Below are 144,179 nucleotides of genomic sequence, written 5' to 3' on the forward strand. Positions count from 1 at the left end.
AGTTGCTATGCCTTTTCCTTTTTCATTATAGAGATGGTTAGAAAGTCATCTAACCAATGCTCATGTTCTTTTGGAGAAAAGAGATGGTAAGCAAATATCTAACCAATACACTCTTAATTTGTTTAGTTTCTCTTTCTTTTTTGCTCATTCAAGTGTCTTAACCCTTAATAAAAAAACTATATTTCTTGCTTTATTGCACTATCTAATTGAATAGATGAAAAAAAGGGGATTGCTATGGAGTGTAGTCATATAATTTTGTTTGGGATGAAATTGGACCTTAATTTCTCTATTTTGATTGATTAAGCCCTATTTATGCTTCGTACAAATTCATATTATTGGACATTGTGTTTGCAATTCTAAAAATTAAGAAATTATAGTTTTGGCAGGTCCTTGGAAACCAAAGTCCCCTTCAATTTGGTTAATTGTACCAAAATGGAAATTTTAGTTTAATTGAGAAAGTAGAGTACACATAGTTATTGTCCAATTTTACAACATTGAGCATGAAATGCAAATATTCACTATTTGCCTAGGGTGGGATATAATCTGAGTTCCGTGCATTGCCAAAATTGGTTGGGCATAAATTACCTCAGCCTTTGCAGTAATGGAAATGAATCATGCTAAGAATTCTTTGGAATGCTTGAATGGAGAGAACACTGTCCAATCTCTATTTAGGAAAGAACATCTCTTGCACTAAGGAAAGATTCTCCTAGCCTTATCTCTATGTGGGGAGGCTTAAAGGGGAAGTGTTAAATGATGTAGAAACCTAGATAGATAGTAGGGAGAGAAATACATGCAAGAGGAGGAGCAGAAATACACTTTTAAAGCCCTAGAGTTACTTGGTCAGTTGTGGAAAGGGCCCAAGATAGGTAAGTCTTGTTTTTCGTGCATCACGCTACAAAAATGTTGCATTCTTTAGGATAAGATTTAGTAGTTCAAAGTCTAGGAAATAAAGTTATTAACAAAGTGAGTGACGCCGCTTGATCCCATGAATTATGTTGACCCCTTCAACAACTCATTGGCTCTTTGCCTTTAAGGCCTAATAGTTTCTTGTGAAGTTGGTTTCACAATGACAATGACAATAATAATGGAAATTCCTCATAGTTAGCAGACCAATTATATTAAAAGAGGAGGGAAAAAAAACAAAAGGAAATCCACGAGTACCTTCACAAAACCATTAGCTTACAAAAACAAAGAGAAAAATGTCAAGAAATTTTCAAAATTATTGGGTCTTTTCATTTGCATTTTCAGAGCCACTTAACGCAAAATACTCTATTCATCACTCAACTATTACAAGAACTTTTCACACAATGTGAAATCTCATTATTTATTAGAATTAATTAGCCTTTTCACTCTAAATGAATTCCAACAAATCATATAACTTCACATCACTTACAAAAATTTCTTACGCTCGTTTTCTTATGATGAATAATGTTTTATGCGTTGATGGTACATTTTGAAAACCCCAATGAAAAGAACCGATTATTTAACATTTTGATCCTTCTTTTAGTAAGCTACTAGTTTTGTAAAGGTACTTGCAGATTTCTCTTTGTCCCCCCCCCCCCCTCTCTTTAATATGTTTGTTCTTCAACCTATGAGGAAAATTAAATAAAAGAAATGCCCGCAAACATATTATGATAGATAAAAAAATAAACTTGCTTATATTTTGGAGTTTGGAGTTGGGATATTGAATTTGAAATTGTATTATTTAAACAAAATGTAATGCAAAATTATATAAAACTTTATCTAAATTCATCCAAATTCAAAAAAAATATTTAAAATTCAAACTCCCAACCAAAGTTGGCGTGGTTCATTGAGAAATGAATAGTTGTGAAATTGCTTTTGGCTCTATCTATAGCGTCCCACTTTATGTTTAGGACTTCTTAACCACATCTTTGAATTTTGGCATAACTCCGTTGTTTGCACTTTCTAATCCTTCTCACTGGTTTTTAGCATTTGTTAAGCTTCATTGAATTTATTTTTCCAAGAAATTTAGGGCTAAACACCCTTACCTAACTTGTATCTGGGTCAAGTTCTCTGTAATCATCTGTGGATTAAGATTTGACGCTTAACTTGCATGTGGTTTGCATCGTCTTGGACGATTACATGCTGTGCCACATACACTATTCAAGCCATTTTAATCACGGAATCAGGGTTTACTTGAGGGAAAACTAGGGAAGAAAATGTAGGGCTTGAATAAGAACAAGATACGTTGACTGTTGCAGCTATGGTTGCACGGCGACAGGCCTCGTGAGTGGATTTTTATTGGTCATGGGTAGACCTGCAATGGGGCTTGGCAATGAAGTGGCCAAGTGGCAGAAGGTCGATGAAGAAGCATATGATGAGGTGTTTGTAGTAGCCTAAACTGTTGGCTGCTCTTGCTTACGATGGCAGATAAGCTGCAACCGTGAGATAAGGTTAATCTTCAAAAACCCAAAGCAGTATGAAGAATGAGAAAGAAATAAACGCTGCATTTGGAGAATTGGCGGGAGTGGCTACGTAATACCCCTGAGGTCAAGCTTTCCGGCTGTCTCTCAAAAAACATCCATCTCTAGTTGCCTCCAGTGAGACCTGACAAAGTGCATCGGATCAGATAATCAGTGGCGGATAAGACGGATTATCGGATAAAAAAATCATAATCTATATTCAACTCGTTTAAACGGCAAATTAGGCAGTTTCGGGTCAGATAATTCATGGCAAATGAGCGGATAATCAGTCATTCTCAAATATAATTTTATTAATAATTTATTTTGTATCATAATAATTTAAATTGTATATAACAACTTGCGATTAGTTTGTGTATTAACTTTTCTAATAACTATATCAATCATTTATACTTTTCTAGTAATTGATTGTGTGAGTGACAGCTGTAAATAATTTCATATATGGGTGTTTGGTAAGAATTAAAAAAGAAGAAAAAAAATCATAAAAGTGGGAGATAAAAAATGAAAGAATCTTATTTTTTCCAAATTTAGGTAGCTAAGAAATTTTAATGACACCAATAGAAACAAAACATTTAAATCAATGAATATGGATTTTACAAATTATTTTAGAAAAATAAGGACACGTTAACCAAATAGGAAGAAATAGCGATAAAATAAATTCAATTTCATACCATGAAGCATAGTTCCTTGTGTAGTGCACTAAATGGGAATGCAACTATGCAAGGAATCATTCAAACAGAGATATTTAAAGAATCGCAATCTCTTGAAGCATCAAAATAATTAAAAATAAATAAAAATCAGATCATAATATATGAATTCACTAATGCATAATTTTTCAAAGCAACAAATTATCACACTATAAAATAATTCATAGATTAATATAAAGGGTAACCAATAATGTCAGGTAAAATGAGTTTAACCAAAAAAATTTTAAACATACATAAATTACATTATACAGTAGCTAGCAGTCAATAGGTAACCCAAAAAGAATTTCAAAAGGAAATAGAAAATGAGTGTCTTGGTTTGATCAGGAAGTCTAAAGTGCCGAGGGCAAACTACTGACAAATGATGGGCAAAGGGGCAAAACTATTGACACCCAAGCCCAACTGTGGACTTGAGGCAGATGATCCAACGCCTTGCACGGTTTTGATGGAAACATGAATTTCAAGACTTAAATTTCAATTTCTGTAATTTTTTTAAAATACAAAAATAATTAAGATCTAAACTACAGATGATTCCTTATTTTTTCACTTCATAATCAAATTGACTAGAGAGAATTCAACAAAAGCCCCCACATTATTTCTTGCCATCAAATACACCCAAGGGTAAATAAAATCACCTGACAAGGTTGAACTCAAAAGCCGACCACCAACAAACACCAAATCAAAACAAAATTGACATGAAGCTTCAACATTTAAACTAAAAATCATAATAATTACTCTATTAATTGGGACATCCAAGCACAAGTCAAAGGCTTCTCTATCTGTTGCTCAAGGGATGTAAGCTACCAGCTGCAAGCAATTGCACAGGAATACCGCAGTGGAAAGTAAAACACACAAAAGTAACAAAATACAGAAGTATTTTTTTTCTTTTTTTCATTCTCAAAAAATTAATTTTCATTGCCCTACCTTCTTGTTTGTGTAGAAGTAGAAAATTATGTAGAAATATGTAATGTCCTAATATGCAATAACAGAGAAGTGGGAGAAGCAGAGCTGCAGAAGAAGAAGAAGAAGACTTATGAGTTCAAACTTCGAAGCAGATGAACTCACAAAGGCTTGAAGACGAGCTTGCTAAGAGCTCCTTTTGGTTCGAAATGTCAATGACAAACTCACGAAGCTCCTGACAAACTCGCGAAGGGCTCCTGGTGGTTCGCAATGTGGAAGATCAACTCACAAAGCTCCTGCTGCTGGTTGGAAGGGTAAGCTCCTGACAAACTCATGAAGCAGCGAAGGGCTCATGCTGGTTCGAAAATGTGGAGGATGACTTTAACCATTACAGAACATAGGCTAAAGAATGAGAGAAAATGTCGAGGCTCGAGAAAAGGAAGTAGAATGAACCAGAGCCATGGAGTTGTGAGGGACATCATGCCTAGAATTGGAAGAAAGGTTCCATGGCTTGAGGAAATCATTATGGAAAATACGATTACGCACATTCGATATCATGCATGAACTATTTTTTTCCAACCAAACAATGCTAAAATGTTACTTATATTGACAATATGAAAGCATCTTAACAGCCAATGACAGTTATACTTGTTTAGAAGCAAACCTAACTGTCCTCTAGTTTTCTCTTCACATTTGCTTGTTAAAGTTCAGAACATAACAGAGAAAACATGTATACAACAGAATCCAACAACAAAATGCTTTCAAAGCAGTAATCAGCACTGGATACGTGGAACAACTATTTACTAGAAAAAATATATACTGTTTTTTCAACCATAAAAAAAACAAACAGGTATCTAACAAGCAATTCAAGAAAGCCTGCAAAAATTTTGAGGCCAACTGCTCCCCATTCTAATCAACTCAATGAAAAGGCAAAGAAAGCAGGGCATGCAAATACATGCTAATTACTGCTTTTTCTCCACTTTCTGTTTTTTTATAAGTAGAGGTAACAACCTCATAATTCAAGAATATGAAAGTATACAAAAAAAAAAAAAATTTGGCTACCTTCCATCAGTTCAACAAGCCAATCTCCGTTGCTTTATTCCTGATTTTTCAGTAAAACTTATATCATCAGGTATAATTATAATTCCTAAGTGAAGAATTAGTTCCCAAAACTTGTTTCATCTCCCACTTTATCTAAACTATTTTCTACGAAAATTTCAAACGTTGAAGCCCTCAGCACGAAGACACTTACGATGAGCGTCAATCCATTTTGTACAAGCAGCTTCACCATGCTCTACAATGCATTCATCTCTCAGCTTCTTAGTATCAGGACAAGCACAGCAAATCTTTTTCTTTGGCTTTGAATCTCCAGAAGCTTTAAAAGTTGATCCTTGGTCTTCCTGAGCCTGAGACCCTGGCAACGCCAAGGCAGAGGAAGGCTTTTGTATAGGCAACTCACCCATTAATGCAAGTCCCCTGAGAAATTGAACCTACAGCAACAAAAAATAAATAAATAAATAAAAATAAAAATAAGGGATGGTAAAACTCAACTTACAGCACTGCAAAACACTGAAGGGCATTAGACTCATTAACGAGAGCGAGTTAGCACTTAGCAGATGATCAACGTCTAGTTTTTGTCCCTTGGCAACATAAAAGGGGAAAAAAAATGTGAAAATATTAGGGGACTCAGTATGGTTTTCTCACCCAGCAAGACCACCAAAAGGAACTTGTCTGCCAAAACCACACAGCAAACGTGGTTCTATCAAATCAAAGTAGATGCTTTGGTCTCTCCCTTAGATTGCAAATTATTTAACGGATTAACTTTCCAAATCAACACAAAATATTATTTTCTGTGAATTCTCTAGCTCACATGCTTACACTGAGAGACTGGCAAGTTGGTGTTCACACTTCACACTTGCCAACTATTGGAAAATAATTCTATTATTGCAGTGTTCATTACTCTAATCTAGAGCACGAATTAAGAAACAAATGATATAACTGAACTACTAGTTCAATATGTGTGCTTTTTCCATGAAACATCTGCTAGTGGATGATATTGATGAGAGAGAAAAACAATCATGAAAATCTAAATTCTTTTGTTTCTTTCCCAATAACTGAGTTCCAAGTCCACATGCGTATTTTTTTCCCCCCAAAACATCAGCTAGTGGACAATATTTACAGAAAAGCAATTACGAAAATTCAAACTCTGAACATATTTCTCTAGTTTCACAACATCGTATATTGAATTCAAGAAAAATATTTCAAATACGGGGCAGATAAACTAAGGACACGGTATTGAAATTTGAACACGAAAAAGGTTTCTGATTTTACAATTTGAGCAGTTTACAGAACAAATAAACAAACCAGAAAAATGCACAAATAACATAATTCAGGCATATCAAAGTAGCAAATTTACAAAGAGAAACAATACTCCCCAAAATTTGAAGCAAAATACTCAAACAAAAAAAAAAGAAAAAAAAAAGCTCAACCATATTAGATCGGAACAGGATTTCACGAAAAAATCAGGGCACCTCAAGTTTCAAATAAAAGAAATAGGGCTTTAGCATCAATAGACTTCAAAAACGAATAACATGAAAAAAAAAAATGAAAAAAAAGAAAAAGAAAAGCAGGGCTTCACCATCTATTCTTCTGCTACGGAGAGTAAATACACAAGAAAAAATGAGAATAAGAAGGAATACTAGAACTCGAAGAAGAAGATGAAGAATTCAAACACCGGAAAATCTCATCTTAGATTTCATACCGAAAACTGTCAGAGATCGTCACAGAAGCATCGTCAAAGCTCCAGCGGCGAACCGTGGGTAGGGTTTCGGGGTTGGCAGGAGGAGGACGACGCTGCTAGAGTTGAGCTCCAGGCAACAGTTCTTTTGACTCGGGGGCAATTTCGTCCCTAGGTAAAGAAACAGAGGACTATATTGTCTGAACGTATCGATTCTAGATATTACTAACCGGAAGAGGTGGAAATTAGACCAGCAAATTTGAAAATAACACTTTTTAAGAATTATATATTAGTAAGAATTATATAAGTATAAACATATTTTTTAAAATAATATGCAATCTTTGAAACTAAAGTAAAGCTTTAGGTATGAATTTGAAATTTAAATTTAGACTTGTGTGAATTTAAATTTTATTAAATTTCTTTAAATACACACAAATTTAAATCCAAACTATACAAGGTAAATTTCAAATCCAAAGAAAAATTATACACAACTTTAATTTGCTTTTTCTATAGAAATTGACAAAAATTTTGTTTTTATGGTCAAATATTAAATAATATATAATTTTTAAACTCAAATTAGACAAGCTAATCTGATCGGGTTTGATCGAAACCAATCAACTAGTTGGTCTGGTTACCTCTTTAAACTCGATTTTTAAGAGAATTGGGATTGAAATCGGAGAGTCAAAACCTGCAACCTCAGGTAGAAGAAGAGAGGAAGTTACAGCTAAATTTAGTATCTCTTGTGGTTTACATATGACATATATAGTAAATAAATAATTTACATATGTTATAATAGTGTATTATAGAAAAGGTAACTTATACTTGCATGCACCAATATAAGTAAACTTTCATTAATTTAATTAAATCAAAATCTTACTTTTCCTTTTAGTATTTTTATTTGACAAATGTTAGTAATAGTTCTTATTAACAATTAAGTTCCAAGAATTTTTTTAAAAATAATATATGTACAAAAATTTTGTTTAAATTGCTATTAGAAAATAAAAATATATAGCAATTGACTATTAGAAGATTACAACTAATTTCTTTAAAATATACTCAAGATAAGTGTAATATTATCAATAAATTATATATTTATAAAAGTCATTCTACAAGTTCGACCACTGTTTGACCCACCGATTTGATTGGTTCGATCAAGTTAGTGACTATAGGTCAGCCACTAGTCTGGATTTTAAAACCATGGAATAATTTTTTTATAACTAAACTTTTAGAAATGTGTTATTGATTGGAATGAAGTTCTACCCAGTAAATAAAAATAATTCATTTTCATAATTCAGTTTAAAAAACACACCAACTCATTATATATTTACATTACTTTTAATATTATCAAAAACAAAGAATGTGACTCAAAAGTCAAGGTTAATTGGCTAAAAATGGGGATAATACAAAACTAACAAAACCAATTGCTCAAAATAAAAAAAATAAAAACAAAAAAAAAAAGCTAATTTTATATTTAAGAGTTTGAGATTGGAACCATTAATCAAATTTGCATAGATGTATATAATTAAAATTTGCATTTCTATATAATTGAACTGTAAGTTTAATATAAAACATGATTTAATCATTGGATCTTCAAAACTCATAATTTTATACAACAAACAAGAAATTCATACCTTGATCCATGCTTCCAAGTGAATATCTTTGGGCTGTGTTTCTATCTCACAACTTTACGTTTCTTTGTGCTTTTCTTAATTTGATGGAAAAGTAGCACAAACTTCCTAAGATGAGATAGGACCAGCTTCAACCACCTTTATATACTAATCACTTCCATCAATTGATTAATTAATATTTATAACTTATCATAATTATGACTCCTCAAATTTCGAGAAGTCATTAGAAGTCATTATTGTAAATAGACTCTTCATATTTGGGAAACCAATATTATTATAACATTATTATATTTAAAAACCTTTCATAAATATAATCATAATTTAAAACCTTTCATATTACTTAAATAAATATAATCATAATTTTATTTGAGGCAATTTATTTATGTCTTACATTCTCCCACTTGGCTCAAGTGAAATTACTTAACATAGTTTATCGTAATGTGCATACATTAGTTATCATTAATATGTAGAAAACTTGTAGGAGTCATGGCGGTTCCATATCATTTTTATTAACATAGTTTCTTCCATGCAACACAAGTTCCACTACATATAATGATTTTTAATTGAAAGGCATACATTAGGTCTAATTTTAATCATGTTATCATTATTCCATAATAATTATGTATACAAAATGAAAAATAGAAATAACAGAAACATTTTCATTATCAAGCTCAAATATCAATTGAAAAAACATACATTAAGATTCAATAATGCCCATTTTTTCAACATGACCAACAAATGTTTTGGGCAACAATCCTTTCGTCAGAGGATCTGCTATCATACAATCGGTGCTAATATGTTCAATTGACACTTTTTGTTTTTGTACGTCTTCTTTAACAGCAAAGTATTTCAATTCCATATGCTTAGCACCCTTGGAACACTTATCATTCTTAGAGAAGAAGACAGCTACAGAATTATCACAATAAATTTTCAGCGGCTTGTCGATACTGTCGACTATTCCAAGTCCTAAAATAAAATTCCGCAACCAATTAACCTGAATTGTAGCCTCAAAGCAAGCTACAAATTCAGCTTCCACAGTGGATGCAACAATTATTGACTGCTTCGCACTCTTCCATGAAATTGCTCCTCTGACTAGCAAGTATCTTAGAACTTTCTTTGCAGCCTTCCAGTGAATCATTCCTAGATTACTTTGGTATCTTCCGAGCATTCCAACTACAAAGCTAATATCAAGCCTTGTGCACGTTTGAGCGTACATCAAGCTCCCAACAACAGACGCATAAGGTACATCCTTCATTTGCCTCCGTTCCAGAAACCCTTACTCTAAACCTGGGGAGAAATTCAACTCGATCCCACCAACTATCCGCTTCAGTAGACTTGGAGAGAACTTTACCAGGAGCGTCGTGGTGGCCTCAAATTGTCAATCCGGCAACTGACGGGACCGAAATTGAAGGGAGAGGAAGGAGGAACCGTAGGAGAGAGAGAGAGAGTGAAGAGATTTGCTGAAGAATTATGCGTTTAAACCGAGTTTAGGACTATTTACACTACGACCTTCGTCGACGAGCTACGTCATCTCGTCGACGAGGTCAAGAAGGAGGTTCGTCGACAAATACCATCTCTTCGTCGATGAAATTCAGAATTCAAGAAAACAACCCCTCGGTATCTTCTCATCGACGAAATGCTTCCTCGTCGACGAGGTCATTGTGTTCCCTCGTTGACGAATCCCCTGTGCTCGTCGACGAGGACCTGAAGAAATTTCTTGGGTTATTACATATATATCCCTAGCCTCCCCTTTTACTTTTCATTTAATATCCCTATCAAAAGCAGCCCTCTTACACGACTTCTTTGTTTTTTCTAAACCCGACGCATGCTAGAGAGTCTTCACGCATGGGCCTTGCATGCGCAGGTCTTGTCACATGCAAATACACAGCCTAGCGTCCCCATTAAAGTCCCCTTTTACACAGCTGCCCGAGACCCCTCTTCACGCAGCGCACAGCCCTTTGCTTCAGTTCCAATAGACCTGACAAAGTGAATCGAATCAGATAATCCGTGACGGATAAGGCGGATTATCAGGTGAAAAAATCATAATCCATATTCAACTCGTTTAAACGGCGGATTAGGCGGTTTCGAGTAAGATAATTCATGGCGGATGGGGCGGATAATCTGTCATTCTCAAATATAATTTTATTAATAATTTATTTTGTATCATAATAATTTGAGTTGTATATGACAACTTGCGATTAGTTTGTGTATTAACTTTTCTAGTAACTATATCAATCATTCAATCGTTTATACTAATTAACAACTCCTGATTCATATAAGTACACCTATAAGCATTGAACATAATGAAATGAGTCAAATGGCCACAATTTTTATATTGAAATTTGACTGAGCAAAAAAAAAAAAACAAGAAACAACTTGCATCAAATTTACAAGCTAGAAGCAACTAACTAAAGTTGCTTTTAAAAAAAAAAAGTAATTGATTGTGTGAGTGACAGTTGTAAATAATTTCATATATGGGTGTTTGGTAAGAAATAAAAAAGAAGAAAAAAAAAATCATAAAAGTGGGAGATAAAAAATGAAAGAATCTTATTTTTTCCAAATTTAGGTAGCTAAGAAATTTTAATGACACGAATAACAACAAAGCATTTAACTCAATAAATATGGATTTTACAAATTATTTTAGAAAAATAAGGACACGTTAACCAAATAGGAAGAAATAGCAATAAAATATGTTCAATTTCATACCAAGAAGCATAGTTCCTTGTGTAGTGCACTAAATGAGAATGCAACTATGCAAGGAATCATTCAAACAAAGATATTTAAAGAAGAGAATGCAATCTCTTGAAGCATCAAAATAATTAAAAATAAATAAAAATCAGATCATAATATATAAATTCACTAATGCATAATTTTTCAAAGAAACAAATTATCACACAATAAAATAATTCATAGATTAATATAAAGGGTAACCAATAATGGCAGGTAAAATGAGTTTAACCAAAAAAATTTTAAACATACATAAATTACATTAAACAGTAGCAGTCAATAGGTAACCCCAAAAAAGAATTTCAAAAGGAAATAGAAAATGAGTGTCTTGGTTTGATCAGGAAGTCTAAAGTGCCGAAGCGGGGACAAATCTACTGACAAATGATGGGCAAAGGGGCAAAACTATTGACACCCAAGCCCAACTATGGACTTGAGGTAAATGATCCAACGCCTTGCACAGTTTTGGTGGAAACATGAATTTCAAGACTTAAATTTCAATTTCTGTAATATTTTTAAAATACATAAATAATTTCAAGATCTAAACTACAAATGATTCCTTATTTTTTCACTTCATAATCAAATTGACTAGAGAGAATTCAACAAAAGCCCCCACATTATTTCTTGCCATCAAATACACCCAAGGGTAAATAAAATCACCTGACAACAAGGTTGAACTTTAAAAGCCGACCACCAACAAACACCAAATCAAAACAAAATTGACATGAAGCTTCAACATTTAAACTAAAAATCATAATAATTACTCTATTAATTGGGATATCCAAGCACAAGTCAAAGGCTTCTCTATCTATTGCTCAAGGGATGTAAGCTATATTACAGATTGATATAGATTGATATAAAATAGACTAAATATGTGGATATTTTTCATTCGTTTATAACTGAGTTAGTTAGTATTAGTTACATTCCACTCTGTATAAATACAGAGCATTCATTTGTAATTCAAGATATTAAAGAATGCAGTCTTATTTCTTTTCTTAGTCTGCTTTGGTTTCATGGTATCAGAGAATGCATTCCACCATTCCTGTCAAATATAGCAATTTTTTTTATAGTACCAAATGCAGAGAACACTGTGTGAAGAACATCCACAGTGACAACATATTGCATATTCTCAATCGAAGCAAGCAGAACATTACTCTCAGGTTTTTTTTTTCTTTCTTCTTTCCATCAGGATCTAAAGCAGGCTGCATTACTCCCATATTGCAGTTTGATTTACAGGAAGATAAGGATTTGTATAAGCATCAAGAATACTCTGTTTCTCGTTTCATACTTTCGTTTCTACATTCATCATGGATAATATTCCAAGCTGTTATCACCTTCAAAATGGTGATTCGCCAGGAACAGTTCTGGTGTCAAATATCCTCACTGGGGACAATTATCATACATGTAGCAGGTCCATGATTATGGCGTTCAAAGCAAAGAATAAAATTCGTTTCGTGGATGGATCGATTTCTCAACCGAGCTTCACAGATGAATCGTATGAATTATGGGAAAGATGCAACAATATGGTGTCTTCTTGGTTGATCAATTCTGTTTCAAAGGAGATTGGGTGCAACATAATATGTGCAAAAACACCAAGAGATATGTGGCTAGATTTAAAGAATCGATTTAGTCAAGGTAATGGTCCAAGAATCTATCAATTGCAAAAAGATTTATCAAATTTGGTTCAAGCAGATTTGTCTGTACGAGATTCCTATACAAGATTCAAGTTTTTGTGGGATGAATTGTTGGATTATAATCAAATTCCTACACGTTCATGTGGAACTTTACAAAAATGCAATTGTGGTGCAATAAAGGTATTTCTGAGTTATTAAGATCGACGACATGTAATACAGTTTTTGATGGGTTTAAATGATTGCTTTTCTCATATCAGAGGACAAATTCTAATGTTGGATCCAATGCCAGACATAAATAAAGTTTTTTCTTTAATGATGCAAGAAGAAAAACAAAGGGAAATCAAAAAGAACAATTTGGTTGATACTGTTGCATTCATGAGCAAAAGGCAAGATACAAACTCATATATGAAGAAATTTAATTTTGGAAAACAGCAAACAAGAAGAGAAAAATTGTATTGCACTCATTGTGGCATGAATAATCATACGGTGGATAAATGCTATAGGATTCATGGTTATCCTCCTGGATTCACTCACAGCCTGATGATAATACCAATCATAAAGCAGTAAATGTGGTTTCTAAATCTGCTACTCATTCCACTCTAGGTATATCATCTAATCCAAGTATTTCCTTAAGTGCATCAATTTACACTTTAATATCCCATAATACTTGGATTGTAAACACCGAAGCCACAGATCATATTATTCATTCCATTGATATGTTTACTTCCATTCCAAAGATTCTAAACATCTCCATATCATTGCCAAATGGTGATAACATACATGTTACCCATATTGGTGTGGTTTGAATATCAGAAACTTTAATTCTTAAAGATGTACTTTGTGTACCATCTTTCTCATACAATTTACTTTCTGTAAGTAAACTTACTTCAACACAGAAATGCTCATTCATTTTTTCATCTGATTATTGTTTCATTCAGGAGCATACCCCATGGAAGATGATTGGGATAGCTAGAAGAAAAGCTGGTTTATACATATTGCAGAAATCAGGTGCTAATAATGATGAGATTCAACCTAAATCGAGTCTTATCAATTCTGTAACAAACTCTAAAGTTTGGCATAACAGATTAGAACATCCTTTCATGTCTAGATTGTTCTTCCTTTCCAAAAATATATCTGATATCAATTTTACAGATAAAATTTCTTATCATTGTACTGTTTGTCCATTGGCAAAATAGAAGAGACTTGCTTTCCAAGTTCATGCATATAATGAAAATTCTATTTTTCATATTGTTCATTGTGATATATGGGGACCATTCTCGATTTCAACCCATAATGGATCTGGATTTTTTTCTTACTATAGTTGATGATCATTCAAGATTTACATGGGTTTATTTGATGAAAAAAAAATCTGAAGTTAGAAACATATTGATTATGTTTTACAATTTAATTGAAACACAATTTGGAAGAAAAATAAAATGCATAAGGAGTGATAATGGTCTAGAATTTAAAATGACTGATTTTTTTGCTTCAAAAGGTATTATACATCAAATGTCATGCATAAAAACACCTCAACAAGAATTCTATAGTTGAGAGAAAACATCAACATTTGTTAAATGTAGCAAGAGCTTTAAGATTTCAATCAAATATTCCTTTAATTTTTTGGGGGGAATGTATACTAACTGCATGTCATCTTATAAACAGAATTCCATCTTTAGTTCGAAACAATAAATCTTCACATGAAGTTCTTTATAATTCAGTTCCATCATATAGTCATTTGAGAGTTTTTGGTTGTTTATGCTATGCATCAACCATTACTCATTACAGAAACAAATTTTCACCAAGGGCTAGAAAATGTATTTTTATAGGTTATCCTTTTGGCATAAAAGGATATAAGCTATATGACTTGGAACTTAAAAAAAAAATTTGTTTCTAGAGATGTAGTTTTTCATGAATCAATATTCCCATTTCTTTTACAAAATGACTCATCAATTACTAATTCAGATCTGGATATTACTTTATAGATTTTATTCAAAATCATATAATATTGTCCTTCCAAAATCAATTCCTGATTCCATTGAAAATCCTATATCTTTTTCATCTGTTAATACACCACATCGATCAACAAATCCTATCAACACAGAGACCACAAATATTCCATCTCTGAGTGATCAAAATCATTTTCCTTCTCTTAGAAGATCAACCATAATGCACAAAGCACCTAAATATCTGCAAAATTATCAGTGCAACTTAACTGCTTCTGCTTCTCTAAATCATCTCCTACAACTTCTGCAATTAACTCAGGTAGTAAATATAGCATTTCTAATGTTTTGTCATACTCAAAATTGTCTAAATCACATTAAATTTTTTCTATTGCAATTTCCTTTGAAATAGAACCAAGTTTTTATCATCAAGCTATCAGGCATTCTCATTGGAGAGATGCCATGTCTGTGGAATTATCTGCATTAGAATCAAACAATACTTGGATCTTAACATCACTTCCTCCTGATAAAAAGCCTATAGGTTGTAAGTGGGTGTATAAAATAAAATACAATTCAGATGGTTCTATTGAGAGACATAAAACAAGACTTGTAGCCAAAGGGTATACTCAAAAAGAAGGCCTAGATTTTTTTTGAAACTTTCTCACCTGTTGCAAAAATGGTAACTGTTCGATGTGTTCTATCACTGGCTGCTATACATAATTGGTATCTTTTTCACTTAGATATCAATAATGCCTTTTTGTATGGAGATTAAGATGAAGAAGTATTCATGACAGCACCTCCTGGTTATCTTCCTAAGGGGGACACAAGGGTATGTAAATTACAAAGATAACTTTATGGCTTGAAACAAGCATCTAGGCAATGGAATTCTAAATTCAAATATGTCCTATCTGATATTGGCTTCTCACAGTCAAAAGCAGATTATTCATTGTTTACCAAAAGGGAAGGAACTTCGTTTGTGGCATTATTACTTTATGTGGATGATATACTACTTACTAGCAATGATTTGAAAGCTATTGAAGCTGTCAAAACAGCTTTAGCAGTTCAGTTCAAATTAAAATATTTGGGTCCAGCTAATTTTTTCCTTGGAATGGAAAATTGCAAGATCACAAAAGAGTATTTCTTTATCTCAAAGAAAGTATACTTTAGAATTGATTGCTGATTTTGGTTTACTTGCTGCCAAACCTGTTTTATTTCCTATGGATACTCATGTCAAACTGTCAAAAGATGAGGGAGCAGTGATTGATGATGTTTCTGGTTATAGAAGATTAATTGGGAGGTTACTTTATCTTACTCATACCAGAACGAGTCAATTTTTGGATTGTCCTCGAGTGCCACATCTTCAAGCAGCAATGAGAATTTTGAGATATTTGAAGTTAGCTCCTAGAAAAGGTCTATTTTTTTCAAGTTCTTCAGACATTCATATCAAAGGTTTTTCGGATTCAGATTGGGCTAGTTGTCCAGACACATGAAGATCAATTAGTGGATATTGTGTGTTCATTGGTGAATCACTAATATCTTGGAAATCAAAAAATAAGGCGGCAATCCAAATTGCAGCTAACCTAGTTTATCATGAATGCACCAAACACATCGAAATAGATTGCCATTTAGTGCGAAAAAAAATTCAAGAAGGCTTATTAACTGTTCTTCATGTTAATTCTGCTCACCAAATAGCAGATTTAATGACAAAGCCGCTTGGATCTAAGCCATTTGATATGTTGTTGTCCAAGATGAATATGCATAATATATACATATCATCTTGAGGGGGACTATTACAGATTGATATAAAATAGATTAAAAATGCGGATATTTTTCATTGGTTCATAACCGAGTTAGTTAGTATTAGTTACATTCCACTCTGTATAAATACAGAGCATTCATTTGTAATTCAAGATATTAAAGAATGCAGTCTTATTTCTTTTCTTAGTCTGCTTTTGTTTCAAGCTACCAGCTGCAAGCAATTGCACAGGAATACCGCAGTGGAAAGTAAAACACACAAAAGTAACAAAATACAGAAGTATTTTTTTTCTTTTTTTCATTCTCACAAAAATTAATTTTCATTGCCCTATCTTCTTGTTTGTGTAGAAGTAGAAAATTATGTAGAAATATGTAATGTCCTAATATGCAATAACAGAGAAGCGGGAGAAGCAGAGCTGCAGAAGAAGAAGAAGAAGACTTACGAGTTCAAACTTCGAAGCAGATGAACTCACGAAGGCTTGAAGACGAGCTTGCGAAGAGCTCCTTTTGGTTCGAAATGTCAACGACGAACTCACGAAGCTCCTGACAAACTCGCGAAGGGCTCCTGGTGGTTCGCAGTGTGGAAGACCAACTCACGAAGCTCCTGCTGCTGGTTGGAAGGGTAAGCTCCTGACAAACTCGTGAAGCGGCGAAGGGCTCATGCTGGTTCGAAGTGTGGAAGACGAAGGGCTTCGTGCGAGAATAGGGTTGAAGAAGAAGGGTTTCGCGCCGGAATAGGGCGAGCGCTTGTTCTGCTATGGAGTCTAGCTATTTGAGAATCAGTGGGACTGGGCTGTCCTTGGGCTGGGAGTGGGAGGGGAGTTTTTTCCCAATTTATCTTGTTAAAAAATATATATATTGAGTAATATTTTTTTTTGGAAAAATATTTCTCGGCGTAATCTCGCTCGATCAAGTAGCGAGATTTACTGTACATTGCTTTGAAATATTTAAATGATTATGAAACAATAAATGCATAAGGGTTTGCATTTTAGGAATGTCATTTAATTTTTTTTTTCAATTGGACAAATATAAATGTACATACACATGAAATTTTTTTTGTTCTCCTTATTTATTTATTATTATAATAATTAATTAATTAATTAATTAATTGAAGGGAAGAATCATTTATTAAAAAATGTATTTTTTAACTTAATAAAACTTAATTTAATTAAGAAAAAGACATTTATGATGCTTAAAAAATTTAATTAACTTTCTACATTTATTTATTGTATGCATAAAATAACAAATTTATCCTCTTAATTTTAAAAAAGTAAAAAAAAAATTGATTAAACATTTGGTTGTAAAAATTAATTAAAGGTAAAATTATTATATAATATATAAAAAAATTAAATGTGAGCGGTCAATAATATTATCTTAGAGTGACAATAATATTTCTCTAAAAATTTTGAATCATTTTAACTTTTACAATTTTTATTATATTTCTATATTGTTCTGCCTTTCTCCAAAAACTCTACATTTGTTCCAATAATTAAGTTCTTACGACGAACACTCTTTTTATACTCAATCAATAAGTAAGAAAAAAAATTGATTCAATATTTTGAGATTTTGTCAAAATTTTGACATTACATTTGTATTTGAGAACACGAAAGAGTCTTAAATTTGAGTTTGTGTGGATTTAAATTATATTTAATATAATTTTGTATTGTATTGGATTGTATTTAGATTCATATAAATTCAAATATGATTATTTAAAGTGTCAAAATATAAAATAATGGTGAGACGAAATTGTTCAAGGTTGTGAGTCGAGGAATTTCATACTCATAATTCACAGATGTAAATAATAATATATAAATATATTCTAAAATTTTACAAACAAGTAACATTAATTTTTCAAAGAAAATCAAAAGATACTCTTGTGAACATGTCAATATAATTAATCAATCTTATTTTATTTAAGAGTTGGGACGAAACAATATTTTAATGGAAATAGCCGAACAACTCTTTAATTTATAAAAAAAAAAATTATTTTTTAATTTTCAATGGAAAACTCTTAGGAGAAAATTATTAAGTAGACCAAATTTATCATGTCATTTTACTATAGAAATGTATATTCCTAACATGGAACACTTGGAATATAATCATTATAACTTTCACAATAATATTTAATTATTTTGACAACTTGTTGTTCGAAATTTTTATATCTAATTTTTTTTGGATTAAATCATTCATCTTGTACACATTTTTTTAACTAAAATCAAAATAAAATGATCATATGAATTTAAATATAATTAAAATAAAAATATGTATAATTTAAAAATAATAAAAGCCAATTTCAAAATATTTTTTGTGATTTTTCAATTGTCGTGTACAATGAGATTGTTATTCTAAAGGAAAATTTGAAAATATGACAATTAAGTAAAATTATTAAAATAGTTTTAGTATTCTTAGTTTATATTTTACAGCTTTATTATTTTCATCATATTATTTTATTTAAATATGAAAATGAACATTTTTAATTTGTTTTAACTTTACAAATATAAACATAATTTTGCAGAAAGGCGGAACAATATAGAAATATAATAAAAATTGTGAAAGTTGTTGCAGAAAGGCAGAACAATATAGAAATGTCTTTTTCTTAATTAAATTAAGTTTTATTGAGTAAGTTAAAAAATATTTTTTCTAATAAATGATTCTTCCCTTCAATTATTTAATTATTTATTATTATAATAAATAAATAAATAAAGAGAACAAAAAAAATTCCATATATATATATATATATACATTTAGATTTGTAAACTCTAATTGAAAAAAAAAAAAAATTAAATGACATTCCTAAAATGCAAACCCCTATGTATTTATTGTTTCATAATCATTTAAACATTCCAAAGCAAATCTCGCAACAAATCTCGCTGGATGAACGAGCGAGATTTGTCAAGCGTCCAAAGTTGTCTTATTCATGTACAGTAAATCTCGCTGGATCAAGTAGTGAGATTACGTCAGGGTTATATCGGAAAATATTTTCCCAAAAAAGGTATTATTTAATATAATTTTTTTTAAAAAAAGACAAATTGGGAAAAAACTTAGTGGGAGGGGCCGTGCGGGGTTGGGGGCTGTCAGCTGTATCTGTATGGCGTACGGGCCGTGTGGGCACTGGGCTTTGGCCTTTGGAACTTGAGCAGCGGGTTGTTGGGCTTTTATAAGTTAATTAATAATAGGCTTTTAAGCGGGGTTGGCGGATATTCACCGGATAAACCCGATCCGACCCGCTAAGGAGGCGGGTATGAAAATGAAAAATCATATTCGACTCATTTAGCAAGTAGTTGATTATAAGTCGATTAAAACGAGTCAAATGCTGTTCGGATTAACGGATTTTTATTCACTTTGCCAGGTCTACCTACAGTTTTTTTTTGGATTACACACCGGGTATCCACGTGTCCGTTTTACGGTCCACGTGACTAATCCTGCGCCCCTTGAAGTTAGGTCTACCTACAGTTGCGCTACTATTATGTTGCGAATTCTACTTTTATCCATCCATGGAGATGCGCCGATCTCCTTCAATAAAAATATGCTAGTTTAGTGTTTCAAAATAATTTTATTTTCTAGTTTTCGGCTTTTTTATGTAAAAAAAGCATAAAGATTCCACTTTATTTATTTTTAAAATTTTCTAAAAATTTAAAAATATCTTCTTTTTTCTGTCTTCCGTTCTATAAATTCTCAATATAAATGTCAAAAAAATGGTGGAAAATAATTTATAATTTTTTAAAGAAATTAAAAGCATTTTTCTGTTAGTAAAGAAGCCCTTGGCTCGATTCATCTGTGAGGAAATATAGAACATTGAAACGAGAGAGTTGGAACCAATAAAGCAGCAACTTGCAGGCATGCCCAGCAACCTTCCTAAAGGCTGTTTCATACTTTACATGAATAAAGTTTAAAAACGTGTGTTCCCCTTTCACCCAATCATTTGAAGTTACCAGTCTTCGAGGCCAACTAAAATCCATTGAAAGAGAAAAACCCTAATCTCTCAAGTTGCATGACGCTTTGCAGCTAAGTATGCAATGAGAGCATGAATACAACGAGGGCATGTGTGGGAAAAATGCGCTACAATTGTCAGGGAAAAATGTATGTTTCCATTAATTAAATGGTAATTGGCAACGTTCTACAAACATTTAAACGGGTCCAAATCAGATGGAAAACTGAATACAACGAGGGCATGCCTTGTCATGTTTCCATTCCAGCAAGCACAACTATATATTGTAATAATACAAGAACAAAATGCACCCTAATGGCCCATCGGTCTTACCAGAATCCTACCACCGATTTGGTTGTATATACACAGTATTCACCATTTTGGCCAAACAATTCCCCGCATAATATCTGTTACCACCTTAAATATTCAGATGCCCAAATTTCCGAGTAAACTACAATCTGTGGAGAAAAATAGTTTGATCGTACACCTATAGCAACTGCAAAAGAATGGAGGGGCGGGGAAACATTAGTACAAACAAAGGCAATCAAAGCTAGTGGTGTCATTGATTCTGCTGCTCAGCCAGCGGCATCTGCCAGTGATTGGTGCCAGCAGTCATGTCTCCCTCTGAGTTTCGACGCTTTTTCTTTCCCTCCCCGTGTCTTGACCGCCTAGGAGCCTCATCTTCACTTTCACTATCATCATTCCTAAAGCTATTTCCAGAACCAAATTGATCTTCCTGTTGTGTCTTCATTCCGTGCTGATACTGGGTCTCATCATCTGGCCCACAAGCAGGGCCTGCCATCTCCTGACCTCTGCTCTGGTCTGAGCCAGCGCCATATCTGTCAATCCGCTCATTAGCTGCTGCTCTCTGATCCCTCCTAACAACCCGGTGATTGTTCTGAGATGGTGGTGGTGGAAACATCGGGGGCATACCACCTGGTCGATTGGCTCGCGCTGGGGTTGTTGCTGCTACCCCCATTCCTCCCATAAATGGGGCCCGCCCTGGACCCATCATCATCCCAAATCCACCAGCTGGAAAGACAGCTCCAGGTTGAGAAGGGCGACCATGAAACATCATGCCAGGAGCAGGGGCAGTGAAATCACCAGAAAACCTCGGACCATATGGAGGAAAAGGGCGGGGAGCAACACCAAAAAGATCAGGCATTGCAAAACCATCAGGTGTAACAGCTCCATAAGAGAACCCATCAGCACCCATCATGACAGGGGGAAAGCCTCGTATCCCAGGAATAGACCTTGCCCCGCGTGCTAGTGGCATGTGAGGAGGCCACATGGCTCCCCTGCCCCTTCCTCTGCCTTGAGCTGCTGTACCAAGAACTTGGCCAAAGCTCTCCTCCTCCTCTTCACTTTCTTCTTCCTCCTCTTCCTCATTATCTTCAAAAGGCACAATATCTGGGTTTTCCCCGCCATTGTCTGGATTCACTCCTTTTGCCTTTTCCTCCTCTCGTTTAGATTCTGCGGCAAGTGATATTGCCTAAAAAAAAGAGAAGGGGAAATACTCAAATTCATTTAGCTTGGGATCAATTACTGGAAGCAAAAATATATATACATATATAAGGACAGTCAAAAGCAAGAGGCTAATTAGTTCTAATGCATTGTATGAAAATGCCTCCTTTAATGCTGTTTTCCCATTTTGTCCTCACAGCTATAATCCTCACTTGAACCCCTAAACATGTATTCACTCGCTTCTATGTCTAACACCACTAGATCACATAATTTTCCAATATTTCCAACATGATGAAATGATATACCCATTTCTCTCCACTCAAAACACAAGCACAAAATTCCCATACGACTTAAAAATTATTTAATCATTTAACATTTGCTCCATTTAACAATTCTAGAAGTAATACTTTCAAAATTCCCTTATAAAAATTTCCTTATAAAAAAATAATATTTTAGAAAATTATGCTATATTATGTATGATGTGCGTAGTTTCCCTTTCCTTCTTTTCCATGGGGTTGTGGGGCTATGCCATTATCCTCAATACCAAGTATTATTCACATCCTGCCAAACCATTAAAGAATGCATGCAACTGTATTAGTGAAATATCATTCTATATTACGTCCATCAGTTTCAAAGTTTAACTTAAAATGATGATGATAGTAAAAAATAAAAAAATAAAAACCATCTATGATCTTATATCCTTCTAAGTAAAAATAAAAATAAGTACATTTGAGTTATACTTGCGACTAATTTGCTAAGCAACATAATGTGAGCTTGGTTAAATTCAATTACAACCTAGGATATCTCTTCAGAGTAATTTGAATATATTGAAAATACTCATCAAACTTGAAAAATGCAAACATAATCATAAGTTAACTTTGGTCAATATGGCCTGAAGTTCAATTAAATTCAACCTCCATTAATCCCTTAATGTGTATCAAATTTTTGGTTAAAATTTTTTCCCACTAATTTAATAACTAATGACCCTCTTATGACTTTTGTTTCTTTAGGATTATTAATATTAATTTTCTAATTTTCTGAAGTGGTGATGTTTGTGCAGCTACAAAGGCCCGAGTCTCTGTAAAGAAGCAATGTATACTGATACAGGACATGGATATGAGACAATGGCAACACTGAGATACAACAAACTTTGAATAAACTTAATGACTAAATAAGTTTAGTCTGTGTGTTTGTATTGGCCATCTCTTAATCAAACTATCTCAAGAGTCAATTTTTCAATTTAATTGAAATATGCCCTCATTTAATGGATGTGTTTACTTTTTTAAAATAGCCCAATAAATACATATCTTGAAGCTGTATCTGCCATTATAATAAATTTTTATTTAATTGTAAAAAAAAGTTTTGATTGATTCTTATAATTTTGGTTTGTTTTTTTAATTCATAATCACTATGAAATAGAATTGGCAATTTGGAGACCAAAGAAGGTCCTTTGTTCTGCTTATGTCTATTATATAAGCATATTTTTCCCTTTAGATGACAAATATTGGGATAATTTTAATTGAAAATGAAATATAGGCATCATTATGCACATTGTAAAATTGATCAATAATTTAATATTATCAGTTTGTCACAAAATAAAATAGCAAGAGAGCCCAGAGCTCACTGGCAGTGAGCCATTAAGCCCATGCCCATCACTCAGCAGACATCAGCCATCAAGTTCTGCCCATCAAATTTTTAAAAAAACTGACAAAGCACAACACAATAAAACAAGGGGAGAGGGGCAGTCAGGTAGATAACCGAAAGGCTGTCACACATGGCTGATGGTGCTCAATGGCTCATTAAGAAATTTGAGAAATAAATAATAAACATTGAGTGGATGATGGCTGATCAGAGAGAGGGAGAGAGAGTGGGAGGCAGGGAAGGAGCAAGAAGCTCAACAATGGACATATCATTCGGCTTGAACAGAAGAAACTAGGAAAATCTTCCCCTGCAAAATTGCCAACCCACTCCCTCTGGTCTGTCACTGCTTTGGCGACTCCTCTTGTCCTCCCTCTACTCAATCAGTGCAAGGGAAGCTTGGAAATATTAAAACAAACTTCTCCACAATAACACATTCAACAGAATTTTTCCAGCTGAGAAAATCTAACAAAAGAAAGGAGAGGCTGGGGCACCATTAAATCAATATGCACAAGGCATCACACCTTTTGGGAATTTCATTTTTTAGATATACTACATAAATCAATTACATATATATTGAAAAAGCATAACATTATAAAACTCAAATTGTGTTCAAAATCCAAGATGCAAATCTCAATTGTTCTGGAAAAGGCCTACGTTCAAGAGTTAGAGCTTGACTTATATTAGAGCAATCCTTAATCCTTTCATATATGCATACAATTAAAATTTGAAGCTGCAGTTTACTAACCAAATCTAATAAAAAAATTCACAAGCCCAAAATGCAGAAATCTCAACTAAAAAGTGCAGAAGGCACAAATGTGTCAGCCTTATTGTATATGTACTTGCCATTCATGAATTTTGTACTTAGACTATGAGTTGAGGCTTTTTAGGCACGCCTCGACCATGGTTTGAGTAGCGGTTACACATAACATAGTGTAATGGTTGCAGCAGTAAGTGCAGCTAGGAGTAGATGACGTTACACAGCAAGAAATGGCCACAGCGACCGTGGTTTTTTCTCAAGCTTGAACAACCATGTCTATATTGTAGAACAAGCATATGACCTAATATATGATTTCCAATGCATTTGGACCACTTTATTCTACCTACCAACACTATATAGTAGGATTGTAGGAAAGAAATTTAGTATTAACTTTAGGACTTGTTCGCTTGTGGAAGACAGTTCTACTTTTCAATTCCAAATTTTCAAATAATTGCAAAACACCACCTCGTTTTCCAGTTTTTGGAAAGTAGCAAAATACCTTTTTATTGTTTTCAGGATTTCATACATAAATTTTGAAAACACTGAAAAACAAAGGTGGCAGTTTTGTAATTATTTAGAAATATGAAAATGGAAAATGAAATTTTTTTCCAACTTTAAACATATATTTCACTTTTGAATTTTTAATGGTCAAAATCTTAAGAAATCTATACTATATATAAAAGTATGAATAATGTAAACGATCTTGTGGACAAAATATTCCTTAAAAAAAAAACCTATACTTACATATAGAGCTATAGAATTATGAGTAGCCTAAATTAATTTATCCACCAAGATATTTTATTTTCTATAAGACCAAGAATTTCTAAAATAAGTAGATTTATACACTGTATATAGAAGTATGAATATTTATATTGTTATGTGAACAAAAATATCTTTATCTTGCGAAAATATGACCAAATATTCCTAAAATAATTTCTATACTATATATAGAAACTAAATTCAACCAAAATTAGATAAAATTAAATTAATGTTTGAACCTAAAAGAAAAAATTGTCTCTTCAACATAGCCGCATCTCTTTTTGGGAGATCCACTTGGCTAAAAATAAAATAAACTAACAATATATATATATATATATATATATATATAATTCTATAATATGAATAAAATTACAATTAAGGTAATTATTTTATGGCCAAAATATCTTTATATTTTAAAATTAAAAAATCATAAAAGAAAGCAAATTAAACAAAAAGTAATAAAATTACATTTATAAATATATTTTAGATAAGCTAAATGTCTAAACCTAAAGAAAGAAACTCAATTTGGATAAACTAGCAGTTATACATATCATATATGAAAAAACCAAGTATAAGTTATTTTCTAGACAAAAATTTATGAAAGTGAGACAAAACATTACTAAAAAAACAAAATTCAATAAAAGTTACACAATTTTATATTTAAAAATTTTAGTTTTATGTTAATCTTTGAAATTTCTAAATATGTTAAGATTTGAACATAAAAAACTTCATTTGATTAAAAATAAATAAATTTGTAATGATATTGTAAATGCTAAATAAAAAGTATATCTCAAACTAAAATAGATAAATTTCTGTGATGTCTTCTAAAATTACTATAAAATGTCTGTCATCATTTACATAAATAATAATAATATAAAGAACTTCTAAAAGATAAATTTTGGAAATTACACTATAAATCAAAGAGTACCCTCCAAATAACAAACTCTAAATTATTTGAAGTTTAAGAAAAGTCATTAATTGATCATTAAGTAAAACAACAATTATAAGGACTTTAAGTAGCAAATCAAATTGCAATAAATTTATTAAATTTTTTTTCTCCATAATGTTATATTAAAACTAAATTTTAACATTTCATATAATTTTAATCAGAGCATTCTGTCGTATAATATCCTATATTTTAAAGATTTTTCATCTCCCTATATCTACGTGTCATAATAGTATCTCATGCCTACGTTTATATTGTACATTTTTAAATAACTTTGAATATTCATACTTTAATATTTTTATAAACTGAATTATGATAATAAATTATTAATTTATTTTAAATATATATAAATATATCAATATCTATTATTATTTACTTAAGTATAAATATATAGAATTTATAAATGTTTAGACAAAACATTATGAAGTGCTTCTTAATGTCCCGAAACTAAGCCTTTTTTCCCCAACTCTGTCAAACCCTTAATCGCATGAACACTCAATTGGAGACTTAGGCAAAACATAACGTTTCACCATTTCTTTTTCTTTTAAAGTGCATCTAAGTTATTCTTTTTCTTCAGTGCACTCTGATACCAGAACTGCAGTAAGACACAATTGAGGACTTCAACTCTCTCTTTGTGTTATCAGACAAACTCTCTCTTATCTTTTTTGCAACTGAAAATGAAAGCTTAATTCAGATAAAATTTAGTGGAGGATTTCTGCACGGTGGGCTGCTACAGCTCATAATGGAACTGTAACAGCTATTATGACAAAGCAGTCATTATGACTGACTTCTACTCAGCGCTAAGTGGTATCAGACAGCCAATTTCCCATTGCATTACGGCTGTAAGGTCCGTAACACTGCGTAATGCTGCTAAACCATCGCCCCAATTTGAGGCTTGTCTCAATTCACCTTTTGAAACATTGACGCAACAAATATTTCGAGAAATTATTTTGATCAGGTGAGAAATAAGCTTACCTTGCAACCATATGCACATACATAAACAAACAAATGGACACACAGATGCATGGATGCACAAACACACATATTTACCCTCAATGGAGGGAAAAATAATTAAGAGAGAGAAAACAACCAAAATAGAAAAATAAAATCCAACAACATAATGAAAACGACAATAGGGAAACAAGTGAAGATGATGAAAAAATATTACATCAAAGTATGAACAATTAAAAGCTAGTAACCCAAGGCCAAAGACAAACACTAAAATCAGATGCTATATTACCTCATCATCAGACAACATTGGGGCTTTTGGACAATTAGAATGTTCTATAAATTTAGATGCTAAGCAATAATGCTTCTTTATTTTAATCAATGTTTCCTAATGATTCATACATTTCTGTCCTAAACATCACCATACATTTCTAACCTAAACATCACCACACCCTCACCCCCCAGAAATAAAAAGAACAAATCCAAACATACCATAAGTTCACTGTCAGGCTCGAGATAAAGGAGAGAAGCTAACTGCTCCCCTATAGAAGGTTCTAGCTCCTGGCAGTCTCTGCTAATCTGCAATTTTTACAAAGCATAAGAATATGAGCAAACACAAATTGAAGTAGCATTAATATTGGCTGCATTAAGTGTATAGGACCCAAAAACAAATCAATGCAAATGTGGGAAAGTCACTTGATAATCACATATTTATATAGAGGAATTCTTCTCAGTTGTCTGCAAAGTATATTGGGACCATTAGCCAGAAATTTCATTAACCTTGTACTCAAACTTTACGTTTTTCCCACATTGCATGTTTTGGATCCCAGTTTATCATTTCCATTTATTCTTTGATATCACAATAAGTTATTTAGCCTTTCTTAACTGTGATTGTCTGACAACAGGTATAACCATAATTATCTCATTCTGTGACTAACCATTATCGTCTTTCATCTAATCCAATCCTAGCATATATAGAGCAACCTTGCGGAAGGAGGCAAACATGATCTGGTAATGGGCTTTGTCCCAATTACTACAGCTGTAGCAACATATTATCAAATTGGGCCCAAGATGCCCTTGCAATTTTTTTTTCCGATTGAGTGTCGTCAAGATTATTTATGATTTGTCTATTGATGTAACATTATATATATTACTATGAGTTCATGCCCGACAAGCTTTCCTCTTGGAAATTGGAATAGAAGTATAGAACCATTAACACTTGCGGTATTTTCAGCAAGCATTGCCATGAAAGTAGAGATCACCTGTTTTTTTATTGTGATTTTACTAAGGCTCTTTTTCACAAAGTACTTTATCTCCTTAAAATCCCAAGGTCTTTCACAAGCTAAGAGCAGGAACTACCCATCCTGCAGTCACTAAAACGCTGGCTTGGGCAGCAACTGTTTACCATCTTTAAAGTCACGAAATGCTATGCTGTTTGAGGTAACTCCTGATTCAATTATTTAATGTATTCTAGTTGATACACAGAGTATAAGCTTGTTCCTTCTAATAATAATTCCCCACTTTGCACTAATATATTTTTTTTAACTTCTCCTCAACAAAGCTCATGCTCTACAATTATTCTATGAAATCATTATGTATTCCCATATCTCTGACAGTAAAGACAGCTCAACATTGCCTCTCTACGTCAAATATTAAATTTAAGCTTGAGGTAGGACCTGTCGAGACATGCTCAGGTCAGCATAGAATGACTACGTCCAGTGATAGGCCTATTCAGAAAACAGCCTAATGCATTCCAACAATTAGTAAACCCAAGCCAGCACAATCTCCAATTAGGCCCCACCATATTATGGAAGCACGGTCCAACACTTTGACTGGTTTCGAGGTTGATTGCAGCTGACTTATTTACTAAAGAAACTCACAACATCCCCCCCTTCTCTCACTAACCTACGGGACAAAATCAGAAGTTCAAACCCAATGTGAGATTAGTATTTCAAAGCAAAAAAATCCATTCCAAAAATACAAACTCATGAACCCCTTACCTTTCTTTGCTTCCTTGTTACAAGGAATATAAATCTTAATGAACTCAAATTGAATAGGTTTAGGGTCTTTAATATTGTAAAATATTATTTCCAACAGTAAATTAATAATATGGTAACTTAGGGGGAAAAAAACAGTTAACATCTTGTGAGGTGCTGGCTTTGGTTCAGACCACTGGATAGCTGCCTAGCCATGAACAAGCCTAAAGCCAAGCCTAAGGGGTACAAAACTACTGAAAAACTGAAAACTGGACCGAAACCAAACTATTTTACACTTTGGTTTTGCTTTTAGGTTTCAGTTTTTGGTGTTGGTTTTTTTATTTATAAAATACAGATTTTGGTTTCAGTTCAACAAGAAAACAAACCAAAAAACCAGAATACAAATATAATTGTGTAATAATAACTTATAAATAATTTTACTTCCATATTGAATTTTACTTAGTTTCAATTTATTATTATCTCTTACAAAAATGTGATAAAAATTTTTATTTAAGTATTGGGGAGGGGTCGGGTTTTTATAGAGGGGGGAACAATCCTCCACCTTGCATTTAGTCCAAGCAGGGCAAAGGATTCTCCCCACCACCACCACCCACCCCAAAAAAAAGAAAAAAAAGTCCACAGCCCATGTAGGGGCGCAACAGTGCTTCCTGCTGCTGCGAATGCTACCCCTGCTGCTGCCCTGATGGCTGCTGCGAGTGCTGCCCCACACTGTCCCACATCAACTAAGAAGAATGCAAGAACCAACTCACTCTTATAAATACCCACCCCCCACCCATCAGCCAGCATGGTCGTGGCCCTCAGCCCAGGCACGGTAATTAACCTGTGGGTCAATTATTTTGCCCTGGATCCTTTTGGATGGTTTAACCATTTTAAAAAACCCATAATTAAGAGAACTGACTAGTTAAAATTGACTTTTTGACTCGTATGGAACCGTTAGTTTTTGGTTCGTTTTCAGTTTGAAAATTTTGAAAACTCATTGGTTCAGGTCATTGTTTCAATCATTGGTTTTGGCCAAAACCGAACCAAACTGAACCAATTAAATGTATAGTTTAACCAATTACTTGTCTTTTATGCACTTTATTCACAACATGTTAATAATAAGTCATGCAATCATATATCCAGTTAACCAGTTTCCAAATTTTCACAAAAATTTCCATGTTTTATTACTTTGCAATGTTTGAAGCCTCAAAATTTTAGTCAAAATAGAAATTTAAAATCTTGCTTCTACCCAGCAAGAAAAAATGAGAAAAAAATTTAAAAACAAAAAACAAAACAAGAGGATTTTCAACATAGTTTAAGACCCAACTAACCTTCACTGGCAAGTTCTCATTGTAGGGGTTCCTTAAATGGCGAGTTTTGTGAAATGACAATTCACATAGCTGCACATCAGAAATTATAATTAGCTCACATATCACAATGTACATGATAATTAGCATTTTCAAATTCATTAACAAATGGTATATAGTGTTTTATATACATTCAGTTAGTGTTGAGCTCACAATGTATTGCTCGAGTACATATTAAGATGCCAGATTTCAAATTGGAAACAGAACTCAGTATAAATACACAGTAACAGAGTAACTAAACAAGTCAATTTTACCCTGACTCCTAACTAAACAAGCCAAATGTGTGGCCCATCCACATGTGGGCCTGTATGCCCTGCGTGCTACGCACATCAGCCCATGACCATCACTTGCCTGTGATACACAGCATGACTCTTTTATCCAACACTTTTTGTGGACTCCAGTAGTCCCTCGCATCCCCTAGCAGACCTTAGGTCACAATCCTCCATTCAAAACCCATCTCTTTGGCATAATGAGTAAATCCCTTTCAATTGAGACATCAAGAAGAGTAGGCAGAATACCTTTGCAAAGGCAGCATGGAATCTCCTCTATTTTCTGTGCAAATTTGATTCAGCCAGAAATTTTCCCTTTTGGTACGTAGATGAATCTCTGTGATTCCAAACCTAACTTCACCTGCAATTGAAGAGGACTTTTCCTGAGGAGTGTAAAGCGCATTAGCTTACGACTGTACCAGAAAATGCTGAATCTCCCTGGTTCATTCCCTAACATCAGGCCTTCGCACATTCCTTGACCCACAATCCTCACATCTCCAAACCAGACCCTCAACCTTCTTTTGGGCACTTCTTTCAGCGTAGAAATTTTCTTCAATATCGACAGAAGAGTCGATCACCCAGAGGCATCCGTGCTCTCTGGGAAGTGTATGGATTTGCTCCATCCATTTTCTCTGAATTTTTCCACGTATGAGAAAAAGCCCCATTGGTTTGTGATCAGTACAAGAGCATGAAACCTCCATCAGTTTGTGTTCCATCTGGTTACAGTAGTAAATCTATCACATTCTATTTCAACCATATTCCTTGCTGCACTTAAGACCATAGCATGAGAATTCAAGTCCATGACACACACATCTAACCAACAAACTAATTGCATAGAATCCTGAACACGGACAAGAAATAGTAGAGAATAGAAGAAAGACAAGTCTAATCCGAATTAACATTAATCCCCCCCCCCCCCCCCCCCCCCCCCCCCCGCCCCCAAAAAAAAAAGGCTGTAGGATTAACAACTGAGGGAATGCATAATTAAGTAAAAGACCAATCCAACTACCCAACCAGGCACTTAAGCATACTCACCACGAGAATCAACACTAATACTAACAATCCAACTCTTCAACAATATTTATCATACCCCTTCTCAAAAAACTGCAAAATGATTGGAATACAGCATTCAAGACAGAGACTTCAGACTCAGACTGGGCCATAGTCATAGGCTTAATCACCTAACACTAATGTTATATAATTGAATCACTTTCTCCTCTCCTACCCCCGACCCTCCAAAGTGATGCACAACAAACAGTGGCCGTGTAGAGCAAGTTGTTGACCTCATGCTCAATGGCCAACAAGTCAATCTTCTGAGGATCAGAAGGGGCAGAAGGATCACCATCTTCCTCCAAGTGAATGAGGTGGACTGATTTTTCACCTCTTGGGAAGATTTTTGGGCTTGCAAAAAAATTCTTCATGGCTTCCAAGGGCAAGAAAAGGGAAGAAAACCCTAACGCTACAGCTCAAAAGAAACAGATTCAACAGGATCCTAGACTTTTCAAAAATAAAAGGAGGTGGTTGGAAGAGCATTGCATTCCCAGAGGGTTGACTCCATGGATGATGTAAAATTGTACAGCTGCAGAATTGCAGGTCATCACATTGCTCCTAGTTCCAAGAGACAAGTTATTGGCCCAGCAAAGAAAAAAAAGAAAGAGGTCATTGAATCAGCTCCACAGTGCTGAGCTCCGGTAGCCTTGACTCCTACTGCATCATTCAAGAAGCATCCACCTCTCGAGAACCCAAGTTTCTGAATCCCTCAAAGACAGTTTGCCCTTGTCCCCATAGTTGTTAGAACTGTAGAATTATAGATTCAAATCAGAATATTCGTGACATAAATTGGTTCAAATCACATGGGAGAATCGCAGAAGGTTGTGAATCAAGGTGAATTGTGGTGAATCAATGAAACGAATCTAATTATATGACTCAGATCAGACTCCTCTAAAACCCAACTTAGACTTCCTAAACTTTTTTCTGTTTTGCATGATGGGCTTCTATTTTGCCATTTTCTTGAGTTCTGTCCTCCAAGAGAAAGGAAAGAAGTCTGTTAGCCATCCCATTCTGCACCTTTTTTTTTTTTTTCTTCTATTGGATAAGATTAGAAGAAAACCAGAGCTAGAGAAGGACACCAGTCTTGAGAAGAAAGCCAAAGCTGACTAGGTGGGCGAGCTTTATGTTGGCACATTGCCTTCTCCATTCTCCAGATTTAAAGGTTTAATTTTGCATTATTTTTATATTTTAATGAATTTTGCTCATGTTTTTATTTACTTTTTATTTTAGTTTCTAGCGAAAGCCTATGCATTATAAATGTCTATCTTCTTTATTAAACACAATGAAGTTCAATTTTACATTAATATTTTCTTGATTCCTATTCTTATCTTTTTTTAGAGTCCATTTGGATCAAGGATTTTGTTTGGGAAATGGAAAGGAAAGGAAAATGAAAAGTAAACTGATTTTCCATTATATTTCTCATGGTATTAAATACTATTATAAAAAAAATATTCTAATATGATTAAAAATTACGAAAAATCAAATGCTAATGATGTGTTTAATCAAAATTTTGTTCATTAGTGCTATATATTTTATTTTCTTTCTCACTTTCCTTGATAACCAAATATGAAAAAGTGTATTCAAATTATCCTTTCCTTTTCATAATGTTTTCAGGGTCCCAAACAAGGCCTTAAAGAAAGCATACAGAATATTTTTATTATTATTTAAAATGTAAACTTACATCAAAATATAAGTTTGCTTTTTAAAAAAATTTCACGAGTCCTCATTTTTTTTTTTTCTTTTAGGATAACTTGAACTCTTAGACTTGGTGCTTTAGTTTTGGGTCACATAATACATGTTATAGTCCCACAGAAACTAGCTTAACTTGGTACTTGATTGATGCAGGGCTAGCATCATGGTTTTGCAGCCATGGAGAAATTACAAGGGAAGAAAGGGAAGGGAGGGGAGGGGAGATGAGATACCAGGGGGAAACTCACGTTCAATTCAATACAAATTCATTAACCCTACTCTTCTTAATCATTCTCCAGCAAGGGTCTTCCCAAGGTCTTGCTTCTTGTCCTACATCAACTCCCCCTCAGGCAGAAAAAATTCGGCCTCAAATTTTGAAATGTTAAGAAGATCAAAAGGGAGAAGCAAACTTGGACTCTTCAAAAGCTAGCGCTTGAATGAGACAAGAAACCATGTTCCATTGGCAGCACCTTAGACTTGACTTGAGAATTAGCATCAATGAACTCATCGGGGATGACAAACTCTACAATATGAATGTTTGACTTTGGATGTCTTCAAACACATTCATCGCCTTCCTTGTAATGTCTTCAAGTTGAGTAACTTTGGCATGATCAATAATCTTAAATTCTTTGTCCTAGTTGGTTGGTAGAGCAAGCTTCAAAATGATTTTCTTTCCATGATAGTGGAAGATATGTCTTGTCATGTCCTTGAGTCACCCTAATCATCCAACCAAAGAGAACAAAGGAGTACATGGCCAATCTTCATAGGCATGATATCACACAAAACATTAGCCAAATATTCACCCATTTGGATAGTAACCAAGCATCTTTTGCAAACATGTATAGTAGATTTATAGACCCAAGTTATCATATAGGGCTCTGGGTGAGGTTCCAGATGAAGTTGCATTCAAGTGACTCCATTTATGTAAGCCACATTCATTGGACATCTTCCATCAATGATGATTTGCAAACTTTTTCTCCATATTTGAGAAAGGAACTGAACAGCCTGACATTGTGCTCAAAGTTTGGCAAATGGCATTCCTTTTTTCCTATAATATTTGTCACCATGTTGCTGAATTTATGCATATATGCTGCAGCTATATATTACCAACAGCCCTTTAACACATCCCACAAGCCTAACTCCCAATTTCTCAAAAACTATCTTCAATTCACCTTGATATTGATTGTCCTACTGAAATGAAACAAATTGAAAAAGAAAACTCACAAATTACAGCAACAAAACCTGATTTTTAACACTGGAGTGACAATCTCTAGGGTTTCATGCCAAAAATTATTGCACTTTCTTGCAAAATATTGTGTCCACAATCAAAATATCTCCTTGCAGCTCAAAATATCGCAAAGAAAACAAAAAATATCATGGCTGGGCAATTTCTTGCGAGACTAGAAGCAGGAAGAGATTCTGGCAGACACTCTCACTTGCAGTTGCAGACGTAGGCGCTAGCAATGGTGCTCCAGACTTTTCAGGTGAGGGTAGATCAGGGGGTTTAGAATCCAGTGGTGGTGGCTGTATGTCAAAATAACTCCAGCAAGGGTGGATTTGGAAGAGGTTTGCAGCCAGAGAAGTTTGGCCGGCGCATCAGGCCACACGACTGATTGTACAGCGATGCAATTTTGAGGGGAAGAATTTCGGAGGTTTATGTTTTCAATAGAATGGGTGGTGTTGCAGGATGGTGGCTGGAGACTGGTGCTCACACAGACAGGGTCAGAAACTGCAGAACTACTTTTTTCATTTTATGAAATTTCAGAACAGAGAAAAATCAGAGAGAGAATGATGGAACAAAAACAGAGAGAGAAGAAGACAAGAAGGAACAATGAAGAAGATGAAAAGAAGAAGAAGAGAGAAGATTGGAGGAATTGCCGGACAGAGACTGCTGCAAGTAGAGGAGACAGCAACAGAATTCAGAAATCCAAGAGTTGAGAGAATTATGGAAGATATTGGAGGAATTGCTGGACAGAGACCGCTGCAAGTAGAGGAGACAGCAACAGAACTCAAAAATCCGAGAGTTGAGAGAATTATGGGAGAGAATTATGGAAGAATACAAGAAGAAAAAGAGTGCAGAGTGCTGGAGGGCAGAATGCTGCTGAGCAGCACGGAATTATGGACAGAACAGGAGATCAGAACAGACAAAAAAAGAAGAACAAGAAGAAGAAACAAGGAGAAGAGTGAGGGAGAATGGGTGGACCGTGATGGAAGAATGGAGATAGTGGTTGGGCCCTAATACCAAATGATGCAGGGGCAGCATCATGAATCTGCAGCCATGGAGAAATTAGAAGAGAAGGGAAAGGGAGGAGAAAGCGATACCGGGGGGAACTCACGTTCAATTCAATTCAATTCAAATTCATCACTTCAATTCAATTCGAATTCACCAATAACTGCCAACAACATGGCTTTCACACACTATTTATGAGAAAGCCTCTCCACATGAAATTACATATAAACTCCCAACTACATTACATTACAAACATAATCCTAGAATACACAAATACCGCAAACAAGCCCTCGAATACACATAATACTCTGACTAAACTAAACAAATAAAAAACTACTAACTTAACCCAACAATTCCTCAAACCTAGTCTTCTTAATTATTCTCTAGCAAGGATCTTCCCAAGGTTTTGCTTCTTGTCCTACATTATTGATAGAGGTGAAATGGTTAGATCACAATACATCTTGTTTATAAGGCTAGTTTTCCCTTTTATATCAATATATGTTTGAGTTAAACATATCATGGTAGGATTAGACCTACAAAACTTGCTTCAAAGGCAAGTGCCATTCCAATTATCAACATGGTTGATCCATATTTGTTGAAATTTCAATGTATATTTTGCTATTTTACTTCTTGTACAAACATCATATATGCAAGTCATTTGGAATCAATTTTTCAAATTTTGCATCAAATCTTAATGATTGGATTCGACTCTCAATTCTTGACTCATGAAATTGGGATTTCGATTCTTTTTTATTTTCTTTTTGGATGAACAAAGAAAATTTATTAGAAAGAGCAGAATGTACAAACAAAAAGGAAAACAGGGAGAATAAAAATCCTCCCATTACATCAAAAGAAAATAATTACATTACTTCTAGAATGAATCCAAACCAACTCAATGCAAAAGAGCCAACCAGTCCCTCTGCATGGTGGAAGAATCCAAAGAGATATGGTGGAAGAATCCAACACCCACAATGATGCGTCCTTTGACAGGTTTGAAGAAAAGGCTACGAGCCTCTTTGAAGAAATTGAGAAAAAAACAAAAAAAAAAAAAAAAGAGGGAAAGTTTTGTCAGAAGACAGAGTGCAACAGGGAAAAGGTTTAAAAAAAAAAAGGTACTAACAGATGGCAGCCCACAGTTTCAACTAGCTAATCTTCTCTGGAGCAGGCTCAATACACCTCTCAGGCTTTGCAGGTCCTGTTAGAAATCAGGTACAAAGCCACTGGATAATTTTATTGGTCAACACATTGATTCAGGTAAATTTCCTAGCAAACAGGCCCAAAGAACATTTAATAATTTCAATGGGCGCATGGATTCAGTTAAGTTTCCTAACACTCAGGATCAAAGCTCATCCTATGAACAGCTGATGGATCCACTCATTTCTCCTATCTGAAGCAGGCCTGGTCTCCTTACCCAACTGTGCAATATGTTGGGGGCAATTTCAGTTCTATTTTCTGGACCGGACCAAACAGTACAGTTCGACCCATCTCAACTGGAACCAGTCACCAGGCCAGTCTGATCAACCTTGCAGAACCAGAAATTCCGCACACTGGAGTTAGGCTGACCTGGTCTGAACTGGCCAAAACCGGTCTGAATCAGGGCTGGAGACAAGTCAACCCGCCCTTCCCTATAAAAAGATAATGCTCTGGTGAAAGGGAAACACCCGGGTTCGAACCCAGGACTGTGTAAACAAGAATGAGAACAACAAACCACTGTACCACTTCCATTTCTTGCTTCTTGAGGAAGTAAAAGATATATTTAATAATTATCATTCACTGTTTGACTTGTTTTGCCATTAAGCTCATAATTCATTTAACTTTCTTCCAAAACAAATAATATTTGTGTAATAAACACATACACACACATAACGCTAACATTCAATAAACACACATACACACACCAGCTGTTTTCAAATAGTATTTTTTTGGACTAGAGGTAATATAATAAATTTTAAAAGATATTCAATAAATATAAGGAAAATAGTTCAAGTTTTTATTTAGATGACTGTTAGTGGTTACCTTAATTGACAAATATATGGTGAATTCAATTAACATCTTCATGATATTATTATTTGTAAAAATGTTATTACATACAATTTTTTTTTTTTTTTAAACGACAATGTCCGAGACGAACACCCTTTGGACACTCGACTAATCCACCAGGATAATGGGCCCGCCCCTCTACCAATCCACCAAAATAATGGACCTGCCCCTCTACCCTTCTCCACTTAAATATCATGGTATTATCTCAAATGGAAAGTCGTAGCCCCCAAGACTAGAACCCTGACCATATAACTAGGAGAGTCTTGGGTTTACCACTTGAATCACCCTTGGGGGGCAGTTATTACATATAATATTGTACATACCCATAAATAATATGATTATTATTTCACAATGGCATTACTAGCTCGACTACTACAGGCCTGACCGACTGGTCCAACCAACCCAATGGCTTCACAGTGTTGGTCACCGGGATGGGTTTTAAAACCTTGGCAAGAACCAAGAATTAAGAGGAAAGCTTTTGGAACAGGATAATGGATAGAAATGGGACCTCACAGCCAAAAACATAATAGGGAGAATCTCTTAAGTGTAGCAGAAAATTCAATCACATGGAGATGAGAATACTGAGGGTTTTAACAATGCTTCATGTCAAGAAGAAAGAATTTCGGTTTTCTTTTCTTTTTTTCTTTTTTTTGTTTTCACTACCATGAGGATCTCTTTCTTAATATATTTCTTTTGCGATCAAAGAAGAAAAAATACTAACAAATATCTCAAACGGCTAGAATTCTTAGTGTATTATGACAAAAGTGGAGCAGTTTCGGACACGTAAGATGCCGGTAGAAACTAGGGGCTATCGGTGAAATGGTGTAGATGAAATTGAATCATGGAAAGTTAGGGGCCTGAATGACAGTTCAAAAAGGACAATGGTTAAATGTTTTCTCAAAAGAGTGGAGAGGTGACATAATATGCTTACAAGAAACCATAATTGAGTCTACAAATAGGTTATGATCAGTAGCAAATAGGGGCATAAACACCGCAAATGGAAGTATCTAGGAGCTACTGGAAATGTACGTGGTTTTCTTGATTGGTGGGAGGGGAAATGTTGTGGATATGCTGGAACACACAATCATTGGGGGACCCTCCAGACAGCTACGGTGAATGTAGTTCTTTGAGATCAAAGTAGAATGGGATGCCCTTTCAGTCATCAAGGCAGAATTCAACATGGTCTTATATCCTCATGAAAGAAACAGTGGAACTTTGAGAGTATTAACATGAAGGAATTCCTTGATTTTATCAACTTAACTTCCCTCATTGACCCACTCCATCTAGGTTTCTCTTTCACTTGGTCTAATTCTCGAGATCATCTCCTACTCAAGGATTGCTAGGTTCTTAATCTCAACAAGATGGGAAGAGCACTTTCCAAAGATGACCCAAAAATTCTCCCAGGGCCTATCTCGAATCACTTCCCCATCATTTTGGACAAAGGCATAATTAAACAAGGACCAACTCCCTTCTCATTTGGGGAAACTTCAACACAGTCTTACTGTCGAATATTTTGTGAATGGCCAAATGAATTGTCCTTAAGTTCTGCATATTATATATAGACTTTATAAGAATGCTATACATGGAAAGTAAATAAGGTCTAGCATGATTCTAGCCCTATACAAGTAAACTATAATCTGTCAAGCCCTACACATGAAAACTAAATATATGCTAACCATACAAAATAATGAATTGAGATATAAGGAAATAAATGTGGGCTGAAGTAAGGAAAGAAATCGTTTGCTTTGCTATTTGCTGTTCCGTTGACAGCACCCCCTCAAATTGATGCGGGTTGATCAACAAGCATCGATTTGCTACCAAGGAAGCAATGTTAGTGACAAGTGAGAGCCTTGGTGAAGATATCTGCAATTTGTAATTCAATGGAAAAGTGTGGAAGAGTGATAACACGAGCTTCAAATGCTTCACGGATAGAGTGACAATCGACTTCAATATGCTTCATGTGCTCATGATAGACAGGATTGACCGTGATCTAGATAGCACTCGTATAATCAGCATATAGAGGTGTAGGATCAGTCTTTGAAAAATCTAGCAAGCAAGCAAGCCTTGAAGCCAAGTAATTTCAGAACAAGCAAGAGACATCGCCCGATATTCAGATTTTGTCAATGACTTAGAAACTCTGTCTTGCTTCTTACTCTTCCAAGAGATCAATGCACCACCTAAGAACACACACCAACCAGTGATGGAGCAACGTGTATCTGCACAACCAGCCCAATCAGCATCGCTATAAGCAGCAAGGCGAATAGAATTGCCTGCAGGGAAGAATAAACCACAAGCAGAAGTGCCCTCAACATAGCGTATGATCCTACGGACAGCAGCCAAATGAAGATGACGAGGAGTCTGAAGAAACTGGTTGATTTGCTGTACAGCAAAAGAAATGTCTGGTCAAGTAATGGTGAGATAGACAAGACTACCCACCAACTTCCGATATAAACTGGGATCAGCGAGTAAATCACCCTCCTCTTTGCGAAGCTTGACATTTAATTCCATGGGAGTATCAATAGAAGCACCCTTCTGAAGGCTAGCTATGGCCACCAAGTCACTAGCATACTTATGTTGATTAAGTGAAATACCTAAGGGACTACGATTCACCTCAAGACCAAGAAAATATGTGAGAGACCCAAGATCTTTCATATGAAAGGAGTCTGAGAGATGAGTCTTGAGCTGAGCAAGTAAAGCAGAATTGAAACCAATAATCACAATATCATCAACATAAACCAAAAGAACAACAATACCCATGTCTGATTTTCGAAGAAACAATGAAGTGTCATACTTGCTCTGCTTGAATGAAAATTGTAATAAAGTGGTGCGGAATTTATCAAACCAGACCCTCAGAGCTTGTTTGAGACCATAAAGAGAACGACGAAGCTTACACACATGTGAAGTCGGAGCGGGAAACAACCCCGAGGGTGGCTTCATATAAATACACTCTTTAAGATCCCTGTGAAGAAAAGCATTCTTGGCATCCATCTGATGTAGTGGCCACTCACTTGAAGCAGCAATAGCCAAAATCGTACGAACAGTAGTCATCTCAGCCACAGGAGCAAAGGTCTCTTCATAATTGACACCATATTCCTAATTATTCCCAAGTGCAACAAGGCGAGCTTTGTAATGATCCAAACTTCCATCAGATTGGACCTTGACTAAGTAAACCCATTTACAACCCAGAGGAACAATGGTGGGAGGACAAGGCTCAATGTCCCAAGTGTGATTGGCCTCTAGGGCAGCAATTTCTTCCTGCATAGCTTGTCGCCAACAATCATGCTTGGCAGTGTGTGAGCAGAAAGTGAAAATATCGAAATTGGACAATGCAGTAGTAAGAGCTGAAACACAGTTACCAGAACTTTAAGAGGGTAACCTATACCAGCCCTAGGGTATAGACACTCGAGAACGACGACGCACCAAAGGCTCTGGAGGTTCTGCAACTGACTGAATCTGGAGCGTGGTAGGATCAGATATCGGATGAGTGACCGGAAGAGACTGTGAGCGGGGGCGCTGCGTATACACAATACCTGGTTTAAAACGAGAACTAATTGGATGAGGATCCGAGAAATGCTCCTCAAAGGAGGGGAGAATCACAGTAGGAGAGGAGGGTACAGAGGACACAGGAAAGAAATGTTGATTTTCAAAGAAAATAACATTCTTAGAAATGCGTGTACGATGTAATGTAGGATCATAGCAAACAAATCTCTTTTGACACACATTGTATCCCAAGAATGCACATCAAACAGATTGAGCAGATAATTTATGTCGCTCATGAGGAGGTAAATGAACAAAACATACACAACCAAAGGTAAGGACGTTATCGTAACTAGGTTGCTTAGCAAATAAACAAAAATAGGGAGACTCCATGAGTAGGACTTGAGAAGGTAAACGATTAATCAAGTAGCATTTTTCAGAGCCTTAACCCAGAACAAGGATGGAATAGAGGATTCCAGGAAGAGAGTACGGACCACATATAAGAGACGACAATTTTTTCCATTCGGCTACTCCATTCTATTGGGGAGTAGCAGGACATGAACGTTGATGAATAATGCCTTTAGAAGCCAAAAATGCCTGAAACTCAGTAGACACATATTCAGCACCAAAATCTACGCGTAATGTCTTAATAAAAGCAAAAAATTGATTGTCAACATACGCTAATAACTCAATGAAAGTACAAAAAACGTCAGATTTAGAGCAAAGAAAGTAGACCCAAGTAAATCTGCTACGATCATCAATGAAAGTCGCATAGTATTTAAATGTTTCATGTGAACTAACCGGGGAAGGTCCCCAAACATCACTATGGATAAGCTCAAAACATTGAGAAGCTCTACTAGCATGCAAAGGGAAGGGAAGAGTTTTGCCTTTACCAAGTTTGCAAAAGGCACACTCAAGAGATAAAGAAGAACGTTCTTTATTACCAAGTAAACCAAAGTTCAATACATGAGATAAGATCTGAGTATTGGGATGGCCTCAACGACGATGCCACACCATACTAAGATCTAAAACATTCTTACAAGCAAAAGACTTAATAGAAGAAATTGGAGAATGTGCTAGAACAGGCAAAAGTAGTGGAAACAAGCGCCCCACTTTAGGTCCGTTCGCAATCGGCTCCCCCGTTACTTGATCCCGCACAACACAATCATTACTAGAAAAATTAACAGCACAACTATTATCAACTAATTGATCAACAGAAATAAGATTCATGGAAAGCTGAGCAGCAAGAAACACATTAGTGAACTTTGAAGAGGCATCTCCGACAACAACTATTGGCAAAAAACTATCATTGGCAGTCTGAATAGCAGATTGACCAGCGTAGGGCCGAACATGACACAAGGTAGTGGGATTATTGGTCATGTGATTAGAGGCACCCGAGTCCACATACCAGAGATTAGTAGAATTGTTAGCTTGGAGCCCCATTGCTAATAATGCTGAAATTAGCATCTATTGCACCATTTCGGGTGTGCAATAATTCACTGGAGGAGGTGAAGGAACAAAGAAATCGCCTGAAGAAGAGCCAGGGACCGCAAAAGTCACTACGAGGAGTACACTAACAGAAATCTGGAATGCATGGGCTTGATGATTCTACGGGCGGATACGACATTCTTTGATAATGTGACCATTCTTCTTGCAATAAGAGCATAATTTCTTAGAACAATTAGCATCGATATGTCCAAATTATTTGCAACAAAAACACTACAAAGTACTAGAATGCGTAGGCGGTCCTCGTCGTTGAGCATCGTAAGCCACAGGGACAGACCTGGAACTACCATGAGATTGTGGCAGAGTAACTTGAGTACTAAGTAGTTGTTCTTCATGAAGTAAATCACCAAAAAAAACATCCAGAGAAGGAACAGGAGAGAGATTTAGCAGAGACGAGCAAACAGATTCGTACTTGGGATGGAGTTTCATAAGAAACTGATCACGTCGACTAGTCTCGTGAAGACGTTGAATAATGGGAAGAAAAGCCACAGGAACATCCGCAGCAACCAGATCAAAATATTCATTCCAAAGAGTCAAAAACCCCAAACAATAGTCTTGGATGGAACGATTGTCATGTTGAAACATGGCAATCGCATGCTCTAACTGAAAACGACGGACACCATTATCTTGATGATATACTGTTTTTAAATAAGCCCACATGGATTGAGCGGTGCGATAAGGTCACAAGTTGGGGACAATATGTAGCTCAACCGAGCGAAGAAGACAAGATATAATCTGAGCATCAAGCACAGCCCATGAAGGACAAGCTGCGGACTCCTTGGATTTATTAGGATTGGGTGCACAATCCGTGCCATCAATATGACCCCAAAGATCTTTTCCCTTCAGGAAATGTTCAAATTGAAAAGCCCATGTAGAATAATTGTTGCCCATAAACTTGGCACACACAAGTACGGAGTCCATGCTAAATAATGGATAAAATTGAGAAGCCCAAAAAAAACAGACTGTGCCAAAAAAAACAGACCATCAGAAAATCTAGAAGCCCAAAATAAAAAACCCAGGTACCAAAAAAAAAAAAAAAGAAAGAAAAAACCAAGAGCAACCTCCCTGCACAACAAAATTAAATCTTAAACCAAAAAAAATGCACTAAAAATTATATCTTGAACCAAAAACCTGCTGTGCCAAGAAGATAAGTGCCAGAAACAGCAACAGAAAGCTGTTGCCTGCTTGCCAAGAGTCACAAACAGAAACTGGAGAAATAAGTGCAAAACCAGAAACCTGCTGTGCCTGCTTGCCGAAAGTCACAAGCCTGCTTGCCGAGAGTCACAAACAGTAACAGAAACAGGAGAAATAAGTGGCAAACCAGAAACCTGCTGTGCCTGCTTGCCGAAAGTTACAAACAGCAACAGAAAACTGTTGCCTGCTTGCCAAGAATCACAAGGACATAAACTGGAGGAATAAATGGCAACCCAGAAACCTGCTGTGCTGACAGCCACACAAGCACAGAAGTACCGAAAGAACAGAGAAAAATTCCAGAAGAGAAAACAAAACCACAACAGCCACGAAACCAAGCAGAAAAAAAATCCAAAAAAAAAGAAAAAGAAAAACCTAGCAGTAGGCTGTCTCTGATACCATGTCAAATATTTTGTCAATGGCTGAAATGAATTGGCCTTGAGTTTTGTATATTATATAGACTTTACAATAATGCTATACATGGAAAGTAAATAAGGTCTAGCATGATTCTAGCCCTATACAAGTAAACTATAATTTGTCAAGCCCTATACATGTAAACTAAATATATGCTAACTGTACAAAATAATGAATTGAAATATAAGGAAATAAATGTGGGCTGAAGTAAGGAAAGAAATCTTTTGCTTTGCGGTTTGCTGTTCCGTTGACACTTACATCCTCAAAAAAGATATGATGGAACTTCAAATAGCATTAGCATGAAGGAATTCCTTGATTTCATCAAATCAAATGCCCTCATTGACTCACCCCATCTAGGTTGCTCTCACTTGGTCTAATTCTCGAGAGATCCCCTCCTGCTCAAGGATTGCTAGGATCTTAATCTCAATAGTATGGGAAGAGCACTTCCCCAAGATGACTCAGAAACTTCTCCCAGGACCTATCTCGGAATCAATTCCCCATCGTTCACAGGAAGAATTAAATGAGGATCAACTCCCTTCCACTCTGAAAACATGTTGCTCAAGCATGAGCACTTTAGTAACTCAGGCTGTGGTGGTCCTCACGACATTTCAAAGGGCAAGCAAGCTATGTGGCTGCTTCTGGACTCAAGGGACCGAAAGAAAATCTGAAACAGTGGAATAGAAATAAGTTCAGGAGTATTCATTTGAAAAAGGATACAAAAAGTTTGTGTCTCAAGGAGCTGGTTAACAAAGAATTTGCTCAAGGCTTTAATGCTGAAGATAAGGCAGAAAGACTGCTTCTCAGAAAAAGCTAGCCAATGTCATTAACATGAAATAAACAAATGGAGACATAAATCTACGGCCTTGTGGCTGAAGAAAGAGGATTAAAACACTTCTCCACTGAACAGAAAATGCCTGTAGAAGATTCAACATTTTGAGCAGAACTGTTATTGAGAGGGAGATTCTGGTTGAAGAAGATGCCATGAAGAAGGGAATTTATGATTTCTACGAGAACCTCTATTCAGAACCCAAAAATTGGAGACCATGAGTCGGTGGAATCACTTTCAGCATCTTGAATCCTTCCACTGCCCAGTGGCTGGAAAAGCCTTTTAGGAAGGAGGAAATTCTTTAAGCCCTCAAGGATTATAATGGTGACAAAGCAGCAGACCCTGAAGGCTCTTCCTTTCTTTCAAGCAAATTGGGACCTCCTTAAGCAGGATATATCAAGATTTTAGAATATTTCCACAGAACAGAAAATATGTTAGCAGCCTTATCTTTTGTTGACCAAGTTCCCTACGAAAGCAGGTGCCTTAAACATAAAGAATTTCCCACCTATCAGCCTAGTGGGGAGTATTTACAAAATCTTATCCTACGTGCTCAACTCAAGGCTCAAGAAAGAAATTCCAGGAGTCATTGGACAGCACCAACATGCTTTTGTAGAAGGTAGAAAAATATTGGATGCTGCCCTTATAGCCTCCAAAGTTGTCGATGCCTCCTCCATTACAAGAAAAAGTAGGGTGTTTGCAAGCTGAACACAGAAAAAGCTTTTGACCATGTTCTCTTCTTATTAAAAGAATGGCCTTTGGCAATCTTTGGCATCAACTGGATATATCAATGTCCCCAACTTTTTCAGTGCTCATTAATGGCTGCCCCTTGGATTTTTTTCAAATCTTCTAGAGGGTTGAGACCACGGCCCTTAAATTTCTATGAAATTGTTGAAATTTCCATCAAAATTTCTGCTTTTCCTCAATTTCGAAATCAAAATAGCAGCTATTTCTGTTTTACAAAAATTCCATTCAAAATTTCCACAAATTATCAAACATATTTCGAAATTTTGAAATTTTAAGTATAGAATGAAATTTCCAATCCAAATTTGAGATTCAAAACCCAAACTGAACTCTCTCTCTCTTAATTTATCTTCTGGTTTTTTTTCTTTTATACTAAAGATTATTACAAGATGGATATGACTTATAGCTTTCAGACTTCTGAAAATATATGAAAAACTAAAACTTATACATAAGCTACAACATTTTATTTGATTTTTGTGTCTAAATTATCGACCTTTTTATGCTTAATAATATATGATTTTTGTGAATTTCATTTGTATTAATTAAATATGTTTAATATGATAATTGTATTACAGTTATTGCACCTTTTACCATGCATACATGTCCTTGATGTATTCTATTTATAATATTTTAGTTCTAAATCATGCATTAATACGCTTATTAATAGTTTCTAAAGTTTGATAATAAAAAAAAATCCATGCCTTACTACTAATTTCCATCATTTTTTAAAAACCAAAATGGAAATTGACATTGACATCAAAATTTTCATTGAAATTTCTGTACTTTTGAAGCCTTTAAACATTGTTTGAAATAGAAAATTTAAGACCTTGGTTGAGACACAGATTCCTCTCCCCCTTATTGTTCATCATGGTGATCGAAGTGTTGAGCCTCTAGTGCACAAAAGCCATTGGTGAAGAGCTTCTCAAGGGTTTTAGCATTGGTAAGAATAGAATAGAAATGAAAATCTCCCATCTCATTTTTTTTTTACGACACCATTATCTTCTATGAGGTGGACCTTAAGAAAATCCTATATTTATGGTGTATTCTGAATTCTCCTCTGTTTTGAAGCTGTCTCAACTCTTGAAATACGCATGATTGGAAAATTGAGAGCTTTGTGGATTTCTTTAGCAGCATTGGGAAATTGAGAGCTTTGCGGATTTCTTTGGCAGCCTTAACAAAGTTTGTTTCCGAAACATCCTAATGAACCAGAGAGGATGTTGGACAATGACAGCAGCTTTACAGTCAGCTCAGACAACAGGAAACGCATAGCTCCAGCAGTAACCAGGAAACAGTTCCCCTGGAAGCTTAGTTGAAAGACCTCTGCTCCTACATAAGTTGCCTTTTTTTTCCTTTTATTTTTTGGGTTGCCTAGGAGGTAACTCAAAAAAAATCCTCACAATTAACAACCTGCAGAAAGGGAACTGCCCTGGTCAACAGATGTTATTTGTGCAAGGAAGATAATGAGACAATCAACCATATTCTCTCCACTGTTCTTGGAGAAGATACCTCTGCAGTTTGGCCTTCGCACTGTTGAGGCAGCAGTGATTCACTGCTATGACAATGAGAAAGAATATGGGCCTGGAATGGGTTTCAGTCAAGCAAATAAAGAAAGAAAGCTTCAAGTCTTATTCTCCTTGTGATATTTTGGATTTTATGAAAGTAAAAATATTGAAGAGCCTTCAAAGGATCAGCTACACTGCATGATACAATTAAAGACAGATGGACTGGCACTATTACCGATTGGCAAACCAGATTACACATGACTGGCTCACATACTCTTCTCAAGTTTTTTGACACCCTAAAATATGGGCATTTTGTTGCACTGTTTTTGTACTTGGCTGACCCCCCCCCCCCCCACCCCCCTCTGATTCCCTTTGATGAAATTATATTTTTACTCACAAGAAAAACTTCAATATAGTCAACACATCAGACAAACTTACCATACCCTCAGACAAGAATCGATGGTATCATCAACAAACTGTAAGTGATAGTCACAATATTAAGACCCACATTAATCCCCTGCACTAAACCTCTTTTCACCTCTCTGCCGATCATCTCCCTCAAAACATCCACAACAAAGCAAAATTAAAAGTGACCAATGATTCCATTTTCTAAAATCCCTGGAAGCTTTAAACCAAGCCTTGGGCTCCTCGTTGACAGTGACATAGAACAGTACAAATGAAATGTAACCATAATCCAAAACACATCCAAGATCAAAATAAAAGGAAAAGTGACAGAAGATTCCCTTTGCAAACACCTGTAGAAACTTAAACCAAGACTTGGACTCCCCATTACTGAAGACAACCCTAATCCATTTCCTCCACCAACACTCTGAACCCTTCCTTTCTAGCACCCTATCTCAAGATGCCTCCAACTCCAACATATCAATCTTAGGCTTTTCCAAATCTAACTTCAAGACAATAATCTACCTCTCCAAGCATTATCCACTACCTCATTAGTCTCCAAAGCTGCATCCAAAATCTGACAACATCTGATAGAAGTGCAATAAGTGTTAGAAACAACGTTAGCAAATACCCCATGAGCTTATTAAAAAACAACCTCAGCCAAAATCATGTAATTATTAACCAAGCTAATTGGCCTAAAAATCCGTAATCTTAATGGGCTGACACTCAATATTATGCAAAAAAAAATCTATTTTGCCCTAGAACTCTAGCAGATGGAATGCAATTTTTTTTCTCTCGTGTGATTTCTTCTCTATTATTTCATGTAGTATTGCGCCATGGAATTGTTAGGCAATTTACACAAGCATTCAATTCAGATCAGTTGGACAAAAAGAGGGAGAAGCTCTATTGTTAGCTCGAACACAATCAGAAACGCAACTGGTGAGTGAGGTTTCTTTCAGATGCTACAAAATGTTTTTCTGATGGTTGTCTATTCTCAGTCTATTGGGAAGAGGATTTCGTACTGTTCTATTGATGACATCTAGCTTGGCTGCACTTGTGGTGTGCGGAATTTTGCAGTGGACTTTCTCATTAGGAGCCCCTTCAGGTGGGAAACCTCAGTCTGCTAGGTTTTGGGATCTGGCTATCACTAAGGTGTGTAAACGTCTAGATGGGCGGAATTACTCCTTAAGGGTCGCATTAATTTAATTCAGGTGCTTCTTTCTTCAATCCTTTTGTATTTTCTTCCCTTACTTGATATTCCAGCAGGAGTGGCTCTTAAGCCTGAGAGGATTATGTGGGATTTTCTTTGGTCAAAGGTTAGCGAGTAGAGGGAATATCTTGTTAGTTGGTGGATAGTTGGTAGGCCTAAGGACAAGGGAGGCTTGGGACTCAGCAATTTGGTATCTAAAAACATTGTTTTGGTGGGTAAGATATTTTTACAAGCTTTGTAAGACAAGACATCCTCCAGTAATCAGCTAAAAAAATTATAAAAGTGCTGCTTTCCAGTCTCTTTTGAGGTCAGCCAATGAATTCCCCAAAACTTTCTCCAAAAAAATAATAAATAAATAAAAATAAAAATAAGAATAAAAATAAACTGCCCCATCTCATAAAAAGTATAAAGAAGTAATTTTAGCATTGAAAATTCTTGCATTTCTGCGGGTCCACAGGGTCCAATGAAATGCATAAACCACACACTGCTATAAGGCCACTCGTTTTTGCTCTTTCCAAAACCCCAATACCGCACCAACAAGAATTCAGCCAAACTTAGCAAGGCTACCCAAGTTTCACAAGAAATAGAGAACAAGGTAGACATAGCACTACAGATAAATGGGTCGGGCATTAAATTATTTGGGTCATAAATGGGTGATTATATGGGTTGGGCTACACATTTAATTACTTGTCTCTCTCTCTATCTCTCTCAATCAATCCAACTTCAATAGCTAAACAATCAATTTTCAATGCTTGAAACAATGAAACCAATCACGCTGTTTCTCTGGCTTGCAAAGGGAACTCCCACTACTTGATCATCTCTCTCTCAGGGTCTTCAATATTGGTTTTGAGCATCCATTACCGCCAGATTTGAAGAGGAGGGGGGGGCTCAATGATTTAGGACTGCAAGATAAACTGAGAAATATAGACAGATTGAGGTAACTACGGGGCACAGTAGAAAGAAGAAGAGGGGAAGAGGAGGAGAATAAGAAAAGAGCAGAATAGAGAAGAGGAGACTGCTGGACAGCAGGGACGGAACAGGACATGGAAAGAACAGAAGAGGGTTAGAGAAAAGCAGAACTAGAAAGAAATTGGACACAACAGGAAGAAGGAAGAAGAAGAAGAAGAAGAAGAAAGCAGGAGAAGGAAAGGATAGGGAGAATGCGCAAGAGGAAGAAGAAGGAGAAGAGTAGGGGGGAAGGCTGCACAAGAGAGAGGGAGAGAGAGAAGGAAACAGGAACAGCAATCTGATTCAATCAATAGCTCTTCCATACAACATAAAATCACACTAATTATACACCCAATACTACAGCTAACACAAATAATTGCAAAATAACCCCACTGAGACCCCTGGGCATATGGCCGGGTGGTAAGGGCGAGCCTTAGAACATGCTAGTAACCCCAGTGGTCCAGGTTCGATTCCTGCTGCTTGCGCTGCACATCCGCGATTTACCTCCTGCGTGTTGGCTGTGGGCACGGCTGGCGTAGGCAACAGATTAGTCTGGGCAAAAATGTCTGGGATACTGTTGTTAATCCAAAAAAATAACCCCACTAAGAATAGAAAATTCATAATACTACCAAAGTAGTTAAAATACACAACATAACCCCAAGTAAATTTCTAAGAAATAACCAGAATTTTTTCCAAACAAAAATAAAAATCCTAGCAACCAAATAAACATCTAAAGTTGTCCCAGCGGTACTCCATCAAACTCCCTTGTTAGAGAAAACACAACCTCAAGTTCTGAAATGGGGATTTTAGCATTAACTCCATGAGTAGGAACAAAGTTGAACATGTAGGCAAATCAAGAGGAGGCATGATCAGCATTGCATCATCAATCACCATTGGAGAGTATCCAGAAGATCTTCCAACTGCAAGTAGCATAGAATGCTACAATGTCCTCAAATAAAATAACAAGTCCTCCAAAAAAAGAAAACTATTGGCAGCTTAAGCAAATATGAATTTGGTCCTTGTCCCAAGATGGGCAATATTTCATTAGACTTGGTTAAGGAAGATGTGGAGGGCAAAGATACGAGGGATGGAGGCACAAGTGTACTTGATTGAGGAGAAATAATATGAAGGAGATTTTCAACGATAGGACTCATGATTAAAGAATATTCAACAAACTCTAGAGCAACCAATTGTTCCTCACTCTTCAGGTTAGAAATGGAAAATTGAGGTTGAAGAGCAAGGTCATTCACATACATATCTTTCCTAGTAGTTAGCAACTCATCTTGAAGTTCATTGCAAGTCTCAACAACCAAGTTTGCTGAAAAGTCAAGGTCCATATATGGCCTACAAGCACCAAAATCATTTAGGGCCACTCAAGACAAGTCTGAGGTATTATTTTGACAAGAAGATTCATGACTCGTGTCCATTAGAGAATCAATGCACTAATATTATGCAAATCATTTATTTTGTCATGATAGTCAATTATGCAACAATTTGCATGGGTACTTTTGATATTTGATTGTTTATCCTCAACAAGTTGAGATTTTTCTTGAACATATTGAGTGGGCCTAGGACAACCTCTGGACCACTGAGGAATTGATCTAGACTGATGGAACTCTTTAAGATAGGTAGTGGTATTGTGGGTTAGTAGCTGGAAAAGTCTCCCAGCTTCCAAAGCCATGTGGCAAGCCTCCAATAGAATAGTGGGGCATTTCCAAATTTGGAAAATCATAGGCCTTCTGATTTTATCCCTCAGCCCTTTCTTGAACATAATCACCACAACTACCGTACTAGGTTCCTCACTAAGAGCACACTGATAAATGAGGTCTACAAATTTAAGGTAATAATTGGTGACACTAGAAGAAAATTTCCTAAAACAAAACTTGGCCAACTAACTGTTGAGAATGTCAACTAGGTGCAAACTAGATATGTGGAACAGACTCTGCATTTAAAAATAAAAAAAAATGAAGAGTAGTTATGGACCAATGCAAATTCAAACAAGTACCAAATAGATAAACACCAATAAATTAATTTCTCCGGAGCCCACAGTGTAAGTTCATACAAAATTACAAAAACGTCCTTGCACTGACTTTGTAGCTTTGAGAGATTTTTCAAACATTTCGCTTCAATTTCTCACAGATGCTCCTAGAAGACTCCACTTACAAACTTGGAAAGGGTGCTGGCACACTGAATTTATCCTCCAAAACATGTATTAAACCATTAAAGAAGGATTCCTTCGAATCAACATGAAAATCGCATGTAGGGAAAAGTAATTTGTTGCATGAAATCTCAATTTATCCCAGCTGTGGCTCAATAGAGTTCTCAAAGGCTTGATTCATCCTCGAAAACATTGGGAATTTACTTGACAGCCTAATATCTCAAGCAAACTTCCCAATTTATCAAGTCTCCACGAAATAAAAGCCTACAAAAAGCAGCAAATGAAGTCTGAATCCAGTGTTGGTGCTGAAATTATCCTCCAAACATGTAACTTGCACTAGCATTTGAAATTTCCCCAATTCAGCTTCAAAAATCTCAGCAAAAAAAACCAGGATGTCATGGTTGGAAACAATTTCTTGCAAATATGGAAGCAGGAGAAGACTGGCAGTTTCTCACTCACTGGTTACCAGCACATGGGGCACATGCCTGCAATGAACTCAGGCTGGTAGCAGATCAGGGGCTGGTGGTTTTAGTGATGGTGGTCGTGTGTCAAGAAAACTTCAAGAAGTGTGGATTTTGAAGGGTTATCAGCTGGGGTACCCTCAGGTGGCGAGTGGAGCCACCCCCTTGTTGGGTGAAGGTGAATTTACAGGGGGAGGGGGGTTTCAGTGGTGTCTGTCTGTGATGGTGAAGGAGGTGTAGTGAATTCCTGACGGGAAATTAGAGTTTCGAAATCAGGGACATGGCTGCAATTTCCTGGAAAAGTTGCAGGATAATTAACAGGGCTTCAAACCTCCAAATTTCTATGATTTCTTCGAGTAAATTGTTAAAATTCTCTAATTTGAAGCAATATGGACAGAAATTCCAAGTGTATTGAAGGGATGTCAAACATGGTTATGTCTTTATGGCATTGTTTTAAAAACCAGACCAATCACTAATGGGGCAAAACTATTGTGCCGGTTGGATCAGTCAAACCGGTGGGTAAACCCGGTGGTTGAACTGAATATATATGTGTGTGAGCGTATATATATATATATATATATACATACATATGTATGTATATATGTGTGTATGTATGTATGTGTGTGTGTATGTATGTATGTATGTATGTATGTATGTATGTATGTGTGCATATGTATATGTACATATAGTGAGAAATACTCTATAAATTATAATAATCAATTAAAAACACGAATAATGAACAACACAGCCCAAAAAAATTGCGTTGCTTCTCTTATTATGAAACCATTTGTGAAATTTAATATAATAATATTTGATTATATAATAACAGCGAAAAAATTTTGATTCAATTAAAAATTTTATATATAGTATGTATATGTTCACATGAATAAACATATAGTTATTGGTTTTCAAGGAATCCACAGCACAAGGCACATGTGGTTGTGGTGGTTCCTGCTTTTCTTTCCAAGAGGCACGGGGTTCAAGCTCTCCTTCCATCACATTTCACATGTTTTTTTAGTATAATAAAGAACCACCAGATCTGGCCAAGTCAAGCTGGGTTGCTTGGTCTCAGCCAGGGTTAACTGGATCCACATCAATTCCTGTTTCTCAACAATCACTTGAACTAGCCTGGTGACTGGTTCCAGTCAAATCCAGTCGGAGCAGCCAGTCCAGTCTGGTTTTGAAAACCATACCTTATGGTGTTCACTGATGGTAGTTAAGTGATGGAAGAGTAATAGAGCATCAACTTCCACCTGGAACTGAATTAACTTTTAAGAAGCAAGGAGGAGGAGGAGGAGGAGGAGGAGGAAAGGCTGCCCACGAGAGAGAGAGAGAGAGAGAAACAGAACTGCAATCTGATTCTATCAATAACTGCTCCATACAACACACAATCACACTATTTATACACCCAATACTACAATTAACACAATAATTACAAAATAACCCTAACTAAAATAGAAAATTACTCAATAACCCTATAGTACTTAGATACACAAAGTAACCCATAATTAACTTAACTTCTTAAATAACCAGAAATTTTCCCAAACTAAAATAAAAATTCCAGCAACCAAATTAACATCTAAAGTTCTCCATTGGTGAGCTCTCTATCACTCAAGCTTGACTGTCCCAGCCAGCAAGCCTCCATTAATGCCAAAGGGACCATCCCCATCTTTCCTATTCCATTTATGCAAGCAAGAGTCAATTGTCACCTCACTTCAACATTGGTTTCTTCTTCTTCTCCTTCTCCTTCTCCTTCTCCTTCTCCTTCTCCTCCTTCTCCTTCTTTCTCCTTCTAATTCTCTCAATTCTATCAATATATATAAATTCTAATATCTGTCTTCCTTTCTTTCCTTTCTTTTCTCCCAAAGACCCAAACAAATTCAAGGATTCTTGTTTCTTTGGCCCTAAAATCATGACAAAGCAATAAAGATTTTATGGGTTCAGAAATCTTGTTTCTTCAATATTCTTGGATTTTGAATCTTGAATTTAGATTGAAGAATTCTTGCAATCCCTCGTTGCTTAAATATTCTTCGATTGATTTTTCTTAGCAGCATCAAATTTCTTGCAGCAGAGACGAGACTATAGCAGCTGAAGCCATAGAAAATCAAACCCTGGTTGGCCCAAAACTTCATATTCATTTTCTTACCCAACTCCTATTTGGGCAAATTGAAGAATTCTTGCAATTCCTCGTTGCTTAAATATTCTTCAATTGATTCTCATTAACAGCATCAATTTTCCTGCATCTAAGGGTATTTTTCAAGCAATTGTCTTCACGTTTTTAGTTTCAGCCACCGGTGACATCTTCTCCTCTCTTGTTATTTATTTTCTTATTGTTATTATTAAATATCTTTTTTTCAATAGTTGGTTAGCTGTGGTGATTTTGTGTCTAGGATTTGTAGGCTTAGTATTTGTTTTCTGTGTTTTTATGTTTTCATTTGCAAGTCTTGGAATATAACAAAATTTATTTTTTTTTATTTTTTTTTTTTCAAAAAGTACTATTGCGTGGATTTTAGTCTAGCTTGGATGCACCCTCAAAATTGTATGGTTAAAATGTTTTTAATGCATTGTATTGTGTGAGTAGCTTCTACTAGTTGTAGGGTGTAACTAAGAAAAGTGTCTTTGTGAAATAAGTTTGCTTAAAAAAAAAAATGCAAACGTACACTTCGCCAGTGTAACACAAAGTCTTTGTACACACAGCCAGTCTCAAGTCCGGATAAAGGAGTAAGGTTGTGTTAGGTAGCTAACAATCAACGTAAAACTTTGTCAGATCTTTTCATCATGACTTCTTACTAAAACCACCTAGATCAAAGACCGGGTTAATATAAAAGGGAGAGGGTTAATAAGTTTATACAAGATACTAAGGTAAGATTAGCAACTTAGAATATAGGGGCTCTCACGAGAAAAAAAACATGGAAATAGTGGAAAAAATATTTATAAGGAAAATTAATTTAGTCTGCCTTCAAGAGACGAAATGGGTAGGAGAGAAAGCCAAGGAGATTTAAAAATCAAGATTTAAACTTTGGTACGCTAGCAAAGAGAAACATAAAAATGGGGTGGGTATTATTGTGGATAAAGACCTAAAAGATAATGTAGTAGATGTTAAAATAATAGGGAATAGGATTATTACAATCAAGTTAGTTTTAGGCCTAGAGATAGTAAACGTCATTAGTGCGTATGCTCCCCATATAGGCTAAGCAAAAAATCTGAAAAGACTATTTTGGGAAGATATGGACAGTCTTTTACAAAGGATTCTAATGTCTGAAAAGACATTCATAGGAGCTGATTTGAATGGTCATATTGGGAAGGATAATATAGGGTATGAGAGGATACATGAAGGCCATGGATATAGAGATAAAAATGAGTCCAGTGATACAATCTTAGATTTTGCCATGTCTTATGATTTAGTTATATTGAATACTTGCTTTATAAAAAGAGAAGAACACTTAATAACTTTCAAGAGTGGGTACAATAGAAGCCAAATAGATTTCTTTTTAAGTATGAACAAGGACCGTCTATCTTGTAAGGATTGTAAAGTTATCCCAGATGAAATTTTGGCTACACAACATAGAGAAATAAAACAAGAGGACTAGATGGTGGAACTTGAAGGGAGATAATAAGTAAAATTCAAAGATAAAATGAACAAAGAGTGTGATTGGACAATAAGGGATAAGGTTGATGCAAATATTGTTTGGAATAAAATTGTGAATTCTACCTAAGGATAGCAAAATAGGTTTTAGGTGAGTCCAAAGGAAGATACTTGGGTAGTAAAGAAAGTTGGTGGTGGGATCAAGAAGTCCAAAAAGTTGTTAAGACAAAAAGAAATCGGTTTGAGATATGGCAAAATTGAAGAAATATAGAAAATCTTAAAAAATATAAAGAAGCGAGAAAAATGCAAAAAATACTATCAATAAAGTTAAACATAGAGCTTATGATACTTTATATACTAAGCCAGGTACAAAAGAAGGAGAAAAAGACATTTACAAACTTTCTAGAGCTAGAGAGAGAAAATGCAAAGATTTAGGTTTTGTAAAATGTATAAAAGACGAGAATGATAATGTCTTAATTAGAGAAGAAGACATAAAAGAAAGGTGGTGGAGATACTTTGATAAGTTGTTCAATGAAAACCAAAATGAAAGATTGAACTTGGAAGTGACAAATGAAGAGAAGATTAAAAATAGGAGATTTATTCGTAAAATTGGAGTCCTTGAAGTTAAGATGGCATTAAAAAAATGAAAAGTGGGAAACTATAGGACCAAATAAAATACCAGTTGAATTTTGGAAATGTTTAGGGGATAAAGGAATTATTTGGTTAACTAATCTATCCAATAATATTATAAAAACCAAGAAAATGTCAAAAGAATGGAGGAAAAGTACGTTAGTACCTCTATATAAAAACAAAGGTGACATTCAAAACTGTAACAACTATCGTGTAATTAAGATTATGAGTCATACGATGAAATTATGTGAAAGAATAATTGAACATAGAATAAGATTAGAAACGAAGATTTCAGAAAATCATTTTGGTTTTATGCTTGGGGGATCAACAATAGAAGTTATTTATCTTTTAAGAAGTTTAATGGAAAATTTTAAGGAAAAGGACTTGCATATGATTTTTACTGATCTATCGAAAGCTTATGATAGAGTACCTAGGGAAGTGCTTTGGTGGGTATTAGAAAAGAAGGGAGTTTGTAGTAGATACACGGAGGTCACTAAGGATATGTATGATAGAGTAGTGATTAGCGTCAAGACCATAGGAAGAGAGTCTAGAGAGTTCCCAATCTCAATGGGTGTTCATCAAGGTTCTACTTTGAGTCCTTATCTTTTTACTTTTGTAATTGATGAAATTACTAGGAATATCCAAGATGAGATCCCTTGGTATATGTTGTTTGCAGATGATATCGTGTTGATTGAATCTAAGCTAGAACTTTAGAGAGCCACATTAGAGTATAAAGGGTTTACGATAAGTAGGAATAAGACTGAATATATGAAATGTAATTTCAATAATGTAAGGAGTAGCAATAGAGAGAAGATTAAACTAGATAATCAAGAGGTTAATGGCACTAATAAATTTAGATATCTTGGATCTATTATGCAAGGTGAAGGGTAAATTGAAGAAGATGTAGTACATAGAATTAAGACAGGTTGGGTAAAACGGAGGAGTGTGTCAGGTGTGTTGTGTGATCGTAGAATACCTTTAAAATTAAAAGGAAAGTTTTATAAGACGGGTATAAGGCCAACTATGCTTTATGGTTCAAAATGCTAGGCAACTAAGAAACAACATATATAAAGAATGAAAGTTGTTGAGATGCGTATGCTAAGGTGGATGAGTGGTTTAGCATTAAAAGATAAAGAAAGAAATGAACATATACGCAAAAATTTAGGCATAGCACCAATTGAAAACAAGATAAGGGAGGGACGACTTAGATGGTCTATACATTTAAAACACAGGCCTAGTAGAGCACCTCTGAAGAGGAGTGAGTTAGTTATAGTTTTTGACATGAAAATGAGTAGCGGTAGGCCAAAAATTACTTGATATGAGGTAGTGATAGGGATGGTAAAATAGGTTAAAATCCGACAGGTGACCCGTGACCCGCCCATTAAAACCAAGTTTGGGTTGATGCAAGCTGACCCATTAATAAACAGGTCAACCTGGACCTAACCCATTTATTAAACAAGTTAGGCAGGTTCGAGTCGGATCACCCGCTAAGCGACCCTTTTATCTACATATATATAGATATAAAGAAAGGCTGAAAGCCTGAAATCCCTAACCCTACCACGCACGCGTCTCCGCCAGTGGGAATTTCTCGACCCCACGCTCCTCTGCGCCTTCTTCTTCTTCCTCTCCTTCGCAGCCTCCCTCACTTCCACAGTTTCACGGACCAAACCAGCCCCAAAATATCCTTCTCCGCTGCCTCACTCCGAAACAGATTCGACTCCTTCGCCACAAAATTGAAAACAACTTCAAGAAACACCAGAGGCTTCGAAGGATCCAAAACAGAACTGAACGGCAGCACCGTTGAGGGCCTCTGCTCTTGATTCTGTTGCTGCTGTTCCTCCTGATCATCTTGCAAATCTGAGATTATCGCCATTGTAGAGAGAGAACGAGAGAACTGGTGGTACAAGGGAGCTCTTGCCTCTTGGGAAGTAAGGCCAGCACGCCGCTGGCCATCTGAAATCTGAAGCTCCATCTGGGATCTGGCCATCTCCTCCCTCACGAATGCAGCACTGCCCAGCAAGCCAGCACGCCGTCAGCACAATGTAAAAGGACAAGTTGTCATGGAAGCTTTAAGGGTTGTCGTGGAATCTCATAAAGCTCTAGGTGATTCATCTATGGCTTCCCTCGCTGACAAATTCTCCATCTCGTCTCTTCTCCGCCAGATTGGAACTGGCAGGGGCCCTGGAACTAAAGCATTTTCTTGAGTTTTATGTGTGGATCTTCACAAAATGGAGTGTTTATATATATATATATGTTATAAAATGTTTTAAAAATTTTAAAATAAATAAATTACATTTTTTAAACGGGTGACCCGTTTAACCCCGACCCGTTTACAACCCGCCCGAACCCGGCCCGTGAACCCATTTTGCCACCTCTAGGTAGTGAGGAAGGATTTAATAGCCCTTAAACTAATAGAGGAAAATGCTATAGATCACGTGAATTGGTGGAAAAAGATTCATGTAGCCGACCCCACCTAATGGGACTTAAGGCTTCTTGTTGCTGCATTGGGTAATTAGTGCATTGAGAACAGAAAGAAGAAAAAAATCACAAGAAACTTGGCTGATGGCTTCCCTCTCCCCCTCCCCTCCCCTCCCCAAAAGAAATAAAAATAAAATCTCTATTTCTAAACTCCATAAAGTGCACCCTCTCTTTTCCACCAAAAAAAAAAAATCTCTCCCCCTCCCTCCCACTTGGGCAGGGTTAGCTAAAGAAGAAATTTAAGGCCCTGATGGGGTAACCGGTGCATTCAGCACATAAATAAAAAATCACAAGAAACTTGGCTCCTTCACCCCACCCCCCAACCTTTATTCCCAAACTCTAGAAACTGCCCTCTCTTTCCACCCCATCAATAAATAAATACCTACCTCCCTCCCTCCCTCCCTCTCTCTCTGTTTTTTTACATGGAGTTTATTTACATTTGTTGTGGAAAAATCTGCAAACAAGCCAAGCTGCTTGTGAGCTACTCGATGTTTGACTCAACAGTGGCTCGCTCAAACTTGTTTATTAAGTCAAACGAGTCAAACTCAAGCTCAAATTTCAAACTCATCAACTAAACGAGTTGTGCTCAAGCTGATTCATACTCGGTTTGCTATGTCCAGGAGTTGGCTTCTTTACCAGTTTGTTGAGCCAGCTCATTTAACGGCTTGTTACTAGTTAGCCAACTCAATTATTTTTTTATATATATAAAAATAAATTCATTTAAGGCTTGGTTTTGTAGTTGAAAGAAATTCATTAGATAAAGATAGAATATACAAACAGGATATAGGAAATATCCTTAACAAAGCTTGATAATCCTCAGGAAAACCAAAAAGAAAATTGCAAAAATAACCAATGACAAAAACTCAAGACGCCCTAAAAAGAGACTTCCAATCGCGCTAAACTTTTGAAACACACATTTCTCTTGAAATTTCCATAGCACATACACCACCATAAACAGAATTTTTTTCCCACACCAACCAATATGGTAACTTCTTCAATGCAAATATACGCACATTGCGTTCCTCCCACAAGCCCCAAAACACTTACTAGCTTGTTTACTCAAATTATCTTCATTAAGTATCAATTATATTTCACTCATTTATTAGCTCGGTTCATTTATTTATTAAATTTATCACAAAGGGGCAATTTATTAATTAAGGGAAAAAAGCATGGGATGTCACCCAACTACCCAAGTACAATAGAGAAAATGAAAACATTACAACAGTCATTGTAAGGTTTCAAGAAAGTCAAGAATTACATAGATGCCCCCCCCCCCCCCCCCAACCGCAGTCATCTTACTGTGCCAATTAGAAATCATAGCTAACCAACAATCTTTGACAACATGCAGAGGGAAGTTGTTCCCTCAAAACCTCTTCTGTTCCTTTCCCTCTCGACAATCCAAAAAACAGCAAGGTGAATGAGGGAAAGAGATTTACTTCTGATCTTATTTGCTCAAACCCCAGCCCAATTCCATAAATCACCCTCCACCAAAGCCACAATGACCCACCTCAGCCTAACCATGGAAATGGCCAAGCTGCAAAGGTTTCTGGACCAAGAACAATGCATAAAGATGTGTTTAACTAATTCAGCTTGCTCAAAGCATAGAAAGCACCGATTCTCGAGTGGTAAGCCCTTCTTCTTAAGGTTATCAAGGTGGAAGGATCTTGCCAAGAGTTGCCTCCCATGTGAAGAAAGCAAACTTTGAGGGGGCTGCTGTTTTCCAAATAAGAACCCAAGGGACATTAAAACTAAAAGCCAGGGAGCTGAGGTGATCAAAGAAGTGAACAGGAAAATACCATCATTGTTCAAGGACCACTTGGGCTTATTGAAGGTGTCCTGACACTGCAATTTTTAAAGGTAACTGAATAATTTGGTCATAATACCCATCTCCCAGTCAAAAGCTCCTAGTCAAAAGAATATTCCAGATCATCCCCTGACAAGAGAGCTCCAGATGATGGCTAATGAGGGTGTCTTTGTTGCAGCCTAACCTGAAGATAGAGGGTTATTTGGTACTGAGCTGGGATTCACCACACCAAATGTCATACCAAAAATACACATCCTCCCTGTTTCCCATATGAAAGAAAATGAGAGGGAAAAAGTTACTCCATCCCCTCATGATGAATCTCCAGACACCTGCACCATGGAGTTCATTCACCTCTTTCAAAATCCAGCCATGGCGATGGAGGTCGTATTTATTGGCAATGACTTCTCTACAGATATGCTCCTCAACAATGAATCTCCTAAGCCACTTTCCCAGAAGAGCCTTATTGTAGGTGGGAAGGGATCTGAGGCCTAAACCTCCCTTTTGCATGGGTTGTTTTACAACCCCCCATCAAACAAGATGATATTTAAACTTCTCACCATATTCCCCCAAGGGAATCTTCTTTGAATGCTTTCCAATTTTTTGGCTACAGCACTAGGAATAGGAAAAGAAGACATGAAGTAGACTGGAAGATTGGAAAGAGTGCTCTTAATGAGCGTGAGTCTGCCCTCTTTTGAGTTTTGGCTAATTCCTTTTCCAATCAGCCAGCTTCCTTTCGAATCTGCAGATTATAGGGTCCTAAACTCGTCTTTGAATTTGGTTCCCAGCAGGAGACTGAGGTAAGTTATTGTAAAGGCTCCAGCTTGCAACCTAAAATACCGGAAAGAAAAAGCCCATGCCCATGATCACAAGCCCCAATTAGAAAGATTTCATTTTTGCCCAGGTTCACTTTTAGGCCTGAAACTACTTCAAACCAGAGGAGGATGCATCTAAAGATTGAGAATTTGCACAGTATCATCTTTGCAGAATATTATAGTGTCATCTTCAAAAAGAAGATGAGAGGCTACCATAATTTCATTACTCCTGCTAATGCTTAGCAGTTTAAGCAAACCTCCTTCATTGGCATTTAACAACATGAGGCTCAAAACTTCCATCACCATGGTAAACAGAAGGGGGGAGAGGAGGTGTCTCCTTATCTCAGACCTCACAAAGACATGAAAAAATCTATAGGCCAGCCATTGACAAACAACTGAGATGAGGGAGTGGAGATACAATGACTGATCCAGTAACACCAGATTCCCCCAAAACCAGTTCTCTAAGGATATACAGCTGAAAATCCCAATCACATGGTCAAAGGCCTTCTCCATATCCAGCTTGCACACCACTCCTCTTTTACTACCCTTAATGTAGTCATCCACCACCTCTTTCGCAATCAAGGAGGCATCCAAGATTTGCCTACCTGCAGCGAAATCATGCTGGTGTTTCCATACAACTTACAAAATTGCAACTTTGAGCATAGCCACAAGGACTTTGGAGAGGAGTTTATAAAGGCCGCCAACAAGGTTGATAGGACAAAAGTCTTTGATGTTGCAGGCTTCTGCTTTTTTAGTTGGAAATTTTTATATGGTTTTATACCAGGTACACCTAAAGTTTCAATTTGGAATTGTTTGTATAATTTCATATACATTGTGAGGTACACTTAAAAGTTTCAAATTCATAGGACATGACTGATTCTAACTTGAGACCTCTTTGTTCTGTGCTTGTGTTATATAATTGCCCAATTTTAATGTCAAATTATTAAATGAATAAAGTGTATTTCCTATGAATAAGTAATATTGTTGGTTCATACTTTTATACATCAAGAGAGAGAGAGAGAGAGGCTCTTCTTTTTTAGAATTAATTGGGTAAATGGGTCATATATTGGTTATATGAGCTTATTGAAAAATATGAGAAGAAAATATGAGAATTTCTCCATTTTTAAGAATCAAGCGGGTAAATGGCTGACCATGTCTAAATGGTATGGTCATAAATGGGTCAAATTATTTTGAGTAAATGGGTCATTAATGACCTAGCCCACTCCGAATCATACCCACCCATTTAACATGTCCATCACACCATTCGACGATGTAGAAAGAGATGTACATTGGTTTATTATTCTCTAAGCACATCATATGCATATGGGCCGATAGCTTTATAAAGTATCATTTACCTGTAAAAAGTCATTCATATTAATCCTATTAAGAGTTAAAATGTTAAATTATTGATTTTTAAGGGAACCTTAGCCTTCTAAATAAAACTATTCCAAGAAAAGAAGAAGGCATTGAAGGTTTCAATAAATGTTGAAATTCAGACTTAGAAGAAAGGGAACCTGAAGAATTCCCTAAACAAACCCTAGAATCACTGCCCAAATGCAGGAGGAGAGTCCAAAACATTCAGCAGAGTGATGAGCTCATCAACTTCTCTTTCCTCAAGATTCCTAAGAAAGTGGAAATCCCAAGTAAGAGAACTCACTAAAGAATAAAAACCAGGTCATCCCAACAGTGCCTAAATTAAGACTCATTGCAAAGAAAGTGTGAAAAAAGGAATAAGAAGAATGAATGAGTAAGGATAAATGATTATTAGTCGGAGAGTGGGAGAGTGGGAGACCAGAATACCCTCCCGACCAGGATATAATGCCTATTTCACACCTGACCTTGAAATACCAATACCATTTTGCATAGATGATAAAGATCCATTTAAAGTAAATTCAACCATCTGCATGTGGCCCTGAACACATTTGATATAACTATATAACCCAGCCCATTTCCTTCTCGCACTATCTACCTCTAAAAAAATATCTTAATTAAGAAAGTAAGAAACTGGGGAAAGGACAATATGTATCCTCATGGATCATTAGTTTCACGGACAGAAGCTCATCATCAGTGAAATCTTCCTCTTTTCTCATCATTTCCACAATTTGTGCAACCAGCAACTGCTCCATTTTTACCAAACAAAGCATCAAGGCTTGTAAGCACTCATATCTTAGAATTCCCATGTTAATGGAAATGATTTTGCTTATTAGAAAACAAGGATGAGTACATACCTTCAAACTCTTGTTTTTGAAATATGGAATATTATCCAAGACAGGTATACTTACCCAAATATGATGGAAAATGGTGTGACAAAGTCTAAACCTAGATGTATGTGGGATAAAAATGTAATGTATTTGCACACGATAAAAACCAAATCAATGAACATCTTGTTTTGTGCCTTAAACCATAGTGAATTTGATAGGGTATATACTTGTGATATGGCTAAGAAAATTTGGCATGTTCTTGGAACTTTATATAAAGATACACATGATGAAGATGTTAATTTGTTTGCTCATAAATGTAACATGGTTGAAATGGAGACAAAGGAGAAATGAGAGGATGAAGTGGAAACCCATTGCTTCATTGCTATTTAGAACAAAGAAATAATATCTTGCCAAGGCATGAATTGAATCTGAAAAAACATTCCAAATTGGAATCTTACACAGCATGAATCCGCTACTTCTATCATCAAATCTGGGGAGGTTTCCCAAACCATCTTCATGTTGCATTCCCCATTCAAATCACATTCACCTCACTAATCAATTTCTAAAAAGATGCATGAAACTCCTCCACAAATTGAGTAAAAGCATTGCCTCCAGCTACCACTTCAGCTAGCAAATATCCAGAAACCATCAATAAATCCATTCATACTTGATGGGGGCAAAAAATACACCCTAGCGTAGTGTCACGATCCGCCTTTTTCACACCGTTGTGAAGGGCCGTGCGGCGCTAGCTAAAGCACTCTTGCTTAACTAGCCAGCCTTTTGTTTACCAACATTCATCCACGAAGCACTTTCATTAACATTCAATCAGATAGCAGCGGAAATAATAATCAATTCATGAAAGCCGTGGCAACCAAGCAGTAAATATTGAAGCAAACGTAATTCATTAACAAATCCTCCGTTGACATGTTGTACTTAGCGAGGGAGGCAAGTAGGCTAAGCACGTTGACAATTGCTAGTGAGTTTTACAATGATTGATGAACACTCACCCTCCCCTAAAGAGCTTTCTAGGCCATTCTCACTCTAGCACTAGGAAACATCAAAGTGACCGAGGAGTCATACTGCCTTATTTGGCTTACAATGAAATAAATACTAGAAAATAACCCTACACTAGTATTTACATGATGGAAACCCATCCCAAACACACGAGATAAGCGGTCATAGGCAAGCATAATGCCCTGAACAAGCTTAGCCCGTGACACGTAGCAATGGGTCATGGGCTATTCAATAGGGAGTCCCTTGCCCAAGAATTAAAGCGGTATATATATAACCCCAAAAAGGAATTATGGTGGGTAATGGAGGGTTGTAACCCCCGACATAAAGACAACCACCCCCCAAGATAGGGCATTTAAGCTTGAGCAGAAAAAAGGCCTCTATAAGGGAAGGAAAGCATAAAGGTAACAACCAAGCTCCAAGAACTATAGTTACAACTACCAAATACTTGGTCTAACTTTAATTTTAGAGTCATAGAAGGCCCCAGGAGGCCACTAGGATCTCCCAAGCTCTTTCTTTTTCTTGTTTGTGTGTGATTGCCAATGGCGTGTGGACGCAAAGATCATGGCTCGATTTTGGGAATAACAGTGCACCAGGTAGGTGAAGATAGGCTTCCTAAAATAACTATGGCGATCCTTGTAACTAGGAAGATAAAAAACAAATAAATAAAGAAATAACAAGCCACTGATAAGCTTCCAAACCGCGAACATCATATTCACCTAAGATTGGCGATTCCACAAGGATCAATTTTATGCTTAAGGAGCAAAAGAATGAGAAGGAAAAGGCCACGATCAGCCTCAATTCCTAAACAACAATGGCTGCATCAGGAAGCTGTTGGTGCCAAGACCGAAACGGCACCAAGAGGCGGGCTTTAATGCTCGGGTAAAAATTCTCCAACCTCCATGTGCAGTTGAGACAGCTGGAGAAGAAGAAGAAGAATGTTGCTGCCATACAACAGTGCAATGCCCCTAGCCTGGAAAACCAAGATGTTCCAACATTATTGTTTTATTAATCAGGCTAATGAGAGTGGACTGCCAAAAAGAGGGCATGGCTGGCTTAATGTGGTGAAAATGATGGGATTCTAAAATCTAATCTCCATTGGGTTAAGGAATCACATTCATTCTACCTTCTTCCATTCTATGTAGCAATTAACAAAGCTGGGGGTCAAAACAGCACAATACTAAATGAGGTTTCCAAAAAAATCTAAAATTGAAGCATGAAACCAGAAGAAAGGGAAGATGAAGAAGAATGGGTGCAAAACTTAGTGACCCATTCTGAATTGGGATATTGGCAATTCTCTCTTGCCAGATTTTCAGTGTCAATAGAATGATGCGTGAACATCCAAAGGGAGGTATATCTTTCACTTGCCTCATCTTATTTGCCTCGCTTTACTCACCAAAAATGTATGAATTTATGCTCACACGTACAAAACATATATGTAACAAAAGCTTCACAGGCTAAGAAAGATACAACACATGTGGAAGCCCTTTAGTTTTACTTTTAAAAGGTTTTCTGAGGAGAAACTTAAATTTACATGTTCAAATGTGTGGAAGCACACAAGCCCAATGCAGCAAGGGTGAAAGCCAAACATCCATTATTTCACATCCATGAGACCTACCAAATGAGGGGGTGTATATACTCCCTAAAGTATTTCAATGGGTGGTGAAATGGGTTTCAATTTCTCAAGTTGCCTTACAGCATCAAACAATAGTAATGTATAGTCATGCTAAAGGCAAGTTTGTGGAATCAGTTAAAACCCAGTAGATTCACAGTAATACAGGCCCTGCACCAATCCCTCAGATTGACGTAACTAACGAAATTGGCTTTGGGAGCCACGTGGGAGTGAGCCTGCCCACAATATTGCATGACCCTATGTTATCTCCTTCTTGGGTCACAATTAATCCACTTCCCAAAAATAAAAATAGAATGTGAAGAGGAGGGCTTCCTAAGGAAAAATAATTGTTTAATTCATTGCTTGGCTGTTCGTACATATTTCTGAGGCCCCATCTTGTATGCAAATGCACAACCTTAACATCCCATAAGGAGCATCTTTCATAGAGAAGAACCCACTTTAGGTACATAAAATAAGAAAAAGATATTGCATGGATGCCTACGTTAGAGGCACCAATCAATGTTTGAAACACATGCACTATCTCACAACTACTAGCCCACTACTTGCTAATTAAGGGTCCTTAATAAATAATGCTAGCTTAGGCCCACCTGAATCAATTAGCAAAAATAAAATCTCAATCAGAGGCTTGCATTAAGGTCGTTGGGAACATACAACAACAACAAGCCTTAAGTCCCACTATGGGGGGTAGTTTATATGAATCATTTTCTGCTAATTCACGCAATCAAGTGCATTTTCTTCAACTAACTTAAAGAGTTATTAAATCCTTCCTCATTACCTCATTCCAAGTTATTTTAGGTCTACGCATTCCTCTTCTAGTACCATTTACAATGACTAGCTTGCTCCTCCTCACTAGTGCACTACTTGGCCTATGTTTCAAATGCCCAAACCATCCAAGCCGCCCCTCCTGTATCTTATCTTCAACCGGTGTTATGCATGACTTATTGCACAAATGTAAATTCCTTAACTTATCCTCCAATAGTGTACTACTCATCCACCTTAGTATGCCCATTTTGACCACTTTTACTTTTTGAATGTGTTGTTTCTTAGTTATGCAGCATTTTGATCCATAAAGCAAGGCTGGTATTATAGCCATCCTATAGAACTTCCCTTTTTATTTTAATGGTATTCTACCTTCGCACAACACACCCAATGCACTCTTCCATTTCACCCAACCTGCTTTAACTCAATGTACTACATCCTCTTCAATTTCTCCCTCCACTTGCATAATAGATCCAAGATATTGAAATCTATTTGTGTTGTTGATTTCTTGATTATCAAGTTTAGTCTTGTCTTCGATATTCCTCCTTACATGTTTGAAATTACATTACATATATTTTGTCTTATTTCTACTTATCCTAAGACTTCAATACTCTAAAACTGTTCTCCGAAGTTCCAACTTAGATTCTACGCCACTCATATTTTTCATCAATCAAAAATTATCATCTACCAATAGCATACACCATGGGATCTTGTTTCGGATATTCCTATTAAGTTCATCAATTACTAAAGCAAATAGATAGGGGCTCAAATTAGAACCTTAATGTACGCCTATTGTGATTGGAAATTTTTTAGACTCTCCTCTGCAGTCCTAACGCTAGTCATTACTGTATCAACATATCCTTAAAGACATAAGTATATTTGTTGCATATTCCCTTCTTTTCTAAAACCCACTATAGAAAAACATGCAATGTTAAATAATTGCAAGACCCAAAAGGCCTGTCATTTGAAAATAATGTCTGCGGACATCATACCCATAGCAACATTTTATGATGAAAAAATACAAATGCAAATATAAATTAAACTTGATTGATAAATGCACTTTAAGTAACATGATGATAATGTGAGAAGGTATTCTTTCTTTTACAACCTACATGCAATATTTTCCAAAGAATAGCCCAACGGGCAAAAGGAGAGCTCAAAAGGCACAAGACTTGCCCAAGCCTAAAAAGAGGTCCAAAGAAAGGAGTAAACTCTGCATCAATTTGGTCGGAGGAAAAAAAAAAAGACCACGTGACAAGGCTAAGCAAAATGGGCAGAAGCACAAAAGGCCAAATAGGCCCACTTGGCAGAATGGCCAAATACAGAGGGCCAAATAGGCCCATTGGGCAAAATGGCCTAAGTACAACCTTGGGAAGTAGTCTTGATAGTAGGCCACCTCGATTGAAAAACTAGAAGTCATAACCTAGGAAATACCCATGAAAGAGAAGACCACTTTTGTTAGAAGGCTTGAGGTGATAACCTTAGCAAATGACCTTGAAGAGCAAGTCACCGCCATTGTTAAGACGGGAGGCAACCTTGAGAAATACCCATGAAAGAGAAGTTCATCCGTGTTAGAAGCCCCAAGTTGCTAACCTTGTAATGCCTTTGATGAGTAAGTCACCACCATTGCTAAGACAAAAGGGGGCATCCGAAGTCCACCTTGAATGATCCCTCAAAGTCCAAAAAGTACTATGAAGAAAAAAATGCAACCTTCTTCCATGAGTTAAGCTATGGAAAAAAACACTTCCAAACCTGAAAGTGCTTTCAAGGCTCAAGAATGGGGGCTTGTGATGGGGGCAAAAATATACCCCTAGCGTCGCAAAGGGTCAAATGCTACTCAATAGGAAATCGGTTGTCTAAGAATTAAGAAGGTCTGTGTTTAATCCCGAAAGGAATTATGAAGGGTACTCAATCCTGATTCTGGCTTGAACATTGAAGAAGGCCCCAATAGCCCTTGAGAGTCTCCCAAGATCCTTCTTTTTATTTGGTTGCAAGTGATCACCAACAGTTTGGGAACTCATCATTGGGGTTGAATTTTTGGCATCAACAGTTCTAGTCACTATATACTGTTTAGCCCTGGCCCCTCTCCATAACCACAATCGCAATCCACAAATACCATTCCTGCAGTCAATCTACTTCCAACCACCAACAAAGCTTGCAAAACGTGATTTACTAAAGAAGACAATGAAATTGGCTTAATAGTAATGGCTTTGTTCTCATTTAATTTTCTGACCCAAACATTCCCAGGCCATATGCCATTTAATTTTATTAGGCCCTGATTTTTTCACTGGGTAAGCAGGCCAAGCAATCCATCATTTAGGCTCAGTTGAAGAACCTACATGCCTAATAGATTTTTTACTCCTTACTATCAAATATATATATATATATATATATATATATATATAGAGAGAGAGAGAGAGAGAGAGAATTTTGAATCCCAGTTCCAGCAATTATCATGGGAAAACCTCCATTGTTCATCAGAGCCAGCACCTTTCTTCAGCAAATCAGCATATTTGAGTGATTATGAATATGTTGATCAAAACCAGCACCATTCTTTTCTTTTTCTCCACGAATTTCTTTACTCAGTTCAGATAAGAATCACCAAGAAATAGTAAAGAGTCAACTAATTAGAATCTTTACCCTTATTCTTTTCCTTGTGCTGTAGAGCTGCTGTTATAAGCAACAAGAGTGCTAATATTAGCAATGTCTGATTAACGCTGTATGTACAGAAGCATAGGGCTTTAAACTATGTCAGATAATATGATACCACAAGCTCTCTCAAAAGATTATGACATGAGAACAGTTGTACAAGCCATAATGACAGACATGTTTCTTTAAGGAGAATGATGCAAAGTCTACCCTTGCAACTTATTTTATATTGCATTTGAGGTTTTAAATCCATTTAATAGATCACAATCCCATTCCTTCAAGATGTATTTGGTTATCACTGGGATCTAGCTTTTGCCAATTCTTTCATTCTGGAGCTCTACTTGTTCAAAGGAACATACTGGATTCGTTGTTATATTGTAAAGAATATCTCCATTAAAATAGTGTTCTATTTGATTCTTGATTGTGAGTTCTTTTTCTTTCATTAACAATGGTCAGAGTAAGCATTGGCAATGTCCACAAAAGCTAAAATAAGTGTCCTCTCTCAGGAAAAAATAGAGGGGGAAGTGTGTGTGCAGCTTTGCAGACTCTAAATGTGATACCTCACTTCCCCGTCCCATGTCGGTTGTGAAGGAAGACCTTGTGGTATATAAGTTTGGGAAAACCTACTATCAAACAAGCTAGCTCAAGCATTATTGGCTATCAGAGTTAATTAGAATTCTAATTGCCATTATACTCGTGGGGAATCAGACACATGATAGGGATGTGCAAGTGTAACCCTCGCAGGAGTTGGATAATGGAGCACGGACGACATGTGCCCTACTCTGGCGAGACCAGGGCTGACACGATGCAGCAAATTTGAGTAGGAAAGACTGATACAGCAGTTCCCACTCAACAGCAGTTGAGTAAAATTAGCATGTCTATGTTTTGGTAAGCCTACTACATAACTTGAACACTGGGACAATTGGCCAGTGCAGACATTCTTGCACTAGTGAGCTTGGCCAATGGCATAACACTTGAACCCCCTCCATCCACTTTTCACTATTTAGATTAGGTAGAAATAGAATTCTCTTCACCCACCTCCAACCCGCGAATAATGAAAACCCACATCCATGCCATCTTGCAATTTAAAAAAAAAAAAATGCTTATTTATTTCCAATAAAAATCTTCATATTCAAAATACCATATGCTGTCCAAAATGTCAATTGCTATTCTTAATAGAATCAATATTGCTTCTCACTATCAATTAAGGTTAATCAAAGATCTAACCACTTTCCCAGTTCAAACAATCCAACTTCCAAAAAACACTTCATCTCTCAACTTATAAAACATATCAAATTATAAAAATAAAATACCCAGACCAGCAAACCAGATTCTGAAATACAAGGGTAAAAAGTCATAAAAACAAATCATGCAAAATAAAATTGCACAACTCAACTATGTTTCACACACTTTTTTGGGCCAAAACTTACACAAGATTACACATATATTGACAATGCAAAATAAGTCCCACAAGAAAAAGTGCAGCTCATTGCACAAAGGCCCTGCTCATAACAGGATCTAAAAGGTGGATGTTAGGCAGCCTTAACTCCATTTTAGAGTGTCTGATTCTGTATATTCAGATCCATAACAGTAAACTATGTTAGGGAGCATTTGTCATGGGCCAAACACCACACAAGCAAAAAGAAGGGGCCAAAAGACTCACCAACATCCATATCAATCATTTCTAATATAATCTTGTAGTAAATATTTGATCATTTTTTTCCATCACTCATTGATTACTAAGACTCAGACAAGAACATGCAATGAAATTTGTTCAACGGAAACAGAAAATATCAAACTTCTTACTAAACAATAGAATTACCACCAGTTGCTGTGCAATAAAGTTTGAAGAACAATACGCAAATCATATCAGATCTTGTAAAAGATGTTTCCCAAAAGTATACGGGCATTAATAGTTACAGAATATACCTTCAACCATTTGACTGAGAAATTCCGCCCATAATGTGCAGTTCCATGTGCATATTTCCAATTTCCTCCACCAACAAACCCACCAATTTTTGATGTCATCTTTGCACAGCCCTAAATTCCACAGACAAGTTTGCATTTAGCACCAAAGCCAGAGCAAAATTTCGCCTTTCTTAATTAAAATTAAAATCCTGGTTAGCTGGTAAAACCTGATGATTAACTAGAGCGCAAGTTAAACAACATAAACAAGAGATCAACTCTCAACCTACCTGAAAATGTCGAGTACGGTTAACTGAAAAGATCAATATCACATTTTCAGCAGAATCAAAAGCTTCATTTAGTTTAGCTTCATTGCTCCTTTGAGTTGCCCATACCCCTTGTTGTACAGATAATTCCAAATTTTCGCGGTTGCAACTTTTAACAATAAAATATCTAAATATAAATTAGTTAAAAAAAAATTAGATATATATTTGTTGACAACCTAGCTTACACAAATAAAAGGCTATTAAAATGGGCAGAAGATGGATTATTAGAAAAAGACAATGCAGATCTTTTAAATGGAAACACTGATCAGCAGCATCAGTCAGCTACACACACAAATTTTGTTTAGAAGTCAATTATCAACCAAAAAGCTCAAAAACCATCAATGACGATCCCCATAACAACTTGATCTTGCATTCTGTCTCTGAGACAGTAAGCTGTAACATACCCAACATTTCCTCAAATTCAGTATTGGATAGTCACATAGTTATGTTTCTGGCAAGTAGACTGAGCTAAGAGAAAGGAATACAGTAACCATTCAAGGCATAAAATTTCCAAAACTTAGCAAGTTGATAGTCCGTAGTCTTATCAGCTAATGTCAAATAATAGTCACATTGGAAAAGAAGAACCTCAGTTAAGTAACAAAAGATTTGGCAGAGGCTTCATGTTAGGATAACATTTATTTTAGATAGCAAAAGAAATATAATTGAAAAAGAAACTAAGGTATACAAGGTAAAGAAGGATAAAAGCTCCTCAACCGCTCCCACCCAAGAAAAAAAAATAAAAGAATAAAAGAAATTGACCTCCTCTAAGGTCTGGCAAAAAGACACATACCTACCCTATGGGTCTCCCCTGAGATTTGGAAAAGACTCAGACCTTCAAGTTTCAAAAATTTCAGTGACTTCCACTAGGATTTGCCAAAAAGACGCAAACGTCCCCTGATATTTGGAAAAAGACAAGCCTAGGGAAGGATATAAGTGTCCCAAAAAACAAATGTCAAGGAGTTCTTGGATTTTCAAAAAGGAGGTCCATGTCATTTTGCCAAACCTCAGTGGAGGTCCATGGTGGATTTTGAAACCTCAAAGGAGGTCCATGTCTTTTTGCCAAGCCTCAGTGACCCAAAAACAAAACGAAAGACAATGTGACGAGCAATTACCAAAAACTTAAAGAGAATTTACTCTAAAAAAAATATCTTCGAACCCCTCTCCTCATAATTAATGGAAGTACGAAACTTCCAATTCTCCCATGCCTGCCTTCTTTTTTTACCCTTACCATCGACTAACTTTCTTACCTTCAGAAGCAATCTGACTTGACATTATTAGAGCGTTCTTCTGGTAAATGGGAGTGGGCAAAAGGCCATCTCCAATGCAACCATTCTCTTGCTCTCTCACATCCTGTCGACTATTTATTCCAAGAGTATTCCCCTCAGTGTTCCTTGCCAACACCATCATCAAAAACAGTACTTCCCTATCAAATCAATTTGTGGACTCTCTGATACATGAAACATCTCCACGAAGCTGATCAGACCCATATTGATCTCTCAACTCATCCAACGATAATCTATCTTTACAACTGAAATCAGAGTCAAAAATCACTCTCCAATCCTGTCTAACTCCCTCAATTTTCACTTCTCTCTCCCATCCCAAGCTCATCAGTATTTGTACGAGACTTTGCTTCTATTAAAGAAAAATTACTTTCACTTATCCATCCATCTTGGGCTCAGAACTATGACCTTTCTGGAAACTACTTCTGACCTGTTGAAGTATCTTCTGTATATAGTGAGCATAAGCCATTAACATGAATATATTTTGTGTCACTTAAAAAAAAAAAAAAAAACAATAAATGAATTAAAAAAAAAGAAAGACCTGAGCTGAACAAGATCGACTGAGAGCATTTTTTTATAATAAAACAAGAGATTTCATTGATAAGAGGAGAATTTACAAAAAGGAGAAACATATTTCTCCCATCAAAATTCTGGAATAATCCAGAAAACAAAAAATAAAAACAAAAAACAAAAAAAAAAACTGGGAAAAATATATCAAAAGATTCCTCCATTTTCGCTGAAACTCCGAAAAACTAACTCCCTTAAAGCAACCAAAACCAACACATCATAAAGAGATCAGGTAATGAACCTTCTCCCATACCAGCTGCCAATTTAACTTTATCCCTGAAAAAATATGTGCACTACACTCTAACTGTAATCCCCACAACACTGCAAAAATACCGCATTTCCGAAGTGCAACCCTCTCCTTTCTACCAACCCCCTCTAAAAAAAATAGACAACAATTTCTCCACCGAACCATAAGATTCAGTACCAATTTCCAAAATTAATCCCAAATGACATGCATATATTGATATACAAACAACAAGAAAAATAGTAAAATAAATTTATATTTTGACAATAGAAAAATCATATTACATGTGTATGCTTTCCCAAAACAATAAGGAAGTGAGTCAAGAAAATTTAATAAAAAACTAATTATATATTGTTTAAGGGAAGGAATCAAGAAAAACTAATAGAAAACTGAACTTTTGGTGTTTATCAGCAATTTATAAAAAATTTAAAAAAAAAAAAAACACATATTTAATGCATATTTTTCTCTAATTAAAAAGAAAAAAATTACTTAAAATATTTATAATAATTGAACAAACTACTAAAAACCTCAATTTTTTAATCGTTTTCAAGCAACATGAGTACCACCTTCTGTGTTCTGCCCCTTTGTCTCAATTGCAGAACACTATACTCCTCCAAGAGTGAAGAATGGTTTTGTCAAGGCAATATAAGACCTATAATAAAGTTCAATTTTCTCCTATTTTTTAGCACAGACCTAACATAGACAAGGAATGAAGTTAATTGCATAAACTGTAAAAATAAAAGCAATAAAAAAATTGTGTGAATCAATTGGGGTTTAAACCAATTGGGTCCGTCAAGCTATGAAAGGTCTAGAAATCAGGTGAATCAACAGTTCAGATCAATTTGTTAGATTCATGGGGTGAATCGATAGATTCGGCAATGATTCGGTTGCTTTTTTATTTGCTAATAAGAATTGAATTGATTTTGTGCAGAATAGGTGTGAATCATATGAATTGACTCATGAATCGCAAATCGTATGATTCTAACAACTCTGTGTGATTCATCAATATGGATGGCCCATTTTTTATGCAATGTTTTCAATACAAATTTGTGTTGGCATAGTAGGGCTCTTGTTAATGATTTTGATGTAATCTTTGATTTGTGTGACACCCTTCATGGTGCTTGATTCAGTGTACCATGGGCTGGCATCCCCTTGATGCCTCTTTAATATAGTTTCCTTTACTAATCAATATAAAACATATAAAAAAAAAAATCAGAGGCACAGGGAAATTTGTAAAGGTACAGACTAGGTGAACCAAAAATCTATAGGCCAAGAACATCAATGACCCATGACACTAGCCACATTAGAAAGGGGAGGGCAGCTCAAAATAAAAGCAAAAACAAATAATTGTCTCGTAAAAGAAGTTACAAAAGGAAATCTGTGTTACTAAAAAATCTGATCCCTTATTGTTACCGAAGGGCTGTTATTTCTTGCAATTTTCATTTCTTCAGGAATCTTAGCAATGAGGAGCCTATTCTGTTGCTCAACTACCAGATTCTTTCAGCTTTCATCTAGGGAGATTCAAAGGTTATGGACTTTGGGCGGTTCTGGCATTCATTATTGCAAATCATTTTATTCTCATTTGACAATCATTCATACTTCTCTTCCTTCATCAAAATTCATTAGAAAAGCTCAAGCTTCACTTAAGTCAAGGCCTTTGTTTGGTCTGGTGACTCTATTTACCAGTCCAACAACAAAGGCATCCAGTCAAAGCGTAGATAACCAACCCTTCCACTCAATAAAATTGTATAACAGCAGAAACAAAATAGCCGTTCCATTTGAGTTCCTCTAACTGTAAGAATGACTTTTTAGATCCCCCCCTACTGTGAAACTAATAGAGTTTCGAAAGCCCCATAAAGAACCACACATGTCCTCATCAGTTTGCCAGAAAAAATTATTAACTCCAATGTCTTCCCAGAACAGAGTTTCTCCATACACTATTATATCTTCCCTTCAAAGTGCAAAAGCTACTTCAACTAGCCAAAATGTATCACTCACTGTTCCAAACAAGAACTTAATCAATTTTCATGTCCATAGAACTTACGCTGTGTAATAGACCATTAATTTCGTAGCCCTCACCATCATCCCTTTATCAATATACCAAAGAGCCTCTTGGACCCTTATTTCACTTTTCTTTGAGGTCATTAGGTTTTTTGCAGAAAATGAAGCCGAGGTAATTTTGTTTTTCTAACATTTAATTAATAAAGCCGTCTTCCCTTCCACAACCCCTTGGTGCAATTAGTGAGTTCTTATGATCAATTTTCATCTTCATTGAACTTGCGCTGTGTTATAGAAGACCAATTTCATAACGCACACCTTCATCTCTTTATTAATGTACCAAGAGCCTTTTGGACACACTTATTTCACATTTCATTGAGGTCTTTAGATTCTTTGCAAATGCATCGCTAAATTCTCCACTCATCTATACAAAGCCAATATCCACCAGCAAGTAGTAGTTCAAAAACAGCGCCCAATTCCTTTCCATACAAAAAAATAGCACATGCATACTCTGCACAACAAGCTAACTTTCATTAATCAATGTTTTAGATAGAATGGCCAATCTCAAAAGAAATCAATATAAAAAACAAAATGATTCTTAAGGATTTTTCATATGCAAATTAAAGTAAAAGTTGCCGAGATGAGGATGCTTAGATGGATGAGTGGTATAACATTGAAAGATAAATTAAGGAATGAACATATTTGTGGTAAGTTAGGTGTAGCTCCTATAGAAGATAAGATAAAGGAGGGACGACTCAGATGGTATGGAAACTTGCAACGTAGGCCTTATAGTGCACCTGTGAGGAAGAGTGACATAGTTACTGTGGGGGGCAGTAGAAGGAGTAGGGGTAGACCAAAAATAACTTGGGAGGAGATAGTGAGTAAGGATTTAATATCCTTGAATCTATCAAAAGAAATGGTCCATGATCGCATAAATTGGCGGAAAAGGATTCATATAGCCGACCCCACTTAGTGGGAATAAGCCTTGGCTTTGTTGTTGTTGTTGTTGTTGTAAATTAAATAAATTTCTAGGGATCAGTAATAACTGAGGTAAATCAAGCAAAGATCGATGAATCGCCTTAACTGCTTCAACTTCATGACATATGATCAGTTGTGTGGAATCGTGCAAGGTCAGATCTTGATTCTCCATTTGTAAGAAATGTTAATCATTGTGTGGTTCTTAAACAAGATAAGCACTCATTCCAGATTTATCTTTATATTTTGTGCAACAATATAAAAGGCCACATAAAATGTGTATAAAATTGCTATCAACCAACAAAAAAAAACACATGCATATATAAGAACTGCTCAAAATGTACACTCACCGAAGTCTAAAAACAAAAAGGTACCGCTTGGCTCTAACACAACAAGGTCCCTCTAATTTCCATAAATGCATTTTCATAATAACTCTGCTCTACCTGGGCTTTAAAAAGATAGTAACTCACAATAATTTTTTTTAAAAAAAATACACAGATACCCATAAACACTTTATTCCTGGAGTGTTCTTCATATTGCAATATTCAATTTTAATGAAAATAGATAGTACCAACAACATGAAGAAGAAACTATCTAAAGCATTAACCAGATTCTAATGATTGATTGACAACTTTTAAATACTTATCATACATAAGAAGGCAATAATTGAATCTCTATGCCAAAAATAAAAACAAAATGACAAGTAGGCCAAAAATTATAAGTATACCACCATACATAAACTACTTTAAATGCAAATAGAGAAAGAAAGAAAGAAAGAAAGAATTATGCTGAATCTCAAGATTCTCAACAGACTTTTGTATTCAGCATAATTTACATAAATTACATTCACGGCTGAGGCCATGGAGTTTCAAATGTATACTTACCTCATCTCCAACAAACCTTGAATAAAAATTCAATACCATATCATGGAGAACGATTCAAATAGGGACAAAAAGAAATAAGCTAAAACCAAAAAAATAGAATACTTGTCCCTCCCCCTCCCCCCCCCCCCCCCACAACAATCAAATAAAATAAAATAAAAACACAAAAAAAAAAAAAAAAATCCTGCCCCCACCCCACGCCCCAAATCATGTTTGGAAAAACAAAAAGGGGAAAAGAAAAAGAAAAGGAAAAAAGAAAAGAACAAAAAAGGAAGAAATTGACTCAAACATGTAGAATTTCATTTATTATAAAAAAAAAAAAGTAAATGTTTCTATTTGAAAATACCTGATATCGTAGGACCTGCCAGATGATCTCTTCAGAGACACTACTACGTTTTCAACAAAGATCATGACATTTGGAAATCTTCAGATTTCCCTTAAAACATTTCCATTAGACATGAAATGCAAGCAAAAGACAAGGCACACTGGTTAACCCCAGAAGCTTAAGGGTGTTGCAACCTCTCATAATTTGGTTAGAGGAAAGAGTGGCTTTTTTTGCATCACTATGGTGCTTAGCAAATGGCTCACTTAGGAATGTTTCTCTAGAAGACATGCAGCATGATTGGATTGCCCTTGCTTCATTAGAGCTATATTGCAGTAATTTTTCTTTCTTTTGTTCATATTCATGTTGGAGGATACCTTATTCTCCATGTATCTTTTCTTTCTCTTGTTGTATTTCTTAGCTTCTTTCTTTAATACAAATAAAATAATTAAATAAATAAAAAAGAACAAACCATTGAAATAATTATCTGGACTTGGGAGAAACTCAAATGGCTTCAATTTCATATGAAAATCCCAACCAAAATATGTTTGTGTTTGTGTAATGCTAACATACAACATCTAATGAGTAGATTAGGATCATACTCACTTTCATAATACCAAGTATGTCCTTGATTTAATATATAAAATTGTACTCAATGTCTCAACCTTAAAGAAAATAAAAGGTCATTCTCGACATTATAAATATGGGTACAATGCTAAACTACTAATGAAGGGTTGTAAGTTAGCGTCCCCCCCCCCCCCGGCGGTTAGGAATGCCAACATACAAGACGCAACACCTTTCAAGTACTGAGTAGCTTAGCATGTGCCAATTTTTATTAAAGAATACCCCTACTTTATTGAACACAATTGTACTCCATTTTTTGGTAGGGTGAAAACGGGTATACTGCTAAGCTACTCTTTTTTTTTCCTTTGTACTTTCTTCTCCTTTTTTTTTCACTCATTTATTTTAATTTTATGAAGATTCTTGTCCTTCTTTCATTGTAACTATTTACTGTCATTCTCAATACATCTACTATAATCTAAAAAAAAAATTACATATAATACACACACACAACAATGTGAGAAGGTTAGCATGTAGCAAGTTTTATTATCAGGATAGTATACCCATAGTGTCCTCAAACTTAAAGAAAAGCTGGGTCATTTTTTGCCAAGAACAAGCCAGTGTAATTCAAACCTACTCATACGTTGTTTTGCAGACACACAAAGAAAACTGAGTAGGTTCAAAGAAAAATCAGGGTCATCCTTGATATGGTAAAAATGGATATAATGCTAACCTACTCCCTTTTCTTTTGTTTTTGTTGTGCTTTGGTTTTTTTTTCCTTCCTCTCTTCTATTTTTTTTTTTTTTTAAGATTCCTTGTCCTCCTTCCATTGTAATTTTTCATTCACTTTCTCAATACGTTTTTTTATTATACATAGAATGCACCCATTTCTGGCTTGATTATCTTTGAGGAAGCCAAAAGAAGAACATTCCCGAGGTACCATCCCTTAAAATAACAAGATAACGCACCAAGTCACCAATAAATGTAAGATATAGCAAAAAATTCATAAAAATAGCGAATGGCTGATGTAACCCTTTTAATGTTAGAAAAGAGAAGTTGAAATAAAATTAAGGTTCCAAAGGATGTCATAAAAACCCCAAATATGTAAAATATTTTTTAAAAAATAATGAAAATTGATATTTTTGCAAAATGAACAACTTAAGTTTTGAATGCAAGGCAAGAACTATAAAATAATGCACCTTTATGATGTTTTTGGGAGTTTGGATTTTAGATCTAGGGTTTGAATTTATTGGCACAAAATCAATACAAAATTGTATTGAGTTTAGTCCAAATTCACACAAATCAATATCCAAGGAAGGAAATCCATGCTCCCAAATAAAGCCTTAACTTAAAAATAATTATTAAAGGCATGACATTGCCTCCTCCATGCCTCACACTTTGCAGAGCAAGCTTGACTCTCTAAAATAGAATCTGGAAACATTTCCAAAGAACATAATATAATAACACACAAGCATTGAGGGAATAGCTATTAAAATGATTAGAAAAAGCATAATTTTAAGAACTTCAAAGAAAAACATATTGCAGCCAAATTTGCAATGCGTATGCCAAATTTTATAGGGATCAAGATGGAAACTTGTGTTTTATCATAGCAAGGAAAGAAAAATATATGGGATTTGTGCAGAAAAAGTGATTTAGACCGAAGAAACTCCTATTTAAAAGTAAAGCATCAATACCCTTTTTCTATAAACAAAGAAATATAGTAAGAGAAAAAAAATAAATCTAAAAAATAATAATATTCAAGGGGAAAAAACATAAAATAAAATAAAATAAAAATCAATAAATAACAGAAACAACAAAAACCAATTAACACGTCACTCAAAGAAACTAATCTCTCTTCACGTCACTCAAAGAAACTCTCCCAAAAAGGTCATTCATAAAACACCAAAGCAAAGCAAGGAAAACCACTCTATAACTAGAAGTCACAAAGCCCTTAAATTTTAGCTTCAATACAAGCTAAGTAGCACTTTTTCCTTCCTTTTATTTTGAGATTAAAAAGGAAATATATTAAGGGAGAAGAATAAGAAATTACAAGATATACAAATAGAACAACAAGAAGATGGGCTCACTATCCTCCTTTCTTTGTTAGACCAACATATTCCTTCCATTAGCCATGAGAGAGGATGAAAGGGTGTGGGAGGGTGACTCATCAGGTTTGTTCACTTCTAAATCCTTTCTTTCACACTTTTCGAAATCCCCATCCCCAAACATTTTCCCTTGGAACCACATTTCCTTGGAGGGGTAAGGTGTCTAGGAAGATACGGACCCTTGTCTGGACCGTGAACTGGAAAGGATAAACGCACGTGATCTACTTCAGAGAAGAAAGCCCTATACGGCTCTCAGTCCTAACACGTGCATCATGCATTGAAAGTGCAAAGAAACAAACACTCATATCTTCATGCATTGCAAGGTGGCATCACAAATTTGGAACGCCCTCCTTTTTTTTGATGGTGAAGAGTGGGTGGAACTGGTAAAGGTGGGAGGAATGCTAGAAATGATAGAGGCGTAGAGCTCTTTGGTGTGCAGCAGTTTTTGCCATTCTTCAGGACTCATGGATTGAGAGGAATGCTAGATTTTTAAAGGTCGCTCAACCTGCTCACAGCTACTATGGGATTCAGTGATATCCCTCACTTTCTTTTGGGTGCACTCTCTTGGTCTCTTTTGGGTATTATCACTGTCTAACCACATAAGAGATAAGAAGGCAGCACTTTGTAATTAATACACATCTTGTCATTATCTCTTTGGTGAGTTTTTTTTCCTCTGCTCTCTGGATCTCTAGGAGGACTCCTGTCCTCCAAGTCATGTACAATGATCAAAATCATTGTCCTTCTCAGAATCATCACCTCACTTCTTTTTTTTCCATCACACCATCTCCCTTACTACCCTTCTTTTTTGAACCCTCCTTTGAGTCAATCGAAGCTTCCTCAATACAATAACTACCATCCACATTCCTTTCTAAGAATTTACTCACACACCAAGTATAAACCTTGGGAGGCTCAACATTAACGTCGTCCTTACCAGCAACCAGCCAACCAGAGACTTATCGTCACAATTATCTCTCACATAAGCATTCCATAATCTCAGCTTGCACCCATATTCAAACCCTTAGCACCTCACGCAGACAGCTAGCTAGAAAAATTCTGCCGTTGTATTCTGACATTCACAGGCCACCAATGATGGATTTCTGAATAACCCCACAGCTTGAACCCCTCCACTGGAACCATTTGACAGATCCTTAAGAGTTCCATCTATGCATTTCCCTTTTGACCATTTTTTATTTTGTTTTGGGGCTTTTTGTAAGAAATATACAAGTGCAGGGCCCGAAAAAAAGAGCAAAAACACTTCATCATGTTTTATGTAGCACTGATACTTCTATAAGGATGCCATGGCCATGACAAGTCCGTATCAGACACTGACACTCATCTGACATGCATCTAGGACTTTGTAAATGCATCATTTTGAAAAATAATTTTTATATGGAGCACAATTTCAATAAGAAAAGAAAGATTTTACTAAGAGAAGAAAGAATATACAAAACAGATTATCATAAGTCCTCCCAAAGGGAAGAAAAACACATAAGAATACAATGAAGCAAGACATTACCCAGAAAACAAGTCAATACAACAGAGATCTCTAATCACTCTGAATATGAACCAAAGGAGCTCCAAGAAAAGCACTAACCATTGACACCCAAAGACAAGCATAGAGAACCACCCTATCCCAAAGCAAATGAAGAAAGTGGATCTTACACCAAATAGGACACTTTCTCAATACTTCTTAGTAGGACAATCTTCTAATATTTTGTGCAATGTGTTTTGCACATTTAAAAACACATTGTAATAAGGATTATACATCAACTGTTCACAAAAAGTCAGTTATATTGTAAGAACGATCAAAATATTTATTTTTTCATTTACAATAAACATCCTGGCATTTAGTATGGACAAATGATATGTTAGAAATTCCTATATTTTAAATAAGAAAAGGAAAGCGCACTTATATCAAACTTTTACATACATATTGTTGTTTAAATGTCAAAAACCAGATATTTGAACATATAATGTACTTAAATATATATATATATATATATTACTAATTATCTAGCTTCTGTCTGTTGTGTCACATTTTTATCTCATGTCCATGTCTGTGTCCATGCTTCAAAGACCATGTTGAATTATTTAAGCATTACTAAGTTCATGACTTAAGAGTAACAATACAATTATTCAATTTCTTGATTCTCTATAGAAACAAGTACACAAAACTAAAAAATAAAAATAAAAAAACAAAACGTACAACAGGAAAAGCATATTCAAAGATCGAATAGACATAACATATTACAATGAAATAAGCTGAAACTGCAATATCCACCCAGCTAGTTTTTAAAAGCTAATTAGAGCTGACAAATGCGGAAAAAAAAAATCTCATAATTATTTTCATTTTTTGCTTAAATAAAGGGCAAACATATCATAACAACATTCTGATATAAACCTCTCATCGCTATTTCCATCTTTTGTGAAAATAAAAGGTAACATCTCATATTAACATTCCAATAAATATGTAACAAATTATTTACATAACTGGACCAAAAATCTCAGGACTCTGAACACACCTAGATACCCCCGGGGGAAGAGGTGTTGCAGTTCTGTTTGCCGGATTTGGCTGACCATTTGAAAGATTTTGTAAATGGGACTGGCTGACCAGTTGTTGAGATTGTTGAACTTCTTGTTGCTGCACATTAGAGGGCTCTGTTGTTGAAGGTTTTACAATTGCACTTTGATTGGCAGCATTTGAACCTTGCTGAAACTGTGACTTCTCTGCTTGTTGAGAAAAACCAGTATTTCGGTTTTGGAAAAATCTGTTGTTGTTGCCATAAGTGAAAGAACTTAGATGCTGAATTTTCTGAAGAACTTCTTCAACAGGAGGTGGAGGTCCAGGCAGCTTTGCATGCCTATACCGGCAATCAGGACCATTTGGACAAAATCCCAACTTGTACCTTCAATCATAAATCACCATATCAGAAACTTAAACAATTGATGCTCTTATTCACAAGATCATGTTTTACCTCACACCAAATGAATGTACATGAATTTTTAAGAATTCCAAGATTTTTCAATAAGAAATTATAGATAAACATAGACATGTATACCCATGACAAGAAGCAATTAACAACAGCTCGCAGCTTAACCTAGTGATAAAACTCAAGTGAAGGAATCATTTTAAACAGCAGGGTTTTAAAACTTTCACATGTCCATTACAATACCAACCATGATGTTCTTTACAATTTTTTTTATGTAAAAGGAGAACGTTAATGAACAGAAGGAAGAACCCACTTAAAAAGAATCATAGTTGCCAACTATGATGGTCTATGCTCTTTCATAACAGAAACAGGGGTTCATTCCTTGCAACAAAAAAAAAAGAGAAAGGAGGCAATAGCCTCTGTCTAAACCATGCAAGTATATCTCTAAGACTAACCAAGATCTATATGAAAAAGCTTCCCCAAAAAACTCTTCCAAGCCTCAATATCCTCAATGTTGGAAATAACTCCAATAGCACAGATTCTAAACCAACAGTTCTCCAATAAGTGTGGCCATATTTACAATCATATCTTTCTTGTCTTTGATCAAGTTGAATGTTCCCTCATAATTTTATCACCACAATTCTCTTGCTAATACTATGGGGGATTCCTCCCACCCAAACAAGAACCTCTGCCGTGGGCAAAGAGATCCTTGAGTGATGGAGGCTCTGAAGGAGTCACTCCAAATGCCTCTCCAGCTCATGCCACTTGTATTAGGCACTACTGGTAGTTGCAGACTTGTGCCAGTAGGTGGAAGTGGAAATGAAGCTGGAGTCAAATTTACCAATTGCAATAAATAGAATAGAAAATGGACACATTTTATGCCACTTACTCTAGAAACTAGACATGTAACTACATGAGTGAACTTATAAATGACTAAAATCAAACATTCAAATAAAGTGGGGATCTTTAAACCACAAGAAAGGGATTAACAGAAATTACCATTGAATGGACAAAAAGTGGGGATCTTTAAACCACAAGAAAGGGATTAACAGAAATTACCATTGAATGGACAAATGATCTATTTACTTCTATAAGACACGGTTATCAACTAGTAATGTCAAAGATGAACTACTGGGTTGCAACTCCACAAAAATTCATTATGACAATTTTCAGATCAGCGGGAGATCTAAACTAGGATAGATGTAAATTACTATTTAATGGTCTTTACGAACTATTTATTTTGCCTTCGAAAACAAAAAATACTGTATCGAGTTCTGCTAATAAATCCTAAAGACAATGAAAGTACAAGCAAAATGCGAACTAATACAAGCAAAATGCGAACTAAGTAGCAGTCAAACTAAAAAAAATGTATATACATATATATATATAAGAAGTGACCAGTTAAAAAATTCTTAAATATTTTTCATGCTTCATTCATGAGCATATGATCTGCAAAAAGAAAACGAAAGAGGGAAGAGAAGAAGGAAAAACATCTTAAAATGCAAATCAAACTCAAATTATCAAACTTTAAAAAAAGGAGCAAATTCTAGCACTTTACATACATGTTGCACTCTTTTATATCTTCGTTGGTGTGCTTATACACGCAGTCTTGCTCGCGGCACTCCCCGTACTGCCGGAAGAACCGGCAGACGGGCATGCGGGACTTGTCGTACTGGTGGAGAAAGCCGCAAGCGTCGCCCTTCATGCAGAGGCTGCGAAGCCAGTGCCGGCAGACGGTCTGCCGGAAACTCCGCCGGCCGCCATGGTTTCCGACGGCAGGATCGGAGGCAGGAGCTCCGGGGACGGGGGCTCCTCCAGCGGACGCGGAGGCGGTGGCGGAGGAGTCGGACTGGATCAAGGGCATGGAGGCGGTGGGATTTGTGGGGCCGGCATCGAGTCCCCCCTCGAAGTCGAAGCTGAGAACTCCCTCCGAGTCCTCCATCGGCGAGCGGTACTGCGGTGTTCGATTTCGTCCAATCGACCGTGCCTAGTTAGGGTTTACGCGATGCATAGCAAGAAGAAGAAGAAGAGGAAGAGGAAAGGAAAGGAAAGGAAGAAGAAGAAGAAGAAGAAGAAGAAGAAGCAGCAGCTGTAGGCCCGGGCGACGAGCCTCTATTTGGCTGAAAGAAAAATGTATTTTGCGTGCCTCCCTGAATTAACTCAAGTAAAATGCTTCCAGAAAATTTATAAATAACAAAAAAAAAAAGGCGTTTTTAGAGAACGATTTGGAAGAATAAAATTGGAAAACAATTTACACCCTTTTTTTTTTTTTTATTAGATTAGAACTCCAGCAACCAACAAACCCTTCGGACCCTCTAGTACGGCACCAAACCTAAGGATCTACGTCCTCCCCTAGGTCTCGCTAATCAGGTAAAGTTCGGGCAACGGATACGACTTCCGTACATCAGTTGGAGTTCAGCCAACCCGACCTAACTCACAGAAAACTCTCACTATCCACGGTTTTCGCTGACTCACAAAACGAACTTTCACCATCTACGTTTCTCGCTGGTTCACATAGTAAATTTTCACCATCCACAGGTACCGCTAACTCCATAAGTGTATCTATCTGAAATTGAACCTCCAATACTCTTTTTTACATGCTAATAATGTCTTTCCACTGCACCATGCCCGTGGGGATAACACCTTTTTTTTTTCTTCTACAATGGGCTTGTCAAAATTTTGGAGCCAAAAAAATTAACTAGATTTATTTGTGAAAGTAGATTTAGATTAATCTCTAATTTTTATTATTAATTAAAAAGGATACAAATTTTAATTATCCTTTTTCTAATATTTTTAAAATATCATCTCCTTTTTTAAATTTAAAATTGAATAAGTATTCGTAAATTGATATTTTTAAAAAGCTTTTTTACAAATTTTTTGTTAAAAATACACGCTTATCAAAATAAAAATTTTGATAAATGGTAAAGAAGAATGAGTAAAATATGTTAGTTTTATATGGTAGAAAATGTATACCGAATAAATTTAGTGATTGAAATAACATATTTAATATAAAAATATAATTATTGTTGTGTGCGTATATGCATATATATATATATATATATATTCAATATAGGGAATTGTATTATTTTAATATTAAGAATGCAATAATGATTTATTTAATTAAAATAGCTTTTGTATCTTTAAACTTGTTTTGCTTTCTCCCCTACTATATGTAAATTGGATAAAATCAAACTATAACTATTACATTGTTTAGGACAAAGTTCACGATATATATAATTTAAAAAACATTTTACATCATATGAAATTCTTTTAATATAAGAACTCAAGTTAGCAAAAAATCTAAAACATGAAAATAGTTTATTTATGATTAAACTATTTTTAAGCTCAATGTGAATTATATAAATAAAAAATACAACTTCAATCACCTAAATATCTTAGTATTTTTACTAGCTAATGTGGATAGTCTAATACGGATCTTATCTATACTAATGGGTCAAAATAGGCCGTGGTGGCCTCAAAAGCTTCCCAAATCTAATTTCTAGCCTTTTTTTTAGTTTTTTTTAAATATAAGATTTAATTACTCTTATAATATTATTAGCTTATCCAATTATTTATCCTGTTGGCATTATAGGTTCGTGGATATGTCATTGTTGGGTCATGTAGTTAACCAAATGCTTACGCGAAGACACTTGCAATTAACCATGCATGGGTGTGTTGCTAACATTATGGGCACTCGGATATGTCATTATTGGGTCATGCAGTTAATCAAACGTTTACTCGATGACATTTACAAATAACATGCCCATATTTATTTAAATTTTAGATAAAAGACATGAGTTGACCTCAAATCAAGCCAATTCACCCATTAGTTGGGCCCCATCCCTTGAAAAGTCAAAACTCTATAATATGTTATATTAAGAAGAAAACAATGAGAGAGCTCCAATTTCCCAATCCTAAATTTTTGAATTTTTTTTATTTATTGAAATCTATAAATAGAATCTAATAAGTTGGAAGATTGGATCTCCCACTCTCATTGGTTACAACTTTTTAAAATGTCTTGAAATTAATTAAAAATTAATTGATTGATTAGTCAACCATTTCCTTCCCATTTGTTATATTACCCCTCAATTAACTCTTTCCAAAACAATCCTAAATTCTTACATTTTTTATTCGTTTAAATTTCTTGAAGGTTTATATCTCTCACTTTCATTGGCTAGATTGATGTGTTAAAAAATTTTAGTTAAAAGTTCAACTCCTTCCATTTACTATGGTCACGAACCCCCAAAATGGGACTCCAGTAAGGATCGTGTGGCACTCGTTGAGAGCTCTCCCTCGACAAGTCAGCAAAGTCTCACACGTTCAAGCCTGCAAGCACGAACACCAGGTGAGTCTCAATACTCTAGAATATTAAGGAACAATACGATATCACATGAACAATATATTCTTATATACCGAATAAGACTATAACAATCAGAGACATCACAATCCAAGGCAACAAAACGCCACAATGAAAATGACTACTTGTATTATTCAACTACAAGAGAATAACCATACAAACGATAACATAAATAATCATATATTCATTACAAATCCCTGGAGAATACAATTATAGCAGTATCTCACTCCCTCTTTTCCCCATTACATTGTCACTTCCTAACATCCTCCCCCACTCATTTTATCGACGTCCTTGTCGATGTGTTGTAGAAGGGCTTCTCACTCTACTGATGTCGAAGTAGATGTCGTTGACTACGAATTTATGAAATCTTCAATCTTCTGTATGGCATGCTGAAGGTTTTCTGCCTTTTCCCAACTTTTCTCTTCTTCCCCCAGCCCCAGCCACTGAACCAGAAATTGTTGTTGTTGACGACCTTCTGCATTGACGACTCTGTCTGCAATGATCTCCTGGACTTCCTTGTTGACAGGCTGCCTTCTAGAAATTTTTGATCTCCTTAACTTTTGTCGGTGCGGATCTGCTGCATCTGTGTGGAATGGCTTTAAATTACTTACATGAAACACGGGATGGACTTGACGTCTGTGGCTTTTCATCCACTCGGGTTGCTCAAGCTGATAAGATGCATGTCCCACCTTCTCAATCACTCTGATTGGACCTTCGTAATGGTGTAACAGCCTTTTATCCTTGCCACGAAGAAATCGAAATGTCTCCTGCGGCACTTTTACAAGAACCAGATCTCCAGCTTCAAATTGTTGTGGTTGTCTCCCTTTATCAGCCAATTTCTTCATGCTCTTCGATGCTTTTTCTAACTGAGTTCGAGTGACTTCGATGTTTTGCAACCAATTTTTCGTGAATTGGTATGCTTTCGGGCAATTTCCTTTGTATGGACCATCTAGAGTATGCAGGAGAGTCGGTTGTTGACCTGTCACAATCTCAAAAGGGCTTTTATTAGTCGCAGAAGATTTCATAGAGTTAAAATAAAATTGTGCCATGTCCAATAAAGTAACCTAATTCTTTTTATTGGAGTGAACAAAATGTCACAAGTATTCTTCCAGCATCCCATTAAAATGTTCGGTTTGACCATCTATCTGTGAGTGATAGCTAGTGGACAGATTAAGGTTTGAACCCATCAAGCGGAAGAGTTCACCCCAAAATCCCCCCGTGAATCTAACATCCCTATCACTGATTAGGCTTTCTGGAACACCCCAATATTTCACAACATGCTTGAAGAATAACTGAGCTATCTTCTCTGCTGAACATGGCTTTGAGACTGGTACAAAAGTTGCATGCTTTGAGAACCGGTCAATCACCACCAAAATTGTGTCATACTCCTCTACTTTTGGTAACAAGGAAATGAAGTCCAAAGAGACACTCTCCCATGACCTGGCAGGCACTAGCAATGGCTCCAATAAACCCGAGGTCTTCTTTCTTTCTACCTTGCCTTATTGACAGATCAAGCAAGTTTTGGTATAACTCATCACATCATCTTGCATATTCGGCTAATAGTACCCCTGTGTAATCAATGCCTGAGTTCTTTGCCATCCCAGATGACCAGCCCACAACGTATCATGGCACTCTTTTAGTAAGGTTTTCCTCAAGTTTCCAGCTTTGGGCACATAGACTCTCCTGCCTTTAGTCATTATCAGTCCATCTTCTACCCAGAATTGTCATGTCTTCCCTTCTTCTATTAGTTTGCTCAGTGATTGCGCCTACTAGTCTATCCTTAAATGTTCCCTGATAAGATTCTTCAAAGGTAACGCCACCCTACTAGTTGATAGATGATTAATGAGTTTCCATGCTGCCAATTCGGTTTTTCTACTTAAAGCATCGACCACTTCATTCGTCTTCCCTACTTTATATTCAAAATCAAAATTAAATTCACCTAACTTCTCCTGCCAACGGGCTTGTTTTGACATTAGTCCAGGATGTGACAAAAAGTGAGTAACTGCCACATTATTGGTTTTTACTACAAATTTGGACCCCAAGAGATAGTGCCTCCACACCCAAAGACAGTGTACCACTGCGAGAAGCTTCTTTTCCTGTGCTGTATAGTTTCGTTCGGTACCTGATAATTTTCTACTTTCAAAAGCAACTGGATGCCCTTTCTGCAAGAGAACTCCCCCTAATGCAAAGTCCGAGGCATCTACTTGCACTTCAAACGACTTTGTCATATCAGGAAGGATTAGCACATGATCTCCTACAATCTTTTCCTTTAATTCAATGAATGCTGATTGGCACTCTTCTAACCACCCCCATGGTACCCCCTTCCTCAGTAAATTTGTTAACAATACAACTCTTCTGGAGTACCCCTCTATAAACTTTCGATAGTAGTTGGCTAGGCCCAAGAAAGATCACAGTTCTCTAACGGATGTAGGTGCTCGCCACTCCTTAATGGTTTTTACTTTAGTTGAATCCATCCGTATCTGGCCCTCCTCAATGATATGCCCCAAGAATTTAATACGCTTTTGAGCGAAAGCACACTTCTCCCCTTTTACATGTAACTGATTTTCTTTGAGGTTTTGAAAAACATTCCGAAGATGATCTTTATGTTCTTCTAAGGATGCGCTGAAAACCATTATGTCATCAAGGTAAACAACCACAAACTGATCAAGGTAGTCCCGAAAAACCTAATTCATTAGAGAACAAAAGGTAACGGGTGCATTTGTTAGCCCAAAAGGCATGACAAGGAATTCAAATGCTCTATATTGGGTGACACAAGTGGTCTTCGATTCATCTCCCTCTACAATGCACACTTGATGATATCCCGACCTCAAGTCCAGTTTTGTGAAATATCTAGCTGTACTTAACTGGTAAAAAATATCAGCAATTAGTGGAATGGGATACTTGTTGCGCACTGTCACCTTATTAAGAGCCCGATAATCTACACACAAGCGCAAACTACCATCTTGTTTCTTCTAAAATAACACTGGGGCCCCAAAAGGTGCTTTTGAAGGACGAATGAACCCTGCTGCAATAAGATGATTCAATTGCCTTCTAAGTTCAACTAACTCCGGCGGCGCCATTCGATAAGGGGCACGTGTTGGCAGCTTTACTGCTAGAAAAAGTTCAATTTCATGGTCAATCTGTCATCGAGGTGGTAAAACCCTCGGTAGCTATTTCGCGATCACCTCCTTAAACTCTTCTAAAACTTCCTTAATCTCAACTGGATATTTCCCTATCTCTGCATCTTCTGAGACTATCGGTAGAACCACGAAAAAAGATTCTCCCCTTTTTACTCCCTTCTTGAATTGGAGGGCTGAAAGCAACTTCCTCTCATTGAAATTGTTGTAGGCTGTGGGGACCGCACAAGGTGCACTTCCCATTATCACAAGACAATCCGCAGCTAGGATAAGTATTAAGTGTGTCACTTTAAAAAAATCCATCCCCAATACCACATCAAAGTCGTCAAAGGGTGCCACAGTGAAATCAATTGTTCCAGACCATGATCCCATTTGGCATGCCACTTTAGGTGTCACCCCCACCATGGTTAACGCTTGAGAATTCACTGCTTTTAACTTGCCCACATCCTTATCTACTTGCAATTCTAACAGTTGAGCTTCAGAATCAACAATGAAATTATGGGTGGCCCCTGTATCAATCATGGCCTTTATTTTCTTTCCATTCAAAAGTAGATCAACGTACATTAGTCCCTTCTCCTGAGACTTGTTGTTAACTACTTGACGCTCTAATGCCCCCAAAAATCTCAATGTTCCCACCATATTTGATTGTTCTTCTGGGGTTGCTGTCGGGGTTTCGGTTTCCCCTTGAAGGGCCTTTATAGCATTCAAAGCCTTACATTTAGGGCACTCCACTACTCGATGTGGTCCCATGCAAAGAAAACAAGAGATCGATCGATGCTCTCCACCCCCCGTTCGTCCGCCCCTCCACTCCTAAACCATGGGCGCTCTTTTATCTTTCCAAGAACTATTTGTCTCCCTATCCCTTCCCCCATTTGTGGGTTTATACACTTTACTGGGTCTGGAATCATTATTGGCGGATGTAGGGAAATTTCACTTCCCAGAATTGTCTGAAAAATCATCCAATCGTTCGGTAGCAGGGAAGGCAGAAGAGAGATCACTAGCACCTTGCCGACGCAGTTCATTCCTTGGCTATGTCTTCAAACCCCGAAGAAAATGAAATAGTTTGTCTGATTCGATCATGTCAATAATGTCCAACATCAAGGCTTGGTATTCTCGTACATAACTTCTTATTGAGTCGGTCTGTTGAAATTCCATTACTTTGCACTTTGCTATGTACTCCATATTTTTGGGATAGAATTGGATCTTCAACGCCTATTTCAACCCCTCCCACATGTTAATAACACATTTATTGTTCTGAATATCATTCCATTTAGTTCTCCACCACAATTTTGCATTCCCAACCAGGTATACCGCAGCCATATTTACCCAGTTCACTTCTAGATTCACTCATGAGCACGTGAAGTAGTGCTTCATATCAAAGAATAAATTGTCCAGCCCCTTGGCATCTCACATACCCCCCAAAACTTTTAAGTTCCGATACCTTCAATCGAAAGCTCTCACTTGGATCTGCAACCGGCCTTCGGCCAATCTGTGCCACTGCATTAACTTTCACAGATATTTCTTGTAAATCCCTCTGGACCTGGATCACTGCACTTTGGACATTGCCCATCTCCTTCAAATCTTCCTTCAAAGAAGTAATGGACTACTTAACATCTTCTGCAAGGAAATCAAAATTATCCATTAGCTCCCATAAGGAGGCCTTAAGCTCTATTGGCTCTCCCTATTGGGACGAAAGAGATGGAAATATGCCCTCAATACGTTCCAGCCTGCTCTCAAAGGCTTCCAACTGCTCGATACTCTTCTAGAAGGCCTCAAGCTCTCTTGGCCGTTTCTCCAGGGATTTCACACGTGGAATGAATTTTTCAAGTTCCTCAAGTCTCTCTACAACTTTTAATACCCCATAGAGATTTTCTCTAGGGTTTTCTTCAGCGGCCTCAAGCTCTGTTGGCACACCTTTCTCCTTTATCAATGTTGCCACCAACCCTTGGAGTTCACCGCACGTTGTCTCCAGGGTTACAAGTTTGGTCTCAAGTGCCTTAATGCACTCCACTTTTCCTGACTTGTTTCTCATATTACCACTCATGGTGCTCGCACACACTGTGCTCTGATACCAACTATCACGGACCCCCAAAATGGGACTCTAGTAAGGGCCGTGTGGCACTCGTTGAGAGCTCTCCCTCGACAAGTCAGCCAAGTCTCACACGTTCAAGCCTGCAAGCACGAGCACCAGGTGAGTCTCAATACTCCAGAATATCAAGGAATAATAGGATATCACACGAACCATATATTCTTATACACCGAATAAGACTATAACAATCAGAGACATCACAATCCAAGACAACAAAATACCACAATGAAAAGGACTACTTGTATTATTCAACTACAAGAGAATAACCATACAAACGATAACATAGATAATCATATATTCATTCCAAATCCCTGGAGAATACAATTATAGTAGTATCTCACTCCCCCTTTTACCCATTACATTGTCACTCCCTAACACTATGTAATATTTCTTAATTAACTCTTTATAAACCAATAATTAGCTGCCATTTCTTTTGAATTTTGGTCTTTAAAGTATCTCACCCTCCATTTTTATTTCATAATTTTAAAATCCTACCATGATTTTGTCTAATTGATATTTATAAATAAAATCTTAACAAACTCCTTTGTTTCCTTCATTTCTCATATCCTCTCTCTCAATGTCTTCTCTTTTCCTCTCTCTGCCAGCCGCCGGGGGGGTGCAATAAGAGCATGATCCCCACTCTCTCCTTTCCCACCTCTCCTTCTCCATAGAGTTCTCCCTCCCTTTCTCTTTGGTCTCACCACTACATGCTCACTACCACTAAAGTAATGGTCAACCCATAATCCCAATCACCTTTATCAGTAACGTTGTGAACCCCTCACTAACCTTGCCACCGCACTACCGCCACCACCACTAAGTGAGCAATAGATCGAGCCTAAATGCTTTTAATTTGCTTAACAAAAAGGTCTTTCTGTTATTTGTTTCAATTGGACCATCATCAATATAAATGTATATAATGTTGATTTTCTAATTTTTAAATCATATTTAATGATAAATTGAGATTGACTCGTTTAATCTAATTCAATTCAACAATGTGCATTTATTAGTCCTTCTTCCTTCCATCATTTACATAGATAGAGAGGGAGAGGAAAGGTCATTGGTGTCCCCTCTATCAAAACAAGAAAACAATGCACACGATAATTATGTGGTTCAGCTGACTCCAACCTAGGGGTGAGTATAATTCGGTGAAAACATCAAAATAACCAACCGAATTGGTCGGTTCGGTTCGCAAAAAACCCAATTCGGTCGGTTCAGTTAAAATTCTACAAAATTTTGGTTAATCAGTTTTGATTCAGTTAACGGTAACAAATATATCGGTTAACCGATTAACCGAATTGCTACTTAATTACATTTTAAATATAATTTATGAATTTTAAATATAATTTATGTCAGGAAGTTGGGGGAATCGGGCTTGGGGCTTGGGGCTTGGGGCCTGGGGCCTGGGGGGAAGAAGGGCGGAGCCGCGGAGTGGTCTCACTTCACTAAGACACTGAGTGGGAGAAAAGGGATTTGGGAATTGGGGATTAGAGTTAGGGCTAGGGTTTCCATTTCTCTATGCTCTGCCGATCAGCGCCGCAGGCCCGCTGCCCCAGCTCTCCATCGGAGTCACCGGACCACCTCTCGGAGTCAGTGAATCCTCTCTTCAAGTCTTCAGCAGCTCGGCTCTCCAGAGTCCAGCCTCTCTGCCCTCAGCGTCTCAGCCACTCCACTCACCCCTCAGCGACTCAACGTCTCAATGGCTCAGCCTCACTTCTTTGTCTCAGCTCGGCGGCCACCAGCTCACCGTGCAAACCCGATAACTCTTCCTCTCCTCCTCCTCCTCTTCTTCTTCTTCTTCTTCTTCTTTAGTAATATAATTATTTGAATCCAACCTGTTTCCTTTAGCTATATTCAATGATCTTTTCTGTGAATTTACTCTTCCATTCTCAATAATTATAGAAACATATGGTATTTCTATCTCTAATATTTAGCTAGCTTTCTTTATCTTTGAATTTCTTTATTAGCAATATAAAAAAAATAGATATTCTTCCATTAAAAAAAATGTATAATTGTTTTCTGTTTCTAACAATTAATTTTAAATAATTTCGATTAAAATCGGTTAACCGAATTACCAGAATGGGCAATTCGGTCGGGGTCGGTTCAGTTAATGGTATTATTTAACCGAATTTTTTTGATTAATTCAATTAATTACCTGAATTTAGCCAAACTGACCGTTTGTTTACCCCTACTCCAGCCTACGTCCATAGGAAAGGTCACTCCTTTTTTTTTCAATGAATATGAGACATCAATTTATACAGATACAAGGGAAGTCCCTTTTAGCGAAAGCACAATCTTCTCCTAAAAATAAAATATCTATGTGCTAAAGATAGAAGGAAGAATATACATCAAATATTCTAGCCCCAATCATGGCCAATCGGCCATAAATGAAACGAGACAGCTCATGCCAACACTCCCCCTCAAGTTGGTGCATATATGTCTCTCATGCCCAACACCTTACTTGATATGACCTTGTGAGAATATCAGCTAGTTGATTCTTAGATGTCACGAACGGAAACTTAATTATCTTAGTCTCGATGTTGTGCTTGATAAAGTGTCGATCCACCTCAACATGTTTGATCCGGTCATGTTGAACTAGATTATAGGCAATGGCAATTGCAGATTTATTGTCACAGAACAAGTTCATCTCAGATCTTGGATCAAACCCAATTTCTGCTAGTAGTCTTTTGAGCCACAAAAGTTCACCCGGTCCTTTTGTCATTCCTTTAAATTCAGCTTCAGCACTGGACAAAGAGACCACTTTCTGTTTCTTGCTTCTCCATATAACAAGATTTCCCCCCACAAAGGTGAAGTAGCCCGATGTGGATTTTTTGTCAGATACATCTCCTGCCCAGTCTACATCAGTATATCCATCAACATTCAGATGACCGTTCTTGGAGAACATGAGTCCTTTTCTAGGTGCGGATTTCAAATATCTAAGGATCCGGGTAACAACTTCCATATGATCCATGCTTGGACAACTCATAAATTGACTTACCTTACTTAACGCATAGGCGATGTCCGCACGTGTGTGGGATAGGTAAATGAGCTTCCCTACTAACCGTTGATATCTTTCCCTATTAGCTAGTCGTTGATCCTGGAATTCGCTAAGTTTATGATTTTGAATTATCGGAGTGTCTGTAGGTTTGCATCCTAACAAGCCCACCTCAGCCAATAGGTCTATAATGTACTTTCTTTGGGAAAGGAAAATACCATGTCTAGACCTGAAAACCTCAATGCTTAAAAAATATTTTAGGCCACCGAGGTTTTTTATCTCAAACTCTATTGCTAGTAGCTCTTGGATTCTAGCAATCACTTACGTATCATCTCCTGTTATAATCATGTCATCAACATAAATGATCAAGACGGTTGCTTTACCAAGTCGATGCTTTATAAATAATGTCTAATCAATGTTACTTTGTTGGAATCCAAACTTTCTCATAGCAATGCTAAACCTTCCAAACCATGCACACGTTGACTGTTTTAGCCCATACAGAGCTCATTGAAGTTTTCATACAACCTCATTCTTTGAAGTAGTCATGTATCTTGGGGGAAGCTCCATATACACTTCTTCCTCAATACTACCATGTAGGAATGCATTCTTTATGTCAAATTGATGCAATAGCCAGTCCAAGTTAGCAGCTAGAGATAATAAAACTCTGACAGTGTTCAGTTTTGCCACAGGTGAGAAGGTTTCGAAATGATCTATACCATAAGTTTGAGTGTACCCCTTTGCCACAAGCCTCGCCATGTACCACTCAATAGATCCATCGACCTTGTATTTAATAGAAAAAATCCATTTGCATCCAACAATTTTTTTTTCCTTCTGGAAGACAGACCAGAGACCAAGTATCATTTTTCTGTAGAGCCAAAATTTCTTCCTTTATTGCCTGGGTCTACCTTGGATCTGCTAAGGCTTCATGAATACTTTCTGGGACATAATGTGACGATACTGAGTGCACAAAGGACTTGAGGGGTTCAGAAAGATTTTGAGCTGAAACATAATTAATGATGGGGTATTCAGATTTCTTCCTGTCACAGTCAGGTGAATACTGGTTGGGTGGATTTTCATGATTGTGCCTGAAAGATAAATTATAGCCACTAGAAGCATGTAAATCATTAGTAGGTAAAGAAGCAGTAAGAGAACTTACCTCCTAGATATTCTTAGGTGTTGGGTCAACAGGTACTCTGGTGGTGAGGGGCTCGGCTTCAGATGTTTCTGATTTATCATCCCTATGATCGTCCCTCTGTACATTACCCCCTTCCATATCGATCCCATAGTTAGTTTCCGGCGATTTTTGTGCCATATCCACACAATCCTCAGTTATGTCTTCAACGTTATTATTATTATTATTAGTAATGTTTTCCATGAATTCAGACTTACCCATCCGTGCGGGTCCATCAATTACAAAACCAGGCCACTCTGACCAATTCGACTTTTCATCCGAACGCTCCCCCTGAAGAGACGAATCTGACTTGGGAGAGAAAAAGGTTTCAGATTCAAAAACCTGACATCTAATGTGACGTATGTCCATTTGGTAGGTGGATGATAACATTTGTAGCCCTTTGTGTGGGTAGGGTACCCCACAAAGATACACTGTAGGGCATATGGGTCCAATTTAGTCCTTTGATTTTTATGAAAATGAACGAGTGTCACGCACCCAAACACCCATGGAGGAATCACTAAAATAGTAAGTAGTGAGACATAACTGGATAAGGCTTGCAACGGTGTTTTATAGTTGAGTACCTTTGATGGCATACGATTTAAGAGATGCACTGTAGTGGCAACTGCATCATCTTAGTATTGTCGAGGGACATGCACCTCAATCAGGAGTGCACGAGCTATTTCCAAACTGTGCCAATTTTTCCTTTTAGCAACCTCATTTCGTTGAGGGGTTTGCAGGCAAGAAGTCTCATGTTTAGTCCATGAGTTTGGAAATATGCTCAGAATTTTTTATTGACGTATTCCCTCCCGTTGTCAAACCAGAGTATATGGATTTTTTTTTTCATAAAATTGAGTCTGAATGAATTAAGGAGAAAGGCTTGGAACTTTTATTCATACTCATCGGAAATGATACCCGATGACTCTTTGCTAAAATACAAGTATCACACTTAAATTTTGAAGGAAAATAATTCCAAAACAAGTCTGGAAACAAGTACTTCATGTAACTAAATGATGGATGGCCTAACCGACGATGCCATAACCAAATCTGCTTATCCTTACTACTCTGCACAAGTTGCATCAGATGAGCCCAACCCAAACAGAAGTCTTCCATGTAGTACAACCCCTCCCTCTTAGTACCACGCCCAATGATCTCCTTGGTGAGAATATCCTTAAAAAGACAAAATGTAGGATATATTAGGGCAACACAATTCAATTCAATAGTAGCTTGACTAACTGACATTAATTTATTCAAGAGAGATAGGACAAGCAAAGTATTGGATAAGGAGAGCGTGGGTGATAGGGTCATTGTGCCAGCCCCTGTAACAGGATAAGGAACACCATTGGCATTTATTATGCTAGTCCATCGAGGTTTGGTGATCTGAATAAAGTGCGAGTCGTCGAATGTCATATGGTTAGTGGCTCCGGAATCAACTAGCCAGCCATCATATTTACCTTGAACTGAGCTCAAACAAGCTTGGCCCTCATTACCATGATTTGTAGGAGATGTTGTAGTAGGCACGATTTGCGGGATGAGGGACAGTTGTGGCATTGCCTCAACCTGTGCTACCCAACTCGAACCACCCCTGATCTCATAGGCCTTCCGCACCTTAAGATCGTGCCACCACTCTAGATACCTGTGAAGTTTGAAATAGGTTTCGGGGGTGTGTCTGAGATTCCCACAATGGCTGCATCCCTCTCCTTCTATTTGGGACTTGCCCCAATTGAGATGAGAGGCTTTTTCACCACCCGTTGGTGTCTTTTAGGACAATTGAATTAATGGAGGCCGTCGTGGCCCCATCTTAGTGCTCTTAGAGGCCATGACAGCACTGGTCATGGTCTCAGTTGCAAGCATGACAGCTTAACGAATATCTTCTCGGTGTACATATGCATACTCCTGTTCCACCATGGGAAACGACTCCATTTACAGGATGTCACTCTGGGCCTTGTTCAATCGATCATCTAACCCATCTAGAAAGGTATAGACTCGGTCCTCTTGGAGAAGGGAACTAAATTTTCGTATATCTCTGGCACATGTCATTGGATTCAGCCGGCTAAATACAATTTCTCATCACAGTCCCTGGAGGTTATTGTAGTAGGTTTCAATGGAGTCACCCGCCTGGCGTGTTCGTTAGACACGTCGTTTCAGACCATATACCAATGAGGTATCAGTTTTGTCATAATATGTTGTTGTAATTCCGTCCCACACATCCTTCGCAGTGGAGAAGCGAATTAAGTTGCTGATCATAGATGGGTTCATAAAATTGATGAGCCATCCCTTCACAATTGCGTTCTCGGTACACCACTTTCAGAATGTCAGGTCAGTCGCTGAGGGTTCCGGGATATCGCCATTGATATACCCAAGTTTGTCCTTGCTGGAGATGAACATCTCCACAACTTGGGACCAAAGGGCATAGTTTGCCCTGTCTAACTTGATGCCGATCTAGAGATTCATTGGGTCATAGTTGGGAGCCTAGTTCCTGGTCATAACATCAGCCATTCTAGTCGTCAGGTCATCAACCACCGTCGTGGTGGTGCCGCCGCCATGAAGAACCATGTCAGCCATCGTTGGCTAAAATGGTAGAGAATATGAAGAAGACGAGGGTCAGAAGCCCTAGAATCCCTGCTCTAATACCATGTCAAAACAAGAAGACAATGCACATGATAATTACATGGTTCAACTGACTCTAGCCTATGTCCACGGGAAAGGTCCTCCTTTTTTTTCCTTATTTTTCAATGAGTATCAGGCATCAATTTATACAGATACAAGGGAAGTTACTTTTATAAAATGCACAATCTTCTCCTAAAAATAAAATATCTATGTGCCAAAGATAGAAGGAAGAATATACACCAAATATTCTAGCCCCAATCACGGCCAATTGACCATAAATGAAACGAGACAGCTCATGCCAACACACTCCAATCAAGAACTGAGGCGTCACAATTAGCTAATATAATATGTTTTCTTTTCATGCCTTTATTCATCCATGGTTTGATATTTACTGTATGTGATTTTTCTTATCTAAATTCATTTATAATTGAAAATTTAAAAATAACATATGCAATTAAAGCTCCTCACTCCACACCAGAATCATCAGTTGTTCTATGAGAATATGTAGTGTAGGGTTTTTATAATTTGGGAAATTAATATATCCATATACACCAACCATTAATTTTAAAATTAGTTAAATATTTCTTCAGTTTTCCCATCATCATTTCCCTTAACATGTGTAGTCACAGTGATAATGGACCCTCCAATCATGAAACAATTGAAGAGGATGCAACTTTATTTTGTCCTCTCTCTCTCTCTCTCTCTCTCTCTCTCTCTCTCTCTCTCTCTCTCTCTCTCTCTCACATTTCATTTAAGTTAGCAAGAAAAATTCACGATTTGCAACTTCTTTTTTATGTCTGTAGAATGAAACCATGCTTTCTAGGAATGATATTTAGGCGTTCATAGTTTCACTAAATAAAAGCATAGAAGGATATATGTCTGGATTTTGATTACAATTTTGAACTTTTGCTTCTTATTATAGAATTCCATATTTATTCTTGTCGCAACGTCCTGGAGAAAGGGTCCGGAACGGTGAGAGATGATAATGACCTGTTATTTTCCTAAGTACGGTTAGTTCACCTAATTACTACTCGCTAATTGGTCTTTAAACTAATTCTAAGGTCGAGGAACTAATAGTCTCAGTCTGTTTTAACCAAAGTTGGGATCTAGAGTATAGTTATATGAGGGCAAGGTGATAGCACCCCCTACGACACCCATCCACAGAACGATTATCGCAATTACGTAAGTATTGTCTTCAAAAAGAAAAACAATATAAAAGAGATAAAAGAACCTTTTTGGTCACCTAGTGATGAAATCACTATCTGAGCACTATGATACAATTTCATGAAGTCTAGAGTATTGCTTTAAAAGCAGTTGGCCTTAGAACCCTAAGTTTTGGTGAAAATGAGATGATGGCGATAGTGATGACTAATAAATGCATTAAAATAGTTGATTTTGAAAAACATTGGACTTATATCATGACATGGAAAACTAAAGTTTTAAAAAAAGAAAACTAGGCTTGTATTACCAGCAAATGAAAGAGTGAATGAAATAAATGAGTTTGGAAAGTGATGATTTGAAAAATGTGGTGAGATGCATGACTTTTGAAAATCTAGGGTTTCATCATCAATCTTATTTAAAATCGAGAAAAATGTTGTAATTTTTTTTTGAAATTTTTTCATTTTTTTTTTTTTTTGCATTTTTAATGAAGACAAGATGAAATACACAATAATACACACAAACTAAGACACACAACACATACATACACTAATATTATTACATATACACATACTTGCACACACACACACACACACACACACACACACATATATGCCAACATACCAAATATCCACAAACACACACACACACTCACAAACACACACAACATAACACACATGCGGCATACAAAGTACACACCTAAAAAGAGCATATACATATTTATGCAAAACATGCAATGGGTAAACCACACAAGATACACTACTAAGAAAAAACCAAAATTAAGCAAAAAGGGTCTAAAATATTTTCTAGAATTTTATTTATTTATTTTTTTTGGATTTTTCTACTATTTTAAAGAAATTTTCTTAATTTTTATTTATTTTTGTTTTCCCCTTTTTTAGGATTTTTACTTTTTTCCTTCTAATTTCTCTTCTAAGTCTTCTAATTTGTGCCCCCTTTTCCCACGCTTAAAACACCGTACGTCCTTCATTTTCTTGGAATTGGAATGAGCCTTATTGTTACTCAGTTCACTCAGAAACTTGCTTCTCCCACAATCCTGATCCCCTTTCACAACGAGCCCTTCATCTTGAGAATTCTCATCGTTGACCTTCTTCCTCAGATAGAAACTCAATAGGGCACTTGTGATATCCTCCAACTCTAGAGTTTCTTTCTCCCATGTCAGAGTTGTAACTAGATTCTCATATGTAGGAGACGTAGGTAGAGAATTCAGCAGCATCAACGCCTTGTCTTCGTCCTCGAACTTCACATCAACCTGCTTCAGATCGCTAATGGTCTTATTGAATACATTGATGTGTTGATTCAACCCTCTGCCATCTTAAGCCCATACAGTTTTTGCTTAAGATACAACTTGTTCATCAATGACTTAGGCGTACACCGGCTCTCCAGTTTTGGCCAAATTACTACTGGCGATTCCTCATCCATAACGTTATACATCACATCATCAGCCAAACAAAGCTTGATAATAGGCACAACCTTCGCTTCTAACTCCTTCCAAGTCATGTCGTCCATGTCTTCCACATGTTTTCCATATAGTGCCTTCACCATACCTTGCCGCACCAATTAGTACTTAATCCTCCTCTGCCAAAGTCCAAAATTTCTTGTTCCATTGAACTTAACAACATCGAACTTTGCTGGAGAAATCCTAGCCATCCTAGCCATTGCAACCTAGCTCTAATACCAATTTGTTGTGCAAAGTATAAACCAATATGTAGCGAAAACACAAATTGAATGGGAACATGTAATGCAACAATCAATGATGAACAATACGAAACAAATCAATCACAACGAGAATAAAGGAAACCAATAAAAACACATGACACGGAAAATTTACGTAGTTCAACAATGTGCCTACGTCCACGAGAGCAAGCAGCTGATTTTCACTATCGTATCAAACAAAGGTTATAAAATAATGTTTATATGCTAACCCTATACGTACATAAGGCTTATAAATCCTACGGCCCTAACCCCCTTTCTCTCTTCATTTTCGCTCTGATTATTGCCCGTTTTGATGATCAGAAGCTACCACGAGGTTCGTGGGGTGATTCTATGCAAATTAATTGGAGCGGATCGTTGAGTTGGAGTTCCAAGGCACCACTCCAAAACTAGGGTAAGTAAGGTATTTTAGGGTTTAATTGTTAATTTGGAGTATATAGGGCCTAGGAAATGCTAAATGAGAAATATTCTAGGAAATTGAGTTGATTAATTTGGGAAAAAATGTAATTTCAGTGTTTGAACTTCGAATGCTACGGGGCATGGATTTAGGGTTGTCAGCAGGCTTCTTAGTAAGCTAGATAAGGGAATAGATTAAGTCAGGTATTTTCAGAAAATTAATTATTGAATATACAGTATTTGATACAGAAATTTTATATATGATTCAGTATAGTTTTAGGGAATACTGATGTTGAACTAAGGAAATTTTGAAAACGAATTTAATATTATTTTGTCAGCAAAATATGTTTTCTCGGGTCAGATAATTTATTATAGAATAGTACTCACTTGTGTGTGGCATGAATATAAATTTTACCATAAATAATGATATGTCAGAAAATTTTATGAATTCACAGTATAAGCCTAAATTGACGATAGTTTTTAGAAAAACTATAAACAGTATAGAAATTATATTTTTAGTATATTATGATATTCAGACAGCTCAGATGTCGTGATATTTTAGCCAGCGCAGATGCCATGATTATTCAAATGGCGTAGATACCTTTATTATTTAGCCAGCCTAGATGCCGTGATTATTCAGCCAACCCAGGTGCCGTGAACATATTTATATATATATATATATAACAGTTTATTCAAAAAATATGATATGATAGATTTTGTGCAGAAATATGAAATGAGATATGTTTCGATTATATATTATATGAAATGTACTATATGATATTAGAATCCCTGATGGACTAAGTATGTTATGAGCACGATATCGTAGCTAGCTAGTCAAATCAGACAGTGTAACCCATGTGTGTCGATCGAGAAGTGATGCGAAAAGTAGGATGGGCGGACCATGTTGGTGTTAGTTGACAGTGTAACCCCTGTGTGCCGACTTGAGAAGTGTTGGGGAGAGTAGGATGGGCGGACCAGGATGGTGATAGCCGACAGTGCAACCACACTAATTAGAAAGTGTTGGGTCGGAGGCTGATTAGCATTGAAGTGTTGCGGAGAGTAGGATACCCACTGTGTGTTGACCCGAGAAGTGTTGTTGTAATGACCTGCCTATTTTTCCATATTTTTTTTTCATATATAACAACATACATAATAACCCTAATCATGATTAACCCGAACCCATGGGTATCGAGGAAATACTTGTCATACATCTCTGATACCTATGCAACGGAAAACATAAATTGCATACATACCATCCAACCAGTCACAATGCCAGAGTTTTACTAAATTTGCCATATAAATATACATACATCCCAAAAAGACCAAAAATTATCCTAGGATCATAACCTAAAAATCCATCTGACCCTAGCTCACCCACTTACCCTACAGACAGGGTAGTTCAGCCAATCTCCACTGTCGCGGAGCTCGGTCCACCCTTCTACCTGGATTTCCTGAAATGTTTGTATGGCTGGGGTGAGACACCTCTTAGTAAGGGAGATAAACTAATATCAGTGTATCGCAACATGAGTATTTTTTGTGATATACAAATAAACAGTACATAATTCATATCTGGTATAAAAAGTTGTATCTTATTTGAATAAAACATGATTTAACATAACATAGTTTAACACACTAAATTCCTGTACTGAAAAAATCATTTTATATAAACATATCATACTTGAATTATTACCTAGGATAGACAGATAGTTAGCTATCGTTATGTCTTACCCCCCACATGACAGGGTTGTGCGGCTCGAAGGCGGGACCTAGCAATGGATAGCCGACCATGCTAAGTAAAACATAGGTGTGTAAGTACGATGGGCCTATTCCACTTGTGTCGAACTGCCGGGGGAACTACGACACTCCCATAAAACCACATCGATTGCCATCTCCCACACTCTACATAAGATGTGTGATAGCGCTAATGTAAATGTAAACGTAAACGTGAACATACAACTATGGTATTGTATTTCGTGAAACTAAACTAAGCTATTCAGGTTGTGACAACATATAATACATTTCATGATATTGAACATAGCAGTTTCATATTTCAGAGTAAAATATGACACGGTAATATTTTCTTGAATCTTGACATAACATGCATAATTACGACATTTTATGTTGTCATATCATAACGTAAAAATCATGATACTGGCGCTAGCATAACATGACGTACTTGTACATGAAAATCTTGCACTTGTTAACATAATATTCTTAAAACCATAGTTTTTGTATTGTTTTTATGGTTTTCCTAAAAACTGTTATAACATGTTTATCTTGGAAAAATCATAATATTTCATTATAACATAATTTTGATGGAAATATTATACTCATGCCACACAAATTTAAGTAGCCTCATAAACTCATAATTTGTTCTGAAATCATATTTTCTTATAAAATGTGTTAAAATTATTTCCCTATTCAACAACAGTATCCCCAAACATAATTCTATAACATACATATTTTCCTGAAAATAAATGCTGTATAATAATAAATAATTTCATGAAAAAGGCTGACTTAATTTATCCCCTTACCTAACTTACTGAGAAGCCTACAAACTTAACCAAACCTACTCTTGTGGTGTTTCCAGCTCAACACCCTGAAATTACATTTTCCCTAACAAAACTTCAGTATTATCCTACCTAAAACATTTTTCTCAGTTCAGAAACACCAAATATCTTATAAAACTTAAAATACCCAACTTACCTAGATTTTGGGATGGTACCCAAGTTCGCCTAACCAACGAACTACTCTAGTAGACTTGAAGAGAATCTTCCCAGGAGTAGCTTAGCGGCTTTCGATCGTCGAACCAATGAGAATCAAAGCCAAAAATGAAGAGAGAAGGTAGAGGAGACGAGGTTTAGAGAGAGAGAGAGAGAGAGAGAGAGAGAGAGAGAGAGAGAGAGAGAGAGAGAGAGGATTTCTTGCAAAATTTCACACTGAAATCCGAAGATTAGTGTATTTATAAAGTGTTGACTCGTCGACGAAACACGTCACCTCGTTGACGAGTCATTGAAGGGAGTTTGTCGATGAACTAGTAATCCTCATCGATGAACTTCAGGCTTTGTCAAACCCCTTCTCGATAAGTTCTCATCGACGAGACATGAATCCACGTCGACGAGCCCAAGAAGCCTCTTCGTCGACGAGTACTCTGCACTCGTCGACGAGACCCTGCTGAATACCCCTTTTGAAAAATCATTTTCTCTCCTTTCTTTTATTATTTAATTACTATAATTCTTCGGGTCTCTACATTCTCCCCTCCTTATAAAATTTCGTCCTCGAAATTTACTATCTGTATTAAATACCATCCTTTGAGGAAAATTAGCTACTTATTTTATTACTTACCCTCGTTGGTGGCAGAGGAATATTGTGGTTACATCAGGGTTTTGGGAGACTACAAATACATAAAAGAAAAATTCTCCCAAAACCAAAACACTACCTATCCTATAACCTATAATAACACGAATACATACATTATCCTGCTTAGCATAAAATAACTCAAACCTTATCTACTTTACTTGAATTATTATTGCTTTTTCCCTCTATCTACTACTAGTCCCCACTGAACAAATGTGGGTACTTCCGATGTATTTCTTGCTCAAGTTCTCATGAAATCTCTTCCACTGCATGATTCCTCCATAGGACTTTTACTAATGTAATTCTCTTATTACGCAATTCATGTTCCTTCCTGTCTAAGATATGCACTAGTATCTCCTTATAAGCTAGTGATTCTCTGAGTTCTATCTCTGCATAACTGACTGCGTGGGAGAGATCTGAGATGTATTTTCTCAGCATAGAAACATGAAATACGTTGTGTATTCTAGATTAAACAGGTGGCAAAGCTAACTGGTAGGCAACTGACCACATTCTCTCAAGTATCTCGAAAGGGTCTATAAACTTAGGGCTCAACTTACCCTTCCTCCCAAACCTAATAGTACCTTTTAGTGGCGCTATTTTCAAAAATACATGGTCTCCCACTTCAAATTCTAACTTCCGGCGACGATTATCAGTGTAGCTTTTCTGCCGACTCTGAGCTGCACAAATTCTATCTCTAATAAGTTGGACTTTATCAAATTCCTGCTGCACTATTTCTGGTCCCAAAACTTGTCTCTCACCTATCTCATCCCAGTATAGAGGAGAACGACATCTCCTACCATATAGCGCCTCGTAAGGTGCCATGCCAATGCTGGTGTGATAGCTGTTATTGTATGCAAACTCTACTAGCTGCAGATACTGGATCCAACTACCCCCAAAATCCAACACACATGCTCGTAGCATATCTTCTAATATCCGAATCGTCCTCTCTAATTGTCCGTCCGTCTAAGGATGAAACGACATGCTGAATGATAACTGAGACCTCAGAGCCTCCTGCAGACTTCTCCAAAATCGTGACGTGAAACGTGGGTCTCGGTCTGATACTATAGGCACTGGCACACCATGTGATCATATTATATCTTGAATATATATTTCTACCAATTTGTCCATGGAGTAGTTGACTTTGATAGGAATAAAGTGAGCGATCTTCATCAGTCAATCTATGACCACCCAAATAGCATTCTGTCCCTGCCGCACTGGCAGTAAAACCGTCACGAAATCCATAGAAATATGATCCCACTTCCACTTTAGGATGTAAAGTGGTTGCAACTGTCCCATCGGTCTCTGGTGATCGGCCTTAACCTACTGGCACGTCAAGTACTGTTGCCCAAATTTGGCAATCTCTCTCTTCATGCCACTCCACCAGAAATACTCTGGTGCTGACATGTCAAGTACTGGGCTACATACTCAGCAATCTTTCTCTTCATACCACTCCACAAATAAAATTCTCGTAGATCCCTGTACATTTTTGTACTGCCGGGATGGACTATGTACAAAGATCTGTGAGCCTCCTCTAAAATAGTTGTTCTGATCTCAGTATCTGCAGGAACGCATAATCTGGAGCGGAACCGTAAAGTACTGTCATCTGAAATACTGAATTCCTCCCCCTGACCACTCTGTACTCTATCTATTACCTCTGCTAACTCTAGGTCTTCCTTCTGGGCAGCTTTAATCTTCCCCTGTAAAGGAGGCTGCACCACTAAACTGGAAATGTGAGCTTGAGAACCACTTTCAACTAATTCAATGTCGAGTCTCTCCAGATTCATCATGATCGGATACTAAATCTCCATAGCTGCCAACACTAGTTCCCTGGACTTTCTACTCAATGCATCAGCTACCACATTTGCTTTCCCTAGGTGATAACTGATAGAATAATCAAAATCCTTAATCAACTCTAACCATCTTCTCTGTCTCATATTCAATTCCTTCTGGGTGAAGAAATACTTCAAACTCTTATGGTCAGAGAAAATCTCGCTCTGCTCGCCTTATAGATAATGCCTCCAAATTTTCAATGCGTGTACCATTGCAGCCAATTCAAGATCGTGGGTAGGGTAGTTCTTTTCACATTCTTTCAACTGTATGGACGCATACGCCACTACCCTGCCATGCTGCATCAATACACAGCCAAGTCCCTTCAAGGACACATCACTGTAAATGACATAACCCTCACCCCTTGACGAGATGATCAGTACTGGTGCTGTGACTAACCTCTGCTTCAATTCCTGAAAACTCTGCTCACAGTTGTCGTCCCATTCAAATCTGGCATGTTTCCTAGTCAATTGTGTCAGAGGCCTTGATAAAGCTGAGAACCCTTTAACAAAACGATTGTAATACCCAGTTAGCCCCAAGAAACTCCTAATCTCCTAGACGTTCCTCGGTCTAGCCCAATTCACTACCGCCTCAATTTTATTGGGATCCACATAAATTCCATCTCCAAAAATAACATGCCCCAAAAACACGACCTTCTCAAGCTAAAATTTACATTTGCTGAACTTAGCGTACAACCTCTTTTCCTGTAGCGTCTACAGAACCTGCCTTAAGTGCGTCTTATGCTCCTCATAGCTCCTCGAATAGACCAGTACATCATCAATAAACACAACAACAAACTGATCTAAATATAGATGAAAAATCCTATTCATCAAATCCATAACTATAGTAGGAGCATTCGTCAGACTAAATGGCATAACAAGGAACTCGTAATGCTTGTACCAGGTCCTGAAGGCTGTCTTCGAGACGTCTTCTACTTTCTCTTTTACCTAATGGTAGCCGGATTTGAGGTCAATCTTCAAATACACCCGTGTACCCTGGAACTGGTCAAACAAATCGTCTATACGGGGTAGAGGATATTTGTTCTTGATCGTCACTTTATTAATCTCTCTATAATTTATATACATCCACATCGACCCGTCTTTCTTCTTTACAAATAGAACTGGAGCTCCCCACGGAGATACACTGGCCGTATAAAGCCTTTATCAAGCAGATCTTGCAACTGATCCTTTAGAAATCGACGTTGTACTTAGAATTAGATCAATAGGGAAATTTACCTAACGATCAGGTGGCAAGCCTGGAAACTCATTTGGGAAAACATCTGTACACTCTTTTGCCACTGGCGTGCTAGCAAGTTTCAATTCGTTCTTTGACATCTCCTTCACAACTGCCACAAACCCCTGACAACCACTCAGTAATAGTCTCCTGGCCTGGATAACTGAAACTAGTTGAGGCAGGGATTGCACTCGCAATCCTACAAACCTGAATTCTGCTTTCCCTAGAAGTCTGAATATCACTTCTCGTGCATGACAATCGATGCTAGAAAAATTAGCTGTTAGCCAATCCATACCAAATATGACATCAAACCCATGCATGTCCAGCACTATTAAATCAGCAGACAAAGTCTTCCCCTGGAAATCAATTGGACAGTTTCAGAGCACCCTACTACACCTCACCGCTGACCCAGTCAGTGTAGATACCAACAACCCCGTATCTAATAATTGTGTTTCTGCCCCATATAATCTAATGCACTCCAAGGATACAAACGAATGTGTAGCCCCAGAATCAAATAATGTAATAACTTTAGAGGAAAGCATGCTAACCATACCTGTCACCACGTCGCCGACTATCTCGACATCACCCAGTGTCAAAGTAAAAACTCGAGCTGGAGCCGTATTCCTCTACTGGCCCCCACGTGGTGCCTGATAGCCTCCTTGGTGTGGTTTGGGAGCTAGAGCACCATCTGATGGTGTAGGGCAATCACGTATCAAATGCCCCTATCTACCGCAGCGATAGCAGATAACTCGTCCCAATCAACACTTTCCCAAGTGCCTCCTCCCACAAGTCTGACAGACAGGAGGATTCTGCACCGCTTGCACCTCATGACCCCTAACCAACTGCCTTTATTCTCTACCATAGTTTCCTCTCCACCACTGACCCTGCCTAAGACCCTGCTGAAAGCCTAATGACGCAGATATCTTCTTCTGTCCCTGTTCCTCTACATCCATATGCTCACTAATCTCAGCTAAAGCTGCTCTATGGACCAACTTAGCAAAGTCCCGTATCTTTAGCACTACCACCTGCTTGAATATACCTCACCTCAAACCTCTCTCAAACTGTCTCGCCTTCTTAATCTCATTAGGAACAATATACGAAGCGAATCGTGAGAGCTCTATAAACCACGCCACATATTGCTATACCGACAGCTGTCCCTGTTTCAAATTCAGGAACTCTTCCAATTTAGCTTCCTTGACTGTGGCTGGGAAATACTTGTCAAAGAATAATTCTTTGAACCGGTCCCAAGTCATGGCTGTCTACGTCGTCCTCTTCTGCTCTAGACGCCTCACTGCAATCCACCACCTCTCAGTCTCTCCTACCATTTTATAGGTGGCAAAAAGGACCCTCTGTTCCTCAGTACACTGTAATACAGCCAAGACTTTCTCGGTCTCCTGCATCCAGTTCTCAACGGCTGCAGGATCGACTCCTCCTGAAAAGGCCGGAGGATTCATCTTTGTAAACTTCTCGATAGTGCACCCATGCCTTGCAGATGGACTTCCCTACTCTCTAGAGCTCTTAGTGATCTCAGTCATAACCTGCTGAGCCACGCTGTGTAAAACTGCGTTAGAATTAGCCCCGCCTGCAGTCGAGGGCCCTACTCCATCTCTACCACTTGCATGAGCATTACCTCCTCCAGGGTCCATCCTGAAAAACAATAAACATGATTTAGATACCTATTCCCCATATTTTACTCACCCTACATAGTCCCTTATCTTAATAACTCCATCCTACTCCTAAATCCAATTCTACATTCTAAGAACACAACCCGATAATAGCTTACTATGGTTTTCCTGAAATCATCACCTCAGGAAAAACACAGAAACTACCATGGAAGTCCTGTCTCCAGACTGTAGAACAAAACCTCAAATATTTTTCCTATACTCTGGTATTGTTTCCACTGCACTATAAAGTCTACAGAACCTAACAACCTAGGCTCTAATACCAAACTGTATCGACCTGCCTATTTTATCATTTTTTTATTATAATAAAACCCAAAATAATAAATCTTGCAGATCAAATCCACCTATACTAGTGGGTACTAGGGATAAATAAAAAATACAGTACGAAAGCCTAAGTAGCAGGAAAACATAAAATCATATACATAACTTAATATCACTTAATACAATACCACAGTTTACTATATCCATAATACACATCCCAAAATAACCAAAAACCAGCCCTAGGGTCAACACCCAAAACCACCATCGAACCCTAGCAAAATACTTACCCTTCAAAAAGGGCAGGTCAACTGTATCTACCTCAGCGGAGCTTTATCCGCTCTCCTATCCTGGGCTCCTGAAAAGTTCATGAAATTTTGGAGTGAGACACCTCTCAGTAAGGGAAAATAAACTAATATCAGTGTGTGGCAACATGAGCATTTTCGTGTTATATGTAAAATCATACATAAATATATTTAGTAAACTATAACTGGAAAACATGCATAATCATAACATAGCAGAGTATATTGAGTTTCCATAACATAATCCATCTCTTATAATGATAATAATACAAAAACAACTCTGGTAGGTTAGCTGGCTAATGTCATGCATTACCCCCACATGACTGGGTTATGGGGCCCGAAGGCAGGACCTGACAATGGCTGGCCGACCACTGCCAAGTCAAAATAAAGGTCTGTAAGTACGATGGGTTTACTAGACTAGCCCGTACACCATGGCGCCAACACTTCAATAACCACATCGACTATCCATCCTCACGCTGCCCCGTACGACAGTGATAACACAAATATCACGATAAACGTGACCACATAGCTACAGTACCGTGTCTAGTGTAAGCATAAACCAAGCCAACCAGATTCTGATAACATATATTATATTGCAAAACGTGATATATCATTATTCCATAGTAATAATTATCAATTCACTGTCATCATATCACATTTCATATACAAAGTGAAAAATCATTGGCCTGTATGCCAGCATTTCATATTTTTATCAATCACGGCCCGTACGCCGCACCACATAACAAATAAGAGGCTCGGCCAGTACGCTGACTCATTCACCTCAATAGCTCAGCCTGTACGCTGACTCATTCACCTCAATAGCTCGCCTCGTACGCCGAAATATCATATCATTAGCTCGGCCCATACGTCGGCATGTCATATAAAAATATTCTCATAAAACAGTATTTCACAATAAATCTTACTCATGCCACACAAAATGGATATTAGGTATATTTAAACACATTACCATTCATCACAGTATTTCCCAACACAAAATATACATATATATTCATTTTCTTGAAACCAAATATTGTAAGCTTATAAATACATTTTCATAAAATTACTGGCTTAATTTATTCCCTTACCTGATTCTTGAAAAGCCCCTAAAATAATCCTCCCTGCACCCACAAGGTTTCCCGCTTAACACCCTGAAAACGACATTTCCCAGAACTAAACTTCAGTATTTCATCGTATATAGCATTTCTTACAACTATAGTAAGACCAAATATTGAGTAGAAAGCCTTACCCTGAATTTGGAATGGTTTCTAACTCAGCCTCACTGACGATCCGCTTCGACAAACTTGAAGAGAACTTTCCTAAGAGTGTCGTGGTGGCTTCAGATCATCGAACCAACAGAAAATCGGCCCAAGATCTTAGAGAGAAGGGATGAGGGGTGTAAAGGAGAGAGAAGGAGGAGTTTTTGTGCAGGTTTTCGGCTAAAAATGAATTTTACCCCTACTTATACATTGGCCTTCGTCGACGAGCCACGTCACCTCGTGGACGAGTCCTATAGAAAGTTCATCGACAAACCTGAACCCTCATCGACGAATTTCAAGCTTCCAAAAATCCTCTCTCGGTATCTTCTCGTCAATGAGACGGAACTTCATCGACGAGATCCTGAAGAACCCTCGTTGATGAAACCGCTGTGTTTGTCGACGAGACCTAGAAAATTTCTTGGGATTATCCAATCCAAAATGCAACGTTCGCGTTCGTCGACGAAGTTGGCTGCCTCTTTCTGTTCATGTTTCCATTTTCCTTTCTTTTTTTTATTTAATACCATTATTCTTTGAGTTGTTACATTCACACCTCTCTCCCTATAGATAATGCCTCCAAATTTTCAGTCCATGAACCACTACAGCCAATTCAAGATCATGAGTAAGATAATTCTTTTCATATTCTTTCAATCGTCTAGAGGCATATGCTACTACTTTGCCCTGTTGCATCAATACACATCCGAGCCCCCTCAAAGACACGTCACAGTGGATCACGTAACCATTACCTCCCAATGGAATAGTCAATACTGGTGTTGTGACAAGCCTCTGTTTCAATTCTTGGAAGCTCTGCTCACAACTATTGTCCCATTCAAACTTGACATTTTTTCTAGTTAGTCACGTCAAAGGCCTTAACAATGCTGAGAATCCTTCTACAAACCGACGGTAATATCCCGTCTGTCCTAAGAAACTCTTGATTTCCTATACGTTCCTTGGCCTGACCCAATTCACTACTGCCTTTATCTTGCTAGGATCTATTGAAATTCCATTCCCTGATATAACATACCCCAAAAACTCAACTTCCTCTAACTAAAATTCACATTTGCTAAACTTGGCATACAATTTCTTTTCCCTAAGCATCTGAAGTACTAGCCTTAGGTTCGTCTCATGCTTTTCAAAACTCCTAACAGTAGACCAGTATATCATAAATGAAAACCACAACGAACTGATCTAAATACTGGTGAAAGATTCTATTCATCAAATCGATGAATACAGCAGGAGCATTCGTCAGACCAAATGGCATAAATAGAAATTCATAATACTCATACTTGGTCCTAAAAGTTGTCTTTAAGATGTCTTCAGTTTTAACTTTCACCTGGTGATAACCTGACTTGAGATCGATCTTGGAATAGACCCGTGTACCCTAAGGCTTATCAAATAAGTCGTCAATATGGGGTAGAGGATACATGTTCTTAATTGTTACTTTGTTTATTACCCTGTAATCTATGTACATCCTCATAGACCCGTCCTTCTTCTTCACAAATAACACTAGAGCTCCCCAAGGCGATACACTAGGTCTGATAAACCCTTTATTTAATAAATCCTGCAACTGATCCTTTAAATCTTCCAATTCTGCTGGAGCCATTCGGTAAGGAGCTTTAGAGATTGGTCTTGTCCTTCGAAGTAAGTCGATAGTAAAATCTATCTCATGGCAGGAGGCAACCCTGGTAGTTCTTTTGGAAAAACGTCTAGAAACTCCTTAATTACTAGTGTACTGATAAGCTTCAATTCATTTGTCGTCACCGCCTTTACATAAGCCATAAACTCCTAACATCTATTCAAAAGCAGTCTTCTTGCCTGCATGATTGATACTAACTGAGGTGGGGATTGCATTCACAATCCCACAAATTTGAATTCTAGCTTTCCTGGTGGTATGAAAATCACCTATTTCAGATGACATCTGATACTAGCATGGTTAGTAGTCAGCCAGTCCATACCCAATATTTCATGCAAATCTAGCACAATTAGGTCAGTTGGTAATACTCTTTCTTGAATTTCTGCTGGGTAACCCCTAAGCACCTTATGACACCTCACCACTGACCCTATCAGTGTTGCTACTGACAATTCAACATCTAATAACTATGTTTCAACACTCGATAATTTAACATATCTCACAAACACAAAAGAGTGGCTGACACCTATATCAAATAAAACAATAGCTTGATATGATAAAGCAGTAAAGGTACCTGTCACGACGTTGTCTGCATCCTCCGCGTCTCCCGACGTCAAAGCATAAACCCTCACCAGGGCTACATTCCTCTTCTGGCCTTCACAAGGCACTTGATAACCTCTTTGGTGCGGTCTGAGAGCAGGTGCGGTACCAAGTGGTGTAGGGCAATCTTGTACTAAATGTCCTAGTACACCGCAGCGATAGAAGACACCCCTTATTACTCGACACTCTCTTAAGTGTCTTTTTCCACATGTTTGACATACAGGATAGGTCTGCACTCCCTGAACCTCACGACCCCCAGTCTGCTGCATCTGTCCTCTACCATAATTTCTTCTTCTCCACTGGACTTGACTAGATCCCTGTTGAAGGCTTGAAGGCATGGACCTCTTCTTCTATCTCTACTCCTCTGCATCCATTCACTCACCGGCCTCAGCCACAACTGTTTTGTCTACCAGTTTAGAAAAGTCCTGCACTTTCAACAATACTACCTTCTTACAAATTTCTCGGCTCATACCCCTTTCAAACTATCTCGCTTTCTTTACCTCTTCAGGTATGATGTACGGAGCAAAGCGGGACAACTCTATAAACCTCGCCACCTGCTAGACTGTTTGTTGTCCTTGCTTCAAGTTCAGGAACTCCTCCATTTTAGCCTCCCTAATAGTGGCCGAAAAGTATCTGTCGAAGAACAAATCCTTAAAATGGCACCAGGTCATAGCTATAGGCACCGCCCTCTGTTCCTTCAAATGTTTCACTGTAGTCCACCATATTTTGGCCTCTCAAGTCAATTTATAGGTGGCAAATAAGACCCCCTGCTCTTCAATGCACTGCAGTACCACCAATACTTTCTCTATTTCCTGCATCCAGTTTTCGGCGACTACAGAATCAGCTTCTCTTGAAAAATGCCAGAGGATTAATCTTGGTGAATTTCTCTATCATGCACCTGTGGCCTGCAGACGGGCCTCCCTGCTCCCTAAAGCTCAGTGCGATCTCAACCATGACCTACTGAACTACATTGCGTAGTACCGCATTTGAATCAGCCCTGCCTGCACCCGAGGGCCCTGCACCCTCGCTATCGCTCGCAAGAGCACTGCCAACCCCAAGGTCCATCTTGAAAAGACAATAATCATGACTTAGGGACCCTACCCTTATAATTTACGTATCCAATCAAAACTCTTAATATCCATCTACCTTGATATCCCTATCTTTATTCAAAATTCAGTCCTACACTTAACAAACACAACCCGACAATAGTTTACTATGATTTTCCTAAATCGTCACCCTAGGAAAGACACAAAAACCACCAAAGAAGTCCTACATCCAAACTGCAGAACAAAACCTCAAATCCTTTTTCCTATACTCTAGTATTGTTTCCGCTGCACTCTAGAGTCTACAGAACCTAACAACCTAGGCTCTAATACCAAACTCTGACCTGCCTATTTTTCCATATTTATTTATTTTTTCATATATAACTACATACATAATAACCCTAATCATGATTAACCTGGACCCGTGGGTACCGAGGAAATACCTGTCATACATCTCTGATACCTATGCAACGGAAAACATAAATTACATACATACCATCTAACCAGTCACAATACCAGAGTTTTACTAAATCTGTCATATACATATACATACATCCCAAAAAGATGAAAAGGTATCCTAGGATCATAACCCAAAAATCCATCTAACCTTAGCTCACCCACTTACCCTACAGATAGGGTAGCTTGACCAATCTCTACTGTCGCGGAGCTCGATCCGCCATTCTAAATGGATTTCCTGAAATGTTTGTATGGCTGGTGTGAGATACCTCTCAGTAAGGGAGATAAACTAATATCTGTGTGTGGCAACATGAGTATTTTTCGTGATATACATATACACAGTACATAATTTATATATGGAATAAACAATTGTATTATATTTGAATAAAACATGATTTAACATAACATAGTTTAACATACTAAATTCTTGTACTAAAAAAATCATTTTATATAAACATATCATACTTGAATTATTACCCAGGATAGATAGATAGTTAGCTATCATCATGTCCTATACCCCACATGACAAGGTTGTACAACTCGAAGGCGGGACGTAGCAATGGCTGACCGACCATGCTAAGTCAAACATAGGTGTGTAAGTACGATGAGCCTATTCCACCTGTGCTGGACTACCACGGGAACTACGACACTCCCATAAAGCAACATCGACTGCCATCTCCCACACTCTACATAAGATGTGTGGTAGTATTAACGTAAACGTGAACATACAGCTACAATATCGTTCTTCGTGAAACTAAACTAAGTTATCCCGGTTGTGATAACATATAATACATCTCATAATATTGGACATAGCAGTTTCATATTTTAGAGTAAAACATGACATGGTAATATTTTCTTGAATCTTGACATAACATGCATAATTACATCATTTTATGTCATCATATCATGACGTAAAAATCCTGACACCGACGCCGATATAACATGACGTATTTGTACATGAAAATCTTGCACTTGTTAACATAATATTCTTAAAACCATAGTTTTTGTACTATTTTTATGGTTTTCTTGAAAACTGCTATAACATGTTTATCTTGAAAAAAATCATAATATTTCAATATAGCATAATTTTCATGAAAATATTATACTTGTTCCACACAAATGTAAGTAGCCTCATAAACTCATAATTTGTTTTGAAATCATATTTTCTTATAAAATGTGTTAAAATCATTTCCCTGTTCAATAACAGTATTTACAAACATAGTTCTATATCATACATATTTTCTTGAAAGTAAATGTTGTATAATAATAAATAATTTCATTAAAAAGGTTAACTTAATTTATCTCCTTACTTGACTTACTAAGAACCTTACAAACTTAACCAAACTTACTCATGTGGTGTTCCCCGCTCAACACCCTGAAATTACATTTTTCCCAACAAAACTTCAGTATTATCCTACCTAAAACATTTTCCTCAGTCCAGAAACACCAGATACCTTATAAAACTTAAAATACCCAACCCAGATTTTGGGATGGTGCCCAAGTTGGCATAACCAACGAACTGTTGCAGCAGACTTGAAGAGAATCTTCCCAGAAGTAGCATGGCGGCTTTCGATCGTCGAATCGGCGAGAATCAAAATCAAAAATGAAGAGAGAAGGTAGAGGAGATGAGATTAGAGAGAGAGAGAGAGAGAGGATTTCATGCAAAATTTCTCGCTGAAATCCCAAGGTTAGTGTATTTATAAAGTGCCGACTCGTTGACAAGACACATCACCTCGTTGACGTGTCCTTGAAGGGAGTTCGTCGACGAACTAGTAACCCTTGTCGATGAACTTCAAGCTCTGTCAAACCCTTTGTCGATAATTTCTCATCAATGAGACACGAGTCCACGTCGACGAGCCCAAGAAGCTTGTTTGTCGACGAGCACTCTGCACTCCACGACGAGACCTTGCTAAATCTCGCTTTTGAAAAATCATTTTCTCTCATTTCTTTTATTATTTAATTACTATAATTCTTCGGTCTCTATAGTTGCAGAGAGTAGGATGGGCGGACCAAGTTGGGTGGGCAATTTTGCGTAGTTATGTCATGTTTGACGTAACCTGGTAGGCCAGCCAATGTTAAGTCCAGCCCACGGGCCACACAACTCGAATCATGCGGGGTTAATTCAAGATATACAATTATCCATCCAGAACATAATTTCAGTAATATACAGATATAACGAATGTTTTATATGTATACAGAAATTTAGTATGATACAATATGTTATGTGATTTACAATTTATTCATATTAATATTGAACAGTATTACCTGACTTGTCAAATGCAGTTAAATTATGTACAAATCTTCCTTACTTATTAGATACAGTTTATCACGAACAGTAGATGTTTATAACACAATAATACTTATGTTGCCATATACTGATATTAATCTATTTCCCTTATTGAGAGGTGTCTCACCCCAACAATACAAACATTTTAGGAAACCCTGATAGAAAAGCAGAACGAGCTCCGAGATAGAGGAGGCTAATAGTGCTACCCTGGCTGAAGGGTAAGTAGTTGGGTTGACCCAGGGTCTTTATAGTTCTTTTTGGGATGTATATGCGTATTTTGGTTATAGTAAAACTCTGGTATTGTATATAAGGTTGAATAAATCATGATTTTCACTACTTAGTTGTCATATATGTATGGACAAGTATATCCTTGGTTTCCTTTGGGATCTGGGTTGATTTAGTGTATGTTTTATGGTGTCAGAGTTATTATTATTATGTGAGAAAAAAAATATAACATAATTTTTGGGGCGTTACAGTACTAGTTATTCTCCATCTAGCACCTTCAAAAGCTAAATTAGGCCTTTAGAGATCTAATGCATGGATAACCTCACTGATGTAATTTCGTCACCTTGTGTAGTGACCCGAAGAATAATAGCATTTTAATAATTAAAAGGGAGAGAAAATAGATATAGAAATAGAAGGAGGTCGTAGACTTTATCGACGACATTGCATTTTGGAGATAATATTAAGTAATCAAAAATTTCAGAAAACTGCCAAGCTTTGTCGACGAACATAGGGTTTCGTCGACAAAAGTCTTCAAAATTTCATCAACGAACACAAGGCTTCGTCGACGAGAAAATACCGAGAGAGGGTCTGGGGCAGTCTGGAATTCGTCGATGAATTTTGTGAAGGACTTGTCGACGAGGTGACGTGTCTCGTCGACGAATCCGGCAGTATAAAAATGGGGAAAACTGGGATTTCGTCATTTCTCTCGCCACTCTCTCTCTCCTACGACTCTCTCTTCCTTCTCTCTTTGTTTCCGGCTCCACCAGTCGCCGGATCGATGATCCGAAGCTACCACGACACTCCAGGCGAAGTTCTCTACGCATCTACCGGAGCGGATCGTCGGGGAATCGGAGTTGGAAATCATCCCAAATTCAGGGTAAGGCCTTTTAGTCTCCTTTTGGCCTTGTGGTAGTTATAAGAAATGATGCAGGCACAAAAATACTGATATTTAGTTCTAGAAAATATTGGTTTCAAGGTGTTTTGTAGGAGGGCTTGCGGGTATCGGGCTAGAGTACAGCAGGGGCTTTTCAGAGTTAAGGTAAGGGATATATGTTATGCTAGGAAATTTCTAAATATTATGCAGTGTATTTATTTATGAAAATTATGTACTCAAGTATGGTGTCACTTGAGAAATATGTATGTAGTATGGGAGTATGTTTTATGAATTGTAGTTTCATGATTTTATGTATTTTAGTGCTATGATTATGTGAATTACAGTACCATGATTTTATGGATTTTAACACCATGATTATACGAATTACGGATACAGTATTATGATTATGTAGTTCCAGTATTATGATTTACAGAGTTTAAAGCATGCCATGATTTCTATTACCATAACATTCAAAGCATACGGAAAGAGCATTTACAGAATATAAAGACAGTTATACAGAGATAGCATCGAGATGCTACAGATATAGTATGTACAGAACAGAAAGATAGCGTTATGGTAATTTTGAAAACATGATGAAAACAGTGAAAGAGTATATATATGAATACGTATATAGTATTAAACCCTGTTGGACCATACAGTTTACAGAGCACGGTACCGTAACTACATGCAGTATACAGTTTACAGAGTGCAACCGCCTATTCAGATAATAGGCTGTTGGTCGATCGTATAGTGCCCTGGACGTGGACAGGCTCCCCATCAGATATGGGTAGAGGTGGACAGATTGACCGAGGGAGTATAGTGATTTACTTGGTCAGCCAGCTAGTGTAGATCCTGCCTACGGGCTGCACAACCTTGTCATGAGGGGTTAAAAATCATGACATACAGATATCCATAGGGGAAATTTTACAGTTATTATTATGTATATTATGATTTACAGAGACCAGGGAGTTACTTATGTATGTTAGAAGTATTTTGGATAGTAACTTAAATGCAGATGTGTTAAATGACATGAAAATGGTAATGAATATTATAATTTGTACTGTATTTATAGATCTAGATATACATGATTATATGGAAACGAATTTTTATGATATGATGACTCATTTGCCACACACTAGTAATAGCATATATCGTCTTACTGAGCGTTGACTCATCCCAGTGTTGAAATATTTTTCAGGTGATCCAGGTAGGCGAGCAGATCAGGGTCGCAAATAGAGGGGCGTCTGTAGTGCCCTTTCAGAGAGTGAGTATCATTTTTGGGAGCGTTTTTGTATATCCCAGTATAATTGAGGGAATTTTTGAAAAACAGTTATATGTGTATATTTTGGGAAACACAGTAGTACTCTGGTATTGATTTTGTATTTTATATAATGGTTATGTTTGTATGATTCTGCTTCCTGCTGCTTAGGTTAATATCATGGTATTAGAGTATGTTATTTGTTATTATGGAAAAAACATGTTAATTAAGCAGGTCATTACACCTTGCCTTTTCCAAAGCCGACTTGGTAATCCACACGAACTGGGCCAACAACCCATCTCTAACATGGCTTTAATTGCATTCTTGAGATGCCATAAGTCCTCCATATTGTGTTTGTAGTCACAATGATATTGACACTAACAACTTGGGTATCTTCTTTAAACTACTTTTGGCTATAATATTTTCGCATTGTTCTGGATTTGCATAAGGATATAATCTCTAGAGGTGATAAAAAAAGTAAAGTGCTAAAATGTTTTTTTTAAGCTTGATTCTTTCCTGTGGACCACTCACATTCTTTTTTTCTCCAATTACAATGGTTCATAGGAGTCTTTTGATCAATAGTTTCTCATCTTTTCTTCTTGTTGACTTTTTGAGTCTGATCCCTATTTTGATTATGACAAACCACAGTATCTTATCAAGGTGTTAAGTGTATGAACATATTCATTTTTCTAAGCACAGATGACAGGTGAGAAATAGAAACTGAGAAGCACTTAAATGCGCACACCATTCGGCGTAATCCATGAAATTGCAAAAGAGCAGAGCATGAAATTTTTTTGGCTATTCTTTCAAGTTGTATTGTAAATGTATTTGTTATTTTTGTGTCTATAATAATTATTATGGTCTGTAATAACTACATCTCATGCATGATAGGACTTTAATGCTCTAAATGTCCTTGGTCAATCGACCACCCTTGTGTTTTAATTAAACGGTCGACTGAACCACTATTTACCCGGAGTCAAATGTTTGACTTGGCCTCGGTCGACCGACTAGAAATGAATGCACCTATCATGGTCGCTCGAACCCTCAAACGGGTACTTTTCATTGCCCACGGCTGATCGACCAAATGAGCTAAACATAACTTGGTCGACCAAACGTACGAAGGTTCGGAAAATCGCCCATGGCTCAACCAACCGGTGATATGCTTGGCAGCTTGAACCTTAAATGATTTTGAATGTATGAAGGGCTCAGCCGACGAGCCAAAGGCTCGGCCAACTGAACATGTCAATACGGTCGACCGACCCTTTAATGTGGTCGACCGAACCTTTTTGTTTGCTGAATTTTTAAAGTGCTTAAATGCAATTAATTCATCATTAATCTTTTTCAAAAATACCGGCGATGTCCCTAACGGTTATATTTTTGGGGATTCTATATACACCCCTTCATTTGGCTAGATTATGTATGGGATTAGCAAATAGATTAACGAAAATCCTCTAAAATTTTATATACTCCCATTTTCCCTTAGTTCATACTTTCAAGCCAAATTTTTCATACTCTCTCTTATATTTTTTGCAAAAATCATTTATCAAAAGAGAGTATCATTCTTGCTCTCCTCACTTGCACATTAATTGCAAGTTCGAAAGGAGATTAATTAAGCTTCATTGTGTGCTTCAAGTTCTTGTTTTCAAAATCCATACTCTCACAATTTTCATTATTTTAAAATCCCTTTTGAGAGTATTATTATAAAGCTCTTCCCATATTACTTGATTGCTACATCTTTATCCTTGGGAAAACTTTTTAGAGCTTGTGTGTCTTTGAAATTCATTGCAAGACTCAAGAGCTTCTTTGGTTATTATTGAAAAATATTCTGGAAGCCAATCTCTATTGCCACCTATACTTGATTGTAGAAATACATTTGTTGTAGACATAATATTGTGCACTGATAAATATTTGAAGTGCATTATATCTTGAATCAAGGAACTCATTCATTAGCATCTCTCACATTATCATATACCTTATTTGATTAAGAGATATAGTTGACATATTCTCTTGAGAATTAATTTTTTATCATACTTGAGTGCATTGATCATATTGTGCTTATTGCTGGTACATATTTGTTTAGTTGAGAAGTATTTGAATTGTATGCAAATTTTATATTCATTGTTGTATTCCAGGTGTAGCCTGAGGGCGTGTTGATATAACCTGTAAGGATCATATTGTAAAGGTTAGGGTCAGCCTTGTGAATGTGACCTGGGGTTTTTCCTCGCCCAGTAAGGAGAGGAGTTTGTAACCGGTGTCGCTCCACCCGGTAAGCGACCATTAGTGGAACCCTTTTGTTTGTGAGCTTGAGGTGGGGATGTAGGCAGTATTGGTCGAACCCTGATATCATATCGTGTGTTCCCTTATCTTCGTACTTTAATTTCCGTTCATGCATGGTATTATTTATTGTCTTGATTATTTTACATACATTCTTTGAATGGTTGTGAAATACTAAGTGTACTATAACCATTTTATTTAACCGCTCAGTTTTATATTGTTGGATAATTGGCATAAGTTTAGAAAGACTCTAGGTTGTGGTATACTGCTTGTGGATTTGAACATAACTTAGGAAAATTTTTTAAAATTCCAATTCACACGTCCTCTTGGGATCACACCGAAGTCAACAATTGGTATCAGAGCCTCGTTGCATAGACTTAAACGTTTTTGTAAAAGATCGCAATGACTCAAATTGGTGTATCCCCGTTCGGCGAGGAACAATCGCCTTCTAGGCCTCCTTTATTTTGTGGTGTAAATTACACCCACTGGAAAATAAAAATGAGGATATTTATAAAATCAATGGATTGGAGGGCCTGACAAATTGCTGTTATAGGAAACTACATGCAAATGAATGAAAATGATTATAATGCAGTTAATTTAAATGCCACAAATATGTTATACTGTGCCTTAAGTTCTAATGTCCTTCTTGAGATTATGGCATGTATGTCTGTGAGGGATATATGGGAAGAGCTTGATAGGAGGTATGGAGAGACCGAGGTAAAAGAGACCGCCACTCTAGAAGCTCCAAGCTCAAATGATCAGGTAGTGGCAAATCATGGGCAAATAGATTCAGCAGATGAAGAGGTATATGATTCTCACGTTATATTTATGGATGATTCGTATATTGAAAATTGATTTACATCATATGTTGAATCATCTACTGAATATTGTGATAATACTGCTAATGATGCATGCATTGATTCATATAAGTGTTATCGTAATATATCTTGTGATAAATCATGCAATGAATATGAAAGCATGCCTTCTTGCAAACAAATAGAATTTTTTTTATTTAAAATGCATAAGTTTCTGGTTAGGATGTCTAAGCAGAAAATCTTTTTGAAAAACGAAAGTAAAAGGTTGGTAAAGCAATTAGAAAATTTAAAAGAGTACCATGCCATCCTTGAAAAGAAAAAAGGTTAAGAAGATATCGAAAATTTTCTCCCTAAAAGGAGAAATGGAAGATAATCCTAGTGTAGCATCCAAGGCCACAAATAAAAAGAATTTCTGTAATGAATCCTTAGGAATCAAAAAGAAAAATCATTTCAAAAGGGGTACAAGATTGATACATAAATCCCATAGTCATTCGTCTGCCTCATTTTGTAAAAACAGAACAATCAAGCAAAATCTTTCACGCATATACAAAATTTGCTTCTGTTGTAAGATGACATAGCACATTCGGTTTACTTGTCCATTTAGAAGTGCCAGAGGCATGGACAGAGAAATGTTTTGGGTAATTTTGAAGACAAACCTCTCAAGACCTAAGGAGAAGTGGATTCAAATTGAAATTAACTAATTATTTTTCTTCTTTTAGATCTTAGGACCAAGTTCAGGGGGAGTGATGACTAATGTCTAGGGAAGTGATATGCACCTTGAAATGATTGGTTTTTTCCATACTTGAATGCATCCACTTCCAAATGGGCAAAGGTATTCGTGCTCGATATATAATTCTTAATGCTTAATCCATACTTGAATATAAAAATCCTATGTTAAGCATTGTTTGTCCATTGCACAAATTCGAGCTTTAGGGAACTCGTCTTATTACATATCAATTTTCCCTGAACCCATTTTTAAATATAAAAGTCTTAATCAAAATTTTAGTCATCACTCTAGGATTAAAGCACAATAGATCATAAATAGCTAATATATATCGAGTGCTTATCATAAGACGTCCTTCTCAACCAAATTAGGGGTATCCACTAAGGGAATCATGTCTTCATCTAATTATCATAAAATTATTTCCTTCGTACGTGAAATATACAAATCCCCTATTTTGGTTCACCATCTTTTCCATAGGAAATCTTTACCATACCACGATCACATTTTGTAAAGATTTTACCTATTCCTTGGTTCGTATCCTTGCTCAATATTGTGATCATATTCAAAGGATACATTCCTATCTCCAAAGAGCTACAGTCAAAATTCATATACTTTATAATGCTCTTTGCCAAAATAACTTAGGACATGCTCTCTAGCTTACTTATCTTTTATAATGTTCTGCTTCTCTAAACACTCTTCTGAACTTAAAGATGATCAAATTTTCAGGAGTATTTATCATCTTCTGATTCATAAGCTCTCCAACATTAAAATCAAATCCATTAGAGCTTCAAATCTTTATGCTGAAGATGAATGGCTAAAATGATTGCTATAGGTTTCAACATATATGAAAATACAAATGACTGAGAAACCTATGCATAAACAACAAAACTCCAAAGCCATTCGTTCTTAGTCTCGTATGTTTGAAAATCATAAGAAAAGAGGCTGGATGAGGCTTATCACACCTAAACAAATATTCATTGTGACTTTTTAGTCCGTTAAGCCTAAGAACTCAAAGCCTAGCTTGAATTATTAAAAATCGGAGAACACTTGGCTAAGTTATGAAAAGAAGAAAAAGGCACAAGTATAATGCACAACTCAAGGGGAGCATTTATCTTTCATGAATATATAAATTAAATGCTCTCATTATCTTATAACATCTATGCCCATATGCACTTATGAATTACAGCATTGCACTGAACTCAAAACTATCCATTGTCTTCACTATTCATATTCTTTGATGGATAGATTTTACTTTTATGAATTTTTGATTACTACCTGATTGCATGCTTAGTTTAGAATGTCTCCTGCATGGCAGATGTAGTGATGAGAATTGCATGCTAGTAGAAATTTTAGGCTGTTACATGCTTCGTATGATTTATTTTGTTCGAAACAATCAGCTATCAAGTACAGGTTTTATGGGAAAATGTCCAATTTACAGACGGCATGCTACCGAAATGTCGGTAGAAATTTCGCAAAAATAAAACCATGTGAAAAGAGGATTATGATAAAATAAATAATAAAATGTTTTTGAAAGGATGAGTGAAAACTAAAAATATTAAACTTCATCTTGGCATAATCATCAAATATGTAGGAGACTCATTTGCATCATGCTTAGCTTTTGAATATTGAGGCTCTTTGAAAAACCCTGAACATCACATCCAAATTTCATGAATTTATAATCAGATATGGATTGTTCTTGGTTATAAGCACTAATGTATGCCTTAATATATATATATATATATATATATATATATATATATATTATCTGATGCATTTGTGGTCTATAGAAAGACTATACTGGTCGGAATGGTTGAAATGAATTTATCTCCGTCCAGTATAGTTGCTTTGGAATTAGTGCTTATACTAATCAGTGTACTTAGACGAATCATCTTTGATTAGTATAAGCACTTCATGTTATCAAAGTTAGGATTCAAATCGAAAGGGGGAGCATCTAAAACTAAACTCTTATCATATCATGCTCACAAATATCTTTGGCTTAGATCTAGTTTGAATCCATCATGGCATGTGCATAAATATGATGATTTTATTGAAAATCTAAGATCGATTATATTTGTAACGATCCGAAGAATAACGATATTTAAATAATAAAGAGGGAGGGAAATGGAAACAGTAATAGAAGGAGGCAGCCAACATCGTCGACGAACGAGAGGCGTTCGTTGATGACGTTGCATTTTGGAATGTAATAACCCAAGAATTTTCCTAGGGCCTCATCGATGAACACAGGGGATTCTTCGACGAGGGTACATGAGGACCTTGTTGACGAGGAAGAATTTCGTCGACGAGAAAATACGGAGTGGCTGTTTTTTTGAATTCTGAATTTCGTCGACGAGGAGGTGGTATTCATCGACGAACCTCCTTCTAGACCTCGTCAATGAGATGATGTGGCTCATCGATGAAGGCCGCAGTATAAATAGTTCTAAACTGGGTTTAATCGCAGAATTTCAACTAAAATCTTCCCCCCCCTCTCTCTCTCCTACGGTTCTTCCTCCATCTCTCTTCGACTTCAGCCCCGTTGTTCATCAGATCGACCATCTGAGGCCACCACGACGCTCCTAACAGAGTTTTCTTCAAGTCTGCTGGGGTAGATCGTTGATGGGATCGAATCGAATTTCTCCCCAGAATCAGGGTAAGGCCTTTTATTCAACTTTTAGCCTTCTGATAGTTGTAGGAAATGATGGAGATAAAGAAATAATGATATTCTGTTATGGAGAATGTTGTTTTCAGGAAGTTGAGTGGGAAACCCTATGGGTGTAGGACAGATATTCAGTAGGGGTTTCCAGTAGTCAGGTAAGAGAAATATGCTATGCTAGGAAATCCTTTTACGATTTCAGTACGAACAATATGTTTTTATCAAATTATTATTCAAATTATATATATATATATATATGTACAGTTTCCAGAACCTAATAATATTAATATTTATTTATGTGGCTTGAGTTGATAACAGAACAGTACTATATTTATAGAATTTGTGAATACCATGTTTATAGTTATTAACAGAAATATTATGATATTTGCATGGATTGAGGAGGCCAATTAGATTGTGGAAGTTAAGTTGATTTACCCTGGTCGGCCAGTCAGGATAGGTCCCGCCTTCGGGCCGCACAATCCTGTCATGAGGGGTTAAATCATGACATACAGCCATCTAGGGAAATTTTCTCAGATATTATAAGTATAAGTAGATTTCCAAGAATAGTAGTAGTATTATAAAAAGTAAATTTATATAATTTTAATATATGCTATTTATACCAGCATTTACAATTTCAGTTATCCATGATAATATTTTTAAATCAAATTATTTATACAGAAATATAACTCAGTAGCCTCACACTAGTAACAGTATGTTTTGTCTTACTGAGTGTGGCTCATCCTAGTGTTGAATTATTTTTCAAGTGAACCAGTTTGGCAAGCGGAGCAGGCTCGCAGGTAGAGGGGCTATTGTATTGCCCTTTTTGAGAATGAGTACTTTTGGGTGGCATGTTTTTGTAAACCCTTGGTATCAGTAGGGAATAGTGTTGAGGAGAACAGTGATATATGTATAATTTATGGTATAAATAGACGCTCTGGTATTGTAATTTATGTGGTTATATTTATATATGTGGCTTTTCGCTTTTTAGGTTAATGTTTAACATTAATATCGGGGAAAATATTTTATTTTATTAGCAGGGCATTACAATTTGGTATCAGAGCCTAGGTTGTTAGGTTCTGTAGACTTTAGAATGTAGCAGAAGCAATACCAAAGTATAGGAAATGATTTGAGGTTTGTTCTGTGGTATGGGTACAAGATTTTCCATGGTGGTTTCTGTGTTTTTCCTGGGGTGATGATTTCAGGAAAATCATAGTAAACTATCGTCAAGTCGTGTGTCTAGGTTGCAGAACTGGATTTGAGTTAAAATTGGGGAGAGTAGTTAATTATAAATATAGGATTTGGGTAGAATGAAATAGATAGGGAGATAAGGTTCTTAAGTGTGTTCTTGTTTTTTAGGATGGATCTAGGAAGTAGTGTACGAACACTGGAAGGGATGGAGCAGGACCTTCCAGTATGGGAGGTGCCGATACTGATGCCGTTCTTCACAGCATCACCGAGTAGGTGATGGCTGAGATGGCCAGGAACTCTGGGGAGCCTGGCTGTTTAATAGAGCAGTTTAAGCATATGAAGCCCCCATCTTTTGTTAGAGGAGATGATCCAATTGTAGCTGAAATTTGGATCTAGGATATTGAAGAGACTTTGATTGTGCTTCCTTGTACAGATGAACAAAAAGTGGTATTTGCGGCATTTAAATTGACAGGGGAGGCAAAGCGCTGGTGGAGGTAAGCACGACTGATAGAGGAGCAGAGGCCGGTTCCAGTACTAGTGACATGGGACCAATTCAAGGAACTGTTCTTCGAGCGATATTTTCCTTCGGTCATTTAGAACGCGGAGGTAGCAGAGTTTATGCATTTAGTACAGGGGCAGATGACCATATCCCAGTACGCAACTCAATTTATCGAGTTGTCACGATTTGCTCCACATCTAGCACCTGATTAAGAGAAAAAGGCCATGAAGTTTGAAGAGGGTTTGAGGCAGAACTTGTTTGAGCAGGTGATTGGCTTCTAAGCTTAGAAATTTACGAAGCTTGTAGACAAAGCTGAGATAATTGAGAGTGGTATTCAGAAGGGTTTAGCAGTTCAGAGTTAGAAGAAGAGGCCTGTGCCTTAGGGTTTTCAGGCTGGCTCATGTAGGGGTCCATGGAGAGGAGGTTGTGATAGAGGAGATCAGAGGCAGACAGTAGGACCTCAGGAGCACCAGGGTATGCAGACCTTCCCAGCGTGCCAGACATGCGGGAGACGTTATTCGGGGGGTGCCTGGCAGGGAGAGGTGTATGTTACCGGTGTGGGAGACCGGGCCATATGGCATGTGCATATCTAGGGACGCAGGACCAGGCTCCCAGGCCATATCGAGAAGGACATCAGGCAGCTCGAGGAGGATATCAGGCACCTCGTGGAGGCCAGCAGAGGAATGTAGCCCTACTGCGAGTTTATGCTTTGATGCCGGGTGATGCTGAGACTACTGCGGATGTGGTGACAAGTACATTTACTATTTTATCATATCCAGTTATTGTTCTATTTGACTCAGGTACCACTCATTCCTTTGTCTCTACATCTCACGTTAAATTATCTAGAAGTGAGACCTAATTGTTAGATATAGCATTGTCAATAGCTACACTATCAAGGTCAGTGATGAGATGTCAAAGGGTTCTTAGAAGCCATCCAATAGAAATTCAGGGGAGAGTGCTACTAGCAGATCTGATTGTATTTGATATGTGTAGGTTTGATGTAATACTGGGTATGGACTGGTTGGCTGCTACTCATGCCAACATTGATTGTTATCAGAAAGAAGTAATTTTTAGACCCCCTGGTGAGCAGGATTTCAGATTTATTGGTTCTCGGGTATGTGCTTCACCGCAGCTGGTGTCAGCTATATAAGCGAGCAGACTACTCCGAGACGAAAATTAGGGGTTTGTGGCTTTTGTAAAGGAAGTGTCAGAAAATGAATCGAAGCTTGTCAGTACCCCAGTAGTACGGGAATTCTAAGATGTCTTTCCAGAAGAGCTACCTGGGTTGCCTCCTGTGCGCAAGGTGGATTTTTCTGTAGATTTACCTCCAGGGACCGCACCAATCTCTAAGGTGGCTCCAGCTGAATTGGGAGAATTAAAGGAGCAGTTGTAGGACTTGCTGAACAAGGGGTTTATACGACCCAGTGTATCACCATGGGGAGCTCTAGTGTTGTTTATAAAGAAGAAAGACAAGTCTTTGAAGATGTATATTGATTACAAAGAAATCAACAAGGTTACTATTGATAATAAATATCCTCTACCCGGTATAGATGATTTGTTTGATTAGCTCTAGAGTACACGGGTATATTCCAAGATCGACCTCAGATCAGGGTATCATGAAGTGAGAGTAAAAGCAGAGGACATTGCTAAAACAGCCTTTAGGACCAGGCATGAGCACTATGAATTTCTCGTTATGCCTTTTGGTATGACGAATACCCCAGTTGTGTTCATGGACTTGATGAATAGAGTTTTTCACCAATATCTAGATCAATTTGTAGTGGTTTTTATTAATGATATACTGGTGTACTCAAAGAATTTCGAGGATCATGAGGTGCATTTGAGGCAGATACTGCAGACACTTTGAGAGGAAAAGCTTTAAGCCAAGATTAGTAAGTGTGAGTTCTGGCTTCAGAAGGTTGCAGTTTTGGGCCATATGATCTCAGGAGATGGTATTTCAGTAGATCCAAGCAAGATTGATGCAGTGGTGAATTGGGCTAGGCCGAGGAATGTGCAGGAAGTCAGGAGTTTCTTGGGGCTGGCAGGTTATTAGCGTCGATTCGTTGAGGGGTTTTCAGTTTTATCAGGACCTCTCACGCGTTTGACCAGGAAAAATTCCAGATTTGTATGGGGTGAAGAATGCGAGCAGAGTTTCTAGGAATTAAAGCAGCGGCTCGTCACTGCATCAATCCTGACGATTCCATCTGGAGGTGATGGTCATGTTATCTACAGTAACATGTCTTTGAAGGAGCTCGGTTGTGTATTGATACAGCATGGTAGGGTGATAGCATATGCGTCTAGGCAATTAAAAGAATATGAAAAGAACTACCCTACTCACGATCTGGAATTGGCTGCAGTTGTACATGCATTGAAGATCTGGAGACATTACGTATATGGTGAGAGGTGTGAGATATTTTCTGATCAGAAAAGTCTAAAGTATTTCTTCACATAGAAAGAGTTGAATATGCACCAGAGAAGGTGGTTAGAACTCATCAAGAATTATGACTGTACCATCAATTACCACCCAGGTAAAGCAAATGTGGTGGCTGATGCTTTGAGTTGTAAATCAGAGGATATAACATAGCTAGCAACAGTAGTTCAGCAATCAATTCAGATGGACTTGGAAAGGCTCGACATGGAACTAGTAGTAGATGATCTTCAGGTGCTTATTGCCAGTCTGGTTGTACAGCCTACACTTTATGAAAGAATTAAAGCCGCTCATGGGAATGATCCAGAATTGGCAGAAGTGATAGCCAGAATACAGGATGGTCAGGGGGAAGAATTTAGTATTTTGGATTATGGGGCTTTGAGATTTCGCACCAAATTGTGTGTGCCTGCAGATGACAGCATCAGAAGGATGATTCTAGAAGAGGCACACAGATCTCTATACACTGTTCATCCTGGAAGTACGAAAATGTATAGGGATCAACGGGAATATTTCTGGTGGAGTGGCATAAAGAGGGAAATAGCAGAATTTGTGTAGCAGTGTTTGACGTGCCAGCAGATTAAAGCTAAGCACCAGAGGTCGGCTGGTCAGTTGCAGCCACTTTTCATTCCTGAATGGAAGTGGGACCACATATCTATGGATTTTGTGACTGGGTTACCGTCGACGCTGCATGGTCAAAATGCCATTTGGGTGGTAGTTGATAGGTTGACAAAGACAACACATTTTTGCCCATTAGGATTAGCTACCCTATGAACAGGTTAGCAGAGATTTACATACAAGAGATTATTCAACCCCATGGAGTGCCGGTATCCGTAGTCTCGGACCGTGATCCACGTTTTACATCGCGGTTCTAGAGGAGTTTGTAGGAGGCATTGGAGACTCAGCTAGCATTCAGCACCGCTTTCCATCCTTAGAGAGATAGTTAGATAGAGAGAACAATTCAGATACTTGAGGATATGTTGCGAGCGTGTGTTCTGGATTTAAGGGGTAGCTGGACTCAGTTTTTGCCGCTAGTTGAATTTGCTTGTAATAACAGTTATCAGGCTAGCATCGACATGGCACCATATGAGGCGTTATATGGTAGAAGATGTCGATCTCCTCTTTTCTGGGATGAAGTCGGCGAGAGGCGAGTTTTGGGTCTAGAGATGGTTAAACAAGCATACGATGAAGTCTAACTTATTCGAGGTAGAATCAGTGCAGCACAGAGTCGGCAGAAAAGTTATGCGGATACTCACCGCCGAGAACTAGAATTTGAAGTGGGTGATCATGTATTCTTGAAAATAGCACCATTGAAGGGGATCATGAGGTTTAGGAAGAAGGGTAAGTTGAGCCCTAGGTTCATTAGCCCATTTGAGATACTTGAGAGGATTGGTTCAGTGGCTTATCGGTTAGCTTTACCACCATCTTTATTCAGGATTCACGACGTGTTTCATGTCTCTATGTTAAGGAAATACATCCTATATCCTTCCTATATTATTAGCTATGCAGAATTAGAACTCAATGGTGACCTAGCATACGAAGAAGCTCCGGTGCAGATCCTAGATAGAAAAGAACAGGTATTGCGCAGCAAGAGGATACCGTTAGTGAAAATCTCGTGGATGAATCACGCAATAGACGAAGTCTCGTGGGAGCTTGAAGATGAGATCGGACAAAAATATCCCCACTTATTTGGTGAACACAGCAGTGATATATAGATTAGGGTAGTAGTAATTTTATTTTGTTTAACATAGTGTTATTGTAATATAGTGTATAGGATAGGTAATATTTTAGTTTTAGGGGAATTTTCTTTTATAATTGTAATCTCCCAGAACTATCCATGTAACCACGGTATTCCTCCGCCATAAGTGAGGGCAGGTAATAAAATAAGTATATCGTTTTGCCTTCTAAGAAGAAGGAATCATATGAATAGTAAATTTCACGAAAGAAATTTTATAAGGAGAGAAGAATGTAACGACCCGAAGATTAATGATATTTAAATAATAAAGAGGGAGAGAAATAGAAACAGTAACAGAAGGAGGCAGTTGACTTCGTCGACGAACGTGAAACATTCGTTGACGATGTTGCATTTTGGAATGTAATAACCCAAGAATTTTCCTAGGGTCTCGTCGACGAACACAGGGGATTCGTTGACGAGAGTACATGAGGACCTCGTGGACGAGGAAGCATTTCGTCGACGAGAAAATACCAAGTGGTTGTTTTTTAGAATTATGAATTTCGTCGACAAGGAGGTGGTATTCATCGATGAACCTCCTTCCGGACCTCGTCGATGAGATGACGTGGCTTGTCAATGAAGGCCGCAGTATAAATAGTTCTAAACTGGGTTTAATCACAGAATTTCAACGAAAATCTTCCTCTCTCTCTCTCTCTCTCTCTCTCTCTCTCTCTCTCTCTCTCTCTCTCTCTCTCTCTCCTATGGTTCTTCCTCCATCTCTCTTTGATTTCAGCCCCATTGTCCATCGAATCGATGATCTGAGGCCACCACGACGCTTGTGGCGGAGTTCTCTTCAAGTCTGTTGGGGCGGATCGTTGGTGGGATCGAGTCGAATTTCTCTCCAGAATCAGGGTAAGGCTTTTTATTCAGTTTTTGGTCTTCTGGCAGTTGTAGGAAATGATGGAGACAAAGAAATAATGATATTCTGTTCTGGCGAATGTTGTTTTTAGGGAATTGAGTAGGAAACCCTGCGGGTGTAGGACAAATATTTAGTAGGGGCTTTCCAGTAGTTAGGTAAAGGAAATATGCTATGCTAGGAAACCCTTTTACAATTTCAATATGAACTATATGTTTTTATCAAATTATTATTCAGATTATATATATATATATATATATATATAGTTTCCAGAACCTAATAATATTAATATTTATTTGTGTGGCTTGAGTTGATAACATAATAGTACTATATTTATAAAATTTGTGAATATCATGTTTATAGTTATTAACAGAAATACTATGATATTTGCATGTTTATAGAATGACGATTTTTTCAGTGTACAGTATACTCAGAAATATGCATTTTCAGTAATTTCAGAATAACATGTTTATCAGTACCATAATGCCCCGATATACAGATATTCAGACAGCACTTTAGTTATACTGAAATCAGATTTTCAGTCAGTTTATTTAGAATTTCAGATAAATTTTATGGGGTTATGGTTATTTTAGAAACCACAGTAAAAACAATATATTACAGATATCAGTTACCTATATAGTATCAGACCCTGATGGATCAGACACAAGAGCACGGTACTGTAGCTACAGATATTCAGTTCAGAGTGCAACCACTTTACTCATACAGTAAGTGGTATGAGGTCGATCGTGCCCACGTCGAGACAGACTTTCTATCAGATATGGATTGAGGGGGCCGATCAGATTGTCGGAGTTCGGTTGACTTACCCTGGTCGGCCAACCAGGTCCCGCCTTCAAGCCGCACAACGCTGTCATGAGGGGTTAAATCATGACATACAGTCATCCAGGGAAATTGTCTCAGATATTATAAGTATAAGTAGATTTCCAGGAATAGTAGTAGTATTATGACAAGTAAATTTATATAGTTTTAATATATGCTATTTATACCAGCATTTACAATTTCAGTTATCCATGATAATATTTTTAAATCAGATTATTTATACAGAAATATAACTCAGTAGTCACACACTAGTAATAGCATGTTTCGTCTTACTGAGCGTGGTTCATCCCAATATTGAATTATTTTTCAGGTGAACCAGCTAGGTGAGCGGAGCAGGCTCGCAGGTAGTGGGGCTATTGTACTGCCCTTTTTGAGAGTGAGTACTTTTGGGTGGCATGTTTTGTAAACCCTTGGTATTAGTAAGGAATGGTGTTGAGGAGAACAGTGATATATGTATAATTTATGGTATAAATAGACGCTCTGGTATTGTAATTTATGTGATTATGTTTATATATGTGGCTTTCTGCTATTTAGGTTAATATTTAATATTAATATCAGGGAAAATATTTTATTTTATTAGCAGGACGTTACAATATTGCTTTGCCACAGATGTTTTAGTTGTTGCCATATGATCTTTCATTTTATTGATTAAATTTTTAGGATCTATATGGTTGTCATTTTCTGTTTATATGTTGTATTGCTATTAAATGCTAAACCAGAATAACGATGCTTGCTTAACCATTTATGTTGAAATTATTTAGCAAGCATTGTCCCCAGTACTCGATGCTTATATCCAAAAGGGAAATTTTTTTTTACATGGCAAGAAATGAACTTTTAAATGATAAATTTATCTCCTACTACTAGTGTATAAGCTTCAAAGCATTCATGACTTATGTTTAAAAATTATATCTTTTTAGTCATAAAGTTTATAAATTTTTGGGGCCCTGCTGTTTATAGTCCTCTTGAAAAGGGGAAATATTTGTTTTTGCCCCTTTTGCTAATGACAAAAAGGGGAGATGTTTTGTGAGGGAAAAATTAATCCTTTCTCCCTGAACTTTTGTTACTCAAAATGATAAAACTTGTGTTACTCAAAATGATAACTGCTCTTAAATGCACATCTTGAAAATTTTTGAAGTCTTCATGCTTTTATGTGAACTTTATTGGATATCATCTTTTTATCTATGCATATTGTTAGGGGGAGTCTTATCAGGCGAACCCAAAATTTTGCTCCTGTGTTTGTCATCGTTAAAAAGGGGGGAGATTGTTGACTTTTTGAGTCCGATCCCTATTTTGATTATGACAAACCACAATATCTCATCTAGGTGCTAAGTGTATGAACATGTTCATTTTTCTAAGCATGGATGACAGATGAGAAACAAAAGCCAAGAAGCACTTAAATGCGCACACCATTCGGCGTAATCCATGAAATCGCAAAGGAGCAAAGCATGAAGATTTTTGGCTATTCTTTCAAGTTGTATTGTAAATGTATTTATTATTTTTGGATTTGTAATAATTATTGTGGTCTGTAATAATAACATCTCATGCATGATAGGACTTTAATGCTCAAAGGCCATAGACTGACCATAGGGACCAGACCTTTCACCTAAAATCTTTTTCAAAATTTCTTAAAACTTACAAACGATTTTGGAAGACTTCGGTCAACCAACATTGAATTTTTTGGGTCAAAATTGAGGGCAAAATTGTAAATCTAAATGTCCTCGATCGACCGACCACCCTTGTGCTTTAATCAAACAGTCGACTAAACCACTATTTACCTAGAGTCAAATGTTTGACTTGGCCTTGGTCGACCGATCAGAAATGAACGCATTTACCACGGTCGCCCGAACCCTCAAACGGGTACTTTTCACTGTCCACGGCTGATTGACCAAATGAGCTAAATATAGCTTGGTTAACCGAACCTACGAAGGTTCGAAAAATCGCCCATGGCTCAGCCAATCGGGGATATGCTCGGCTGCCCGAACCTTAAATGATTTTGAATGTATGTAAGGCTCAGCCGGCCATCCAAATGCTCGGCCAACCGAACTTTTCAAGAGAGTTGACAGATCCTTTAATTCGGTTGACGGAACCTTTCTGTTTGCCAAATTTTTAAAGTGCTTAAATGTAATTAATTCATCATTAATCTTTTTCAAAAATATCATTCATGTCCCTAACAGTTATATTTTTGGGAGATTCTATATATACCCCTTCATTTGGCCAGATTAAGTATGGGATTAGCAAATAGATAAACGAAAATCCTATAAAAATTTTTATACTCCCATTTGCCCATAGTTCATACTTTCAAGCCAAATTTTTCATACTCTCTCTTACATTTTTTGCATAAATCATTTATCAAAAGAGAGTGTCATTCTTGTTCTCCTCACTTGCACATTAATCGCAAGTTCAAAAAGAGATTAATTGAGCTTCATTGTGTGCTTCAAATTCTTGTTTTCAAAATCCATACTCTCACATTTTCATTATTTTAAAATCCCTTTTGAGAGTATTATTTTAAAACTCTTCCCATATTACTTGATTGCTACATCTTTATCTTTGGGAAAACTTTTTAGAGCTTGTGTGTCTTTGCATATTCATTGCAAGACTCAAAAGCTTATTTGGTGATTATTGAAAAATATTCTTGAAGCCAATCTCTATTGCCACCTATACTTGATTGTAGAAATACATTTGTTGTAGACATAATATTGTGCACTGAAAAATATTTGAAGTGCATTATATCTTGAATCAAGGAACTCATTCATTAGCATCTCCCACATTATCATATACCTTATTTGATTGAGAGATATATTTGACATACCCTCTTTAGCATTAATTTTTTATCATACTTGAGTACATTGACCATATTGTGCTTATTGTTAGTACATATTTGCTTAGTTGAGAACCATTTGAATTGTACGCAAATTTTATATTCATTGTTGTATTCTAGACGTGGCCTGAGGGGGTGTTGATCAAGCCCGTAAGGATCAGGTTTTAAAGGTTGGGATCAACCCTGTGATGTGACCTAGAGCTTTCCTCGCCCAGTAAGGAGAGGAGGTTGTAACCGGTGTCGCTCCACCTGTTAAGTGAGCATTAGTAGAATCCTCTCGCTTGTGAGCTTGAGGCGGGGACATAGGCAGTATTGGCCAAACCCCGATATCATATCGTGTGTTCTCTTATCTTCGCACTTTAATTTTCGTTCATGCATGGCACTATTTATTGTCATGATTATTTTACATATATGCTTTAAATGGTTGTGAAATACTGAGTCTACTGTGACTATTTTATTTATCCGCTCAGTTTTATATTGTTGGATAAATGGCATAAGTTTAAAAAGACCTAGGTTGTGGTATACTGCTTGTGGATTTGAATATAACTTAGGAAAAGTTTTTAAAATTCCAATTCAATCCCCCCCTCTTGGGATCACACCAAAGTCAACACTTCCACTGCTCGATATCATTCCAAGCAAATTCCACTTTCTTTGCACTGCATTGGCCTTTTGCATTTTTTAGTGGTTATGATATGAACCAACATGCTCCGATTGCACAGGATGATCTACACATGCCAACCGTACCCATCACAAGAGCTAGAGCCAAGAAGGCCAAATAGGCTACGCAAAGACTAATTGAGAAGTTGTTTGAGCAAGAGTCAATGAGGGTCATGGATACTAAAGAAAAAGACTTTCTTGAAGAGCCTAAGATGGTAAATTGTCTAAAGGCGTGTGAAGTTGGAACCTTCAGCTAATAAGTGTTGTTTGGGAAATTTTTATTGGCTAAATAGTGGGCCAATTGTGTCAATTAAGCATTGCATGTGACTTGCACATGTTTCATTAAATGACATGACACATGGCATGTGACTTGCACATGTTTCATTAAATGACATAGCATGCTTAAGGTTATGTGAGGATATTTTATTGGCCAGAATGATGTCATAGCCTATTTTTATTGGCTGAATTGATGTCATGGGTTTCTTTTATTTTCTATTAGTAGCCAACTCTCTGTTGTATTAGAAAGGAATATATTTTTTTGGCTAAATACAATTCCAAGTGAGGTTTATTTCTCTTCAAGTTCTTCATTGAACTTTTGCCGAACTTATCAAAGGTGCTACCTTTGTGGCGTTCATCCATTAATTTGATATTCTTGATTTGTACTTCACGTCAAGCAATAGGTCAAGGATCCACTACCATGTCGAATCTTATTTTGGGTTTGGGGTTTTGATAAATCTGATTTGGGGTCTCCGTACGTTCATTCTTGGGGTTCTACATTATTTGGTATTAGAGCTTTGGTTCATGTCAGGTTCTATCTATTTTATTTTTTCTTGTTCGTTTTCAAAAATTCTTTTATCTTATAATCATTTATTATTATTTCATATTCTTATATCATCCGATCTACCTATCTTGCTTTCTTGTTTTCAAAATTTTCCATCTTTTCTTTAATATTGTCCATCATCAAGATTGAATCTTTTGTAGCTGGAAATTACAAGAAACACAGTAAGGCCGATTAGAGCACATTAAAAAAAAGTAATTTTGTGCATTCAAAAAAAAAAAAGGTAATATTTTGCCTTAAAAAAAAAAAAGAAAAAAGAGGAGGCAGCAGCTTGAAGGTTTGTGCAATTTGTGGTTGCATTTAACTTGGATTCTCCTTTGCCTTTATCTTAGTCCATTCTAAAATCTATTTGATTTATTATTCTGATTTGTGTTTGAATATATCCTTGGTCGAGTTGGTTATTTTGTTCCATTGAATTTCTTCTTATTTCATTTGCATCATTATTGTTTTTTTGACTTCTTTTTGTATTTCCTTCATTGTTTTGTGTCCTGATTTAGTTGTTCTATTGTTATTTTCTTTGATATCTTATTTCTAATTCATTGATTCAATTGCTACGTTTGGTTGAACTATTGGTTTTTTTGGGATTAGTTCATTAAAGAACTAAAAGAGAAATCCTGAGTGGTAAGAGGCACAAGTGTGTGAGCGTATCAGAGGGAAAAATCCAAAAACAAAAAAAAAAAAAAATGTGTCAAAACACGAGCATTGAGTGTCATTATTTGGAGGGTAAACACGTAAAGGAGTGAGTGAGGAATTTTTCTCTCTAATATCCTTTTTGCAGGTTTGAAATCATGAGTAGAAAGGCGACTGGCGCTGAAACTTCCAGCAAAGGTAGTGAGAATGAGAACCCTCCACAAGACTCATTCTTCACCTTGCAAGTCATTCAACAGTAGCTTGAAAGACTCAATACGGTTTTTGGGGAGTTCAGAGATACATTGGATAGACAAGATGCTGCAATTGATGGACTGAGAATAGGACAATCCAATGAAAGGTGGCGAAGGCCACATACTCTTCTGATTGCTGAATTTGAATATGATATAGGTAGCAATGAAGCAAGTGATGATGAACATGACGATATGGACAAATTTGCTTATCGAGGTGCTAGGCAAAAGAGGAAACCTCAATGGGAGCCAAGGGGTCGAGATAACATCGATAGAAAAATCGGAAGCATCAAAATGAAGATCCCTTGTTTTCAAGTGAAAAATAACTCGGATGTATACCTTGAATGGGAGAGGAAGGTTGAACTCATTTTTGAGTGTCATAACTACTTCGAAGAAAAGAAGATGAAATTGGCAGCTGTGGAGTTCACTGACTATGCACTGGTATGGTGGGATCAAACTCTTCTTAGTATGCGTAGAAACATGGAAAGACCTATTGAGACGTGGGCTGAAATGAAGGCGGTGACGAGGAAGCGGTTTGTACCAAATCACTACTATCGAGACTTACACTAACGTCTTCAAAGCCTTACCCAAGGTACCAAAAGTGTGGAGGACTACCACAAGGAGATGGATATGGCTATGATTCGGGCAAATATTGAGGAAGATAGAGAACCTACAATGGCACGATTCTTATGTGGGTTGAACTGGGGAATTGCTAACATAGTGGAGCTGCAACACTATGTGGAGTTAGAGGACATGGTGCATATGGCAATGAAAGTAGAGAGGCAACTCAAACACAATGGTGGAAACAAGCATGCTACAACAACTTCGGCTTCCCATTCCACAGCAACCGAATTGGGGGAAATCAAAAGAAATAGTTGTTTACAAATCCAAGGAAAAGAAGGAGAAAAGTAAAGACAAAGTGGGCAGCCATGAAAAAGGTACAACTTCTTCTCAACCTACTAGGTACAGAAATACCAAGTGTTTTAGGTGTTTGGGGACTGGCCATATTGCATCACAATGCCTAAATAAAATAGCAATGATTATGAGAGATGATGGTACTATTGAGACTGATGATGAAGAGAGTGATCATGAGTCCATGCCTTCACTAGAAGAGTCTAGTGATGTTGAGTATGTTGTCCAAGGTGAGACATTAGTAACTTGGAGAGCTTTAAACATGCATGTGGTGAAAGATGAAAATGAGGAGCAACGTGAGAATATATTTCATACTCGATGTTACATCCATGATAAGGTGTGTAGCATGATCATCGATGGAGGGAGTTGCACTAACATAGCTAGTACCACATTAGTAGAGAAGTTGGGGTTGCAATGCATAAAACATCCTAAGCCTTACAAACTTCAATGGTTGAATAAGTGTGGGGAGGTTAGGGTGAATAAGCAAGGGCTGATTGTATTTTCAATTGGAAAATATTCTGATGAGATTCTATGTAATGTGGTCCCTATGCATGCTAGTCACATCTTATTGGGCACACCATGGCAATATGATCGACGTGTCATTCACAATGGGTTCAAGAATAGGTATTCCTTTATAAAAGATGAGAGGAGTGTGACCCTTGTACCATTGATTCCTAAGCAAGTGTATGAAGATCAAGTGAGATTGAAAAGAGCAAATGAAAAACAAAAAAGAGGCTGAGAATAAAACAAAAGGAGAGGCATAGAGCATTGAAAAAAAAAAAAAGAGGAGAGAAAATGAGGGCAAGAGAGGAGTTCAAATTAGGGAAAAAAAAAAGTGGTAAAAATGAGGGGAAAATTGTGAGAAATGAAAAAGTGAGTTTGTATGCAAAAGAAAAAGAGTGTAAGAAAGCTTTTTATGCACAAAGACCTCTAGTTGTACTCATGTACAAGGAGGCATATTTGAGCACTAATGAACTCACCTCTTCCTTGCCTAGTGCTGTTGTTTCTTTGCTGCAGGAATACAAGGATGTCTTTCCTATAGACATGCCCAATGGTTTGCCACCGATTAGAGGAATTGAGCATTAGATTGACTTCATCCCAGAGGCTACGATTCCCAACCGTCTGGCCTATAGGAGCAACCCAGAGGAGACTAAGGAACTTCAAAGACAAGCTGAGAAGCTACTTGTCAAGGGGCTCGTGAGGGAGAGTATGAGTCCGTGTGCGGTACCCATGCTATTGGTACCGAAGAAAGATGGATCATGGAGGATGTGCGTGGACTATAGAGTCATCAATATAATCACTGTAAAGTATTGTCATCCTATCCCTAGACTAGATGACATGTTAGATGAACTGCATGGCTCTTGCATCTTTTCTAAAATTGATTTAAAAGTGGCTACCATCAAATAAGAATGAAATCGGGTGATGAATGGAAAACTGCATTTAATACAAAGTACGGTTTGTATGAAAGGATGGTTATGCCATTCGGTGTCACCAATGCACCTAGTACTTTCATTCGCTTAATGAATCATGTGTTGCATGCATTTATAGGTAGATTTGTTGTTGTCTACTTTGACGACATCCTAGTGTACAACAAGAATCTTGATGATCACTTGGATCATTTGAAAAGTGTACTGGATGTTCTTAAAAAAGAAAAATTGTTTGCTAACCTAAAGAAATGTAATTTTTGCATGGAAAATGTTATTTTCTTGGGCTATATGGTGAGTGCTAAAGGCGTAGAAGTGGAAGAGGAAAAGGTGAAAGCAATAAAAGATTGGCCAACACCTAAATCTGTGACTGATGTACGTAGTTTTTATGGGTTGGCTAGTTTTTATAGGCAGTTTGCGAGAGATTTTAGCACCATTACTGCACCTTTAACCGAAGTGATAAAAAGGAACGTGGGGTTTAAATGGGGTAATGCACAAGAACATTCCTTTAAAATGCTTAAAGATAGGTTATGTTTTGCTCCATTGTTGCTTTTACCTGATTTCACTAAATCTTTAAGATTGAATGTGATGCCTCCGAGATTGGTATTGGAGCTGTTTTGATGCAGGATAAGCGTCCCATTGCATATTTTAGTGAAAAGCTCAATGGGACAGCATTGAACTACTCCACATATGATAAAGAACTGTATGCCTT

The 144,179-nt window shown here is 36.9% G+C and overlaps 2 protein-coding genes across 5 annotated transcripts; both read right to left on the reverse strand.

Annotated features, from left to right (window-relative positions):
• Positions 1-4,910: 4,910 nt before the first annotated feature.
• Positions 4,911-17,271, reverse strand: LOC131160046 (cytochrome c oxidase copper chaperone 1-like). 4 transcript variants are annotated; one of them, XM_058115346.1, is made up of 2 exons: positions 16,907-17,271; positions 4,911-5,521 (listed from the first exon to the last, which is right to left on the reverse strand). In XM_058115346.1, the coding sequence occupies exon 2, from the start codon at positions 5,506-5,508 to the stop codon at positions 5,263-5,265; it is 246 nt and encodes an 81-aa protein (XP_057971329.1). In that variant the 5' UTR covers positions 5,509-5,521; positions 16,907-17,271; the 3' UTR covers positions 4,911-5,262. The 4 variants fall into 4 exon arrangements, with proteins under 4 accessions (XP_057971329.1, XP_057971331.1, XP_057971330.1 ...); XM_058115348.1 differs by having other exon boundaries at positions 4,911-5,535; XM_058115347.1 differs by lacking the exon at positions 16,907-17,271 and adding an exon at positions 6,807-6,878.
• A 3,257-nt stretch (positions 17,272-20,528) lies between these two features.
• On the reverse strand, positions 20,529-86,182 carry LOC131160047 (30-kDa cleavage and polyadenylation specificity factor 30). The gene is made up of 7 exons (XM_058115350.1): positions 85,583-86,182; positions 83,613-83,996; positions 72,122-72,284; positions 71,856-71,966; positions 30,214-30,282; positions 27,399-27,485; positions 20,529-21,883 (listed from the first exon to the last, which is right to left on the reverse strand). The coding sequence occupies exons 1-7, from the start codon at positions 85,960-85,962 to the stop codon at positions 20,951-20,953; spliced, it is 2,127 nt and encodes a 708-aa protein (XP_057971333.1). The 5' UTR covers positions 85,963-86,182; the 3' UTR covers positions 20,529-20,950.
• Positions 86,183-144,179: the final 57,997 nt, after the last annotated feature.

Source organism: Malania oleifera, chromosome 7 (assembly GCF_029873635.1).
Source record: "Malania oleifera isolate guangnan ecotype guangnan chromosome 7, ASM2987363v1, whole genome shotgun sequence".
In the NCBI taxonomy this organism is placed as follows: domain Eukaryota; kingdom Viridiplantae; phylum Streptophyta; class Magnoliopsida; order Santalales; family Ximeniaceae; genus Malania; species Malania oleifera.

Bases quoted from the DNA above. Each gene is read 5' to 3' on its own strand.
- LOC131160046 (XM_058115346.1), bottom strand. From the start codon at position 5,508: ATGGGTGAGTTGCCTATACAAAAGCCTTCCTCTGCCTTGGCGTTGCCA.
- LOC131160047 (XM_058115350.1), bottom strand. From the start codon at position 85,962: ATGGAGGACTCGGAGGGAGTTCTCAGCTTCGACTTCGAGGGGGGACTC. The intron at 72,285-83,612 runs GTGTGTTCAGAG...ATTTATATTTAG, and splicing joins CTTCCCCCGGGGGTATCTAG to ATATTTTATTGTTAAAAGTT. The intron at 27,486-30,213 runs GTTAGTTGGGTC...TAAAAATTGCAG, and splicing joins ATGAGAACTTGCCAGTGAAG to ATTAGCAGAGACTGCCAGGA.